The 144,179-nt window shown below is 43.8% G+C and overlaps 3 protein-coding genes across 10 annotated transcripts; 1 reads left to right on the plus strand and 2 right to left on the minus strand.

Moving 5' to 3' along the window:
* Window positions 1-31,154: 31,154 nt before the first annotated feature.
* NAPB (NSF attachment protein beta) lies at window positions 31,155-64,857 on the plus strand. 2 transcript variants are annotated; one of them, XM_037896189.2, is made up of 11 exons: window positions 31,155-31,329; window positions 44,677-44,756; window positions 48,219-48,335; window positions 52,418-52,464; window positions 52,661-52,738; window positions 56,612-56,667; window positions 57,277-57,361; window positions 60,584-60,688; window positions 62,138-62,206; window positions 62,687-62,737; window positions 63,673-64,857. In XM_037896189.2, the coding sequence occupies exons 1-11, from the start codon at window positions 31,232-31,234 to the stop codon at window positions 63,775-63,777; spliced, it is 891 nt and encodes a 296-aa protein (XP_037752117.1). In that variant the 5' UTR covers window positions 31,155-31,231; the 3' UTR covers window positions 63,778-64,857. The 2 variants fall into 2 exon arrangements, with proteins under 2 accessions (XP_037752117.1, XP_043400023.1); XM_043544088.1 differs by lacking the exons at window positions 31,155-31,329; window positions 52,418-52,464 and having other exon boundaries at window positions 44,738-44,756.
* A 2,401-nt stretch (window positions 64,858-67,258) lies between these two features.
* GZF1 (GDNF inducible zinc finger protein 1) lies at window positions 67,259-83,158 on the minus strand. Of its 2 annotated transcripts, none has more exons than XM_037896187.2 (6): window positions 82,895-83,158; window positions 77,307-78,673; window positions 74,537-74,631; window positions 72,788-72,955; window positions 70,918-71,075; window positions 67,259-70,216 (listed from the first exon to the last, which is right to left on the minus strand). In XM_037896187.2, exons 2-6 carry the CDS (start codon window positions 78,650-78,652, stop codon window positions 69,860-69,862), a joined length of 2,124 nt encoding a protein of 707 aa, XP_037752115.1. In that variant the 5' UTR covers window positions 78,653-78,673; window positions 82,895-83,158; the 3' UTR covers window positions 67,259-69,859. The 2 variants fall into 2 exon arrangements, with proteins under 2 accessions (XP_037752115.1, XP_037752116.1); XM_037896188.2 differs by having other exon boundaries at window positions 77,307-78,670; window positions 82,895-83,137.
* Window positions 83,159-85,063: 1,905 nt separating this feature from the next.
* On the minus strand, window positions 85,064-113,490 carry LOC102936754 (GDNF-inducible zinc finger protein 1). 6 transcript variants are annotated; one of them, XM_043544086.1, is made up of 8 exons: window positions 113,273-113,490; window positions 99,735-101,048; window positions 95,829-96,758; window positions 92,985-93,079; window positions 90,850-91,017; window positions 89,865-90,022; window positions 87,716-87,857; window positions 85,064-85,083 (listed from the first exon to the last, which is right to left on the minus strand). In XM_043544086.1, exons 1-8 carry the CDS (start codon window positions 113,437-113,439, stop codon window positions 85,079-85,081), a joined length of 2,979 nt encoding a protein of 992 aa, XP_043400021.1. In that variant the 5' UTR covers window positions 113,440-113,490; the 3' UTR covers window positions 85,064-85,078. The 6 variants fall into 6 exon arrangements, 4 of the variants coding, with proteins under 4 accessions (XP_043400021.1, XP_043400020.1, XP_043400018.1 ...); XM_043544085.1 differs by lacking the exon at window positions 85,064-85,083 and adding an exon at window positions 85,171-86,233; XR_006289972.1 differs by lacking the exon at window positions 85,064-85,083 and adding an exon at window positions 86,909-87,399 and having other exon boundaries at window positions 87,544-87,857.
* Window positions 113,491-144,179: the final 30,689 nt, after the last annotated feature.

Genomic DNA, 144,179 nt, shown 5'->3' on the forward strand with positions numbered 1-144,179 from the left:
ATGCAAAGGAAAAGGGCTTGGAATAAATCAGTAAATAATAATAATAATATTATTAGGGTCTGTTCTGCAGCCCATTGAGGCCAATGGAAAGACTCCCTTTAATTTCAATGGGAGCTGAAAAATCGTGCCCTAAAAGACCAACCCCAAACAAGTCTCTAGTATAATACAAATGCATGCAGGAGAATGAAGCAATTAGGCAAAGAACATGGAAGGAGGCAGGATACATGTCTTAATTTCCCTGAGACTAGGCGGTGAAGCAGACAGATGGATTTTGGAGCACAGTATTTGCCCACACTGCAGTGAATATATAGCTAAATTACCTGTCTATGTAGGTCAGTGGTTTTCAACCTCTGGGGGTCCAAAGACTATGTGTAAGATTTCCAAAGGTGTCTGCACCTCCAGTTGAATATTTTTAGGGGTCCACAAATGAAAAAAGGTTGAAAGGATCTGGGCCCAGGTGCTTTCATTAGTGAGGTGTCTGACTAGCCAGATATCAGAGATCAACTCAAAGCAGATTATCCAGAGAGCTGAAGAGGGAAAGTGGCAAAAAGTCTTCGCAACATGGGAGTGGAAACCTCATGATAACAAAGGATGTCGCAAAAAACTCAGGGAAGAAATTAGCATATAGGGCTCGATCCAACTTCCATTATAGTGACTTGGAAGAAGCTATTAGCCACTCTTCTGCTGTGGTCAATGTCTCGCCTCCTGTTCTACACCAGCTGATCAAAGTAATCAGAAATCATGCCAGGCGAGCTTTGTCAGACTGTCAGCTCGCAATCCTTCACTGCTGCCTCAGGGCGCCCCCATCCACCTGTGTCTAGAACAATGGGTGGAGAGCTCTACGTCCCTGTTGGCTGAGCAGTTTCTTCCTGCTTTGGTTTTTTGGGTGTTTTTTTTTTTTAAGACATTTAGAAACTCTTCTGTCTGGGTGGGGATGGGGGGAAGTTAGTTCTTCATCACTGGGATGATTGTCGATTTGCAAGCCTGCCACAGCACTCAGACCCGGCAGGAGACACTTGCCGCATTTGCAGAGGCTGATGATGGCTTCGCGCCTCCCCGCAGCTGAAAACGGGGGGGCACGAGAAACGGCAACTTTTATTGAACACAAAAAAAAAACCCCTAGACGGAATGAAAATAGGATTGTGACACTTGTGCCTCCTGGGAGTTGAGAAGCCCAGAGCCTGAAGAGAGTAGCACTGGCATCATCTTCTGATGTTGTTCACATTTACGATAGTGCCTAGAGGCCTCATCTGAGACCAGGGCTCCATTTTGTTAGGTGCTTATGATGAGGTGTATAAGCCCAATCCTGCCACAGCCACTAAGGGGTTAAGAGACAGGGTTGGTAGCCCCTCAGCTGTGGCTGATTGGCAGACCATCAACAGCTGCCTGGGATAAGGGTTGCAGAGAGAAGGAGGCTGCTAGGGAGTGGAGGGGATGTAGCATCAGCTGCAAGCTGGCAGGAAGCGGCTCAGGGAGCTGGACCCTGCAGGGAGGAAGCACATGGAAGGAGCGGTCTGAGAAAGGGACCTGGAGGCACGTGAAGGTGGGAAGTGGCCCCGGGAAGCATCAGTGAGGCTGAGGGTGCAGCCCTGAGTTGCTTAGTACAGGACGCCTGGGCTGAACCCAGAGGAGAGGGAGGCCCTGGGCTCCCCTGCCTGCCACCAGGACAAGGGATGTAAGAGCCCTCCTGGTGCCGGGGGCAAGGACTACAGACCTGCCATATAAGGTGATGAGATGCTGTGTGTGCTAGACTCTCCACCAGGCGGGGAGGGGTGGGGACTCTGAGTGACCTGGCTGGAGTTGTGAGAAGGACCAGCCACGGCAGGCTCGGACCGTGCGAGAGTCGGAGAGGCTGCTGCAGCATGCCCGGCTGGGAGGGGGAGCAATGGGCCTGGCCGGGAGGAGGCACACTAGCCAAGGAGTGACTCCTCCAGAGGGCTGTGCAGACACATGGTAAGAGACAACCCCTTCTCCGAAGAGATTACAATCTAAACACTGCTTTGCCAGGGAATGTGGTTAAGCCCCTGTGAGCTTCCCTTCCCATGTGTTCAAAACATCTACAGCATGGTGGCTGCCTTGAAAGTGACCAATGTGATGCTGCCATCAAGTGGTGACAAAGGGTAATTAACAATGTACAGAGGTCTACCCACGATTCCGACCTGAATGTACCTGGGAAGCTAACTATTATGCCAGGGTTTTACTCTGGGAAGAGGCTCAAAAGGGCAGAAAAGCAACAAGCAACACTCTGGGGATCTGAACTAGGAAGAGAAGGTCAGATAAGAGGAGAGAGAGAGAAGGTCAGATAAGAGGAGAGAGAGAGAATGGATGAGAGTTGGTGGTACAAAACGCAAAGGAATTTAGATAGAAGGGAATAATCTGACCTGTTCAACCTTACCGGGCCCTAAATTAGCTCTGCCAACTCAGGGAAAGGTCTAGGTATCACCGTGCGCAGCTCAGTGAAGCAGCAGTCAAACAAAACATTAGGATGATGATTAGCTTCATCTGACCCATTCCTTACTGGAATTACAATGGGATGACCTAAACCACTTGTACCCATCACCTGGGATAGCATGTTCAGTATTCCTCACCCTATTTCAAGTATTAGGGGGTTCAGAGATGGCCAACAAGAATAACAAGTGATGCAGTTTTATAAAAGATCGGAAAGAGTGGGGCTGTTTACATTAGGGAGGGGCCACGACAGAGGTAGAGAAAATAATGGACGGCACAGAGAAGGTAGCTTGGGAATGTCTATTCATTCTGTCTCATAGTACGGAGGTCAGAGAGCATTCAATCCAATGGAAAGGTGGCACATTTGAAATGGATACAAGGTAATCTTTTTTCACTTGCTGCATGACTAGTCTCTGGAAATCATTACTATAAGATGCCACTGAAGCCAAGAGCTTAGCAGCATTCATAAAAGGAATGGATATTTATATGGAAAACAAGAATAACCAGTTACAAAAGTAAGGATTAAATCCCAGAAGAGGTTAGAAGGGAGATAAACCCTCATGCTTCAGGGCACAGTCGTACCTCTAACTCATGAGGAAACTTTCCTGGGGGGGAGTTTGTCCCATAATCGTGCACTGAAGAGTTTCTTGCACCTTCCATGGAAGTATCTGTTGACAGGATATTGCACATACAGGACTAGATGGACTTTGGCTCTAATCCAGTCTGGCAATTCCTAGAAAGTCTGTTTCTGCACAAGAAAAAGCTTTTATGTGCTTGGTTAATAGAGCAACCCCGAAAGAACCACACGGAAACCTTTATCTTTATTAGATCAGCTGGCTGGTTGTGTTCCCGATTAGCACAGTCACATAATATGCAACAACCTAATGAGCTACGCTCATGTCATGCACCAAACTATCATCCCACTTGCACTGGGAAGGCAACTCCTGCAGATACAATCTGTCAGCTGTTTAGCCTCTAGAGACACTCCCATCTTGGACAGAAAGCGGAACCCGCATTCCAGACCCATCCTATGTGAATCACAGTGGGAAACAGATGAAGGAGAGGGAGAACTAAGGAACTGGGAAGACAGAGAGAGAATGCTGGGGGGAGGAAATTCTGAGGCTGAGATTTTTCAAAGGGCTTATAGGAATAGGTGCCCAAATCCCACTGGAAGTCAGTGTGAGGTGGGTGCCTTACTCCCTTAGAACCTGTGACAGAGTTGGAGTGACTCTGCACTCTAATCTTCCACACAGGGGCCATATTTGGGAGATAACTGGTTAAGGATTGGGTGATTAACAAGTCAGCTGGGGACCTTTAAAAGGGAGACAAGCAGCAAGAGGGGAAGGCTGGAAGGAAAGGCAAAGAAGCCTAGGATCTCAAAGAGGTGAGATTTCTCCTGTCCCCACTTGCCCTGTGCTTAGGGAATAGCCAGGCGCTTGGGGAAAGACATCATAATTGTTGGGTAAGATGTCTTAAAGGAAGCATGCGGTGTTGAAGATACAGGACGAGTGTGTGAGAGGAATCCAAGGCAAGGAAGCCCCTCCTGTGACAGGCCTGTTTGAAAATTCCAGCCTGAAAATTTTGATGTTCAAAACAGGTGCAGAAGAGACCAATCAGAAAAGAGAACGATCTGGAAGAAAGGGAGGGATGGGCGGGAGAGGGAGAATACTGTACTATACATGTGAAAAGAAGGGAAAGTAGAAAGAAGTTAGTCTAAGGGGAAACTTGGTAATGTCTCAAATATATGGAGGGTTTCTGCCTTCTAAGAAAAGTGAAGGATAGTACAGGAAAGACGAGGGAGACATGGTATATTTTAAAATATTATAGAAATTGACTTCCTATGATGTTTTGAATCTATGATTTACTGGTGGCTTGGCTCTTTTTGGTGGGGAGAAACCCCGTTCCTAGCTTTGGACAGGGAGTGGCTGCTGTCTTCCACTTCTCCCCTCCCTTTAGCGGCAAGAGTTCCTTGGAAAGGTCAGTGTGTGTATATTAGTTGTAATGCAGCAGCATCCAACAGAGGTCAGTGGATCTGGGCAGTGTACAGTCATAACGCAAGAGATGGTCTCTGCCCCAAAGAGCTTACAGCCTAAATAGAGGCAGCATGCAATGGGGAGGGGAAACTGAGGCACTGAGCAGTCACATGACTTGCCCAAGGACCCTCAGCAGGCTGTGGTGGAGCTGGGAATGGGATCCAAGGCTCTTACTCTGTTATTGATTAGAATTTTTCTCTCTGATGCCTTTTTCAGTCTCTCCTAAGCAGAACACAACCCTAATAATACTACTGCTCCAGGCCAACTTCCCCACCCGTGCTGGTAGGGTGGATTTGAAATTAGATGGAGGTCTTTCATCCATTCCTCTTTAAACTGAATGCCACATGAGGGCCCTGCTCCAGCAAAGCCCTTAAGTGGGTGTTTAGTGTCAGGAATGTGAGTAGAAGCCAATGGGATTCCTGACATGCTCAGAGTTAGACATGAGCTTAAATATTTGGCTGGATCAGGGCCCAGGGGACGGCGACTGGGGTGGCTCAGTGCCTGTGGAAGAGCATCCTACTGAGAGGAAGGCTACGCTCTGGCACGGTGTGTCATTCACCTGGCTCCCGTTACACCAAGGTGAGGATGCCTAGGTGGCCCTGCACAAAGCGTGGTCATTGGGTGGAGGATTGAACCTTGGACTTTGGGATTGAAAAGCATGATCCTCTACTGCTTGAGCTAAAAAATCCCCCTTCTGTCAGCCAAGCCTGGAGCAGGCTTATTAACCTCTCCGTGTGACCCAGCCACCCCTGGGTGGGGAGGGGGCAGAGTGCGGCACTGAACAGGTGTCGGTTACACATTGCATTGAAGCTGACAGTTACGACCCCTCTTCCAAGCCTTGCAGATGCATGGCCAGAGAAAGAAGATTTAGGGGCCTAAGGAATCTGGCAGACAGAGCTTCTTACAGTCACTTCGGCTTGTTTCAATGTGCCTCAGCTTTGGAACTCTAGATCCACCCTCTTGTGCCATTGAGAGCATCTGCACTGAGGTCCAGACAGCCAGTCTGGTGGCCCGAATGACTCCCACAACGCTGCAGAGAGCTCCGTGGTGCCCAGGACTCTGGTTTCTCTACAGGCCGTTTCCACTGATAAATGCACAACAATGGTGTTTCTGGGTGGATTGTAGCTCGCATTTTAATACAGAGCATGACTGCCATCTAGTGGCTGCTGCTGTCAGTAACTGCACTGGGGTTTCTCAAAAAAAGGGGGAAATGCTCTACCGTCCTCCCTGGGAGTTCGGCTGGGGCTAGGGTGACCAGATGTCCCGATTTGTAAAGGGACAGTCCCAATTTTGGGGGCTTTTTCTTATAGGCTCCTATTACCCTCCCACCCCAGTCCCATTTTTTCACACTTGCTGTCTGGTCACCCTAGCTGGGGCACAGCCATGGGTGGTGGGTGAAACTTCCCCTGCGGGAGGTGAGCTCCTTGTCCTGCCTCTTCCACCCACAGCCCTGCCCACACTCCACCCCCACCCACCGCTGACTTGCCATTCACCTCTTTAGCCCTCCCAACCCTCCCTCTGCTCACCTCCTCCCCACCCCAGACCCTTTCCCCGCCTGCCATGAGACACCCCCCATCTGCTGCACAGCTGGCTCCCCTCCCCATCCTGCTGCTTCCCCTCACCCCCATGACACCCTCTCCCCTTTTCATGTTCAAGCACTAATAACATTCCCCAAGGGGACTGAATAGGCAACAGGCATAGCTCAGTTACCAGACAGATTCTCCTCCACGTGGCAGGTTGTTCAGTGTACACTGTGTATAGAGAGAGATGAGAAGCCAGGCTACCTGCCACAACCTGGAGCCTCATCTCTCCTTTTGAAACCGTGCTTGTTGTTGACAGCCTACATTAGGGCAGGAGTTTAATCATCTTCCTTACACAGGATTCCCTGCCAGGCTCATTTACTTAAACTGGGTTTGAATAAAACGACTAGATCAAGACATAAACTCACTGGCTGTGTCAGCTCCTCCTTGAGCCAGGTCCACAGTTACTTCTGCTGGGTACAGAGAATAACTGACAGATGGTTTGGAAACTGGTTTTAACCCCAATAACACATTTCCCTACAATAGAAAAGCCAGCTGAATGTGGCCAAAGGCTTCCTGGGCGTTGGCAAAAGCCTGTTAAATGGCTTCATTACCACTTCAACGGCGCATTAACAGTTTCAGTGATCTCTGCTACTACCTCTCTGGAAGGCTATTTCACTGTGTAAAGTTACTCAGGGACCCCCTCCGCTCGCCTCCTCACTCCCCCGCATCTGCCACTGCGCTCCCCGCTCGCATTCTCTCTCTCACACACACCCCCATACCCACACGTGGGGGGGGGGGGAAGTGGGGGTGAGGAGAGATGCCGCCAGCAGTTGCAGGGACCACCCAGGGGGGGAAGTGGATGGGGTGCAGAAGAGGAGAGGAGGAAGACTCCAGGCAGCAGCAGCAAGTACCGTGGGAGCCTTGGGGAAGAGAGAGCAGGGAGGGGAAGAGGCGCGCTGGGGGGCACCATGGCCCAGGTGTCGGGTGGCAGGGACAGCTGTGCTAGGGGAGGCAGCGCCTCCCCTTGCCTATTATATCTGCTGCCCATGGGAACGGCAGCTTTTAACTTCTCCCCACATTCAATGAGTCTGTCTGCTGTGTGTTCCCAGGATTCTGAACCCTTGCACCCCTTCCCTTTGGGACAGGGCAGTCTGGCTGTGGTTCTCCTCAAGAGCCCTGTGGCTTTACAACCATAGGTTCTCTTCTGGACCCCTGCAAGCCGGTGACGTTACCACCCTATCCTAGACAGTAAGGCCTGATTCTCATTTACACTAAGGCCATTTTTCACTGCTCTCATAGCACCCAAGGGCCTTGAGGAGGGTGTATCTGTGCGACCACCCCTTATATGATCTCTCTTTCCTGTGATTTGGCTCAGTTGGTACCCATATAACGACAGAACATCATCTTCCGTATAAACTCATTCCCCATGTTTGGCTGTTCGCAGGAGCTTCCCTGCAGGACCTCTCCTTTCCCAGCCCCTCATTTCTCCCTGCCACTTCAACCCCCCATTGTGGCCTGGCTGGTGTTAACAAGCGCACCTGCCATCATGAGGGAGCTGATCCAGAGTTCCAGGACCTGAGCTCTGATATAGGTAGTATGATGCCATCAACTGTGTCTAAAGAAACAGTCCTGAAATCCAGTCTTAGCAGGCATATAAAAGAGAAGCTAACATTCAAAGGCCAGATCCTCAGCTGGTGTAAATTAACATAGCTCTATTGACTTCATTCACTATTATTTGCAGTTTCCTCCCAAAATATGCCACTTTCATGCAAGAAACTCTAGCTGTGATCACGGATTTGGAGCTCCTTTGAAAATCTGGCCCTGATGGATGCACATCTGTTCTGTTCATCTAAATCTCTCCATCCACCTTCTTCGGGCCTCCCCTGAATGCCTTCTCTGTCCATACCTATCCTTGTTCTAAGCACCTAATGGATCCTGACAGTGAAATGAAGCCTGATGAATTAGCCTGGCTACAGCAGGGCAAGTCCACCTTTGGGGAAGGTTCGATTTACTGACAGCTTCCTGAACCAAATGATACTTCATGAGTTTGTGACATTCCAGGCACCTTTAATAGGTCATTGGAATATTGCAAGTCTCCAGGCTCCCAAGATGAACGATGCAAACTGCCTTCTTGTAATGCTAATAGGAAAATAAAGACACAAGAACGTCCCATTCCAGCAGCTGCTCTCTGCAGCTGAGGATATACACTACCTCTGGATCTGAAAGAAATATGAGTGGCAAAATCCAGCTTGAGGCCTTGATTCTGCTCCATGCAAGTAATGAATTGATTTCAATTAAGTCTATGTAATTCCTCCCCCCTTCAACAAAATGAAATGGGCCAAGTTAGGCCTGAGAACCCTGGCAAGAGGAACTGAGTACATTTGCCAGTGAAATTCTTATACTGCTTTAGTGTGGTGAACAATAAACACTTCTGCATCAAACCTATAACCCAGGCTGGATGTTTTATAGGGGCTGTTGCCATGTGGAGGAACATTTTATTTATATTGCTATAAAAACTCCCTTGCTGACCTGCTGCTAAATCTTTAGCTCTTCAGGTCATCCCTCTGAATTGCCATTTTTATTCCAAACTAGCGATGTGCAAGAAATGCAACCGCTTGGCCTCATCCCAAGAGGTGCCAGAGCAAGGCACGTCTATCCAGTGCTGGGTTACACATTCCTTTATAAGAAGTTCTGTAGTTGGTAGCCATGTTTGGTGCTTAGTACTACTGTGTGATGGACTTAGGTGTGATTCCTGGCTCTGGTCCTACGTCGGTATGAACAGGGAGCATTGCAGAGGCAGTGCACGCTCCCCAGCTTGGAAGGACTGTGTTACTTTGCAGTATCCAACCTGGGAGCTTTGTCTCATGGTCTCCCACCTAGTGGTAGAATGTCACAGAGCAAAGCTTCAGAGGAAGGTGGGCTTCCTTCTTTGGGAAACCCTACTCTCCTGGCAGAGAAAGGACAGTGCAGATCAGTGACATGATGCAAAGAAGACTATTAGCTTTTCTCCAAAATGGGGTTTGGCTTTGTTTGTTTTTCAGAAAAAAGAGTCAACTTTTTCAAATGTTTGCTGACTTTTTCAAATTCAAATTCATATAAAAACATTATCAGCATGACTATTGACATTTTTCATTGAATGAAAGCTAGGCTTTTGGTCAGCAGTTTCTACAGTTGTTTCAGTAATGTCTTGGGTGACAATTTCATGAGAATCTTTGGAAAAAAACCCAAAGTGGGTCCATCTTGAACTCTGTGAAATGACAATATTGGAGCTGTGGAACTGTTGTTCATTGTTTAACCAGTTTACAAAGCTGGTGGAAGCCAGAGTGAAGCTGGTGTTTGCTAACAGGCTGCTGGCATCAGGGTTGCTAGACCAGGACTGTGTCTGTATGTGACATTACCCAGTGTACAATCTGGACTGTTGATGAGCTGTGTCCCCTTAATTCTCTAACCTGTGGGTGTGTTTTACACTTCTTGGCTCTCAGAACATCCAGTCCTGGCCTGTTCACACAGCCTTCAGCATGCAAAATCACTCCCAACTATGTTACATGAATTCTCCCACCAGTCACTCATGAATGAAGGGCAACACCTGCAAATTCCTAGTCCCAGCTTTGTCCCCCAGAAATGTGTGTCTTGTATTATCCAACACCTTATTGAACAATACAAGTGCATGTAAAGTCTGTCGTTTCATCAGTGGAAAATGATATGTGCCAGCTTCCCATACACTTTAATCCAAACACACTGGTTAAGATAAAACAATAAAATAAGTTTATTAACTACAGAGAGGTAGATTTTAAGTGATTATAAGTAATGATGCCTGAAAGTCAGGACTGGTTACAAAAGAAATCAAAGAGTAAAACACAAGCGAATACCTAACTTAGCAAGCTAAGTGAACTTAAAAGCAAAAAGGTTTTGTCTCACCGTATGTTTACAGCAGTCTGTACTGGCTGAAAAGCCTTCCAGCCAAGACCACCCAATTATGCTTTCTTTGTCTTTTGAGCATTATAGCTGCTATGAGCATTATAGCTGCCATGAGTAGAGCTGGAGGGAGAGAGAAGTGATGGAGGCCACTGTTTCTCATTTTTACATCACTCTTCCCTCTTTAAGGTTACCCCCCAGCTGGGAGGCAGGTGACAAGTAGTGTCTTGTGGATGTGAGGTCTGAGCCATCCCTGTGACGGAATGTACATTGAATAGTCTCACCTTCCCCCTGCTGGAGAATGGCCGCTTAAGCAGGTGATGCTCTTTTAACACTGGGTCATGTGTCGGTGTGTCCTTTGTTTCTGAGAAACTGGTTTGAGCCTGCCTTTCTAACTGTGGAACATGTTACAGCAATGTTATACAATAGAAATTTATAACTTCACATACAAGGTTGATACACACATTTTACCCCTCATGTTCAGCGGATGATGATGTTTCACATGAAACTCCACAAGGCATACTTTGTACAAAAATTATCATAGTTTTGTGAAAGCGGTGAACCTAACAGTACAGGCTGTGACACTATACACAAACACTCAGGGGTGAGCTGCCTGTTGTTTGAGCAGCCCCGGTTGGGAGCTACAGCAGCAAAGCATTGTGAGACACCCCAGATTGCAGGGCAGAGGTGACACAGCCCCCCACTGGTCTGGATGGCACCCCAGAATGACATCATCTCCCATTATCAAAATCATATATCATGATCAGGAAACTCGTCTGCAATGCTATCCGACTGTTGATTAAAAACCCATCCTTCTCTTCCTCTTCTGCTGCTTCTGATGGTGTGTAACATCTGCTCACAGTCGTGCACTTTATTGTAGGCAGCAGTAAACCGTGCTATGACAGTCTGCTCAGGCACTGGTTTCCAGCTGTTCACTGAAGAACTGTTCTCTTATCCACTGCTATGGCAACCCCTCACCTGTACTTTTCTTGTCCACTTGAATGTCTGGAATAACAGAAAGTATAACTTCCAACAGTGAACCCTCCTGCACCCCGCCAATATGTCTCCTGGATAGCAGCAAAGGGAACCTATACGTTCCTTATCTCGCTACTAGCTCAATCTGGCCTGGGACAAATAGAGTTTTAACGTTCCAGCTCACAATACAGGGAATACGTTTAGCCCTTATCTGAAATCCACATCCCTCTCTATCTGCTAGGTTTGGTAGGCCTGGGTCGAAATCCATATAAGTCAGTCTGTCTTGCCGTACTGTTTCTATACGAAGTAAGTTGCCAGTGTAATGGCTTGTTAGCCCAATCCACTTTCTCCAGCTTATGGGAATGCCATGACACAGCCTGCTGGCCTGCTAGGAACGGGTATCAGCGATTCCGCCCCAGTCCACTTCCCTTCCAAGTCTAGTGAGCTTGGATTGCTCAGATTTGAAATCACAGTTGTCCTCCTATGCAGACTTGCCTAAAAGACGCTAAGGGAGCCCTGTCTGCCCTAGTCTGAAATTGGAGTTTCCCTTCTCCTAGGTACAGTTGTTTTCTGGCACCTTATTCCATAATAATTGGTGCGACCCTTGTGGATTTCCCCAAGAAGGGCTGCTTCCATCCACAACCCTGCAGACACACCTCTACACTACTGCATCTTAGCACCATGTTTCTCAATCTAATCTAGTGTCATTTAATTTAGGAATAACAAGTAACACTTCCACATCCTTTGTTTTTTTACCAGAACTTCTTTGGGCTTCTGCCCCATCAGGTCTAGCCTTCTCATGTGCCTTCTTGAGAGCTCTTCATCTCTGCAGTGCTATCTTTGATCCCAATGCGTCTCAGGCAGTAACTATGATAGGAAGGGGACAAGACAACCTCTGCCTTAGTATGTGAGCCACACTAAGAAAAATTCGAGAAGCCCCGTCTTACAGGTTTTGTTGTTAGTTATAATGAGTACATCTGCCACGGTTCCCATTTCTCTTGTCTTTTTGACAACCTGCTGGGAAAAAGAAAAGCACCCTTTGGAACTGAATCTATTGTGCATATGTGTCAAATTCAGTTTTACTCTGAGTTTATCACAGTGTGTCTTAAAATAATTTTTTTAAAAATCACTGCTGAACTTGCCCAGGAAGAAAACCAGATTCTCTGAGAAGGGAGAATAGCAAACTAAAAGTGGCAAAGGTGAAACTGATACATTTCACAAAAGCAGAGCCTGAAGGAGTGAGGGAGAGAATCTTTTGCTGAGAAGGGGTTTCAGCTGTGTCTATTCGAGAGAGTAACATAGGCCAGCTCCCTCGCTGGTGTAAATCAGTGTAGCTGACCATTGAAGTAAAAACTGTGCCGATGTATGACAGCTGAGGAGCTGGTCCTATACGTCTTATACTCCCCTTCTCCAGCAGGATGGTATATCAATCAGAAGTTAGCTAGTTAACCATTTCTCTTGGCAGGTAGAGTTCCTTGCAGAACAGCAGAAAGCAGCACACTGTGTCTAGACTTCAGTAGCGAGCTGTGAACGCTCATGTGGCACCTGTAAGTCAGAGGAGGCGGGCAGGAAAAGCCTAAATAAGGGAAAATGTGATCATTAACAAGTGATGCGAGTGAAACACAGGAAGTCTTTACAGACTGAATCTTCATGGAATACAATGGAAAAAATAGCACCCATGAAGCGTGCCATTGTTCAGCCCTTTGGGAAGGTGCAGGGCATAGCCTTGGGAACTATTATTGTCACAAAAATGGCATGTTCCAAACTTAAAGCACCCCCCCAAAAAGAGTAAAATGCTGTCCTGAAGAATTTCAATGCTGTTGATCATCCACTGCTCTGAGCCTGCAAACTCTTACTCACCTGGGCGTCCCTTACTCAGGTGAGTAACTCCATTGACTTGGGACTACTCACCTGAGCAAGAACTACTGAGATGTGCAAGCATCAACCTGAAGTGAGAGAGAACCTGTGTTAAAATGTCATCGTAAGTCTCCACGTTGCCCGTGTCAGTAGAGAGGCCACGGACTGCATGGAGGGGGAGACTGAACTATGCTCCTTTGCCTGCAAATTGCTCCTCCGTGGCAGGTTTGGGGCATGCTGGAGGCGTGGTGTGGAGACACTTGTAATGCCAGGAGTCACGCTTTCATAAGTTTGGGGGATAGAATTCTGCATCCTGCAGAGGCTCTCAATCCAGCACCATTCACAGGCTCCACATTCACTTAAGGTGAAGTTCCCTTTCTTGGCTACCCCAGAGAATAAGACAAAGTGTGTGCTAATGTGTCGTGGATGTACGTATTGGTCTGTTAATGCAGCAATGTCTCAGTCATTAATGTCTGTTCCCATCGCCATGACAGGTCATAGATAGCATCCAAAGAGGAAGGGTTGCCAACCCTCCAGGATTGTCCTGGAGTCCTCCGGAATTAAAGATTAATCTTTACTTAAAGATTGTCAGGCGATGATGAAACCTCCAGGAATACGTCCAACCAAAATGGGCAACCCGAGAAACAAAGCTGTAGCCAGATGTGGAAAGTGGTGATGACCAATGCTTGATAAATTATAGAGTAAGAATATAAAGATAATTAGGTTACATGTTTAGCTGGGATTTTAACTGAATAATTCATCTTGCTTGTTGCAATCAGGACACATGGGCTATACTGAGCGGCAGGAGATCTGTTGTTATTAACAGTAGAATTTGTATCACAGCTGTGCTTAGAGGCACCAACAAGACCAGTGTCCCATTGTGCTATGTGCAGTACAGACATGGTAGGAAACAGTCCTTGCCCCAAAGCGTTTACAGTGTAAATAGACAAGGGCTGGGAAGGTAAATATAGGCCCAGAGACCTGCCTGGGACACACAGCAAGTCAGTGGCAGAGCCAAAAATAGACCCCAGCTCTCCTGGCTCCCAGTCCAGTGCCCTACATTTAAAGAAAAACAAAGATTCCCCCCCACCTTGTTTCTACTTTTGCCTGGAGAAATCGCTGATTCCTGTAAGAGGCTGTGGATGAGAATCAAGTGCTGTGTAGTCCCAGTACTTAGTGACACTACTGCAATTGCTGTTGAAATAACAACACCCCTAGTTCTTACATAGTGCTTTTTCATCTGTCGATCTCGAAAACGGCAGTACCATTATCCCCATTTTACAGAGGGGGAAACTGAGGTACAAAAAGTGAAATAAATTGTACAAGACCACCTGGCAGCTTAGTGGCCAAGGTGGTAACAGAACCCATCTTACCTAAATCCTAATCAAATGCTCTAGTCACTAGGCTAGGAAACAATAGCCCTATACTTATAGGGTCAGGGGACCACAGATCCCAGAGGCTATGCTTAGTGTTTTTTACACAACCTTGCAGACAGCATGAGGGCTCCTGTCTCAATTTTCACCAAGGGCCCTGAATGTCTCAGGGCAAGCAGCATAAAAAAAAAAGGTAAGTCAAAGATTTAGATTAGAATAGAAGTTTTGCCGAAGTAAAAAGAAACCTGATTAAAAAAAAGCTTACAGAAAGGAAGAAGGCCTCCTCCCGCCGCTACTCGGTCCCCGTGGTCATTTTCAGAGGTTGGTTGTGTGTATGGACTCAATCCACAGCCCCCTGGGATCCATTGACTTCAATAGGCTTTGGGCTGGGGTCCATCTCAGTAGTACTGACTGCAAGTGGAAAGTAATGGAGATCCCTGGCTAGAACAGACATATGAGCGTATTTCCTCTGGAAGGCAGTATATCCAGAAAGGATAATGGAACACCAACAAGTCAGTGTCACTGGGGACATAACAATATTTATAGTCGTATCATATTCCAACTTCCAGACGCGAGGTCAAGAAGGACAGCAATGGTTGTTGATGGCCATGCTTATACTCATCTGGGAGATATTGATTGCTCCCAAATACTTTTTTCTCATAAAATCTGTGTTTTGTGGCCACTAAAATAACAGAAACATAGATGTAAATGATTGTGAGAGCCATATAGTGCCACTGAATTTTAAGTAGCACTCCCTGTGAAATCATCAGTGGCAGCTGGCATTATTGGTATGGCCTACCCTGAAGTAAATTCATGAGTCTCATGGTTTATTCTTGCAATTCCTTTCTTCTAAGTATCTGAAAACATCCAGGTTCAAGTCCATGGTCTCAATTAAGTAGAATAGGGACCTGCACCTCGGTCTCCCATGGGCCAAGTACCTGCCCACTGTGCTATTAGCTATTCTGGCATAGATGAGTGTACTCTCACCAGGATTCCCTTCTGGGCCATGATGTCAGTTGCTTTGTAAAGAACTTTTCTCTGTTCCTTTAGAATTCTAGGTTTCAGAGTAACAGCCGTGCTAGTCTGTATTCGCAAAAAGAAGAGGAGTACTTGTGGCACCTTAGAGACTAACCAATTTATTTGAGCATGAGCTTTCGTGAGCTACAGCTCACTTCATCGGATGCATACTGTGGAAACTGCAGAAGACATTATATACACAGAGACCACGAAACAATACCTCCTCCCACCCCACTCTCCTGCTGGTAATAGCTTATCTAAAGTGATCATCAAGTTGGGCCATTTCCAGCACAAATCCAGGTTTTCTCACCCTCCACCCCCCCCCTCCCCCAAACTCACTCTCCTGCTGGTAATAGCCCATCCAAAGTGACCACTCTCTTCACAGGAAATGGACTACCTTGATTATCATACACATTGTGATTTACAGGAAATGGCCTACCTTGATTATCATACACATTGTGATTTACAGGAAATGGCCTACCTTGATTATCATACACATTGTGATTTACCTGTATTCGTGCTGGAAATGGCCCACCTTGATTTTCATGCACGTTGTAAGGAGAGTGGTCACTTTGGATAGGCTATTACCAGCAGGAGAGTGAGTTTGTGTGTGTGGTTTTTGGAGGGGGGTGAGGGGGTGAGAGAACCTGGATTTGTGCAGGAAATGGACTACCTTGATTATCATACACATTGTGAAGAGAGTGGTCACTTTGGATGGGCTATTACCAGCAGGAGAGTGAGTTTGTGTGTGGGGGGGTGGAGGGTGAGAAAACCTGGATTTGTGCTGGAAATGGCCCAACTTGATGATCACTTTAGATAAGCTATTACCAGCAGGAGAGTGGGATGGGAGGAGGTACTGTTTCGTGGTCTCTGTGTATATAATGTCTTCTGCAGTTTCCACAGTATGCATCCGATGAAGTGAGCTGTAGCTCACGAAAGCTTATGCTCAAATAAATTGGTTAGTCTCTAAGGTGCCACAAGTCCTCCTTTTCTTTAGAATTCTAATGATTTTTAAGGCTGTTTTTAAAAACAAGCAAACAAAAAATGATTCCAGCTTTGTCAATTTTACACTAAAAATAATCTCTCTCTCTCTCTCTTATTCTTCTGCTGCAGTATTTCTCCTAATCCTTCCCTTATGCCCTATATTTAATCAAAGTGAAGGACACAAATCCCTTTGCATCCTGTAATGGTGTTTTTACAGATCTCTTATTTTTGGCTTTCAATAAATTTTAACTCTTACAGAATTTCCACACAGCAATTTTTTTTAAAAAAAGTTGTAAAACAAAAATTAGGAATCAATAAACACAGCACAAAGCATTCACTGTAGTAACAATGGGCTTGGATCTGTTCCCCTTGAAATCAATGGAACTTTGACATGACGTGACCAGGAGAGCAGATTACACGCATTAATCATTCTGAGAGTTTTCATCTTCAGAGCACTTTATTAATATGAATCTTCAAATACTGTAAGGCTTGTGATAAAATTGTAAGACCTGGCAACACTGAATTGGGCCCTAAACGTCTCTGCCTTGCTACAGACGCAAAATGGGGTAAAGACTCTTACTTACCTTACAGGGGGTTGTGAGGAGTTATCCCCAACTATTTGAACACAATTATAACAACTTCCTAATGGGAATATATATTACAGTAATACCAGCATGTTTGATTATGCTTTTTAAACACTGATGATCAAAAATACAGATTAGGCCAAAACCAATATTGGTGTAAAATCGATTTAAGTCAATTCAGTTACACAGAGACATTTGGTCCGATATGCATCATTCTTTTGTATTTAAATGGTGTGGTGTTTGAAATTTACATGATATGACGTTTTCAGCTTACGTGGTTTGAAGAATGGCAGTTTGGAAATGGGGTGTCGTTGTCTATTGGGGAACAAGTGGGCTGCTGAAGTACTTGGAGATTTGCAGCTTACTAATAAAACCTATCTCTAATATAGCACTTTGCATCAGCAGAGCTCAATGGGCTTCCCATCACTAATATATTTATTCTCACAACTCTGCGAGGCAGGGAAGGGCTTCTATTCCTGTCCCACAGCCGGGGAGCTGAGGCATAGAGAGGCTAAGTGACTTGCCCAATGTCACACACAAAGTCTGTTGCAGAGCAGGGAATTGAATCTACATCTCTCAACGCTCAGCCAGAGGTTAGTGATCTACTACAGGAGTGGGTGAGTGAGGGTTTGTGGCCTGAAACATGCAGGAGGTCAGACTAGATGATCATGATGGTTCCTTTTGGCCTTAAAGTATATGAGTCTACCTGAGTTTAAATGAAAACAAAATAGAGGCAGGCTGGAGGAGATATATATATGCCCCTAGGAATTTTAGTGCCATTTCTAAGTGATGGAGTGCATGGGCAGGGAGACTGGAAACAGTGGGCTCAGAGGCTTAAGAGTGGAGGCTCCTTACACTGTTACACTGTGCGCCTCACAGTTTGAAAACCGTCACTTCCTGCCAGGAGCTGGTGGATCAGAAGCTGGTGGGAGCTGCCTGGCCTGCGTGAGCCCCTGGCTGCCTGCCCTATTTCCCGAGCCGGGCCGCCTCTGCATGGCCAAGCACTCCCCAGGCAGGGCGGGCTGCACAGCTCCAAGGTGCGCCCCGATGCGCTCTTGCCTCTCCCCCAAAGGAGGCAGGCGCTGGCCAGCACCGCCCCCTGGCCGCAGAGCCTGACTGCCCTGAGATGCTCCCCGAGGCACTAGCTCGCCGCTGTCCTGGCACTTCTGGCTCTGCTGCTGCTCCTCAGCCCAGAGGCAACGCGCAACTCTTGATAGCAGGGAGGCACGTGATCGCCCCCACGTGTCATCTCTGGGCTGAGGCACTAAATTAGAGCCAGGACCAGGAGCTCACCCCAGGCACTAAAATATCTAGTTCTGGGCCTAGGCATCAGTCACAGGACGCTGTGCAATGGCTCAGGCCTGAGTGACAATTGCTTTGAACGTCGTTTCTCACAGCCATTCCTGTGTGGAGTTGTTTCCATACTCATCGTTCCCACAATTCCAAGATACAGTTTTCCTTGGAGTCGGCTTTGGTGCCAGGCAGGTACCGCCCCTTTGTCTCTTCTTCCTCCAGCTAGATGGCCCTGCCACACGTCCGATGGCCTTGGCCATATCTCGTCTTTTTCATCCTCCTGGGAGTGGCCTCCATGTTATTCCTGCTCACATGGGCCCCTCCTGCACCTGCTGGGCTGGCCCAGCTGGTTGTTGTGGGTCCATGTGATCTCACTGAAAAAATATAACTCAAGAAAAAAGACACCTTTGCAAGGTGAATGTCATTCTGAGCCCCCATGGCCTCCTACCCCACGCCACAGCCTTAGCATCTGATCCCCTATTCTCCCTCACTTCCTGTCCCTGTCTTGACTCATCTCCCAAACCATACCAGACAGATTTCTGAGCTGTTCCCCTTATTCCCTGATGGGCACAAGGCCTCCCAGCATCTCCCTGCTAGAGCCTCTATCCCAGGGGTGGCCAATTTGAGCCTGCGAAGGAGCCAGAATTTACCAATGTACAGTGCCGAAGAGCCACAGTAATACGTCAACAGCCCCCCATCAGCACCCCCACCCTGCTCCCAGTGCCTCCTGCTCACTGGCAGCCCTGCTGATCAGCACCTCCCCACACCTCCCGATCAGCTGTTTCATGGCATGCAGGAGGCTCTGGAGGGGAGGGGGGAGAAGCGAGGGCACGGCAGGCTCAGGGGAGGGGGTGGGAAGGGGTGGAGTGGGGGCAGGGCCTGTGGCAGAGCCAGGGGTTGAGCAGTGAGCACCCCCCGGCACACTGGAAAGTTGGCGCCTGTAGCTCCAGCCCCGGAGTCGGTGCCTAGACAAGGAGCCGCATGTTAACTTCTGAAGAGCCGCATTTGGCTCCGGAGCCCCAGGTTGGCTACCCCTGCTCTATCCCTTCTAAACTGCTCCCTGCCTCTTCCTCTCCCACTTGAACTATACCAGACAGACCCGCCATCCCTTGTGAATCACATCCCTGAAAGCCTTTGAAGCCAGGATTCTTGACTCCCAGCCCACGGCTTTAATCACTCGATCACCCTATGTAAGGGATGAATTGATTTGAGGGGAGAGCAGCGCTAATTGATTGGGAGAAAGACGTGATTCTTACGGCAAAGGATTTATTTGCGTGGAGGAGGCTTAAACAATTTAGTGGGCTGAACCCATTCCTCTGCCTGTCATAGCCCTTTGCCTGTGGGAACAAGGCCAGCCAGCACCTCACCCAGTGGAGTGTGTATTGAGGCTGTTGCCCTGGATTTGAGGGGTGTGTATACCCCAGAATGTCATCAAGCTGATTGCAACTATATTATGTGAATTCAGCCACTCTGAAGTACTGAAATAGAACACCGGATTAATTTGGAGACTGGCTTTCAGAAGCAAGGTCAAATCTAGCTGGCAGTTTCTGCTACTTAGAATGGGAAGAGGGGACAAACAAGTAAACAACAAACTGAAAAACCTTGGTGGATGGACAGCCTTGAGTCTGGGCTCCGCTGATATTAAAAGTTTATTGAAAGTTAGAAAAGTGATGACACAGTAGGGGTCATTATGACCTATGTGTTTTGTAGAAGTTCGTTATAGAAGGTTAGCTAATAGAGCAGGGGTAGGCAAACTACGGCCTGTGTGCCTGATCTGGCCTGTCAGGGCTTTGGATCCGGCCCACAGGATTGCCCCCCGTGATGCCTCAGGCCCCGCTCCGCTCTCAGAAGCATCCAGCACCAGTTCCTGGGGTCCCGGGGGGAGGGGGCAGAGGGCTCCATGCGTTGCCCTTGCCTCCAGGCTCCATCCCCCGCAGCTCAAGTTGGCTGGGAACAGGGAACCGTGACCACTGTGAGCTTTGGGGAAGGTACCTGGAGGCATGGCAAGGGCAGCATGCGGAGCCCTATGCCCCACCCCCCACAGGGGCCGTGCAGGGACGTGGTGCCAGCCGCTTCCCGGAGCAGCACCGCGTGTGGCCAGGGCAGGCATGCAGGGAGCCTGCCCTGGCCCTGGTGCGTGCCGCTGCCACCCCGGAGCCCGAACCCCTCCTGCACCCCGCCCCCCCAACTCCCTGCCCTAAGTCCTCTGCCTGCACCTCGCACCCCTCTTGCACCCCAACGCCCTGCCCTGATCCCCCTCCTGCAGTCCGCACCCCCTCTGCACCCCAACCCCCTTCCCTGAGCCCCCTCATACACCCTGCACCCCTCCTCTGCCCCAATCCCTTGCCCTGAGCCCATTTCTGCACACTGCACTCCCTCCCGCATCCCAATCCCCTGCCCTGGCCCTGCATACCATTTCCCCACCCACATGTGGCCCTCGGCCCAAAAAGTTTTCCCACCCCTGTGATAGAGTGTACTTTGGAGCTGTCCTCTGAAGCCATCCTGAGAGACGTTTTTTCCTGAGACCCTTTCTTCCCGGTGGGTGAGCAAATGGCCACTGCAAACCTGCTGTTAATTACTCAATATCGTTCCAGATGTTAGGTAAATATCTGGGATGTTCTAAACCTATTGTTTATGTCTGTGTGTGCTTAAATCTAATAAACTGCAGTGTTAGACAAGAGCACGCTGACTTGCATTACTCCTCAAACAGACAGAAGTGCTGTGTTCCTGTTGATTTATTCCTAACACCGCCTAAAGTGAAATTGTTAAGTTGCCCCTGTTGGGGGTTCTGAAAACCCTGATAACAGAGGCCACCTGCCTGTCAGAACTGGGCTGATAGACTATGCCCCAGGGTGATTTCAATCATTGTCTCTTCACCTATGGGCAAGGGTAATATTGTCAGTAACATTTTAAGTCAACTTCCCTGTGATCTCTGAACTCACTGCCAGCCTCTCTATAAAGGTTAGAGTCATTGCCCACCTACTTATGGGAGCTGAGCTCATTAGCAGCCCGTCAGTATCAATGGGAGAAACTGACAATTTATCTGGGTGAGATGACAACTGGTTTTGGGGAGGGAGCAGCGTTAACTAATTTATGGGAGGAATTGATTTTTAGGGAAATGATGCGATTGTTGGGATGGGGATTAAGCAATTTGTCAGGGCCCTTTGCCTGTTGGAACCGGACAGCCCCCTGCCCAGTGGAGTGTGTATCGGCTCCTGACTGTCACAGCTGGTCCAGATGGAACCTGCCCACCAGAGCAGTGCTCGACCGCTCTGCCGATTTGAGCTTGGAGCACAGTCCATCTCCGATTGTCCTGTGGCTCAAAGAGATAAAGGCAGGCTCCCTCCTGTGCTGACCAGGCTGGCCCATCTCCTCTCAGGGGCTCACAGCAGTATCTGAAGAGAAGTCTGGTTGGCAGAAACATCACTGGCTGCTGGCTCCAGGCAGGGGGCTCGCCGTCAACCAGCTGGTTTTAGCCGGGTTCCTTGGCCACTTGACCGAAACAGCAGGGATCATTGTCCACTTGCCCGAGGGAGCTGAGCTCACGGGGCAGCGTGTCCATTAAAATGGGAGATCTAATCTATGTGCCATGGGAGCTGAGCTCCCTGGCAGCCTGTCTGTATGAGTGGGAGTCATTGTCCACTTACCTGTAAGAGCTGATTGCACTGTAACTATCTTGTCAATCGTGTATTTACTTGTGGGAGAGGATTATATTGTCAGTAACATTTCAGGTCAACGTCCACTTACCTGCAGGAGCTGAGCTCACTGCCAGCCTGTCTGTAATTTCATTCTTTCACCTCCCTGGGCCTCGGACCAGGTCCCTACAGAAGAAATTAAAAAAAAAAGAAGCAAAGACTACGGGGAGTTTGTGAAGAAGCCCAGCGCTGCCCTGCATGTGGGGAGAAGACCTCAGCAACAGCCCCGCGGGTGTGGGGAATCGTCCACATGAAGAGGTGGCTGCCCCATTGACTGAAACATTTGAATCTAAAGTAGAACAAAGTCTTGGCTAATACACTTTAGGGAAACATATTTTGCTGGTTTATTGTGGGGAGAGCAGCTTGTTAATGGGACCCAACAGGGCTTCTCCATCTCCAGTTTCCAAATGGAGATATAAACACTCTAAGGATTATAATGAGGAAATCTCAGCTAATCCCACCTTGAGCAGTCACTGCACGTCCTGACTGGGGCTCTTCACCTTCTAGATCTTCTGTTTGAGACTCCAGGACATTTCCCCAGAAGATGGAACATCTCTATTGGAGCCCCCTTATTCCTTTCTGCTCGCGCCTTCACTCCCGGCAGCACAGTCACTGTCACCCTCCTACTCCTTCATAGTAACTGGCCGCAGGGGCAGGGAATGTTTTTGCCATTATGAGCTCAGCCCAATCAGCCACCTCTGTGATGTCATCAGCTCATCACAGCCACCTCTGTGGTCCAACCTACAACTTCAGTCTGATCTAGTAACCTTTGACTCCCCATAGCACATAGGGCACAGAGTACAAAAAAGGGTTTTCCCATGAAGAAAAGTGTGCTCTCAAAGACATGCCTTTCCTCCATAACCCTCCTCTTCTCCTGTCAATAGGAACTTGCCAGGTCCCAGTTCCCAATGTTATGACCCAGTTCCTGTAGTCCTTTGCAGATAAAATGCCTGTTACATAGCTTTCTAGGCCAGAAGGGTCCATTCGATCATAACTTTTTGCTGTGGGCTTAGAATTTCATCCAGTTACTTCAGCACTGAGCCCAATAAAGTGTGTTTGAGTAAAGGAGATCTTCCAGAAAGTCATCTTGTCTTGATATGAGGACTTCAAGACATGGAGAGTCTACCCATTTCCTTGGTTGTTCTTTCCAATGGTTAATTGCCCTCCCTGTTGAAAATGTGTGCCTTATTTCTAATTTGATTTTGTTGGGCTTTAACTTCCAGCCACCGGTTGTTGCAAGGATGTAAGGCAATGTCTACTAAAATTAAACATTTTCAAATGAACAGGCCAGATAACTTATTCCCAGGGTTCTTAAAGGAACTAGCTAAGGAAATCTCTGACTCACCAATGTTAATTTTTAACAAATGTTGGCAAACTGGGGATATTCGAAAGGATTGGAGGACTGCCAATCTAGTTCCAATATTTATAACAGGATGAGCCAAGGAACTACAGACTGATGTTGAGTGTATCAGCAAAGAATTGAAGGCTAAAAATATGATTAATGCCAGTCTGTGACAGACTGACCATATCCAGCAATATTCTGAATGAACTTCAGTGAATGAAGTTGAACTTTATTGTATTAAGTTTTACATCTTTAGAGTTCATTGTATTAAAAACATAATTGTCTATGTGTTGTAGGATTGTATGAAACTTTTTTCTAAGGGCTTGACTAATGTACATGTTAGGAAGTAAAGAACTTTTGGGGACAATGTGTTTAAAGTGGATTTCCTAGGAAATACCTGGGGGTGAGGGGAATACAAATGACTCACTTTGAATCCACTCTTTTGAAGTTATCCCTTGGGGAGGAAAACCCATTGTCTGCTAATTACCTGCTCCTGGAAACTCTAGAACAAAGACCCCTGACCTGTCTACAAAGTGGACTAAACTTGATATGAATGTGCTTGTTCGGAGAGGAAGCTGTGATAAACTTGAAACCACAAGGGGATTTGAAGGATTTGTCCTGCTGGAATCCATGTTAGAATGGGAGGGGTGGGGGGACTGTGGTAAACGTCTTAGCATGCGTGTAGGTTCTTTTACTGCTTTTCATATGTTTTTTCTGTAATGCTTTTTACCTCAAGAATAAAATAGGGTTGCTTACGAAATACTGTGGTGGGTATGATTGGTTAAAGGTTTGTTTCGTAATGGTCTAAGATGGGTGAAAAATGCTGTTTTGTAAGACTTTATTTGAAAATGATTGGTTAAGGTATAGTCAACTTTTAACTGTATAAACTGGGGTCCAAAAGGAAGTTCTTTGGAACCTAACTCCAGGACACAGCCCAAGATCAGAGCTGCCAGCCCTCAACACTCTGCCGACCATACTGTGCAGAAGCTGGAGCCCCGGGCAACCTGATCCTGACTGGCCTCCAGGAAAAGTTTGTCTGCCCTACTGGAAGGGATGAGTATTGTATGCTTAGTATATGTATTCTGTTTGGTAACTGTTAATAAATAGAGGTCAAGTATATTATTGTGTAAGGCTCTTTCACTGGTAAAAGGCCCCGCATACCCGTAGAGGCCTGAATCCACTGTGAATGAGTGTTGGTCCTGAGTCAACCAGGAACGGGTGTTAGTCTGGAGCCCATGGAGGGCTAAAGTTGGGTTCCTTACATCCTGATTACCCAAAAGAGAGGGTACAGGGGGGAGAGTCCTAAACTGTGTGGGTAACAGATGCCAATACCATATAGAGAGGTCAAATCACCTCTCTACTCCTACTCACTATTCCCCTGTTTATACATTCAAGGTTTCTGGGAAAAATATGGTAGTAGAAAGACACTGTCATGGAGTCCTGCAGCACATTCAACTACCCGTGAGCTCAAATATGACATAAAGGCATATGTGGGATGCTCTGGACACATACAGAATGTGTCAGAAAAGAGACTACTCCAGCTATAAAAATAGCTTCGACAGATACGCAACTTCAAGAAGTTCTAAGCTACATTAGGGCTGCTGGCCCACGTATCTAAAGGACACTAAACAAGTGACTAGAGACTATTTTGTGGTATATGGACAATTAAATGAGTCAAATGACCTCATGATTACAGTCAATTGTATCGTAATTCCAAATGAAATGAAAGGAGAAATACAAAACCTCATCCATGAAGGACATCAGGGAGTAACTAAATGCCATGAATTGGTCAACCAGGTAGTGTGGTAGCTGGGTATCAGCAAAGACATAAATAATAAAGTATCTGCATATGAACATTACAGAACTAACAGACCAACACAGGGAACCTTTAATAACAACACCTCTACCAGACACCTTGGAAGAGACTAGCTGCAGATATATGCGAGTTCAGAGGACATCATTACCTGGTTGTAGTGGATTATTTTCCCAGTTATATAGAAAAAATGTACTTGAAAGACATAACATGCTGCAGTGTTATTGAGAAACTGAAGTGCGCTTTTGCTTGTTTCAGTGTTCTAGAACAGCGGTTCTCAAACTGTGGATCCAGACACCAAAGTGGGTCGCGACCCCATTTTAATGGGGTTGCCAGGGCTGGCTTAGACTTGCTGCGGCTCGCAGCTGAAGCCCGAGCCCGACCATCCAGGGAAGAAACCGAAGCCTGAGGGATTCAGCCCTGGGCAGCGGGGCTTAGGTTACAGGTCCCCTGGCTGGGGCTGAAGCATTTGGACTTTGACTTTGACCCCTTCCCCGCCCAGGGCAGTGGGGCTTTGGCTCCCCCACCCCAAGGCAGTGGGAATCACGTTGGCTCAGGCTTCGGTCCCTACTCCTGGGGTCATGTTGTAATTTTTGTTGTCAGAAGAGGGTCAGGATTCGATGAAGTTTGAGAACCCCTATTCTAGCACAACTAGTGACAGACAACAGACCACAGTTTACTGCAGCAGAATTTAAGTAATTCTGAATGAACTATGAATTTGATCGTATTACTAGCAGCCCATATTACTCACAAGTGAATGGAGAAGCTGAGAGTTGTACAGATAGCCAAGAAAACCCTGCAGCAGGAAGATCCATTCCTTGCTCATATGAGTTACAGATCAACACCAACAGCAGCTACTGGATATAGTCCAGCACAACTCCGCATGGGAAGACAACTCAGGACTTCTGTTCTGACTTTAGAAAAAAATCCAAAGTGGCCAGACATGAAGAGTGTAGCCATATCCAATCAAAAGGCAAAAAAGCTTACAAACACATTTACAACAGACAACATTCAGAGAACTGTCAAGTCTAGAACCTGGTTACCTTGTTTGTGTCAAGTTGGATAGAGAAAAAGGATGAACAGGTCCAGCTGTCGTAAAGAAAAAAAGAATTCATTGCCCACATCACGTGTGATCGAGACAGACAGTGGAGAGTTCAACGGAAACCATCAACATCTACAGTTTGTTCCTCAAAAGAACAATTTACAGAGCAAACTCTACAGATGACAGATGCAGAACAAAAAGGAGACTCAAAGATTCCAAATCAGCCACAGCCGGTCATTGCAACTAATGGACAGCCAGATGCCCAAGTTCTTATGCATTCAGGTCATGTAATTAGAAAGCCAGTATGATTCAGAGACACTTAACAGACTGATGCATGCTGAACTTCAAAGATATCATGATAGTGTAAATTTTGCATATGGTAGGAATGTAGAACTTAAAAGAGGAGATGTAATGGAATGCTAAACTGTATTATACAGTTCAGCCATTAGGTGGCACTGTGTTTAACACACCTTATTTAAGCAAACCTTAACCACACCTGGCAGAACATTAAAGGATCTTATTTTGAACACATCTGGTGTGTATTTTTCTGAGAAGGAGGCTTTCTAGCCAGTTCATATCTATACAAAAGCCTGATCTGCTAGTAGGAGCCCTGCAACCTCCTGTGTACAAGAAATACATGAGAGGGAGCTCCTGTTTCATTGGTGGTCCACTCTGACTCCTAAATCCTTTTCAGAGTCACTTCTTTCCAGGGTATAGGCCCTCATTCTGTTGGTATGACATCTATTCTCCTTACTTAAATGTCTGAACTTGTATGTGGCTGTATTAGAAAGCATTTTATTTTAACTAATTGTTCAGCTAGCTAGAGGACATAGCTGAATGAGCCCAGTGGAGTTCAAATATTCCATCCATCACAAGTCTTCAGCTTTTCTTTAATTTAATTTACATGATTTTCAACTACTGTTGGCAAGGAGAATTGCTGTAAATGTCTCGAACTTGGTAAGATTCCAACATTTTTCAGGTCACATTCTAAATAATCCTTCAGGGTTACATTGTCAAGGGATTTTAGTGGAAGATTTGCTGCACAGAAAGCCTCAGTAAGCTTAAAAAGCTCCGTCCATCTCTGAAGTTGCTCATCTGTTGTCACTTCAAGCTTTTCCAACAGAGTTTTCTGCACTTTTTGTTCTCTTCCCTTTTCAGATTTCAAAACCTCTGCTTTTTGCTTGTGGGATGCTGCCTCCGTAAGCTTGCCTTTCGACTGTAATCTACCGGTACTGTACATTGCATGTTGAGCAAAATAATAAACCTCCAGTTTCATGGAAGTTTTGTGAATACTGCCCCCTTGTGCATGATATTTTACTCATCATCCTAGCTGTACACACAGGGTAGGTCTACACTGCAATTAAAAACCTGCAACTGGCCCATGCCAGGTGACTTGGTCTTGCAGGGCTTGGGCTAAGGGGCTGTTTAACTGCGATGTGGATGTTTGAGCTCAGGCTGGACCCTTGGTTCTAGGACCCTGAGAGGTGGGTGAGTCCCAGAGCTAAGGCTGCAGTCAGGAACTTTACACTGCAATTAAACAGCCGCTGAGTCCCTTGAGCCCAAGTCAGCTGGAACGGGCCAAACACCGGTATCTAATTTCAGTTCAGATATACCCTTAATCCAACAATTAAGGGTTAGGTCCCATGCTATGTATTGCCATGAACTATGTCATTCAGAATGATTTCATTCATTAGAGATGTGTATTCAGTTGCATTTAGCATTATCATAAATTATAGAAAGTAGGCAAGTGAAAGTCCTCTTCCAAATGCAAAATTGCTTGTTTCACATGTGAAGACATTTGAAAATGGTTATGGAAAAATACTGTACATCCAGCTAATCCCAATTTATTTTTCTTGTAAAACCATGTTCTTTCATAGATATGTCTCTTAATACCTTCACTGTATAACTTTACTAAGTGTTGATTGCAGGTATTGCAGGACACTAGGACATTCTAGGGTGAAAGCCTAAAACTAGATCTGGTTGGAAAATGGAATTTCAGTTCTGTGGGAAATTCTGACATTTTGAAGTTTGTTTTTGTTCAAAATGTCAAAATTTTCCACAAAATGTAAATTCCAAAAAATGTTGATTCGAAAACACTGAAAAGCTTTGTTTCAGTACTGTCAAATTGCTTCACTTTGATAAGATAAAAACATTTCATTCTGGTAGTGTCAAAACATTATGTTAAATTATAATATTAAATATCACACACAGTGACAGTGTCACACTGACAAAAATCACACGCTGACACCATTGTGCATGCACACACACACTGACATCATCATACACATTGACTCTGACACCATCACATAGAGACACAATTACACACACACACACTGACAGTATCATACAGGGACATAATCAGACACATTGACACAATCACACACTGACACCATCTCACACACACACACACACATACACACACACACTGACAGTATCATGCAGGGACATAATCAGACACATTGACACAATCACACACTGACACCATCACACACACACGCACACACTGACAGTATCATACAGGAACATAATCAGACACATTGACACAATCACACACTGACACCATCACACACACACACACACTGACAGTATCATACAGGGACATAATCAGACACATTGACACAATCACACACTGACACCATCACACACACACACACTGACAGTATCATACAGGGACATAATCAGACACATTGACACAATCACACACTGACACCATCACACACACACACACTGACAGTATCATACAGGGACATAATCAGACACATTGACACAATCACACACACACACACACACTGACAGTATCATACAGGGACATAATCAGACACATTGACACAATCACACACACACACACACACACACACTGACAGTATCATACAGGGACATAATCAGACACATTGACACAATCACACACACACACACACTGACAGTATCATACAGGGACATAATCAGACACATTGACACAATCACACTCTGACACCATCACACACACACACACTGACAGTATCATACAGGGACATAATCAGACACATTGACACAATCACATACTGACACCATCACACACACACACACACACACACACACACACTGACAGTATCACACAGGGACATAATCAGACACATTGACACAATCACACACTGACACCATCACACACACTGACAGTATCATACAGGGACATAATCAGACACATTGACACAATCACACACACACACACACTGACAGTATCATACAGGGACATAATCAGACACATTGACACAATCACACACTGACACCATCACACACACACACACTGACAGTATCATACAGGGACATAATCAGACACATTGACACAATCACATACTGACACCATCACACACACTGACAGTATCATACAGGGACATAATCAGACACATTGACACAATCACACACTGACACCATCTCTCTCACACACACACACTGACAGTATCATACAGGAACATAATCAGACACATTGACACAATCACACACTGACACCATCACACACACACACATTGACAGTATCATACAGGGACATAATCAGACACATTGACACAATCACACACTGACACCATCACACACACACACACACACACACACACATTGACAGTATCATACAGGGACATAATCAGACACATTGACACAATCACACACTGACACCATCACACACACACACACACATTGACAGTATCATACAGGGACATAATCAGACACATTGACACAATCACACACTGACACCATCACACACACACACACATTGACAGTATCATACAGGGACATAATCAGACACATTGACACAATCACACACTGACACCATCACACACACACACACATTGACAGTATCATACAGGGACATAATCAGACACATTGACACAATCACACACTGACACCATCACACACACACACACTGACAGTATCATACAGGGACATAATCAGACACATTGACACAATCACACACACACACACACACTGACAGTATCATACAGGGACATAATCAGACACATTGACACAATCACACACTGACACCATCACACACACTGACAGTATCATACAGGGACATAATCAGACACATTGACACAATCACACACACACACACACTGACAGTATCATACAGGGACATAATCAGACACATTGACACAATCACATACTGACACCATCACACACACACACACACACACACACACACTGACAGTATCACACAGGGACATAATCAGACACATTGACACAATCACATACTGACACCATCACACACACTGACAGTATCATACAGGGACATAATCAGACACATTGACACAATCACACACTGACACCATCACACACACACACACACTGACAGTATCATACAGGGACATAATCAGACACATTGACACAATCACACACTGACACCATCACACACACACACATTGACAGTATCATACAGGGACATAATCAGACACATTGACACAATCACACACTGACACCATCACACACACACACACACTGACAGTATCATACAGGGACATAATCAGACACATTGACACAATCACACACTGACACCATCACACACACACACACACACTGACAGTATCATACAGGGACATAATCAGACACATTGACACAATCACACACTGACACCATCACACACACACACACACACATTGACAGTATCATACAGGGACATAATCAGACACATTGACACAATCACACACTGACACCATCACACACACACACACTGACAGTATCATACAGGGACATAATCAGACACATTGACACAATCACACACTGACACCATCACACACACACACACACACACACTGACAGTATCATACAGGGACATAATCAGACACATTGACACAATCACACACTGACACCATCACACACACACACACTGACAGTATCACACAGGGACATAATCAGACACATTGACACAATCACATACTGACACCATCACACACACACGCACACACTGACAGTATCATACAGGGATATAATCACACACACACGCACTGAGACAATCACACACTGACACCATTATACACCCCTCCCCCTAACACCACCACACATGGACCGTCACATCTGCACGCAGTCATACACACACGCTGGTTGTTACACGTGCACGCACACTCACACTGTCATCACACACTCACACCGTCACACCCACAGTCACACGCTCAGTGACAGCATCTCTCTCTCACACACACGCAGCCCAGCCCCCGCCGCAGCCTCCGCTCCCCCCGACTACATCTCCCGACACCGCTCGGCTCGGCTCGGCTCGGCTCTCCCCCGGCGTGAGGCGCGGGGCGGGGCGGGGCGGGCGAGCGGCGGCGGCAGGGCCGGGCCGGGCCCGCGCATCGCCTCAGAGCCGGCGCCATGGACAGCAGCGGCAAGGAGCGCGAGGCCGTGCAGCTCATGGCCGAGGCCGAGAAGCGGGTCAAGTCCTCGCACTCCTTCCTCAGGGGGCTCTTCGGGTGAGCGCGGGCGGGGGTCGCTCTCTGTCTGTCTGTCTGTCTGTCTGTGTCTCGGGGGGGGGGAGCGCTTGGACGTGCGCTGACAGGTGTGAGCACTAGGCTCGTGCGCAGACATTAGCGAGGCATACGACTCGCGTGTGTGTGTGAGAGAGAGAGAGAGAGATGTACAATATTTACGTGCACGCCCACACGCCTCCTTCACAATCGGCTGCCTTGGTGCCCTCCTGGAGCTGCCTCTCCAGTGTGTACCCTGTGTCTCTGTGCACCCTGGTGATTCACACGCGGCGGTATTGGTGCCACCCTGGAGGTGCCGCTCTTATGCCCTGTTCCTGCGTGCACCCTGGGAATTCACAGGCGGCTTTATTCCTGCCACCCCACAGGTATTGATCGATCACATAAGGATGCCCATGGAGTCCTTACAGAGGGTACGCAGGAAAATCCCTCTACTTCCCTCCCAGGCCTGCCATCGGGGAAAAAGCTTCCTTCTCTCTGCTGTGTTGCTACTAGGAGGGAAGGGGACGAGAACAAAACATTGCCTTTAGCTCGTTGTTCCCTGGCTGTATCTGTATAATTTCCCCCCATCGCCTATATGTCGTCATGCCTTGTAGGGATGCAAAAGTTCCAGTGCTTTGTACATGATGACGGTACGTGTCAAAGCCGGGTGTGGAGTGGGATCACTGAGCCCTCTGCAGTGATGAAAGCTTTTGATGGGTGAGATGGGGTTGTGGGGAAACATCCTGCATTTATCCCTCTTTCTCTTTCTTTCCAAGTTGTTGCTTAACAGACATCATTTATGTTAAGAAACCACCATAGTGATTAGTTGCTTCGGAAGGAAGTAGCATTTTTAGCCCATAATCCAGGTTTCTGTACAGTGAGGAGACTTGCTTTTGATAATTCTCTAGTGGCAGTGGAGGTGGCTGCTCTGCGTTATTGGAGCTTTACAATGGAGAATGATGATTTCTCCTCTTCTGCCCCTCTAATATCATCATCTGATATGCCACACAGCAGCTAATGCATCATTACAGTCATAATAATAACTCCTGACTTTTAACCAGTACTTTAAAGATATTTTATGTGTTTCTGTCAATTTTCAAATCTCTCTCCTTTCTGGAGAGGCATAATCTGGTGCTGAAATTGTCATATTTCTAGAATAAAGGTTGGTAAGGTTTGTAAACAGCATTGATCAGAAGATCAGTTAATTACCTAGTGTGTATCTAATCCCATTAGGCTGTTAGTTCAAATATGAATGATTCTGGTATCCTTCCTACAGAAGGCTAAGGGGATTGGAACCACATTGCTGCTACTGCTATGACGGAGGTTTCTTTAATGTTATGAAGTGAGTCTGTTATTTAGGAAACAAGGAATTGAAAGTTAATTTCCCTCTTTCACAGAGGAAAAATGTTCTCTGCTGTGAGCAGTGGGGAAGGCCTGCTAGTCGGTTGGAGCAAAAATAATGTTTCACTTGATTATATCCATACAAAAATGTTAATCCCCTAAATTAAATATAATTTCTTCTGCGCTGAGCAAGATTTAACTCTTAATGTGTTTACTCTGAGATCATGGTACAAGGCAAGGCCTTTAGTGAGTTTTTTGCCTGTTTGCTTTAATGAATTATTTTATGGGTTGCATTAGTCAAAGGCAGTAACCTACTTTTAAATTAACATGTACATTGATTCCAACACTTGAATCTTGCCTTTGTAAGGGCTAGTTTATATGCAGAGTTAAACTTAAGGTGTGATTTCTATACTGATTTTTATTAACCTGGTGCAAAAAGAGCTTATTTTGATTTAGCTTAATTCCGTTAGGAACAGGTTGAAGCTAAACTGAAATAAGTAGCTCTTAAACCAAAATAAGAATGTCCAAACAGGGGTTTGCACCATTTTTACTAAATCAGCTTAACTAAACTGCTGAAAGTTTGTATGTAGACAAGGCCTAAGTATTTATTCATTTGGCCTCTCAATAAAGCAAATTTCATGTGAGGAATTTTACTCAAGATTTGAAGTTTAAATATTGCGTATGTCTATTTTTCATCAGACTAACAGAGTAAAGTCCAGACCAGTAACATATATACTTGGTGCTTTAAAAGGGCCAGTCTCACAAAGCTTACAATAGTTATGAGCCAAATCAGCTGGGAGGAAGAATTTAATCAGAAAAATGTGAATGATAATTGGGAATTGTTCAACTAGATGCCCCAAAAGCCACAATTGAGGAAGAAAGTTGTATTGGTTAAAAAACTGACCTGGTTTAGAGGGTAAGTGAATGCCACAGTATATAGCAAGTGGAAGGAAGGGGAAGTTGATAATAATGAATATAAATCTGAACCTAGGAATTGTAGAATATTGGTAAAGGAAGCAAAGGGATTCAGGAAGAAATCTGTGGCATCAGAGTTAAGGACAATAAGGAGGAGGTTTTTCTAAGTCTGTCAGGAACAAAACAAATTCTAACAGTGGTATTGGTCCATTGCTAGTTGGAAATGGTAGAAATATAAGTAATTAAAGCAGAAATGGTAGAAGTTTTCAATAAATATTTCTGTTCTGTATTTGGGGAGTAAAACAAATAATGAAGTCCTATTATATGATGTTGATAACACTTTTTCCATTCCTCTAGTATCTCAGGCGGGTGTTAAACAGCAACTTCTAAACTCCGACATTTTAAAATCAGCAGGTCCAGATAACTTGCGTCCAAGAGTTTTAAAAGATCTTGCTGGACCATTAATGTTGATTTTTCAATATGTTTTGAAACACTAAGGAAGTTCTACAAGACCGAAAGAAAACTAATACTGCGCTGATATTTTAAAAGGGTGAGTGGGGTGACAGGTAATTATAGGCCTATTAGTCGGACAACGATGGTGGGGAAGATAATAGAGTGGCTGATATGGGATTCAACTAATAAAAAATTAAATGAAGTGATATAATTAATGCCAGTAGACACTGATGTATGGAAAATAGATCCTGTCATGCTAACTTGATATATTTTTTGATGAGATTAAAAATTTGGTTAATAAATGTAATAGCGTTGATGTAATGTACTTAGACTTCTGTAAGATGTTTGACTTGATACCAAATGACATTTTGATTAAAAAATAAACTAGAATGATATAAAATTAACATGACACACATTAAAGGGATTAAAAGCTGGCTAACTGATAAATCTCAAAATTTAATTATAAGTGGGGAATCATTGAGGGGGTCAGTTTCTAGGAGGGTCCTGCCGGGATCGGTACTTGGCCTTATGCTATTTAACTTTTTTATCAGTGACCTAGAAGAAAACATAAAATCATCATTGATAATGTTTGCAGATGATACACAAATTGGGGGAGTGGTAAATAGTGAAGGGGCCAGGTCACTGATACAGAGCAATCTGGGTTACTTGCTAAACTGGGTGCAAGCAAACAATATGCATTTTAATACAACTACATGTAAATGTATACATCTAGGAACAAAGACTATAGGCCATACATAGAGGATGGGGATTTTATCTTTTATTCCTGGGGGAATTCCGCACCACTGTGCGTGCATAATTAATGTGCCACGCATAATTATTTTCCCCGCAGAAAATAACTTCTGTGGGAAAGTTGCTACAGTTATGCTTTTTGGCCACCAGGGGCTGTTGTGGCGCTAGAGCAGAGCGGTGGCTCCAGGGCGAGCCCCAGCTGCGGTTACCTTCTTCACAGTGCCGGTGGGGCCAGGTCAGGAGACAGAAGATATGGGGAGATGGACAGCGTGGGGCATATGGGGCTGCTAGGGGGTCACAGGCTGGAGTTCATAAGGGCTAGTGGGGAGGGCAGATGGGCAGGGGGTGAATGGGAGTGAAGGCGCAGGGCCACATTGGGGTGGGAGAGGGGGTGCTGGGACATATGATGGAAGAGGGTTGCTGAGTCGGGGCACAGAGACATATTGGGGCAGGGGGAGGAGGTGCAGAGGTGGATGGGGGAGGGGGCTTCCTGAAAGGGTGCAGGGACTCATGGGGACAGGAGGAGGGGGTGCACGGCCACATGGGGGTGGCTGAGTGGGGGTGTAGGGCCACATGGGGATGAGGGGAGTGGTTGTATGAGTGAAGAAGGAGGGACACATGGGGTCAGGGGGTGCAAGGACACATGGGGGTACAGGGACACATGGGGACTAGATATGCCTGACTGAATGGGAGAGGCTAGGGGTCAGCCAGGGTCTGGATGGGGGAGGCTCCCTAACAATCCCTCCCCACCCACCCAAAAAACCTGTTCCATACTTTTCCCACCCACACCCAAAACCCTCCAAGTTCATACCCAGGCTCCTTCCTAGTAATTACTTCCCTCTCCCTTAGCTCCTCCTTTACTCCTGACTCCCCCAAGCCTTTGTACTTCTTCTGAGGGGGTGCAGAAAGTACTTTTTCTGTATCGTAGTTTAAATGAATTATTACTCAGAGTTCTATATTAATATGCCTAGTAAGGAATCTGTCAAAAAACATTTCCTGAATCTTTTTTGTTGTCTGTATTGTTACAGACATACTTGCTGACAGGTATTTTGAAATAAATTACCAGAATAATTGAAACTGGTGTGACTATATTGTGTTATTTTGAGAAATAAAATAGATTTTTGCAGAATATTTTTAATTTTTTGGTGCAGAAATCGGCCTGGAGTAATCCGTGGAAGCAGTGATTCTGAAAAAGATTTTGGGGTCATGGTGGATAAACCACTGACCATGAGTTCCCAGTGCAGTGCTGTGGCCAAAAGGGCTAATGTGATTGTTCGGTGCACAAACAGCAAATCTTGAGTGTCGTAAAGAAGCTATTTTGCCTCTGCATTTGGCACTGATGTGACTGCTGCTGGAGTACTGTGTCCAGTTCTGGTGCCCACAGTTCAAGTTGGAAGTTAATAAATTGGAGAGGATTCAGAGAAGAGCCATGAGAATGATTAAAAGATTAGAAAACATGCCTTATAGTGATAGACTTAAGGAGCTCAATCTGTTTAGCTTAAGAAAGAGAAGGTTAAGGGGTGACTTGATCACAGTCTATAAATACCTATATGGGGAACGGATATTTGACATTGGCTCTTCAGTCTAGCTGAGAAAGGTACAACATGATCCAATGGTGGGAAGTTGAAACTAGACAAATGCAGAATAGAAATAAGGCATACATTTTTAACAGTGAGAGGAATTAAGCATTGGGACAACTGAGCAAGGGTCATGGTGGATTCTCTATCATGAACAATTTTTAAATCGAGACTGGATTTTTTTTTTTTTTCCTAAAAGATCTTCTCTAGGAATTATTCTGGGGAAGTTCTATGGCCTGTGTTATACAGGAGACCAGACTAGATGATCACATTGGTCCCTTCTGGCCTTGTTGAATCTGTGTTTGTTGATCTTACCAGATACTTTGGCTTAAAACTTTGTCTATATTTTAATTTTTTTTAAATGACTCTGTATACTGCGTGCATCCGCAAGTAAGTTTTGTTTTTTTTTTAACTTCTGGGCTCCTTGAGAAGAAAACATTTTTACCTGTCCCTTATACTGTCTGCAGCAATATCCCTGTGTTTCTACCCTTTCTTCCTCCTTTCCTCTCACTCTTCTCCCCGCCTCCCCAGTTGTTTTAATTACATTTCAGTTGTTTATAAACTGCAAGAAAGGGTTTCTAAAAAAATAAAAGTTATTTAAGGGGTAGCCCGGAAAATTTAAAGGAAAATTGGAAGTCTTTGTGGAGCAGTATTCTTTCTCCAGTGCAATTGCCTTTTTAGGGCCTGATCCTGCCTTCCCTTACGCACACAAGTACGCCTGCGTAATGGGAACTACATTTATAAGTAAGGGAATCATGGAAATTTAGAGCTGGAAGGGACATTGAGAAGTCATCAAGTCCAGCCCTTTGTGCTAAGGTAGGATCAAGTAAACATAGTCCTGAACCATGCCTGACAGATGTCTGTTCAGCCCGATCTTAAAAATTTCCAATGATGGGAATTCCACAGCCTGCCTTGGAAGCCTATTCCAAAACGTAACAGCCTGCATAGTTAGAAAGTTTTTGCTCATATCTCATCTAAATCTCCCTTGCTTTAGATTAAGCACATTACTTCTTGTCCTACTTTCAGTGGACTTGGAGAACAATTGATCACCATCCTCTTTATTACAGCCCTTAACATATTTGAAGATTTATCAGCTCCCCCTTCAGTTGTCTTTTCTCAAAACTAAACTGTAGGGCCTGATCCAAAGCCCATTGAAGTCGGTGGGGTGGGGTGTGGGGTTGAGTTCAGTAGGGTTTGGATCAGGCCCAGAGTCCGGAAAATATTTTAATGTACCAAGAACAGACTGTCAAAATAGCAACATTTTTGTATGAAGCCTTGTTCTGTGAAAGGATCAATTTTTTTCAGCAAGAGATAATATAAGAGGGTCTTATTTATTCAAGATACAAATTGTGCTGAAAAATCTTCTTTTCCAGTTGAGGGGCCCCGGTCCTGTAATTGGATCCCTGAGGGGTTAAAGGTCTCTCTGTGTGGATTCAGTTTCATGGTCTGAACCCATTTCTTTGGCGGTATGTAACTGGTGACAGTTAAACAAAGGCCTTTCTGAAGAGCATTACTAGTCATAAGAAAAATCTGAATGACTGGATCTTGCTTCATTACGTGTCTCTAGTGAACCACAACCGCTTTCCGTGTTGTTTAATTTTCACTTTTAATCCTTCTACAGTAAGTGTTTAAGAAGCAAAAGACTTGATGGTGAAATCCTGGCCCCATTGAAGTCAATGACAGTTTTAAGCCCAGTGTGTTTAAGGTTTATAAAGAGGAAAATACTCCACAGTAGCTTATGGGGCCATCAAAGCACTAATTTATATTTGTATTATTCAAATCGAGAATCTAGCTAGAGTGAACAAAGAGTAGAAACAGGAATTAGTATTAACTAGTGGCATGACATTTTCATTCAAGATGGTTGCCTTTCATCAACTTTTTTCTTATCGCGCTAGCATGCTAAAAACAACAGTGTAACTGTAACACGGGCAATGGCAAGTGGTGGCCTGGCCTAGCTGCCCCGATTAAAAGCCCATGGAGCCTGGGCGGGTTTGTAATCGCATCAGCTAGTCTGGGCTACCGCTTGCAGCTACAATACTGTTTAGTGTGAGCATGTCTACTCGAGCTGGGAACCACACCTCCGGTTCCAAGTGCAGATGTATCCATAGTTACAGTCCTATACGAGTGAAGATGACACAGCTCGCTACACATACAGAGGTGTCGACTTCACGGGGGCTCCGGGCCTGGAGCACCCACGGGGAAAAAAATAGTGGGTGCTCGGCATCCACTGGCAGCCCTGCGGGTCAGCATCGCCCCCCTTCCCCAGCGCCTCCCGCCCGCCGCAGCCCTGCTGATCGGCTCTTACCCCCAGCCCAGAGCCTCCTGCCTGCCACAATCAGCTGTTCCACAGCATGCAGGAGGCACTGGGAGGAGGGGGCGGAGCAGGGGCAGGAAGAGGCAAGGGGAGGAGGCGGAAAGAGGTGGGGTGGGGCTGGAAAGAGGCTGGGTGGTGGCTTGGGGGAGGGGGATGGGAAAGTGGAAGGGGTGTGGGCAGGGCGTGGGGCAGAGTGGGGGCGGGGAGAGGCAGGGCGGGGGTGGGGATTGGGGGAGGGTGTGGGGGTGGAGTGGGGTGGGGCCTGGGGCAGAGCAGGGGTCGAGCACTCACCGGGATCTGAGTAAATTGGCGCCTATGTACACATTTATACATAAAGTTAGCATAAATCAATATAAAACTCTTTTTCTGTTAAACAGTTATTCTTTAAAAAGCGCAGTTATATGTATTTTACATGAAACTTGTACTGCCAATTAAAAACATGGATTTACTGATGATATCCCTGAAAGAAAATATCGAGATTCGGAAATTAAGATTAAAAAGTCCATGAGTCAGAGTGAATATTGTTGTGATGAAATATGCATTATTTATACTTGATAAGAATAATATGCCTGTCTGTATTATGTGGGCAGTGTAAGAATTATGATATCTTTGTTCATTTCCTTGTTTTTAAGTGCTTAAGTTTCATAAATAATGTAGTAGGTAATTACAATGTTTTCACTTAGGAACTTAAATGGTGTTTAATTTTTTATTTATTTATTTATTTATATTTTAAGTTTTTGTAATTATTTTGCTGCATCATTTCTACCCCTTCTTGTCAACTGTTGAGAATAGCCCACTTCCACCTTAATTGAATTGGCTTGTTAGCACAGACCCCCCACTTGGTAAGGCAACTCCCATCTTTTCATATGCTGTATATTTATACCTTTCTACTGTATTTTCCACTCCGTGCATCTGGGTTTTAGCCCATGAAAGCTTATGCCCAAATAAATTTGTTAGTCTCCAAGGTGTCGCAAGGGCTCCTCGTTGTTTTTGCTGATACAGACTAATACAGCTACCACTCTGAAACCTTTCTGCTCGTGTTGCTCAATGCCTACAGGTATTTGTCCAAGCAAGGCTAATTTTTTTCCATCACTCTTCTCCTGCAACCCCATTTAGTTAAGGAAGAACTTGGCCCATATTAAATAGGAAAAGTTCTCCTGCAATAGACGTTTTGGTCCAAATTATTTTCTTTATTCTGGATTTACATGCGTTGTATTCACACAATTGCCATTGACTTCACAGGACTTATTATAGAGGGAATGGGTAGCCACCTCTATATTTAGGTTTTCAGGATTTGCACTGGTGCAGTTGAGAAAAGAATATGAGCCTTTGTGTTTCTTTCTGTTAAGCCTTTTCAACATATCAGTGTTGTTTACACAGAGATGACAGTTTATGTTTAGATGCTGCCATTGTAATAAAAATGCCTCAAACTAATCATGGAGTAGAAAAGAGAATGCCAAAGATATGGCTTATCAGAAATTGAGTGTTTGTTAACTAGTTGGACATGTCTGTTTAATAATAGTATGCACTTACAAAGAGCTTTTATTCTTTGAGATAGTAAGGTTCACATATCTGCTAATGAGGCTTCAGCCTTCCTGTAGCTTTGGGGGAAGAATTCAGACACAAATTTTTCCTTTTCTCCAGCATAGTAAAGTCCTGTAGATAGGTAGGGAGTGAAAACGATTTAGTTTAACATATAACTGAGATTGAAATGGTTATACATATAGACGACTTTCTGATTTACTAAGTCACTGTAGCTTGCAAAGTTATCCTCCTGAAACAGTGCCCAAAGAGGCTTGCACGTAATTTCAGAAGTATCCTGTGAGGGAATGCATGGAGAACCAGAGGGCCACCTTGAAGATATTTTTCTTAAGTGTATGGTTTAAGGGTAAGCATGTGTACGTTTTCCTCTACTTAAGTAACATACGCATTTTACAAATGGGTAAACTGAGACAAAGTCACTTGCGTGACTTCATCCAGGAGGTGACACTGGGTCAATGGCATAGCTGGGGATAGAGGTCACAATTCCACAAGGTACATAAGACAATACCTAACTTAAAGCATGTGAGTTGCCCTGTTGAAACTTAATTTGGGACCTGAAGTCTTGGCTCACAGTCCTCTAAACCAATGTCCCTTAAATTGTCCTTAGCATTTAGAGAACTATAATCTACTTCCAGTCTTTACACAAAGCTCACATTGGTGTTTGACGGGTCTGGCCGTTAGTGTTAGCAAAGTAAAAGATAATATTGAAAACAATTGGTGTAATGATACTGGAAAAACTAACACTTTATTTAATTATAGCTTGTGCTACAATAGCTACACCAGTGAAGTGTACTTCAGACCTCTGTTTATTTTCCGTTTGCTTATTCAGAATTTTTGAGTTCACAGGAGACCAGGTTAAAGGGGCATCTTAAGCATTCAATGTCAGATAGCTGCATGTAGGTTTCAGAACCAGATCTACATTAATAATTAGCAAGCTTCACAGCATAAAACACTTACTGTGATAAACACAACTAGAACATTGATTCCACGGTTTGGAACGTCAGTTTGTACTTTGGCTTGCTTGGATTCTTTCCTTGGGGAGTATCTTGTGTGTTTCACAGTTGCCAATTTGAGTGGGAGTTAGATTGAGTTTCACTTTTGGGGTTTATATTTCAGTGCTTGGTCTTCTGTGCGGGTGCAGAACTTCTTCTTCAGTTTGGGATTTTTTTCTTTCCCTCTTATTCCACACCTAAAGTTAGAACAGGCAAATGTGCTCAACACACTGAGAAAAAGACTAGAATTCTCCTCCATACAATATGTCTGACAAGATTCTCTATAAAATATAGTGCACCGTGACCAGTCAGTTATAAAACATGATTCTAAATGAGGTTGTAGCAGTTCTTGGATGCTTTGGGAAGCTCTTTGTAACTTTAGTGCTTATAAGTAATTACGGGCTCAGTCTTGTAGGGATATAGAAGAGGGTTGTGAGAGAGTGGTGCTGAGCTGTAGGTAGTGCTGCTGATCAGAGTGCTTTGTTAATCGCTCTCCAGTAAGAGAAAGTAGCTGAGGGGGATCTGCAGTCTGGTGAGCCTACAAGAACGTTTGCAGTCACTGGATTGTGCTTTAAACACCGAATCCTGGCTTTACCTCTGACCTTTCTTCCCACCCTCCCAATCCCCAGCCAATCATGCCTACTTCCTCTCTTCTCCTATTCAGCAGGGCTGTGTGCAGTGCAAGGCATACTGAAAGCAGCCTTTCTGCACAGGTGCTGTGCAGATGGTGAGTGCTGGGCATTAACACTTCTGGTTTTCTGCGCTTCCCGCAGTGCTCATCAGCCTGCAGGATCAACCTCGGAAAGGCCACTAAAGTTGTGTCTGTCCAGCCCAGGTAGACAGACTTGCATTTGCAGGGCTCGAGTTAGCATGCTTAAAGTAGCAGTGTGGATGTTGTGGCACAGAGCTGGAGCTTGGGCTCTCAAGCTGACAGGGTTGGCTGGGCTTGAGACCCTGAGCTGCAACAGCCGTTCTATGACTTTTAGTGTGCTAGCTTGGGCCCCACTAGTCCAAGTCTGTCTGCCTGGCCTGGGGAGCTCGCTCCTAGCTGCAGTGTAGCTATTCCCTAAATTACAGTCCTGCAGCTCCCCAGCCAGTCATTCACCTAGGATTTTACAGCAGGAGAGCAGATGAATTGGACTAGTATGCAGATAAGTAACTGTAGCTGTTTCTTTATGAAAGGGTGTGAATTTCCTAATATTAAATGCCTTAGGCATGCAATACTCTTTGAGATTCTGGCATCTTGCAAAGGTAGATTTCTATTCATTGTGTTGTGTTTTCTATTTATTAGTGTCTTAAGTTGATTCTCAATGAATGGACATCAAAATTACTCCATTTAAGTGGTCCTCTGGTCATTATAGCGCAGTCTATCTCTCTACCTAATTTTGTGGTCCCTATCATTATCATATCTGGATTTTATTCTCACAACTCCCCTGTGAGGTAGGACAGCATTATTCAGTTTTTACAGATGAGGGAATGGAGGGGCAGACTCGATTAAATGGCTTGCTCAAGGCTGCATGAATTTTTCAGGTAAGGGTGCAAGAACAACACATCTTGGCTTGCCTTTTCAGAAATGTGTTTTCATCTACTCTATAGCGCCACAAAGCAGGACCAGATGCAGTAATGCTGGAACTAGAGGTGCGGGGGATGCTGCAGCAGCCCCTGACTTAAAGTGGTTTCCATTATATACAGGGTTTATAGTTTGGTTCAATGGCTCTCAGCACCCTCACTATAAAAATTGTTCCAGCGCCCTTGACCAGATGAGATTTATTTCCCCTCTTCTAGGAAAACCCGGGTTAGTTTGCCTCATGCCAGTTTCAGCCTGTGAATCTACCTAACGGGCAAGGTTGGGAAGTCACTTTCATCTGTGCAAAGTAGGTATTAAATACTTTCATTTTGATCTGATGCCGTCCCTCCTCTCTCCCACACATGCCACGCCTCTTGCGTTGTCCCTGCTGTCCTGAATTACAGAGCATAGGCAAATCTTTATATTTTGGGGGTTCACTCCAAAATTCTTCTATCTTTTCCTTTCTCCCTTGTTTTAAGGCCTTTATCTTAGAAACATCAGGCCTTTCAAGGGTTCCTGGCTTCACCACGTGCAGCAGCTCCCTTCCTAGCCAAAGCCCCAAGATGGCAGAGAGCCCTAAAGGAAGGTTAAAACCAGAAGATGCTTCCTCTGTTCAATTTCTCCCCAGTCCTGCTTAGAGAGGAAATTTCGCAGCTTCTGTTCTAAGGATAGTCTCTCTCTCCCTGGACAAAGGCATCCACTTGGCTACCTCAACTTCTCTGGCAGTAGCATTCAGTACAGCTACAAACAGCACAGCTTCCCCTGTGTTCCTAACAGAGCAGCTCCAGAGGGGAGTAGGCAGAATTCAGTTCCAGTGTGAGACTCCAGCAGGGCCCAGAGGCTGGTTCCAGCCTCCAGCCAGGCCTTTACCACTGGTTCCAGCAATCCGTGCAGCCCTGGCCACATACTCTGCGCCCAGGGTCACCTCTTCAACCAGTCCCTCCGGCTTTTAATTGTTGTCCTTATTCCTTGTACAGTAGAACCTCAGAGTTACGAACTGATCCGCATTTGGAACCAGAAGTATGTAATCAGGCAGCAGCAGACACCTCAAAAGCAAATACAGTACAGTGTTAAATGTAAACTACTAAAAAAAAAAGCGAAAGCAGAATTTTTCTTCTGCATCATAAAGATTCAAAGTTGTATTAAGTCAATGTTCAGGTGTAAACTTTTGAAAGAACCACCAGAACGTTTTGTTCCGAGTTACGAACATTTCAGAGTTACAACCAACCTCCTTTCCTGAGGTGTTTGTAAGTCTGAGGTTTTACTGTATATTGTTGATAAACAAGATTGATAAACAGTAGTGACTTTGACCTCATGCTGTTTTCTCTTTGGAATGAAAACTTCCAGTATGTTGTTGTTGATTACAACTAGGCCAATGCTGGTGAGGAAAAAAATCTGCAAGCATTTGCTTGAATTTAAACAGACTAAGGCCCAGGAATGGGAGTTAGGTGCCTAAATACTTTCTGAGAACCTGGGCCTGTTTTGGACCTTTCTGGTACTGCTTCATGTTCCCTGGCCAGGAACATCCTAGTAATCCAGATTTTATTCACACCAGTCCTTGAGGAAGGAAAATCGGAAGCTCTTACGCTTGAGTGTTTGTGTTGGAAATGGTACTTTTTATAGGGGTTGGAACTTTTCATGACACAACAGGGGAACAGGCTTCCCCAAACCGTAACACAGTGGCAATTAATTGAACAAAACAAGGATCTGACCAGACTGTGCGTATAACCAATGGGATGAGCTGCCCATCTGGGTAACAAAGTTTGGAAGGACCAGGTCATCGGAACAAATCAGAACACAAAATTCAAAACTCTGTTCTTGGGTTTTAGCCCACCCCCAAATGACTATATTTCATTGCAATGCGAATAGTAATTGAGTGACTTGCACTTTTTTTTTCTCTAGAGGAAATTCAAAGGTAGAAGAAGCCTGTGAAATGTACACCAGGGCTGCAAACTTGTTCAAGATTGCCAAAAACTGGAATGGTAAGTAGTTTGTTTCATTTGTAAGGTTAATTGTAGGAAAGGCTTAAAGCTTGAGATTCATCTTGGAGATAAAGACCATACACCAACTATACAGATACATTCCTAACTGTAAGAACAATAGGACAATGGAACAGACTGCCTTGGGAGGTTGTGAAAGCCCCTTCATTGGAGATTTTCAAAAGGAGGCTGGATGGCCATCTGTCTTGTATGATTTAGATGCTACAAATCCTGCATCTTGACTGGGGGTTAGATTAGATAACCCTTGTGGTCCCTTTTAACCCAGTGGTTCTATGATTCTACATGCAAGCAAACAAATTAAAGCCTTGCTAGGGGGAAAAAAATCTGTGTATCACGGCAAGCGAGGGGCAACCTTTGTTTTTTACACCTCCACTTGTGCTTTTTATCTTGCATATTTTGGGTGGGGAGAGAGAAATGTCATAAGTTACCCAGAGCCAGAAAAATTTAAGAAAGGAAACCTTTATACCCAGCTGCATGCTTGCATAATTGGTTAAGAACATTTCCAACCGCTTAGTGACCTGTGAATGCCCAAGCGTCCTGTTGCAAATTATTAAAGTAGAGTTCCACTTGGTAGGGTGTTTCCATGGGAATAGTGATTATGGCAATATAATTTCTGTACACCATCAAACCCCCATAGTTTTCTCTGGAATGAATTAAATGTTGGGAGTGGGGAAAGGGAGGTGACCAAAATACTTACAATGTTTTGTTAACTAGCCTGTGTCCACGTTCACATTATGATTTTAAAATAATTAAAGCTAGTTGCCTACAAAGAAATTGCTCAAGAGGTGCTTCCCTGGGCTATTTGATTTGCTTTTAAGGCTTGTAAAACACACTCTTCCTGAGGCCAGAAACTTGAAAGTTATCTAATATTCTGGATGAGCTATAAATCAGAGGTACACAAGGAGAATAGCTGTTCCCTGCTATGCTGTGGGGAAGTGGTAGCACTGTAAAAGTGGAATAGTTATTGCTAGCTCTGTGTTTGAAATGCTGTGCCATATTTGGTGGCTATGGGAAACATTGATGCAAATATAAATTTCCCAAGAGAAACGTGAACATCCTATGCACGGAATAATCGTGGGATTTGAGACACTGGTATCTCTTCAGCCTTTGACAAAAAAGGAATGACAACTCTGTTCACAAGGGACAAAATATCACCAGTTTTTCTTTAACAAATGGGAGATGAGGAACTGAAAAAACTGTTTACTTCTTCCCGAACTTTTTATCTGCGTCTCTCTAAATCATGCTTGGATGTGCCATCAGCATACGGGTTAAGGGGGAGACTTTCAAAACAAAAATGAGGTGCCCAATTCCCAGTGAAAGTCAGTGGGAGTAGTGCGCCTAGCTGTCCCTTGTGTTTTTGTCAGTCTCCTGCTAAATGCACATACACTACTGAGTAGCACACTCTGAATGTGTGAATTGGGCAGTATTCGGATAGGGTAGAAATAGTAACAGAAACATAGTCCAGGGGGAATTTTGTGCCACTGTGCACGGGAAGAATTTATGTCCCTCACGGGTTCCTTTGCTTCCCCACAGAAAAATGACTTTCTGATGGGGAGGCAAAGGGAAGCCACAAGAGCGGTCATGCGACCCTCCCCAGCTGTATGTTTCGGATGCCCAGGGCAGCTGGCAGAGAGGAAAATCACTGTGAGGCAGGAGGTGGGACTGGGGAAGACCCAGCTGGTGACTCCTACCCTGTGCTGGGCTCAGCTGGTAGTCCCGGCTGGGTTGGGAAGGACAGGACTTCCTCTTCCTTTGGATGGCATCCGGGGCCCAGTCAGACCCACCCCCAGATTTCTCCACCAGCTGCAGGAAGCTCTGCGAACTCCAACCCCACCCCCCAGCCCACTGCCGCTTCCTGCACCCATTGCTCCTCAGCTTCAGGGGGAGGGATCCCTGTACAGGGAGCTGCTCCCCCCATCTGCCCAAACCCCATGCATCCAGAGCCCCACTCCAAGCCTCACCCCCTCACACTCAGAACCCCCCCAATGAGTCACACTCCCCCTGCACCTGGACCACCCTGACAAGCTACCCGCACCTGGATCCCCACCCCACTGAGCCCCACTCCCCCAGCATCTGGACCCCCCACTGAGCGCCCCACACCTAGACCCCCTGCCCAGCTTTATTCCCCCACCACACCCAGACCCCCCTGCTAAGCTCCAACCACCTTCACCTGGACCCCCCTCTAGAGTCCCATTACCATTGCATCCAGCAACCCCCAACAAGCTCCTGGGCATCCAGATCCCCCCTGCATCCAGATCCCCCACTGAGCCACCCGCACCCAGATTGCCCCACACAGAACCCTCTCAAACCACACCTCGATCCCCCCACACTGAGCCCCTCCACACTTGGATCCTGCCTTGCTGAGCCTGCCTGCCCACACCTGGTGCACCTGGCACGGAGAGGCAGGGCCCTGGGGTGTTTCTGGGGCACGACCAGTCCTTGCACTATGTCAGCGTTGGGTGCAGCCTCACCGCTGAGGCTGTGTCCTAAGGGAGGAACTGCATAGTGATCTCCCACATCTGTGCAGCCAGTGGCCTGTGTTCCCCAATGCCATGCTGGAGCCTCCACATTTATTTGACAAAGAAAATTTGCAGAATTTTAAAATATTGCGTGCAGAATTTTTATATTTTTGGTGCAGAATTTTTAATTTTTTTGGCGCAGAATGCCTTCAGGAGTAAGAAAGTGATTTTATTGCTTCATTTGCCATCAAGTTGCAGGAACTAAAAATTTCAAAAAGAGAGAGGTCTCAGCCTCCCTTTTCTCAGGTGCAGTTTCCAGCTGCAGTTTGACACCCACAGAATTAATTGCATAACAAGTCAAAGTACATCTATATGATCCACCTCTGACTACCTGATTGCACCTACAAATCTGGTAGAGGTGCAGTATTCAGAGTTGAACCCACCATCCAATTTCAGACATAAAAGTGAGGGTACAGATTTTGCATATGCAAATTGAACCTGCAAAAGGAAAGCTGTCTCTTTGAAAATGTGCCCTTAAATTTTCAGTGGGCCTCCTACGCTGCATGTTCCTCTTTCTGTGCATGGAAGAAAACATTTGTTGAGCAAATGGGGTAGTTTTATGGATGATGACCTGATTTTTGCATACAAATACAGAGTTTTGTTTGTGCATCAGGGTGCACAGTCAAAAAATTATAATTTTGTAGGTCCATTGAAATTTGGCCATATGTGTTCTTAACACCATGATTTTGCACACTTAAGGATAGCAGTTCTCCACAAATCACAAGCACATGTATCTAAGAGCATGATTTGGTCACTGGAATTCATGTGCCTTTTCTTCCACTTGCATAGTTGCCATATCTATTAAAGTTCTTCAGGTAGTGGAAAGCAGTACGTGCTCATCTTTTTACTGTAGGCATGTCCATAAATTCATGCTTATTAAATGAGACTGGAAATATTAATCTTTTTTGTTGTATTTCTTTCCTAGCTGCAGGAAATGCATTTTGTCAGGCAGCCAAGCTCCATATGCAACTACAGAGTAAACATGATGCAGCCATCGGTTTTGTGGATGCTGGGAATGCTTACAAAAAGGCAGATCCACAAGGTAAGGCAAATGAAATACTGTACAAGAATATACATATCCCGTTATTTGTGTAGTAACTGGCAGACTGGCTTCCTTTTGTGAGCCAGGTATTTGATTTAAGATCTTCAGTTAGTGTTCTATAAAGCACTTTAATTATGGTCTTGGAGTGTGAGCATTTCATAGAGAGGCAAGAAATAGTTTGCTTAAGGCCTGTTTCCTCATTCATGTTCTGCAACTAATGCTAAATTTATCATGTCTGTTCTGGGTTGAAGTAATCTGATTAAATTTTTTCATGAGCCTTTTGAAATAAGATTGGTCATAATAGGTCTGGTTTTACCCATTTGTGTGTTTTGAGATTTACAGGTCTAAAGAAGTAGTTCTTTGTTTCTGTCGATGTCAGTTGTGAACCAGATTGTGTTCTGTTTGTACCTGTATACATCTGGAGTGAATCCAGTAGCTTCAACAGAATTACTTTGGATTTACCCTGGTGTAACTGAGAGCAGAATTTGGACCCTTGTCTGTTTCTCAGCCAGTAGGATTTAGAATTATGGTAGACAACATGAAGGATGCTTTATATTAAGTAACAGTGACCCCTCTGACTTCCTATGGAAACATCATTGACAGATTCAAGTAAGGAGACTTGTTCAGCTTTCCCACTGAGATGTCTGGACTTTTCAGGGAGGGAGGGTGAATGAAAGGGGAAAGATCGCAAAACTCTCTTAGGGATAGAAAAGACACCTGCTCATTGGTGAAACAACCAACATTGTGTTCAAACAACCTGTATGTTGTGTCCTTTGTCTCTCACAGCCTTAAGAATATGGGGAAACCACATGGACACAATTGGATTCCAAATAACTGTATTTATTAACTATGTACAAATATATAAGACCTAGCTACCTACATACACTGCTGCTCTACTGAAATAGAAGACATGGAGCTCCCCTAAGGGGCTCCTGACTTCTTTTTAAAGGGATATTACTCAGGTACTACACACAACACTGGATATTTTAAGAGCAACTACTGATATAAGGACATCTATATATAAGGCTGAGTCCTGTAATTTGGTGCAACAGTGTGTTATAAATGATTTCTTTAGAATAAGGTAGGTCTCTGTAATGCCATAATATTGGAAATCAGCTTTAGTAGAGAGTTTCTTTGACTTTTATAAACTTCATGTGTAAGTTGAGTTATTCTGGCTAAGGGGGGTGGGAAGGATTGTGAATTGGGATGTTTAAAGGAATAAAAATACTGTAAAGTCCCCCACACATATTAGCAAATGTTGACTATTGGCATTAACATGACAAAAAATGTGGTGTATACTATTTGTTTTTGGCTAGAGAGGAAGATGAGGGTTACTGGAAAGTTGACTTTCTCTTAATTGGGAATTCTGCATCTTTAAATCTGTTGATGAAAATCTGTTTCATGCCTCAGACCAGGAAGCATATATTTCCATTACTGTGTTTCTGATTTAAAATTGTAGTGATCAAAATGCATTTTCATAGCTCTTCTGAGCAGTCATTCATTATTGTCCCCCTAGCAACCAGTACCATTTTAAAAGTCCAAAAAGAAGCGAAACCAGTGCTGATGCAAGCTACTGTTCTGTAACTTGCAAAATAGATGTCTGTGCCCCCAGTCTGACAGCTTCTATGCTGTTGAGGAGGAAGAAAGTCTTGGGGAAGGAGAACATGAAGCTGGAGCAGAGGGAAACTATCCCATAGTTGTAGCCTTCTTCCAGATGATGTTATGGTGTCCTCTTGCAGTGAGAATACCATTCTGGAGTATGAGATCCCTGTTATTAGGAAGAGACCGGTAATAGTAATGGTGGATTCAGTTATTAGAAATATGAACAGTTGGGTTTGTGATGATTGGAAGAACCGCATGGTGAATTGCCTGCCAGGTGTGAAGGTTGCAGACCTCTGGAGACATACAGACAGACCTGTGTGCAGAGCTGAAAAGGAGTTCGTGGTTGTGGTACATGTAGGTACCAACGACATAAAGAAAGGTAGGCGAGAGTTCCTGGAGACCAAATTTAGGCTGCTAGGTAAGAAATTAAAGTCCTGGACCTCCATGGTGGCATTCTCTGAAATGCTTCCAGTTCTACACACAGGGCCAGTGAGACAGCCATCACATGAAGGCAGACAACTAAATATTGACAGATTTTGTAAGTGCTTGAGTACAAATGCTAGAAGTCTCAATACTAAGATGGATGAACTTGAGTGCTTGGTTGAGGCTATTAATGTAATGAGGCTATTAATGTAATAGGCATCACAGAAACATGGTGGAATGATGATAATCAGTGGGACATGGCAATACCAGGGCACAAAATATATAGGAATGACAAAGTAGTACATGCTGGTGGGGGAATGGGACTATATGTGTAAGAGCATAGAGTGAAATACAGTAAAAAAATATCTTAAATGAATCAAACAGTACCGTAGAATCTCTATGGATAGAAATTCCTTGCTTGAATAAGAGTATAGCAGAAAGAATATACTGCCAACCAGCTGACCAAGATGGTCACGTTGATTGTGAAATGCTCAAGGAGATCAGAAAGGCTACAAAAAAAAAGAAAACTGGGATTAATGTTGTTCAGAATATTCATAAATGATCTGGAAAAGAGGGCAAACAGTGAGGTGGCGAAGTTTGCAGACAATATAAAATTACTCAAGATTCCAAAGGAGACTGTGAAGAGTTACAAAGGGATCTTGCAAAACTGAGTGTCTGAGCGACAAAATGGCAGATGAAATTCAAAGTAATATACATTGGAAAAAATAATCCCAACTATACATACAAAATGATGGGATCTAAAATAGGTGTTACCGCTCAAGAAAGATCTTGGAGCCATTGTGGATAGTTCTCTGAAAACATCCGTTCAATGTGCAGCCGCAGTCAAAAAAGCTAACAGAATGTTGGGAACCATCAGGAGAGGTATAAATAATAAGACAATAAATGTCATAATGCCACTATATAAATCCATAGCACGCCCACACCTTGAATACTGCATGCAGTTCTGGTCACTCCATCTCTAAAAAGATATACTAGAATTGGAAAAAGTCCAGAAAAGGGCAACAAAAATGAATAGGGGGATGGAACAGCTTCCATCTGATTAGAGATTAACAAGACTGGGACTATTCATCTTTAAAAAAAAAAAAAAAAAAGAGAGTCAAGAAAGGGGGGATATGACAGAGGTCTATAAAATTATGAAGGGTGTGACGATCGTGAATATAAAACTGTTATTTACCCCCTCACATAACACAAGTACCAGGGTCCCCCAATATAATTAATGGGCAGCAGGTTTAAAACAAACATAAGGAAGAACTTCTTCACACAATGTGCAGTAAACCTGCGGAACTCATTGCTAGGGGATGTTGTGAAGGCCAAAACTATAATGGGGTTCATAAAAGAATTAGAAAAATTCATGGAGGATAGGTCCATCAATGGCTCTGACTGCCAGAAGCTGGGAGTGGACAACGGGATGGATCACTTGCTAATTGCCCTTTTCTTTTCATTCCCTCAGAAGCATCTGGCCACTGTCGGAAGACTGGATACAGGTCTAGATTGACTGTTGGTCTGATCCAGTATGGCCATGCTTATGTTCTTATGAATATTGATAGATTTCCTGTGTATTCACTAGGTATTTGAGTACACTAAAAGCTTGCTTCTTCTGGACAAAATTTTCAAAAGCAAACTAAGAGACTGGGGATACAGTTTTTTGCATTCGCTACTGTTTGAATGTGTAACTTTTGAAAGCCAAAAATTTGGTCTGGGAAAAATCAGTTTGTTCATAGGATGTGTATGTCTCCATGGAATTCGGCATTATATGGTTACTAGATTTGCCAATACAAATGCACTTAAATGCACTTTTAGTTCACACATCTCAGAGGTTTTTGTATGTGCTACATTTGGGGCATTAAAATGAACATCTGCAGTTTCAGAGCCTGGGTAGCTGGTTGTTTGAGGAGCTGGCCATTTAGGTTTCTGGTCAGAACAGACACACAGCAGAAATACTGCCTTGCCTTGGTGAAAGCTGAACTGTTGAACAATGTCTGGATGTCTCAGCTGATTTTATTTTTAATTGTTTTTCCTGAATGCTTACGCTACAGAGGCTATGAACTGCTTAAATGCAGCCATCGATATTTACACAGACCTGGTAAGAAATTGTATTGCCTTGAGGAGTTGGGGTTGGTATCCCAATGTCTGGCAACTTAGATTGATGCCTCTTTATTTAAACTAGTTAGATTAAATCATTGTTCTATTAAAAGTAATAAATGCTGCATGTACTTGAAGGAGAGAGGGGAAAAAAATCCTGTTTTCCTTTTTTTTTTAAAAAAAATTGTCCATCCTAGGGCCGATTTACTATTGCTGCCAAGCATCACATCACCATTGCAGAGATTTATGAGACGGAGCTGGTAGATATTGAAAAGGTAAGCTGATTGAACTGTTAGAACTTTTCATTGAAACTACATTTGAATGTGCTATCAGAACTGCGTATGATTATGAAACTTCACTCTGCTGGCCTAGGGAACTTCATGAATCAGGCTCTACCAGGAACCTAAAGTCTCTAGGCTTGTTTCCGATATTGCTGGGTGGGTATATGTCAGGAGTAACTTGTGTGAAGTTAGTGTAGTTAAACTTGTAGTTAGTGTAGTTAAACTTGGTGTGAGTGATACCAGGATCAAGCCTCAGAGATGAGTTGTTTGGTCTTTGCCTTTTATGTGCCTCTTTTCCCCCTCTCTTCCATGTTTTTAAGTTACCTCTTCCTTTCCTTATGATCATCAGTGCAAGCTTGACTCTCATATGGAGGCCTGAAGCAGATGGACTGAGCAAGTCACTTTAGATTTACGCGAGTGCTCTTGAAATACCCCAGATCCCATTTCAGACCTGATGAGGATGATGCTCTGTTGGTCACTTTAAAAGTGTTTGTGAAAGACTGACAGGAAAGTGTGAATTGCACAGAAGTTGTTTATATGGTACAGCTCTTTGGGGGGCGGGGGAAGGAGACAATCAAGCTACACCTATTTAGTACGATTTGACAAATCATTGCAGAAGTGTGACGGGATGTCTGCAGTGCCTGCAGCCTTGGATGCTGAGCATGTCAGAGCTAACAGACTTGAATGAGACTCTTTCCCTTTGCCCTACGAGGAAAGTCCGGTTTGCCATGGGAAGTGGTATTTTTAGTGAATCCAGTCGATATCTCTCTTTCCTCTAAGGCCATGTGTACACTACAAGCTTTGGTCGACCCAAGTTATGTTGGCATTAAGCTGCCGTTGTTAGTATATTGTGCGTGCATACTTGGCTCCTTGTGTCTGCGGTGCATGTACTCACCAGGAGTGCTTTTGTCAATGCACAATGTTGTGCAGCATGGGTAGGAGTCCCAGTGTGCAACCCGCCACTGTCAAACGCATTGTCTTTTGGCAATGCATGATGGGGCCTAAACGAGTCACGCAGGGGTGACTGGGAGCAAGGGGTCAACATCCCAGCATGCAGCTGTCTCCATCCCGTAATGTCATTTATATCCCATAATTTTTACTCCTTTTATCAAAATCCCACAAACCTACATGGCTCTCCTCGCTATCCACCTTCTCTGACTGAAGCATGGAAGCCTGCACAGCTCTGCACTTTGTGGTAAGCATTGCAAGCACAGGACACACAATCCAGAGCTGCAAGAATAACCAAATCAATGGGGAACATGACGATTCCTTGGAGGACAGACTGCTGTGGGACATCGCGAGCACCAGTTCAAGGTTGTTGGCTTTCATGGAGCAGCTGGAGATGGTGGTGTGCTGCTTCTGGACACGAGTACTTACTGGTGGGATTGCATTGTAATGCAGGCATGGAATGACAAACAGGGGCTGGAGAACTTTTGAATGCGCAAGGCCACATTCCCAGATCTGTGTGCTGAGCTCGCCCCAGACCTCCAGTGCAGGGAGACCAAAACGAGAGCTGCACTGACTGTGGGGAAGCGAGTGGAAACTTGCAATGCTGGATTGACACCGGTCAGTGGGAAATCTGTGTGGAGTGGGAAAATCCAATGCAGAGGCCATTGTCATGCAAGTGACTGTAATGCAAGCCTCAGTGCAGGTCCATTAATCTCCTCCTGCTGCGCAGGACTGTGACTCTTGGTAATGTGCAGGACACAGTGGATGGATTTGCAACAGTGGGGTTCCTGAACTGTGGTGGAGCAATAAACAGCACTCATATCCCTATTTTGGCACCTTGCCATAGAGTGCATCAGCAGAAGGGCTACTTTTGTGTGGTTATGCAAACATTGGTGGATCAGTGGGAACACTTCACTGACATCAGTGTGAGCTGGTCAGGGAAGGTGCATGACACTCACATCTTTAAGAACACAGGACTTTTTAGAAAGCTGTAAGGAGGGACTTTTTTTCATGACCGGCGGATAACCACTGGCAATGTTGAAATGCCAATAGTGATCCTGGGGGACCTAGCCTACCCCTTGCTCATGAATAAGGCTACGATTATGTCACAGAGGTCATGGAAGTCACGGAATCCATGACTTCCAGAGACCTCTGTGACATTTTGTGCCCCAGGGCTGGAGCTGTCAGCAGGCAGCCCCGCAGCTCTCAGCCGTTGCTGGCGGCAGGCCCTCAGCAGCTCCTAGCACTGGGCATCAAGGGGACCCCTGAGCTCCCAGCCCCCATGGACTGTGGGGGTTCCGTGGAACTCCTGCAGGCCGCAGGAGCCCCCCTGCCTCTGCCCAGCCACGGCGGGCCGAGCAGGGACCCCATAGCTCCCAGGCATGGCTGAGGGCGAGGGGACCCCAGAGCCTCCAGCCGCTGGGGGTGCTGGACCCTCCTCTCTCCACATTTTGTCAGGGATATTTTTAGTAAAAATCATGGACAGGTCACGGGATTTATTGCCCATGACCCATCCGTGATTTTTACTAAAAATATCCCTGACAAAATCTGAGCCTTACTCGTGAAGCCATACCCCAGCCACCTCGAGAGCAGCAAGGAAAGATTCAGCTACCAGCTCAGCAGGTGCAAAATGAAGTTGAATGTGCTTTTGGCAGATCTGGCACTGTTTACTCATGAGACGGGAGCTCAGTAAGAAAAATATCTCAATGGTTATAGCTGCCTGCTGTGTCCTGCATAATATCTTTGAAGCAAAGGGGGGAAGCTTGCTGCTGGGATGGAGGGCAGAGGTGGAGAGGCTGTCTGCTGAGTTCAAACAGCCAGACACAAGGGCTATTAGAAGAGCTTATCGCAGCTGTATGACTCAGGGAGGCTTTGAAGAAGCACTTTTACAGTGAGTGTCAGTAACGCATTGTGGTGTACTGTGCTCTATGTGGCCCTGCTGTTTTGTGGCCTGTCAGGAATTGTGTGGTGCTGGGGGTACATGTCTGAGTATAACATTGTTAGTGCACCTATTAATTTCGCAGCGCTCGCTGTACATTTATCATTATTAGACCCTGTAGGTCACTGATCCTGTGAGTTGTCATGCTGTGCAGTAACAGGTAAGTAGGTGATTTCAGAACTGCTGGGTGCACTGCAGCATATGCTGTGAACTAATAAAGATGGATTATTTTCCAAATAATAGAATTTTATTCAGTAACAAAATCAGTGAAAAGAAAGATCTGAGCAATTTAAAAGCAAAGACATTCAAAATCTCATGAATTAATAGAACGGAACTTTTCAAGAGGAAAGAACATTCATGTCCATTTTAGCTACACACACAGCTACTGTGGCTGTCCCAGGTCAGCGTATGTGAAGCTATGGTTTTCCGTAATGTCTCCTGGGATGGAGCGGTAGAGGGGTAGGGCGGCGGCCCTTGATGCCATGTGGAATGTTGAGGGTGGATGCTGCAATGGAGTTCTGCATAGACTGCAAAGGGAGGTGAGCCCGGGATTGTTGAACATGTAGGTCCACAAGAGTCTGCAGCATCTGTGTTTACTGTTGGAGAAGCCTCATTATGTCCTCCCCATCCTTTTCCTGCTGGGACTCCTGGGTCTTTCTCCTCTCCGTTCTTTCCTTCTCCAGGCTGTCTGCAAAGCTTGCCATTTGATTTCAGTGAGATTACATGCAGTTGTAAGAGTTATAGTCAGTAGTCCAGTTTTGCAGGATTGAGCTCTTAATCGGAGTTCATTCGGGATGGGTCGCAGTGTGTCAATATTGGTATAATCTTGTGGGACAATAACAGTGGGATGTCATGTTATCCCTCTAAAACCACCTGAGGAATTTTTCAAAATTCCTCATCTTTGTAAATACAGTCTTCCCCCCAAAATCTCATCTCAAAAGTAACATGCTGAGAGAAAAAATGTTTTGTCTGTCTTTTAGGCAATTGCACATTATGAACAAGCTGCAGATTACTACAAAGGAGAAGAATCCAACAGGCAAGTCTTCTTCAAAGAATAGTTATTTGAAACAATGAAGATTTACAGTCTGGATTTATCCTTCTTTTTTCTTTCCTATAATAAGATGTGCAAGTATTATATGCCTCTCCTAATTTGTGAATTCTTTAATAAGATGTCCAAATCCTGCATTAAGATGCTGAGATTGTCACTTAGGTACATGAAATTGGCATTCACTTACCTACCTGTCAGTCTGAGTATTCAAATGGAGATCTTTGGAGACCTATTAAGGTGCTTGCATGTGAAAACTGATTTCTGCCTTTGTTTAGATTTTAATATTTGACTTCCATCCACTGTGGGATGTTTAATGCACACACTTTCTAGTCTCTTTGGGGCTGAATAGTATACCATAGGTCACTGGGAAGAGAATTTTCTGTAGATTTGCAGAAAGCTTTCAGATTCAACATATGACCTTAGTGGTTTAATAATTTTGGTATTTTTAATATACTCATTTTTCTAACAGGTAACTACTGGGCAATGTTTTCACATACATTAACTAGTGGATGTATCTATTAGAGAAGCAGGGAAATGGACATATTTACCACGAGGTACCGTACCATTACTTATTTTAACTGAAGTTCTTGATTCTAGTTCTGCTAACAGGTGTCTGCTGAAGGTGGCTGCATATGCTGCCCAGTTAGAGCAGTACCAGAAGGCGATTGAAATCTACGAGCAGGTTAGTATATATACTCTTTTTACAAAATGGACAGTATAGTTGAAGTCACATAACTGCATATTATATACTGCTCCTGATGTCTGGGTCAGGGCCTGTGGTCACTAAAACTGGAACTCTATGGGCTTGTCTACACTGCCCCGCAGTTTGGACTGTGGGGTTGTGAATAACAGTGAGCACTAAAATGCTGCACTGTAACGCTCCCTCATGGACACTGCAGGCATGAACTAAAGGGTTCCTAGTTCATGTTAACATAGTCCTCTTCAAACAGGACTGCATGAATGCATTAGTGCACTGTTATTGCCAATCCTGTAGTCCAAACTGCGGGACAACGTAGACAAGCCCTAAATCTTGCATTGGTCTTAGGAAGGTGGACTAAAGAGAGAATTTCCTGCCCTAATTGTGGAAAGAATCAGCATTCTCTCGGTAGTCGAGGCTGCAACTAGCTTCCCGTTGTAAGATAGATTTTCCCATTCCGTACAACTGAACTGGATGTGAAATTTCACATGTGGACTTTGTCAAGAGTAGAATTCCTTTTGTCAAACTATGCCATGAATCAGATGAGCCATTACTGGGAGATATATGCAGTGGTGTTGTAGCCGTGTTGGTCCCAGGGTATTTGAGAGACAAGGTCGGGGAGGCAATAACTTTTATTGGACCAACTTCTGTAGGTGAGAGAGAGAGAGACAAGCTTTTGAGTTTACACAGAGCATTTCTTCCTGGTGATAGTTACTGCATCTGTTCTTCTTCCCTGAAGAAGAGCTCTGTGTTAGCTCGACAACTTGTCTCTCTCACCAACCAGAAGTTGGTCCAATAAAAGACATTATTTCACCCACCTTGTCTCTCAAATTTCTGAGATGTAATTTATCAAAAATATATTTTACTTTTTGAAAAAGTGAGTGATTTTTTTTTTTTTGGTCACAGTATCTAGAAATTGGCTTGGCCGATTTAATCTGTTCCAGACTCTTTTGAGATCTAGTGCAGAGCTGTTTTTCTTAAAAAGGTAGATACTGCTTCTGTGAGTTGTTCCAGGGTTAAATTCTAACTTACTTTCTAAGCTTAGTTTTGAAGGCCTATAACTTGGTTTGGGGGTGGGGATTCCCTATCTGGTATAATTTTGGGGAAAACTTTGAGGGTGATTGGACATGTGATTGCAGAGTTAGAAAACTTTTCCAAAAGCTATTTGTGCCTTGTGTTTCCAAGTCTCTTCTTTCTTCCTCCCACCTCTCCCACCCGCAAAATAGTCATATGGCTGGAATCTCAAATGTTGTTAATGCTTGAGTCCTAATTGAGATCTAGTGCATAGCACTAATAATCAAGAGAAATTGTGAAATAATTAGGAATCCATGGCTAGAGCTAATCCCTAGCAGACTGGCTGGCAGCCGATGCATTTAAGTGGATCATTTTAATAGAGATTCTGCTGCCACTATATTACCCTTTGTGCTCAGAATTTCCAGATATGAGGGTTGGTAGGTAACTAGAGAATGACCATTGGTGTGAGGTCAGCTAGGGTTGTTTGTGGAACCTAATCTGTGAACTTCCTGGCTTTCAAATTTTTATTTTTATATATTTTTTTACCTTTTGTAAGACTGTCCTGTTTTGTCTTCATTGACACCTACAGTGTTTGCAAACTTAGCTATTGTGTCATAATGAAGATTTTTTTTGGCTGGGAGTATTTTAAATCCGCTCTTTGCTTGTGAACCGTTTAGGGACCCAATCCTTGTACAGGATATTACAGAATCAAATCACTGTTCCCTAGTCTGCATCAAATGGCAAATAGAAGGCACTTCGAGAGAGGCTGTACTTGTGAAGCGGTGCACAATAAATAGAGCTCTGTGGGCATCTGATCTGGAATTACTGAGCATCCTCCCCTCCTGCTGACTTCCATAGGAGTTGAGGGCTCCCTGCACCTTGCCAAATCAGGCCTAAAACATTAAGATGTGGGGAAACAAACTATTGTAGTGTAGGGGTAGCTGGAGTCTTATGCTTGCACCATGGAGGAGTGGACATAATGCCTCCAGGGATGGTGACGGCTACTGCATCTGCTCTGCAGTTTTGCTCTCGCCAGTACTCAGCAGCCGAGAGCTAGTGCGCAGGGGACATGATGCCACAGCCATGCTCTTCCCATTCCATACATGGCCCTTTTGGGGTCTGGAATATTGCTGGCAGCACAGAACCTCCTGCATTCTAGGACGGCAGCCATCCAAATGGTGTCTGCCTCCTGTATGGGTGTGCAGTGCTGGGAAACCAATTCCTTTCACTCTCCTTCCTCTTCTACTGATCTTGTGCAGGGCAGCCATGACTTGGCCTCTATGTGTCTGTATAGTGCTATGTAACATGCTCCAGAACGTCAGTTTGTAATGCCAGACAAACCTGGTGGAGGTGCTAGAGTGGATTCCCTTTGCTGCAACATTCTGCTTTATAAGAGGTGCTAGTTTCCGATTGCTTGCCAGAAAAGCTTAGACGGAGTGCATCCCTGATGACTGGAGTGTACAAAACAGAGTACAAAACACCACTTAGAGGGAGAGTGTGTGGTTTTCCCCAGAATCAGTGCTCTTTTAAAATCCTACACATGCGCACACACGTGCAGTCTCACTCCTCTTCCGTGAGGGCTCAGTCCTGCAAGGTGCTGAGCACTTTGTCCCCAGTCCACCAGCTCCCTTCAGTACATGAGGAGTCCCACTGGCTTTAGGGGGACTGTTTGTGCTTACAGCTAAGCACATGCTTAAGTGCTTCGCTGGATCAGGGAGAGAGCGCTCAGCAACATGCAGGAGTGATCTCTGGAGGAACAGAGAGAATCACCTTTCTGTTCTGGGTGGTGGTTCTCCTAAAAAATATTGTACAGCATTTACATGTGTACATTTACATGCTGCATTGACATGTGCTGTATAAACCCTTAAAGAGGGTAGATGGGTGTGTGCGCCCACATACATCTTTACAACCACAGTAGGTGGGAACTTTAATGCCTACGTCACTTTATTATTTTATATATAAGAATATTTGTGACTGATTTGTTTCACTTTGGAATTTTGTTGTACTAGATGAAACCTCTTGAGCTGTTGTTTTTTCTTAGGCTCTGGTATTTGTTGCATGTTTTGAATCCAGTCTCTTAAACAAGTGTGAGCTCTTACATGTAATTTTGATCACCTTGGGGGTTTTTAGTTCTTGTCTTACAAAGAAAAGATACTATACAACCTGACTGTCACTATAACTTTTTATATCTAGGTTGGAACAAATACTATGGATAATCCGTTGCTCAAGTACAGTGCAAAAGAGTATTTCTTTAAAGCTGCTCTCTGCCACTTCATTGTGGATGAGTTGAATGCTAAGGTTAGTGACCTCTAGTGTGTTCTCCTAGGATGTACAGTATCACATAAATGAAATTTTGCAACATTAAGTAATGCAAATGTGACTGAACTATCTCGCATTTCCACAGTATGGGTGTGAAATATACATTCTCTCTTGATATGCGGTGATTACTATTAAACATTCACCGTAGGATCTGAGCTATGGCAGTGCGTTCCTTTTCGAAAAGAACAATTGACTTTTATTTTTGCATGGGAATCATTGCTGAGGCGGGGCCTGTTTTTCAAAGCCAGAGTTCCTTTTTATGCTTGCCAACAATAGGAGGCGCCCTTAGTTTTGGGTGCAGACAAAGGCACGTGGAGAGGTAACTACCACGAGTCAAGCAGAGGCACAGATGACCACATTCATATCCACAAAATAGTGCCGGCAGTTATTTGCAAAAGAAAGGGAAGCACTCTCTGTCTAGCACCATATTGTTCAAAACAAAACAATCTTTATGTGGGCGCAGTCCCATAAAAAGGCCACGATTTAAGCGTCTCCAAAAGGAAACCTGTTTCTGTTACTCCTCTTGATCAGGATTTAGAATATATCGGAGTCCTTTCAGGGGCTGACTTTCATCCTGCCTGTAATCGAGTTGCTTTTTTTGTTTTGTAGGCACCTAAGTACTGCCCCTGACTTGCAGGCTCAGTCAGGTAATTAACGTTCTGGTGCAGCACCTGCTGAAGTCAGTCGGGATAGTTCTGTTGATTCCAGTGTGTGTTGGATCAGGCCAGGGATGTATGACCTGACTTGCACCTTCATGGCCTGATCCAACACACATTGAAATCAACAGGGCCCTTTAAAGTCACAGCTCAAGCTGAAAAAAATAACAGACCACAGCGTGACTGGCTTCTGCTTAAGAGGCAGCATGTACTTTCTCCTGTGGACTGCAGAAGTCATTCCCTTAGCTCTGCAGTCTCCGTTGTGTCTAATTTCTCCTAAAATCTGCAGAGAAGAAAGGGAAATGACCTCTTTTTTGGAGTTCTCTCAAGGTAGATCCAAACTCTCCTTTCCTGCATCGTCCTTCAAACAGCGGACAGTTTTTTTCCCCCCAGTAGAAATGTATGTTAGTTTAGGTGGAAGGGGAACAGCCCATTTAGAGGCTGTGCGACTAGCTGGGGGCAGGAGCATCACCTGTCACAATGACAGGGTTTGAAACTTAAATAAGCCTTCTAGCACATTATTTTCCCTCCACCCTTACAACACCTTAGACACATTCCCAGTTAGGCAAAGACCAAGTCTGGATCTTAAATCTGAATTTCCTTGTGTTCTTGGGATTTTATTGGAATCTGTTTTGTTACGCTGTTTGTTGCAGTGTATTAGGGTTAGGTTACATAAAGACAATAACTATGAGAATAACTCTTGTATTTAGATGAAACCTAATGGTTGCTTTTTCTAGTAATTTCAACTGAAGGGCTCGCTTCTCTGTTTCAGCTCGCTCTTGAGAAGTATGAAGAAATGTTCCCAGCATTCACAGATTCGAGAGAGTGTAAGCTAGTGAAAGTAAGTAGAACTGATGTTAAATACAGTTGCCCTGAAAGTTGTTGGTCGGAAAGTAAAAAAATTGCACTTGTACTATCTTTCCCTTACCATATACTATGTTGAGCTGTTCATATGATTTGTATATATTAGAGGACACCCCATGAATTGTACAGAACTTGTGTAACTGGGGAGACAAATTGAAATGAAAGTAGATATTTATGTGTAAGCAAATATTATAACAGTAGATCCAAAGGCCTGTTGGAGAGTATCAGACACTGTCTGTATATTGTTGGGTTGAACAGGTTCAGGAGTTCATCGTTCTGAGCGATGCGCAAGCATTAGATATTTATCTCTTTTGGTTTCTTAATGGAGAAAAGCGTTAGATGTAATCTGTAGACCACAGGGTAACAGAATACCCAGGCAGTGTGTGCTCAGTCTGCTGTAAACTGAAGTGATAAATTTTCAATACTAATGTATTACCCTTGACTGTAATTCTGTTAGAAACTGCTGGAAGCTCATGAGGACCAAAACTGTGAAGCGTACACTGAGGCAGTAAGTAGTCAAGCTGTACACAGATACATTTGCGGCAGACTATTCTGGGACCAAAGTTCAAAGGAGCCCCCCTCTAAGTCTTCATTTCTGCATGCTAATTTTGCATGCTCAATTACTTGCACAAGTGTTCCTGGGCACTGTTATTCTTTGAGCACTGGCAGCATCCTCTGTGCTGTACAAAACACACAGGCAAAGGGGTCTGATTGCCATGTACACTGAAGCCGCTTCACACCGCTTTGGAAGGGTAAACAGAGCAGTGTAGAGGCCTTAGTGTAAATGAAAATTCAGTCTAAAGTCTCCGTCCTGAGGAACTGATGGAAAGAGTTTACAATCTAAGGGCCTGATTCATGACTGTGTAACTCCAGTTTTACAGTGTAACGTCGCTGAAATCAGTGCAGTAGCAGATCAGGTTCCAAAAGTTTTTAAACATCTCTAGGCCATATTCACCAGTGGGCATGGGGTGCCTCGGGCTGTTGCAGCAGTACTGAGCAGCTGAAAATGTCTAAAGGTCCCTATTCAGCAAACCATCCCTCCTCAGCAAAGCACAGAAGCATAGGCTTAAGTCCCCCTGAAGTATAATGTGTAAAAAAAGCCCCAAAACTTGGGTGAGGTTCTTCTGAATTACCAGTGCTCACCTACTGGTCATCACTCCATTTCGAGGACTCTTTACTCTCCACTCTAGTTCCTTCCTCTTCCCTTCTTTTCCCAACAATCCTGGCCTCTTTGTGCTTGATCTTTGAAATTCCCACTGACTTTAATGAGCTTTGGATCAGCCCTTTACTACATGTATCGGTGGTTTAAGGAATATTTAACTAACAGAAATTTAAATAAATGACTAGCAAATGAAATGGAGCACACCATTTACTGCTAGGAGTAGTGATAGCAATATTCCCATTTGCCCTCTGTTAAACTGTTTTAAACTTCCTTCCAATTAGGTTAAGGAATTTGATTCCATATCTCGCTTGGATCAGTGGCTTACGACTATGTTGCTTCGCATCAAAAAGTCACTTCAAGGAGATGGTGATGGAGACCTAAAGTGAATTATTTGTGGTATATGTAGCATGTTGCCTAACTCCTAAATAATCTGTTTTTGTGTAATGGCCATGGACCATTATGGGATACTTGACACTACACCTAGCTTAATTTTGTTGTTTATGAACCAAATTACCTGTATTGTTAGTATCCTGGTGTCTTTTTGATGACATGGATGGATAAGAAATGATACTCCTAGGTGTTGCTGACAGATCTTCCATATGTGAGAGCAATAGAGGGATTCACAAGACTTTTGAGATCAGTGAAAGAAATGCTTGTGGCAAAAATCTTTATTTTTAGTAGCTGATGAGCCAAAAGTCTTTCATTTTTAACTTATTTTTGCCGCCATTTCTCTACTAGCTTATCGTCTTCAACACTTTTGATCCATGCTTGTAAATATCCATGACATACAGTACACACAATATTTTCTGATCTAATGCTAATATATTGCTAAAGTTCTGTGTTTTTAATGGACCTTAGTCAGATATTAGATTTTTGTTTTTAAAATGATAGAGCTATTTTAATGATGCTAGTGAAATGCTTGTGATTTTTATATACAGTATGCATGTGTGTATGTGTATATACTATACAGATACATGTGTGCATGAATAAATACATAATGACCTGGGTCTAAAAACATTCATCTTCATAGGTGAGGGGTCTGCGTATAATATATTAAATCAATTACCTTCTCCCCAAAACATTCATTAAGTAGGACCTAGCTTATCATGTATTTTCTATTTAAGGACTATATATGAAATGTAAGTTTCTTCTATTTTTTTTGTTAGATATATTTTTCCACTTATGTTATTTTTTGGTGCATACCATCTCTCCTGCCCTAAGATGACTTTAACAGGTAATAATATATTTTTCTAACTTTTCATTTACCTAAGTTCCTGCTATTGTCTTTGCTGCAGGTTTTTTGTATGTGCCAGAACGCTATTTCCTTCCCTTTGTGCTGTTGGCAAAGCTGTGTCAAAGGTATGCTGCCTAGTTATTGTATTAGGCTTGATCTTAGCTAAGATACCCTCCTTCAGCACTGTTGGACAACAGCTTGCCCAGGCTTGTTTTAAAACTGTGTAGAAATTGAAAATGATCTTGAAGAATCCCAGTCTGTGTTTGTGTGTGCAGATCCTAGTTTCAGTGGAGATAAGTAGACAAGCTACCTATATTAAATATATGTATGACAGTGAGAGAGACTCATGACCATATGCAGTTTCAGTGTTATGGCTTAATATTTCAATACAGTTCCAATAAGCTGTAGAAATTATTCCATTCTTAGATCACCAGTGCTGCTTACACAATGAAAGACTACTAGCTTTATTTTGCATAAATGCTGCTTGTCATTTGACCTTTTTAAATATTGGATACTGTAAAGTAGGAAAACACTAGTATTCCATAGTTGGCAATCTCTTTTGGAGGAAGGACCTGCCACAAATATGCACAGTCCTACCCACATTCCAGACAGGGTACTAGCTGGCTTTTAAGAATATCTTTTTTTTGTTTGTTTGTGCTTCTAGCTTTCCTTAATAAAATGGGATTGCCGGCTGTATAGTAACCCTAGCAAGCCAGCACCCTTATGACATTTGTTTACAGAAAATATCAGATAGGAGACCAAATGATATAAAAAATTCCAGGAGAGAAAATGGTTTTTATTGACTCCTATCAACAATCAATTTAAACTTTCTTCTACTTGATTGTTTTCTAAACCAGGAAGGGCTTAGTGTTATGTAGTGAGTGTGGCTTTTCTTGTAACTGGAATGAACACTAGTGAGTTATCATTGAAATTGTACAAAATCGTTTTCTAGAATTTGAAAAGCTTCTTAGAGAAGATGTGCTCGGTTTGTCCTATGGAGATGTGTGGCCGACAGGGGGCCATAGAGGAAATTTTTAAAAATGGGAGGAGCTGGTGCTGATGAGCAACAGACTCAGATATGCTGGGAAACATTAAAAAGTTGCAACTTGTGCAATTAACGCTTGCTTACAGGGGCTGGTCACATTAGAAATGGCTGACTTGGGTCTCCCTCCAGGGAACTATTCCTGAACAAGTCCAACTTTCCTTTAAATAGATATATGCCAACATAATCCTACAGTGTGGATGCAGCCTACAGCTACGGAAGGGGTTTTTCTGTGTCTGTAGGAAAAGCATGGCCCTGAGCACTAGCACCTAAGCTGGTAAAAGCATTCTCCTGTTGATCTAACTGCATCTACACTGGAGTTAGGTCAGCATAGCTGTTGCGCCAGGGGTTGACTTTTCACACCTGAGTCCTGTATCTGTGTTGACTCAGCTGTCTCTCTACACAGGCACCCCAGAGCAGAAAATACGTGCATGCTTATGTTTAGAAAAAGAAAAGAGATGTCAAGCTTTGTTTGTAGAGGGGCATTAGTTTTTTTCAGTTTCATAACTTTCCTGATTCAAAAAGGAATATATCTTGCCATCGTACATATAATAAAACACACTTTAGTGAAAATCCTACACAGGCATGTTTTGTTAATACAGAAATTGTGGGAAAGCTTTTTTTTTTTTTTTTTTTTACACAACTTGACACTGGTTACACATTTATTTTTTCAGGACCTAAGCAGTATTTTTGCACAATTATGATAGTATACATAAATTGCTGCTGATGTACCAGTCTGTGATCTGTTATTAATGCACTCTATAACGTAGTAGTTTTGTCTAAATGCAAACCTTGGTGATTTTGTATAGCAGCATGTCATCTGTAATGTAATTATTTGTTGTATGCCGTGATATACCAGTTTTCAAATCATGTAAAACACAGAGCAAATCTGTCAGGGTGTTATTTTTCTTCCCCCCGGGTCAAGAATCTATATTATGAAAACTAATAATGAAATGGCCTGAGCAGGAACAGATTGTTTTGTGTGAAACAGTACAGTAATAAAATAAAAATTAAGTAATTGTGATGAGCATTCTTTTCTGGTGAATGGCTTGTGCTATGCACTTAAACTCCCTGGTTTGATCGGAGGTACTTTTTACAGCTTTGGGATAGCAGTGACCACTAGCGGTTTTAGCTGTATTTAACAGTAAAGCCCCTTTTCTTCAAAGAGTGCTCTGCAGCAAGTGGTTCCAGATTCTGCATATTTAGTGTGTAACTCTTCGGAATGCTGTGCATTGAATTTCACCTTGCGCATAACAAGTATACTAAATACAAATAGTCTGTACAACTGAAGTTCTTGTAGGGCTTACTATATGACTTTGTTCACTTGTGAAAATAAGTGATGTCTTGTAGAATTTTCTGATGCATGTTATAATATTAAAATTATTGCAGAAATAATCAGCACTATGGAAGCAAAACGGAGTACTGAACAATTGGAATTATTAGGGCCTAAGTCACCAGGTGATCAGTAGCAACTTATGTAGAGTTACTGTAATTATCTAAAATCATAAGATCTCTGCAATATACAATGCATTGTTCTCAGGGAAGAGGAATGTCTGGTACTCCAAGCAAGTCACTTACAAAAAGGGCAGTAACTAGTTCAATATTTTAATAGGATTTAATAGTTCGTACAGGTTACTCACTTCCATACATTCATGGAATACAAAATTTTCCCCTGTCTACAGGTACTAATACTCAGGATTTAAATATATCTACAAACACTGTACATTGGTCATTAGGAATCATTTGAACTTCAACACTCAAAAGGAACACAATGTTTGAATAAATATGTCAAATATAACCTTCTGGAAAGCTATTTTTTTAAACCCTTTTTCTGGATTAAGCTAGGGTTCAAAGGTAACATCAGAAGCTCCTTTAAGGTTCAAAAAAACCCCAAAACTCTGGTCCACAGTTTGGTTATTTTTATTGCTTTGCCTACCAGTAAGTCTTTCAGGAGTGGGCCATAATGATGGATTGTGCTTAACTTTCAGCAAGCTTTTCTCAAACTGGTTCTTAAAAAAATATTCTACTTTAAGAAACCTTCACCAAAAAATTTAATATCTGCAAAAATCAGAAGGGCAGGTCCTCAGCTGCTATAAACTGACATAGCTGAAGATCTGGCCCGATTTGGAACAGTTAATTGCTCGGTCAAGTTGATGAAAAAGTATCTTGCTCCTAACAAATGCTCACAAAAGCACAAAATTGTACTGATCTAAAATGGTTTGTGCCTTTTCTAGCCCACTGGTTTGCCTCTTTGAGTTGTAAAAAAGGCAAGTGGGATTAAGATGTTTAATTGTTGAAAGCATCATCTTAAAATGCTGTTAACCATAGGGCTAATTCTGCTCCACTTAAAATCCGTGGGAACAGGCTCAGGCCTTCTTCACGGACCTAATCAGCCTCTGCTCAGTTAAACCCACCAAACACATGTCATTTCCTCACAAAATAAAGAAAAAACTGAACATTAATGTATACATTTTCTCTCACTAAGAATAAACTAACTTGGAAAGTGAAACCCCTTGCAATGGAAAGAAACTGGTTGTACTGAGCCATCCCACTTGTGTTCCCTTTACTACCTGTAAGATAGTCTCATTGTAAAAACAAAGGATTAGGACGAAAACTAACACCCTGAATTTGACCAGATTTTTGTAGATGGTGGGTTCCACAGAAAGGTCTGATCCTGCAATCTCTTACCAGGTTAACACTCAACACCCTTGAGGAGTGCCACTGACAATCAGATGATTGGGAGCATAGCTTGCAGAATTCAACCCACAAAGCCTGATTTCAGTGGGCTTTTGGAGCAAAGGGAAGACTCCTACTGCCTTAATGGATTTTGGAGCAAGCACTACCTTCCTTGACACTTAAAAAAGGCACATTGTCAATATCTTCCTGTTAAATCTCTCACCTCAGATACTAAATACCATTCTAACCAGGAAAACAAAAGCTTTAAAAATATAAATGTCAGCACTGATGTCATTTATTTTTGGCATTTGCCTCAGCTTGGGCACTTCCAGGCACTAGCCCAAAGCTGCAGTGGTTGCATTTCCAACAATGACTCTTTGAAAAGTTTTTACAGAACTTGTAAAGAAAAACATCTATGTGGTTATTTCAATAAGCCTTTTCTAAAGTAAAATTTGGGGCCTGAAACTACTTGAATGGCCTTAATGTATCCCACTTATCACCTGTACCCCAAAGCCCCTATTCCACAAATGAATCCATCAGGAGAGACCCCTGGGCTCACATGGAACCACATTAGTCAACAGGGATATGCACCAGTAGAGCCAGTTGCAAGATCAGAGCTTAAGAGTGCAAATTTAGTGAGTTATTTTAATCACTAGATTAGTGATCCTGCTAATTCACAACTGACACTTCTTATTGGAGCGAGTTCCGTAACAGTGTATGAGCTATTTTAGAACAGCGCAATTTGCTTCCAGCACCCAAACCCGCAGGCTACAAGTTCCATATTTTTGCTATGGAAAAACAGGAACTATTGGAATGTAACTCCATACATTTCCCAAGCTTGCTCCCATTAGTTTTTCCATATACTAAAATGATTCTGCTTGAAGCTTTGGCAAAACCAAGATTAAAACACTTCCTGAAATGAAATTTAACAGAATTTTATTTTCTACATATGAACTTTTACTAGGAAAGTATATTTAATTCCATTGACTGTTAGGCCAGAAACACCACAATATTTATGTTTTGTTCACACACGTTGTGGAATCGAATTGGAAACAAAACAAAAAAACCCGCACCCTCCTTTCTAAGGGAGCTGCACTCAAGCCATCCAAACAAAAGGAAGAAGGGCTTACCACACCTTTGCAGGAAGGGTAGCGAAGAGAAGACTGCGTGGACCAATTTCCAGAGATTAAAACAATGGCAGGTCTTCATATGCTCTGCTTGAGGTTAACTGCTCTCTGAAGTGATTGTACTATTTCACACTTTCATAACAAAGGGTACAGAAAAATCAAGAAACGAATGAACTAGAATAATAGCTATCAGCTGGGAAAAGGAGCTACAGCTAGACTATGCAAATTGAAGATTACTGATTGGTGTTTTAAGGGTGAGGAGGAGATAAATGCCATGAACGTCATCCACGACTAGTCCCTCTTCCTTTTGGGTCTATGCTTTCTCCTAATTACATCACTAGGTTACTGGCAAAGTCAGAAGTTAGGCTGGGTTGGTGAACAATACCAAATTATTCCATATTCACCAGAGCATGGAGCTGCGGCTGAAGAGCATCTGTCTGTGTATGTAGTACTGTAAGCTCACTTAAGGTGGTAGCTATGAGGGCTTCTTGGGGTCCCACAGTCCCATCCGATTTGCAGTCTGTCACTATGGTAGAGCTGTTGTCATGCAGTGCAGTCACACTCCCTGGGACAGCAGTCAAGTTTTGATAGTGGCCATTTTCAGAAAAAGACAGCAACTTCTCTGTTATTTTAGGTGACATGTGATACTCTTCATCAGGAAGCTCTGTCTTGTGACCTTCATCGTTCTTAGACACTCCTTCAACAATAACCAGGAAAGACTTCCAGGGTGTATTCTTATCATGTATCTAAAACCAAACACAACACCGTTTCAGCACTTGCTGTTTAGAATGACAACACTTTGCCTTTCTACAGAATCTGCCAGCCAAGGATCTAAAAATCTGTTTACAAATAATGGGGCAGATTCTGTGCCCTGCTCCTCAGCTTTTATACTGCTCAGGCAGTGTCAAAAGGGGGGGGACTTGCTACATCTTCCTACATGGGGATTCTCAAGCAGGCACACAGTCACCAAAATGGACTCCTATTGCAGCCCTCTGGAGACAGGGAGAAGAGGCCTGAGCTATTATAAGTTGACGCAGAAAACAGCAGCCCCAGTGCTGCTCCAGTCAGGTCCCTGATGGGCCCCCTTGCTCCATTTCATCAAGTGTTAACTTGGCAAAGCAGTGTCTCTCTCCAAATAAGTGAAGTCTCACACAGCCCCCCTGTATTATCACTCCCATTTCGCAGGGAAATGGCAGACCCAAGGTCATATGCTGGGTCAGTGAAAGAGTGAGAAAAAGAACTCTCCTTCCTGCTTTGTGTGTTTGCTATGCTGCCAGTAGTGAGATTAATTTGACTGTAACCCAGGAAAGCTGTCGGCCTCAATGGGACAATGCATTTACTCAGGTATTCTAAAGCCAACAGGCCCATTTTACACGGGCGTGTCTGAAATGCGAGATCAGGCCGACGGGAACTAGCAGTGGAGTCTGTAGCAAGACTCCGTCCTTACTGAAGTGTGCCGCCGCAAGGTCGATTTATCCGTGAACGTTCGCCCACACGCATTGCACATGAACGGTTTCTCCCCCGTGTGTATTCGATGATGGCGCTGCAATGCGTTGAGCTGTGTGAACTGCTTACCACACTGATCACAACAATAGGGCCGTTCACCTGAAATCAGAGCACAGGGTTAGACTGACCTCTTAGCCGTACCCAGAGTGCTGCTCCTTTGGTAATCTCATACGTGCCCTCATATCACATATATTTGACTAGGCACGTACAGGCATGTTCAGAAAGCCTGCAAATACATTTGCGGGAATTTCAGATTTGCAGAAAATTATACTGACACATCCAAGATAAACAGACCATTGCTATAGTTTAAAGGCAGATCCTCTGCTAGTGTAAATCGGTTTAGCGCTATTGAAGCCAACAGAGCACTTACATCAACTGAGCTTCTGGCCTGAAATACATGAGTTTTCATATTTACCTATATCGGTATTTTACTAGGGCAGGAATTCTGGGGTTTATCACACCATCTACCAAAGCAGATCACAATACCATTCAGCAGGTAAAATGCCCTTTAGTCTAAAGCATCTTTCACCCATGATTTATTATTTACCCCAGTAAAGCATTTTGTGATACAGCCACAGGGTTAAATAATAGCACAGGGAAAGAAAGTAGGGGTTTCAGATGATTTGAAAATAGATGCAAATGTGATGAGGCAGAGCGATACAAGGTTGCTATTGCAGGTGGCAGGCAATATAGGGGAGAAGGCTTTAGCATCAGTGGCAGGATTGTGTGCAGGGACAGAGAAGAGACCAGTGCTAGACAAGCTGAGGGGAGGAAAGTAGAGAGAGTGTCTAGGGAGAATTTCATACTGTGGACAATATTAAGCTGGCTCTTGCAGTGGAGAGCAACTAGATGGTTATAGTGCAGACTGCGCTTTGTACATGAGCAAAGCTAGACAGAAACATTCGCACCGTGCTGCAGTGTTGGAAACTAAGGAGCACTCCAACAGACAAAAGAGGAGATAAAGACATGGATGAAGATTTCAGCAGGGGTAGAACTGAGGCTGATAAGATACAGATGAAGTTATGGAGGAAGCCATATAGATAGCTATAAAAGCTAAGGGTGAAGGAGAGCGTAGAGTCAAAGACAATGTCAAGGACCCAATCAGCAAAGGCAGTAGGTAGTGTTTGCTCAGAGATGCTGGCAGCAGCAACCTGACAATGACTAGAGTTGCATGATTCAGATGGAACCACTAGGGAAGCAAGGCTGCGTCTGAGCAGAGATGCAGTTGTGGCCATTTTGCTTCTCATGACAGAGAACGGGGTACAGGCAGAGACAAACACAAATTGGGAAGAGGAAGCAAGCAAGAAAGGTGTGTGGGAGGACAGGTCTGCAAAGACAAAATTGATCTTTGCAGTATTTTGAATGGAGCTAAAATGGATCATAGAATCATAGAATATCAGGATTGGAAGGGACCTCAGGAGGTCATCTAGTCCAACCCCCTGCTCAAAGCAGGACCAATCCCCAACTAAATCATCCCCGCCAGGGCTTTGTCAAGCCGGATACAGCTCTTTATTTACTAATAAACTTCTCTGCGTGTCTCATGGGGCATCAGCACAGCTCTGTGAAGTGCTTGATCGTTAATTGCTCTTATATAACCAGCAGGGAGAACACATTTTTGGAGGATGGGGTAAGAGGAAAGGAATGGAGGAAACACCACCATTGGTTGAAAATAGTTTTAAGAGTTCCACAAAGGATTAGTACGTTTAAAAGTAATAAAAGTTCTTGGTTAAAGGAGTCCCTCAACATTAAATAGTCCTAAGATTTAGACCTATAGATCTTGACACTTTACTTTCCAAACAAATGTTTCCTACCTGTGTGAACTTTAATATGCTGGTAAAGCGAATTCCTCTGTGCAAATGTTCTGAAGCAAACTTCACATTTAAACGGCTTGGATCCGGTATGTATTCTATTATGGTGTTTCAAGTACTCCTTCGAGGCAAAGCTCTTCCCACATGTTTCACACATAAAAGGCCTTTCCCCTACAGCCAGGGTGAATCAGAGAAGGAAAAAACAAAGGAGTGTTTTAGAACGTCATTAGGCATCCCATGCAAACACAGAGCTATTATATACAAACTAAACAGGTCAATGTCAAAAGGGATTTCAATGGGCCTAGCTCAGGGGAGTCAGAGCTGCGTTATCAGGTACGGAATATGCCTGTTTGAGAAGCTGTACAAGGCACCACTCTCCCAGAAGGCACCAAAATATCCCCAAATGTAGGACCTGAACAAAAGCGCACTGAAGTCGTCAGTTAGTTGGAGTCGTTCCACTAACTTAGCAGCCTTTGGCTCAGGCCCATACTGAACACAGTCCTGCTCACCTTTATTAGAAGGCCACTCCATTAAGTACCTGACGTTCGGTTGTTGCTTAAGGCAAGTTTCCCTGTGTTAACATGTCACTGGTTTTACATTTTCTGCCAGCTCACATTTGTTCAAGGCAGAAGAGTCCACGAGCAGGGGGGATGGAGAGATTTCTGACACGTGTGGGTAAGAAATGCAAAAGGAAAAGAAGAAATTCCCCACACATGACTTAAGTCTGGTGGTACAATGTCAATCCAGCATATGAGATTTAAATCACAAGTGTATGAAGGAGGTAATTACAGGTTAAAATAAGACACTTTTAAAATTATGTTTCTTAGGTTAATTGCTGCATGTTTGCCCAGGACATGAGTTCATAATTAGCTTTAATAATTAGGATAAAGCCTTACTAACAATGGAACTGAATTTCCAAAGCAGTCTCCAGCTACCCGTATTCCAAAGTCCATTGAAGCCAATGGGAAACTTCCATTCCCTTTAATAGGCTTCGCCCACTTCTACCCACTTCCCGCCCACAAGCAAAGACCACTGATGTGGGTAGCCCATGCAGGGAAGTAAGGGAGCAAAACGCAGACTGAGTAAAGGTGTCTCATAAATGAGCCCTTTATAAACAAAAACAAAAAAGACCTTTTTACTGACATTCACAGTCAAATAGCTGGGTTTATCAGAATTCCTTTTTAAACAATTTTGCAGACCAGTATTAGTTTATTAAACTAAATGACACTAAACCTGTATGAAGGAAAAGTGTGGGATGCCGCAATATTTTTGATAAGGGCACATTTAAAAACTTGTTTTTACAGTAGTAAATTCCGAAAATGTTAAGGGTGAAGCTTTGAAGATCCCCCACCGTCTCTCTCAAAAATGCTCTAACTCCAATACAGAAAAGCAGAGTATGCAACAAAAATGTACTTGTGCTTCATACTGGAGCTCCTGATCGACTCAGGATCCAGATGGCTGCAATTATTTATACAGCTGGTGTTTTATTGAAGTCTTGTGCTGTGTTTTTTTCTTTAGGAAATGCTAATTAAACTTAACCCTTTTTTGTACATTTCCTTAAACCTAGCAACCTGGGTAAAGACACCTATTCACAAAATCATGATTCCCCCCCCCTCCCCCCACTATAAATGTCACAAACATATGTCACATAATGTCACAAACACAAGTTGCAACAGCAGTTAGGTTCTAAATAACATAATTTTGCACCTAACATCCCTTTACATGGGGAGGGTGACAAAAGAAGAAACTTGCCTGTGTGACACCTTTTATGATATATAAGCATGTGATTCTGTGTGAATCTTGCACCACATTCATCACAGACAAATGGTTTTTCACCAGTGTGGATTCTGAAATGAAAAAATATCATTAAGCTAAAAGGTTCTCTCTCCTCTACAGTACATTACTAGTCACTGTTACTGTATGGTTATCCTCTGAAATGTGACTAAAAAAATTTGCCATTGTGGAGTTCAGTGCTAATTGTCTTTCTAAGATTTCCTAATCAAGCCGAGATTCCGAGCTGTGATCCACACAAGCAGAGTGCTGTGCCTGACTATCACATTCCACGATTTGGGATCAGGATCCAGAAATATTTGAGCCAAAGAAGTTTTGGGTAAGCTTAAAAATCTATACTGAATTTTTACACACTTCAAATACAAAAATGGAGAGGGAAAGATATAGAGGGTTAAATTATATTTAATTGTAATAAAAATATAAACTGTTCTTTTAAATTCCACCTGGAATCTGAAAGTCAAGCAAGAATCTTTATGGCTCGGATATCATCAATAAAATTTTCTGCAATCAGAATTTGGCTAACAATTCTTTTTAAATGCTTACTGAGCCAGAACATAGTTTGGTTCGCTGTTCCCTAGCTAAAAAGAAAAGGAGTACTTGTGGCACCTTAGAGACTAACCAGTTTATTTGAGCATGAGCTTTCGTGAGCTACAGCTCACTTCATCGGATGCATAGCATATCGTGGTCTTCTGCAGTTTCCACGATATGCTATGCATCCGATGAAGTGAGCTGTAGCTCACGAAAGCTCATGCTCAAATAAACTGGTTAGTCTCTAAGGTGCCACAAGTACTCCTTTTCTTTTTACGAATACAGACTAACACGGCTGTTACTCTGAAACCTGTTCCCTAGCTGTGCTGGCTCTGCAGGATTGTCAGGCCTACAAAGTAAAGTAAGTGGCTATGGCTCAGACTGAAGACACAGAGAGAGCAGAACAGGAAAATGCCATTTTTATATAAGCTTAACTCTCTCACCAACAGAAGTTGGTCCAATAAAGGATATTACCTCACCCACCTTGTCTCTCTATATCCTGGGACCAACACGGCTACAACTACACTGCATTTTTATACAGTCATTTTCCTTATTATAGCTTCAGTCCTGCAATGAGATCTGCATGGGTGAAGTCCAGGGTCCATGCAGAGCAGCTTGCAGGATCAGGGTCTATAACTGCACTTCAGTTGCATCTACCTTTAACTTCCTGCCTACACATGAACTTCACACTTGATTTACTTGACTCCTTTGAATAGTTCTGCAGGAACAAAAATACCAGATGATCAGTTCTCAGTTAAATATTAGCAGGGGAGATTATATGTAAAAATTAAAATGAAAAAATTAGGTAATTATCTGAAGTGGGTCCTTCCTCTGGGTCTCCCAAGCATCTTGTCTTTCTACGTCTGTCTTCTAGAGTATAAGCTCTCGGGACAGGGACTGTCTTAATATGCATGACACATACAATGCTGAGCACCTTCTCAATACTTAAACAATAAAACCAACATAAATAGCATTGTCCATTCATATTGGTACCAGTTAGAGGGGGAATCTCATTCATTTTCCTGACCAGTGAATGATTTTCAGTGTCAAATGGTCCCAACACTTTAGGACCTAATCCTGCAAATGCTTACTACGGGGCATAGTGTTTACTATCATGTGAAATCTCATTGATTTCAAAGGAACTATAATGACAGAAAGCATCCTGTCTGTATGTAGTACATTTAGATTAAGAGACTAAAATCGAATGAACTTCATACCTCAGAGGAGAGAGTGGCCTAGTGATGTCAGAACATTCCAGAGTTCTAGTTCCAGCTCTGAAAGTGACATTTTGGGGAATGCACTATCTACCTCACTTTTCCCACACTTACCCTGTCTCAGAGTGTGCTCTGTGGGTTAGCGAGGGCTTGATTCTGCAAGGCATTGGCCCCAATCCTACAAAACACTTATGCATGTATTTAACTTTAAGAACAAGTAATTCCCTTTACTTTAAACACATGCTTAAGTGCTTTTGCAGTGTCAGGGCCAGAGTAGCTCATCACCTTGCAGTCTCAAGCCCCATGTGAGCCAAATTTGCCCTCACAGACATGCAACTCACATGGACTTCATGGGTCCCATGTGCAAAGGCACAATATTCTCATTTTCTAAGTGCTATATAAATATTAAGCTTTATTACCCTGCTACAGTCCTCATCATTCCTGCTGTCTGTCTACTTTCTGCACTTAATTCGCTGACAGTGACACCAGATTGGTCTGTTTCTAGTCAATTTCACTTCTTGGGGTTTTTTTTGCAGCATCCTGGTGCTGTTTTATTTGGGTTACACACACCACTGAGGATTTTTACATTTTTAAAAAAGATTTTCATTCCCACTGCATAACATTTTACTATTAATTTTAGTGTTTCTTAAATCAGTTAAAAAAAACCTAAGGCCCCAAACCTGCAAACATTCTAGCATATGTGTAGTTTTACTTATGAGAGCAGTCCCACTGATTTCAATGGAACTACTCACATGAACAAATTTATGTGCTTAAGTGCTTGCTGGATCGGGGCCTAAACCTATACTTTGGGCTTAGATTAAATGACAGTGCTCCTCTAATTAGAAAGAAAACACTCTGAAAAGGGATATATTGAAACCCTCCAGTCAGTCTCCTTTTAAATCCTCACTCTACTTGAGGTTCAGGATGTCTTTCAGTGGATTTTACCTTTCCCACCAGAATCTAACAAGGCCAGTTAAGTCTGTTCATACCTCATGTGTGTTTTAAGTGCAGAAGGCTGAGAAAATTTAGCCTCACACTCTGTGCACCCATAAGGCTTGTCGCCTGTATGCGTCCTTTCATGAAGCCTCAAGGCAGTTTTGGAGCTCAAACCCTTTCCACACTGTTGGCACTGATGACGCTCCCCACCACCCTCATGAACCTGAAGAATGTGCCTCTTGACGTCCTTCTTCCTCTTGAACTTCTTACCACAGAGTTCACAAGGGAAGTGGCGCTCACTGGTGTGGACATGGCGTTGGTGGCTTTTTAAATTGCACCGGTTGGCAAAGGTCTGACTGCAGGTTTCGCACCGGTAAATGATTTCAGCTGCAATGCCGTGACTGTGCTTTATGTGCTTGAGGAAGCTCTTCTCATACAGGAATTCCTTCTTGCAGGTGCTGCATTTGAAGTTGCTGCCTCGTTTCTTCTTATCCTCCTCTGATTTTTTAAAGTTGTCTTCTAATTCAAAGTTGCCATTGCACTCTTCATTCTCAGGCTTCATGCTGTTCTCCACTTGCCCCTCTTCCTTCTCCACATCATGCATGATTTGGTCTTTCGGGAACTTGTTCTCTTCAGTAGCATCCTCTGCATTCTTCTGTTGCTCTCTCAACCGCCTTGTGTACTTCTTCTTGGGGATTTCTACAAATACTTTCCTCCCAGCCAGCCTCCCACTGGCTCTTCTTATTTTGGCATAGGGAGGCTTCATGGTTTCTTTTTTCTTGTCGACCTTCTCCTTTGATTTGGCAGTTGGCCTCTCGGGAGAAACTCCATTGCTGGGTCTTTCCATGCGGGAACTGGGAGAATCAGGAGGACAGTCTGCATGGTCACCTTCTGACACAACAGTTGTCTTCAATTCAAGTAAAGCATTTGATTGGATACCACTGTTCTCCTCAGCATCCTGTGATTCAGAGAAATTTTGCAACTCCAGCAACACTGATTCAAGCATTTGCTTCTTCAGCTGAAAACAGGTTTCAGACAGGTCCAAACACTTAAGCTTTTCAGCTATTTCCAGCATACGTTGCACACGGTCTTCCTCCACTTCTACCTTGGCAGTATACACAAACTCAAGAAATGAAGCAAAATCAGCTACCTGGACCTCATTCAAGAACACGTTTGACCTTGGGCTATCCATGCTCTTCTCATTAAGAAACACCTCCTTGAAGAACTTGCTTGTTGCTGCCAATACAGCTTTGTGAGCAACAAACTCTCCCCTGACACCTTGATACTCCACGCTAACGGTCACGTCACAAAGATGGCCCAGAAGACGCAGCTGATGCATTTCGTTAAGAAGGTTTATCGGCGAGGACTTTGATTCTAGCAACACTGCATTACTTTCCATCTTTCTTCTTTCTGCAAACTGCTGTTAACAACATCACATGTTAGTTGCCTATCATGAAGAAACCAACAAAACTTAAAAGCCCAACTCCCATTCCAGCACCTTAATAAAGTGGCCAGATTTTCAGAAAAGCACTTTTGAAAAATCTGGCCCGAAGCACAGACTAGATTAGCTGTGTCTCATTTCTATTAGAAATAAGCTAGCAGCCATTCATAGAAAGTAATTAGATTTTTCAAAAGTTAACTTCTATTTCAAGTCTCAGTCATCATTTTGGCAGATTCACTCCTTAAGAAATCAGAAGTAAGATGCTAAAAAAGTGCAGAGTTCAATCTAATAGGATTCTGAAATGTAATAAAGACTAAATGAACAAAAGAAGGATCAAAAGAAATGCTTTCATTAAGGTGCATAATAAAAGCATACTTACAATCCCAAATAGAATAATTCCTGAGAATAGGCTTTTGGGGTAAACAAAAAGATATTTTAAACAAAAGTTGGATGAAGTGAAAATATGAGTTCTCAAAACACAAAAGTCAAGGAGACTATAAAACAGTGGGGCTAATTATTTATCTCCACAAGTTGGGAAAACTGTTCTAAAATAACAGGGTTATGGACCATGGTCTGACCCAGTAAGACAGCTCTTATGTTCTTATGATTGGTCTGCCTCTTGCAAGGCCTACTGTAGATTGACATCTTTTACCAAGCATGGACGATGGAGCTTGGATGGCTAAACACAACTTCCATTTCTTTTCATTTATCCCAGACACATTTTCTCTTCCCTCTCATCTCAGACTATATATTTTGGGGTTAATTAAGCAAAGATCCGTTAATTGATAAAGCATTTGATATCAGCACAGTTTGGAAGTGAGTTTTTCAGTAGAGGTACAAGCCTTTAACTGCTTTACATGTTACAATACTTCCTGTATCACTTTGTAATTAGCTACTTGTTTACTGATTGAACAAACGACCAAAAGTTGAAAAAGCTATTATTACGAACTGTCCCGAGTACAGACACCAATGGTCATCACCAGAGAGTGAGCCCAGAATCTTCAGCTTCAAAGTCACCAGCCTCTTCCACTTGAGCTAGAGAATTCCTTAAACTGTATACCCAATCTATTAGTTTCTAAGAGTCAGGCCCGAGAGAGACTATCCGAATCGTTAAACCGTGTATTATATGAACATTAATAACCCACACTCTCCATAAAGCTGTGATAATAGAACTAACTACCACCATCAAGGTGCAGAATGCATTCGTCCTTAACACTGGTCTTCCATTCTATCGGAATTTGTTCAAACAGGAAACACTAATTTAACATATGCAATAAGGTATATAGTGCAATGAAAGGCTTTCACTTCCAGTGGGTGACAAACTCTCGTTCAAACTGCTAACAGCATTCTCTGCTTCAAGCACGTATCTGTGCCAAGAGAAACATCCATATCCATTTCTCCTAAAAAAGATGCTCTGTCACTGAAGCCTGCAAACTGCTGTGTGGGCACAGGGAGTCTGCCCACAGGGAACAGCTTGTAGGACTGGGGACCATGTGTTCATGTATGGCCAGCTAGCTGTTAGCCAAGTCACATGCCATACTAAAGTGCCACTGTCTAGAGTAGTGGTTTTCAAACTTATTTGCTCGTGCTCTCCTTCTTTGTGTCTGTAGTAGTTTATGCCCTGCCCCGTCACACAAGTACATATACCAATATATGCAGCCGCGGTGCTTCACTTGAATCAGGTTCGGCTTCTGTTTTTCACTTGCGTTGGTTATTTTTTGAGCCAACGATCCATTGTAATAAAAGCAAAATTGTGACTGTGGTCCATGTGTACAATTAAATGTGCACACAGCGTCGTAGCAAACAGATTAACATACAGATGGCAACGACTATGTAGAATGCTATGCAAGCTTAAACAGAAATCCGACAAAAAGCACAGCGCCATCTGAGGACCTGATATGTCTGGAGGAATCCGTTTTGCTAGTTATGCATTGCTGTGGGTAAGATGTGCGCAACAAGTTCCTCCCCCCCACAAAAAAAAAGCTTCTCATGCCCCGCCCCTGAATACATTCCACACTCCCCAGTTTGAGAACCTCTGGTCTAGAGGCAGAACTGCCTGACAAAACAAAAGACAGAAAGCCAGTTTTGTCAGGCATAATCCAGTATGGCTAAAGTGACAATTATAATCTGTGAGGCACAGTAGAATGGCCACTGGAACAGAAGAATGGCACCAAGTTTAGATGACAGATAAAGTGAGCATGTGAAGCCCAGCTAAGCGTGCTGTAGGGATGGGGTCAGGAAAATACGGAAGTTATCAGGCTGACACTCATGGAAGCTTGGCCAACAGGGCAGACTCCTGCATGACATTGTGATGGTGTGTTGCCACAGGACCTCATCAAACTGGATCAAAACATCACAATGGACTTCACACCCTTTCCTAGCTGGGTATTTACATTAATCTCATCCCATGCACCACACAACACCTAGCAATGCCCCTTACACTCCCCCTGCAGCATCTGTGGTACAATAACCATGTTAAACACGGTGACACCAACAACCCCAAGAAATACTGGGCATGAGGGGATGTGCAGGGCAACGTCCCTGTCACAACAGTTGGAGAGATTCCACTCACCCCCATCATCACACCTCTTATAGAATCACAGAACTAGAAGGGACCTTGAGAGGTCATCTAGTCCAGTCCCCTGCACTCAAGGCAGGACTAAGTATTATCTAGACCATCCCTGACAGGTGTTTGTCTAACCTGCTCTTAAAAATCCCCAATGATGGAGATTCCACAACCTCCCTAGGCAATTTATTCAAGTATTTAACCACTCTGACAGGAAGTTTTTCCTAATGTCCAACCTAAACTGCCCTTGCTGCAATTTAAGCCCATTGCTTCTTGTCCTATTCTCAGAGGTTAAGAACAACAATTTTTCTCCCTCCTCCTTGTAACAACCTTTTATGTACTTGAAAACTGTTATGTCCCCTCTTAGTCTTCTCCAGACTAAACAAACCCAATTTTTTCAATCTTCCCTCATAGCTCATGTTTTCTAGACCTTTAATCATTTTTGTTGCTCTTCTCTGGACTTTCTCCAATTTGTCCACATCTTTCCTGAAATGTGGCGCCCAGAACTGGACACAATACTCCAAATGAGGCCTAATCAGCGCGGAGTAGAGCAGAAGAATTACTTCTCGTGTCTTGCTTACAGCACTCCTGCTCATACATCCCAGAATGAGGTTTGCTTTTTTCCCCCAACAGCGTTACACCGTTGATGCATATTTAGCTTGTGATCTACTATGACTCCCAGATCCCTTTCCGCAGTACTCCTTCCTGGGCAGTCATTTCCCATTTCGTAGGTGTGCAACTGATTGTTCCTTCCTGAATGGAGTACTTTGCCCCTCTGTAAAGGGGTGTGTCTGGGATCCAACGCCTCTACCCTCACATTGTGTTCAGAGTGTCTGTGGGGTTAACCCTCAGCCCCACTCCCTTGGGAGGAAATGTCTGTGGGCCTCACAATCTCAGGGGGAGTTGCCCATAGGTAAACACCTCATCCCCACCACCCCTGGGGAAGGAAAAGCTTGGGAGGCCCGCGGAGGGGGGGGGGGGGGGGGGGGGGGAGGGAGGGAGATTCTATGGGGGAAGGGGGTCTGTGGGGCTCCCCCCGTGCCCAGAGGGTGGGGAGCTATGGGGGGAAAGGGGTCTGTGGGGCTCCCCCCGTGCCCAGAGGGTGGGGAGCTATGGGGGGAAAGGGGTGTGTGGGGCTCCCCCCGTGCCCAGAGGGTGGGGATCTATGGGGGAAGGGGGTGTGTGGGGCTCCCCCCGTGCCCAGGGGGTGGGGATCTATGGGGGAAGGGGGGCTGTGGGGCTCCCCCCGTGCCCAGGGGGTGGGGATCTATGGGGGAAGGGGGGCTGTGGGGCTCCCCCCGTGCCCAGGGGGTGGGGATCTATGGGGGAAGGGGGGCTGTGGGGCTCCCCCCGTGCCCAAGGGGTGGGGATCTATGGGGGAAGGGGGGCTGTGGGGCTCCCCCTGTGCCCAGAGGGTGGGGATCTATGGGGGAAGGGGGGCTGTGGGGCTCCCCCTGTGCCCAGGGGGCGGAAGGGTCTGTGGGGGGAGGAGCTCTGTGGGCGCCCAGGGGGCAGAGGGGTCTGTGGGGGGGTCCCTCATCCCCACACCCGGGGCACATGTCCGGGGGCTTCCCCCGCCCCCGGAGGGGGGGGGTCTGCAGGGCTCACACCCCAGCCGGGCCGCGCTCACTCACCGGGCAGCCCCGGGCTCCGCGCGGCGGCCGGAAGCGCTGGGCGCTCACGAGCGCTCCCCCCGCCCAGCCAGTTCCGGCAACTGCCACGGGCGGAGCCGCGGCGCAGCCACCGCCATGGGCGTCACGAGACCAAGCGGCGCCGCCCTCCCGGCTCGAGCCACAGGGCGGCGGCGCAGAGATATGACGCAAACGGACAGCGAGCCGGGCGGAAGTAGCGTCAGACTCCTCCTCCTCGCGTCGCGGGGTTGCCTGGAAACGTTTCCCCCTTTCGGGGATGGGGCCGCTGGCTGGGAGTAAGACCCACCTCCCCCAGGGCCGCGTCCCATCCCTACCGATCCTGTGCCCCTCGCGCGCCTCAGTCTGGGCTCAGCCTGCGCCTCCTCCCACCAGGCCTTCAAACGGGCTTCGTCCCCTTTCCAGATGGCCCTGTCTTGTCATTCCATTTAACATGGAGGGTGGAGGGAGGAAACCCCACAGGACCCCCCCCCCCCCCCGTAACAAGGGATCTGAGGAAGCTAATTCAAGGGAAATTAAAAGACACAGTCACAAGAGTGAAACGCCTGCAAGCTGCAGGGAAACTTTTTAAAAACAGCATCATAGAGGCTCAAACTATATGTATTACACCCCCCCCCCCCCCAAAGGATAACAAATCTACTGTGGCTAACTAAATAACAGAGTAAAAGAAGGGGTTAGAGACAAAAAGGCAATTTTTAAAACCCAGAAGTCTAACCGTACTGAGGAAAATAGAAAGGAGCATAAACTCTGGCAAGTCGCATGTAAAAGTAGAATTAGGCAGGACAAAAACAAATGTGAAGAGCAACTAGCAACAGACACAAAACCCGACAGCGATTAAAAAAAATAGTACATCAGAAACAGGCAGCCTGCCAAACAATCAGTAGGGCCACTGGACAATGGAGGTGCGAACGGAGCACTCAAGGAAGACAAGGCTGTTGCAGAGAAACTAAATGAATTCTTTGCATCAGTCTTCACCGCAGAGGATGTGACGGAGATTCCCACACCTGAGCCGTTCTTTTTGGGTGACAAATCTGAGGAACTTTCCCAGATTGAGATGTCAATAGAAGGGGTTTTGGAACAAACTGAAAATTCAGTGTTGGTAAATGTACAGTAATGCACACTGGAAAACAAACTCAACTATACATACAAAATGACGAGGTCTAAATTAGCTGTTACCACTCAAGAAAGATCTTGTCAAGTCACTGCTCCAAAGCATAAAGATGCTAGAGCTTCTCAACACAATAGTTACAAGATCTTTTTTAACATGGGCAAAAGTAACATTTTCCCCTAATCTTGTTCTGAGAAATGGCTGAACCGTTTTTGCTGAAGTTTACCAAAAAATCATGCGAGAGGCAGACACTCATCAAGGAAAATTTCAGCTCAAATTATTATACACAACTGAAAACAGTATCTTAAGTGTAGGAATTGCTACCTGTATCACCTATAATTTAGGGATCTAAATAAAATTGGCCTCATTTTTTCCAGAGCTAATAAGTGCTTAAAGCCCCCATTAACTCCAGTGGAAGTTATGGGTACTCAGTACCCCTGATTCTCAGGCTACTTTTATTTAGGAGCCTTACTTCACAAAACATTAGCCGTTTTGTAGGCAACCATCAGTCATGACCAGGACTTTGCATAGCATTTCTCTCAAATTTAAGAACACAGCTGCCAACTCACTCACAAATTAAGTTATTCACCCAGCTAGCAGAAAACGTTTAATCATCAGAGTACACTGAGACCAGCACTTATTGCTATGCTGCCATTCAGACAATGGAGCACTCTCTGCAAGAGCATGGGGAAGAGACTCCCATCTGCAGAAGAGGTGGGTGCTCCATGCATTCACACAATGGGTACTTGCTCATGTCAGAGCTGCAGATACAGAACAAAAAGATCACAGGAGCTAGGGTGACCAGATAGCAAATGTGAAAAATCGGGACGGGGGTGGGGGGTAATAGGCACCTATATAAGAAAAAGCCCTGAATATCAGGACTGTCCCTATAAAATCGGGACATCTGGTCACCCTAACAGGAGCAGGCTGATACCTCCCCCAGGAAGTCCCCTCACTTACCAGGTAGATGACTCCACTGAACAGCAGGAGTTGAGAGGGTCATATCAGTCCATCCTATTTATTCAGTGGGCTCTTGGGGAAGATCATGGTAGATCCAGGAGCTATCCTAGGGCACAGAGAGAGCTGTACCATTACACTTTCTGCAGCTCATCTTAGACCAAGAGAAAGGGGGTACATCTCTCCTCAGAAGACAATGTATGTGTGAGTCGGGGGACAGAAGGCAGAGAAGCAGGGATAGGGCTGTTCTGCAGCACAAGAGCTGGAAGGCTCACATTTTAAGTTCTTTACTGGGTATTTTCTCACACCATTGCTCACCTCTTATGCAGTATTTTCAGGGGCAGGAACAATCAAAGGAGCATTGCTATTTTCATCTTCCCTGGAGCCTCAAAGTATTTCTATTTTTTTGTCTTTTTTTATGTAGGCAACACAGATCTGTATTCTCAAAAGCTTTCAAAACCTCTGAGTACTAACACAATTGCTTTGTCTCCTAGTTTAAATTGCACAAAACACGCCACACAAACAACCCTGGTTTCACAAGTATGAGAGCTCCCCTCACTGACACTAGCTCTCTGCATTAAAAGCACGGAATTTTCCATGGAGCAGAGCACTCATTCGAAACAGATTCGGATGCTGTGATTTTTTTCCACATATGATGTTCTGAATAGTGTTCTCTACATTAAAGAGGCAAGATGCTCTTGCAAAGTTTCCTAACCTATTGTCGTCATTGGTGATCCCTCGAGGTCAAGGATGATCTCTTTCACAGGTTTTATTTTTTATGGGTTCTTTGGTGACTGAGGAGTCCAATCCTGGAGCTGCAGGCTCATTGGCAGATGTTGCATGTGGTGTTGGAAGTCAGGGTTGGGCCACAACTGCTGCATGACCATCATCTTTCCTTTCTTTTCTGGCATTTTTCTGTGACCAAGGCAAAGCGATTTTCCTCAAAAGTGGTCGTTCCTTCTCTGACAAGTCTTCGCCAGTTATTCCTAGCCTGGCCTGCTATCTCCCAGTGCGTGGTGTCGATGCCACATCTCTTGATGTTTATCTTGAGGGTGTCTTTAAAGTGTTTCGTTTGGCCTCCCCGTCCTTTGGTGAGTTGGGCGTACAGCAATTGTTTTGGTACGCGTACATCAGGCATGCACACACAGTGCCCGCTCCACCTCAGCTGGTGCTGGACAATCACTGAAGATGTTGACCTCTGTGAGGACACTGACTCTGATGTTCCCAACCAAGGCCCCAGAGGGAATGACGACCAAGCCCTGTAAGGCATTAGCTACTGACATTAATGAGACCTAAGTTTGTGTATAAGTGCTTTGCTGAATCAGGGCTGTCAGTCATTATTTACCCAGTTTGACCAATCAAGTTGCTCCTATCCCAAAATCAAGAAAATTCAATAATCCCTTGACCCCAACTACACAAACATTTTCTAAAAAATCATATTAATGCAACATGAGATTTTAGAACATATGACCAATTTAATCCCTGGTGCAATTCCATTGGTTTTGGAATTACATCAACAATAAATCTGGCCCATAATCAGGCAATTCAAAAGTATTGTTTCCAGCACAATTGTTTCAATCCCCCACACTGAACACACCGTGTAGTAAGACACGCATTTAACACCATTCTCAATAATATAAAATACTAAAGATGTGCAGTGGTGCTCTGTGTTACAATTGGTCTCGGAAACAAAGCTCTGAATGTCCCGACTTTGGCGCATTTAAGATCTCAATAATATTATATGCAATTTTTTGAATAATAAAAGGATTGCAATCTTCAGAGGTGTTTAGAATCTACAACTCTTATGAAAGCCATTGGGGATTTGAATGCTCAACCTCTCAGAAGGCCAATAAAACTACATCCCATGCAAAAGACCATTTCTTTTAATCTAAGGTTGTTCAGTCAACCTTTGAATTATAAAACTGAGCCCATAATTCACAGCTTCTTATTATTTATTATACATATGGACCTAAGAGATGTCCCATCACCTTTTAAGAAATAATTTTGAAGTTTATTTTACAGTATACAAAGAAATTATATTTAAGAGTTAAAAGCAAATATCACAGTGTCAAGACAAAATGAACCATCGAAAGCTGGGAAACAGCATATACCATCGACTTGTATCATTAAACAGCTACATTCTAGTTGGTTTATAACATTACACAGCAAATATTTGAACATTTTTGTATTGATCAAGAAAGTTAAAAATATTTTACAATAAAATATGTACAAATAAATTAGATACAGCATAGGTTATCATTTTATGTGGATTGTTCTAAACATAATATCTTTATTATAAAGACAATTTACAAGAACACTATTATGCATGTGTATGTATATATAGATACACACACAAAAACAAACACATATATTTTAATTAAATGGGTATTTTACTGTGTGATATATTCAAGATACTTTTTAAAAATAAAATTCTGTACATAGGTCTAACACCTAATTGGCATAAATAGTTTACCATAACAAGATAAAAAACTGCAATGTAACATCTCGTATCAATTGCAAAAAGATAAGAGTATCTCACATAGCTTAAAAATGAAGCAGCTATAATGAAAAAAGATTTGAAATGTTTTCGTTCATAGTGTATCGAGAGATTTTATAGTTTTCTGGTTAGAGCAATACGAGTTACAAGTATAAAAGGGAGTGATCAGCGTCTCGCATGTTAACACTAGATTGCCTCTGTTCTGCTTTTTTTATGCTAATGCTTTCTGGTTTATAAAGTTTACCTTGGTCAACGGACCAAATTTCAGGTGCCGAGTCCTCACCCATACAGACATCTGATAAGGTTTCTATTTTGGACCAATTATGGTCTTTTTTGGTAGTAAGATCTATTAAGAAACTTCTCCAGTGAGCATTCCGGTCATGGATCTAGGGGGGGAAAAAACGAAGATTATAGAGGAAAGAAATGTTTCTGAATAGTAATTTAAAACAATTGAAGATTTTACTTTCATTAACCATGTTCAAAATGGAATAGGGTTGATTTTAACATTCCAATGCTGCCCTGGGATGGGCGAAGGGGTTAGCTGGGCTCTGAAATGTGAGAATGATTCTACAGTACTAATTCTGACCTATTTACTGTTCCAGGTCCACTGCCATGACACAGTGTTGGCAGAAATGTGACTCTGAGCACACAGGTGAATGCTAGACTTGACCAATGGAAATTGGGACAGTCCTGATTTTCCTCCCCAAAGAGGTCACTTCAAGGACCCAAATGGCGTCCTAGCGATCTTGCTCGCAGTCCAATTTATCAGCTGGAGCTGTGTGTCCTATCAGAACTCTGAGAATTCATCTGAAGTTTCAAGAAATGGTAAGACACTGTATCTCATATCTACAGTATGAGGGTGAAACCACTTTCCACAGCATTTGTGATCAGAGCACTGCAACCTGACCCAATCCCAGCAGAGCCTGATTACAAGGGCTGCGTCTGGATCAGGTGGGAAAACAACCGGACTGTCTCTGGCTGGGGTGGGTTCTCCTACTCCTGCCTGTGGCAGGAGCGTGCCCTGCTCCTGCCGGCCACTGCCACCTCGCTGCTCTGCATGTGTTGCAATCACGGAGTGAGTGTGCCAAAAAGTGGCTGTGACTCTCATTCCATAGTGCACACAGCACAGTGGGGAGCAGCAGCCAGCAGGCTATGCAGCAGTCAGCACATTCATCTGCCACCGTGCCAGCCCCACAGACAGGAGGTGACAGTGATGCAGACTCAGGTTTGCAGGAAGGATTGGGGTCAGTTTGGGTCTCAGGCTCAGGTTGAGTGGGCTTAGGTCTGGTTCAGGTCCAGGTTGGGCCTAAAAATTAGGCCCGAGGAGACCTCTAACTGTGATTTTAAAAAAAACCAGCTATAGCAGCATCCGCTTTACATTAGCTAGGGTCTTGTCTTTCCTCATGTTTCATTTCCTGTATGATCAGATTTTGCTGTTTAAAAATAACTGGATTTTAAGACCAGTTTGGCTGTCAGGCCTGAGAATTGGTACGTCATCTGGTCCATGACTGGGGCACCTAGGTGCTACAACAGTATAAATAATAGGTCTGTCAATTAATAGCAGTTAACTCAAGCAATTAACGCAAATCATGTCCTCTGGAATGGTGGTTGAAGCATTGAGGGGCATACGAATGTTTAGCATATCTGGCATGTAAATACCTTGCAATGCCAGCTGCAGCAGTGCCATGCAAACATCTGTTCTCACTTTCAGGTGCCATTGTAAATAAGAAGCAGGCAGCAGTATCTCCCGTAAATGTAAACAAACTTGTTTGTCTTAGCAACTGGCTGAACAAGAAGTAGGACTGAGTGGACTTGTAGGCGCTAAAGCTTTACATTGTTTTGTTTCTGAGTGCAGCTATGTAACAAAAAAATTTTCTACATTTGTAAGTTACAAGAAATACGATTTCTTTTATCTTTTTTACAGTGCAAATATTTGTAATAAAAAATAATAATATAAACTGAGCACTGTGCACATTATATTCCGTGTTGTAGTTGAAATCAATATATTTGAAAATGTAGAACATCCAAAAATATTTATAACACATTTAAATTGGCATTCAATTATTGTTTAACAATGCGATTAAACCTGTGATTAATCGCCACTATTTTTTAAAATCTCGCCATTAATTGCGATTATTTCTTGTAATCATTTGACAACCCTAATAAATAATATTAAAAGCCTGATGTAATTGTAAATTAGCACCCTAATCCTCCCCCTCATCCGAACAGGATTTATTTTTCATAAGGAATCAAAACTGAAGCATCAACTCTAATCCCTAGTAAATTAAAAAAAAAAACCAGCTGCAGAAATGTAGCTCCCTGCCCCTTTCATCCCTAATTAAACTTCTGTACTGCAGTTTAATTGCTACAAAGGCAGCAGAGAGGCAACGTACCGATACGTGTCTCCGTAAGGTGGACATGTCTGTGAAGGTTCTCTCACAAGCCCTGCACTTGTATGGTTTTTCACCGGTGTGAATACGCTGGTGACGCCTGAGAGCTCCTTGCTGAGTAAATGTTTTTCCGCACTGTTCACAGAAATATGGACGTGTCTCTGCAAATGAACAAAACCCACAACCGCTGAAGATCAGTCCCTTTGGGCCTGATCCTGCAGATGCTTCGGTACATGCTTAACTTTACTTATGTGAGTAACAGGACTATTTATGTGAGCAATGCTGGATTAAAGCACTTGCACAACAGCCCTGCCTCCCACAATCATGTGATGAATATTTCTAGCCCCCCTGGTTGTGAAGAAAAGCTTGAAAATGTGACCCAAGTGAAACTGATCCAGCAGGGCCTGCCTGCGTTTCCAAAAGGAGGTGCAACAGCCAATAGAACCAGGGAGGTAGCTACCTGGCCCCATCCTCTCTACTAAAGCAGATCAGGCCCCTCTTCTGGGGAATGCTACCCTGGTACTGGCTCCTGCCACCAGTCCACCCTCTGCTAGTGTGATGGCCATGGAGGATGGGCATTTGGGGGAGTGTACAGGGCTCTGGATTGCTTTAATCAAGCTCTGCAAATAATTAAAGTTAGGAATGTGTGTAAGTGTTTGCAGGATAAAGGTCTTCGAGAAAGAATTTCCGAACAAAGAGTCAAACTGCACTTGGCCCAATGTAACCAACTACCGTACATTGTATCTCGGAGGCAATGCAGGGTATGTTAGTTATTTTTTAAATACTGTATGAATTTTTTTTCCTTTACAAAAAATATGAGTAAGTATGAACTCTGGCTCCAAATCACTCCCCCCCTCACTATACTTATGTAGCCCATCAAAAAGATTGTTGAGTTAAAGGCTAACGCTCCTTTTGCAAACAATTTCAGATCCAAACTTCCACCAGTATCTATTCATTTATTGCCAAAAACATCTGTTTGCTTTGTTACCTGCATGAACGTTACTGTGTTGGGCTAGCGAGGCTCTCAGTCCAAACGTTTTCCCACAAACACCACATTTATAGGGCTTAGCTCCCATGTGGCATCGCTTATGGCATTTTAAGTACTCATTGGTGGCAAAATGTTTTCCACACACGTCACATTTAAAGAGACGCTCTCCTGTAAAAAAAGCAAAAGACAATCTGAATTCTCTTACCAGTTACCTCCGTAACCTCTTCCTGGCCAAGTCTGATGTTCTGTTGTATTTTGCCCGTGCTAATCCTCCTGCTCTCTTTGACACATTTGATCAGTCCTTTCTCCTGGATGATCAGTAACCTTTCGATTTCCATGAGTCTCTGCTCTCTTGGTCTTCAACTGGCTTCCCCTCCACCACGCTTTGTTGGCAACTCTCAGGAGTCTGACCCCTTTTTCCCCTCTTCACCGTATCCCTGTGTGACCTCATTAAGAACAGAAGAACGGCCATACTGGGTCAGACCAAAGGTCCATCTAGCTCAGCATCCTGTCTTCCAACAGTGGCCAATGCCAGGTTCTTCAGAGGGAATGAACAGAACAGGTCATCATCGGGTGGTCCATCTCCTGTCATCCATGCCCAGCTTCTGGCAAACAGAGGCTAGGGACACCATCCCTGACCATTCTGTCTAATAGCCCTTGATGGACCTATCTTCCGTGAATTTATCTAGTTCTTTTTTGAACCCTGTTATCATTTTGGCCTTCATAACATCCCCTGGCAACAAGTTCCACAGGTTGTCTGAGCATTGTGTGAAGAAATGCTTCCTTTTGTTTTAAACCTGCTGCCTATTAATTTCATTGGGTGACCCCTAGTTCTTGTGTTATGCAAAGGAAAAAGTAACACTTCCTTATTCACTTTCTCCACACCAGTCAAGATTTCATAGGCCTCTACCACATCATCTCTTTTAGTCATCTCTTTTCCAAGCTGAAAAATCTCAGTCTTTTTAATCTCTCCTCATATGGAAGCTGTTCCATACCCCAATCATTTTTGCTGTCCTTCTCTGTACGCTTTCCAATTCTAATATATATTTTTTGAGAAGGGGTGACCAGATCTGCACACAGTATTCAAGAAGTGGGCGTACCACGGATTTATATAGAGGCATTATGATATTTTCTGTCTTGTTATCTATCGCTTTCCTAATGGTTCCTAACATTCTGTTAGCTTTTTTGGTTGCCATTGCACACTGTACGAATATTTTCAGAGAACTATCCACAATGACTCCAAGGTTTCTTTCTTGAATGGTACCAGCTAATTTAGATCCCATCATTTTGTATGTACAGTAGAACCTCAGAGTTACGAACACCTCAGGAATGGAGTTTGTAACGCTGAACAAAACATTATGGTTCTTTCAAAAGTTTACAGCTGAACATTGACTTAATGCAGCTTTGAGACTTTGTTATGCAGAAGAAAAATGCTTTTAACCATCTTAATTTAAATGAAAAAAGCACAGAAAGTTTCCTTATTTTGCCAAATTTTTTTTTTAAACTTCCCCTTTTTATTAGTAGTTTACATTTATCACAGTACTATATTGTATTTGTTTTTTTAATCTGCGTTTGCTGCTGCTGACTGTATACTTCTGGTTCCAAATGAGGGCTGTGGTTGACTGGTCAGTTTGTAACTCTGGTGTTCGTAACTCTGAGGCTCTACTGTATAGTTGGCATTATGTTTTCTAGTGTGCATTATTTGGAAGAAGAAATTCAATGTTGATAAATGCAATTTTGTTGCCCAGTCACCCAGTTTTGTGAGGTCCCTTTGCAACTCTTCGCAATGTGGACTTAACTATTTACTCACTCGGCCTCAGCGGCCGTTTCTATGCAGATGACTCCAAAAATCCCTCTCTCTATCCCAATCTCTTTCTTCAGTCTTGCATCTCAGACAGGCTTTCTGATGTCTACCAATCCAGGTACCCACATGGCCCTCATCATCTAAGTACCTCCTGTGAGTTAAAAATAGAAAGTGCACTTCCCTGCCCCTACCTATTCCCTGCTGCCAAAAGGCTTAGGAATTTGGATGATTTCTGTTCTACCGGGATGTCCTGCAGACAACTTGTATTCAACCTGACCAAATAAAGGGCTCAGAATGGTACAGGGAGGGGCCCAGAGTGTTTAATTCCTACCTGTATGTGTCCTCTTGTGACCATTTAGTTTGCCTTTGTCAGCAAAGCAAGCTCCGCAGTCCTCACAAATATATGGCTTTTCTCCTGTATGAGACCTACAGGCAGTGACACACAGAGAGATAGTGAGAAAACACAGCTAGACAGGCAGTGCTTAATTTGTAATGAAAGAAGTGCCAGGGCTCAAGCCACTTTTTTCCTTTCATAACTGAGGCGGCAAGCCCGAAGGTGCCGGGGCTATGAACTGCCAAGCTTAGACGTTCCAGGGCTCAGCCCTGGCAAGCCCGAGCACAAATTAAGCACAGTAGACAGGGGGGATTTTAAATAGCATTTCCTCTTGAAATTAATTTCCTGTTCTGTGGACGTTATGGTCCCGGAGAGTTTGCCTAGATTTTCTATGCGGGAGTTGGCATAAATGTGTTCAGCTCAGCAAGGAAATTGAAGGTTTGCATGCATATTACATCAAAGATGCATGCAGCCCCTAAGGTGTACTGTTGCAATGAATGACCCTATCTGATGCTTGGGATTTTGCATGAATATTGTGCAGGGAGGGAAGGGGGAGCCTAGAAAATCCTTGCTAAAGACATTTATACTCCTCAAATCGAGTAAGTCGGTGTAGCTTCATTAATCTGAAGGAGCTCGGCTGACTCACACAAGCTCAGGATCATTCCCTTACAATGCCTTACAGGGGAGCATGCAAGATTTTCCTCTGGCTGTTCCTTTCTTTTTCTTCCTTCGTGCCTCAAAAGCAGCATCAGCCCTAAGACTCTGTGGCCTAAAGCACAGACAGCCCAACTATACTATTGTCCTATACTGGCTGCTAGACGATACAGTAGAGCATAGGCACCGACTTCCCCTCTGCCGGATGGGTGCTCGACCCTCCCACCCCTGGTCCCACCCCTGCACCACCCTCGTCCCACCCCCATTCCACCCCTTCCCAAAAGTCCCCGCCCCACCCTGCGAGGAGGGAGGAGCTTGGCTGCTGGTGGATGCAGAGCACCCACTTATTTTTCCCCGTGGGTTGACACCTATGTACCAGAGTGATGGAGCGAATATCCTACTCCTCTGAGAAGCTCCCGATACTGATAAACTCCTTGTGAGAGTATATGTATGCTCTTGCTGTGATCAGCCAGGAACTGATAAAGCCAGGGGTTATTTCAAATAAAAGGGCTGCTTGCCTATCTTAGCAGGTGAATAAGGCAGAGGAGAGAAAACAACAGTGAGTGCAGACAGACAAGACCAGGTGACCTGAAGAAGAGCTCTGTGTGGCTTGAAAGCTTGTCTCTCACCCCCACAGAAGTTGGTCCAATAAAATATGGTCTCATTCACCTGACTCTCTAATATCCTGGGGCCAACCTGGCTACAACTGCAGTACATACAACATGTGGTTCCTAGACATTTACACAAGTATATTACTTTAGTTTATCATCAAGACTGTATTTGTCTTTGGAAGAAAAAAAACCTCACATGTAGCAGATATCAATGACCTCACTATTTATAAGTGTGACGAACGTACTGGGGCAGATACTCCGCTGCTGTAAATTGGCACGGCAGAAAGATTTAGTCCCATTGATCTCAATTTAAATACTGGCTTTTCAAAAATTCTACTTTAGTTTTAGTTATCTTGGGCCTCATTGATGGGTCTGCTTTTTCCCCTCTGGCTCCAGAAAGACTAGCCTCTGAAGGTTATTTCTTATGACACAAACAGCAGAGAAGAGCCAGAACTTACACAAGACTGGCGGCTGCTGCTTTGGTAGTGGTGACAGCAACGTGGATGTGTTTTCTTTCCTTGTGCTAGCAGCACATCTCTCCAGGCACCTACAGTGCGTTCTAAGCTCTCATTCTCAACAGGTGTAAATCACACAAACTGATTTGCACCAGCTGAGAGTCAGGCCCTTGGTCTTTAACTCAGGAGGACGTTCCCACTTTTAAAGAGCGAGGTTGCTAAGGAAAATCTTGCACGATATGTTTGAGACTATCCACGTGGAATCTGATTTTAAACGAGCTAAAACAAGGACATTCTGAGTCAAACGTCCCGCATCTGTAACTTTCTGTGCTGTTTTCACATTCCAGCTCATACTATACGATAGGCAAGATCATGCATGGTTTTGAGACGTCAGTCAAAATGCTGCACATTGTACAAGAGGTGGCATGCAAACAAACCCTGAACTTCCTTGATTTGTTGGTGTAATTCTGACTTTCTGGGCTAGATCTTATACCAGTGTAAATCAGCAGAGCTCAACGGGACTTTGATGGCATTTTCTATGTATATATCTTAGGCACTTAACACTGAAGTATCTAAACAAATCCACAATCTTTTTAATGTATTTCTCCTCAACACTCCTGTGAGGTAGGGCAGTGCTATTGTCCCCATTTTACAGGTGGGGAACTGAGGCACGGAGAGACTACATGACATGCCCAAGGTCACATACAAAGTCTGTGACAGACAACAGGATTGAACCTGGGCCTCCTAAATCTGAGACTAGTGCCCTAACCACTGGGCAATCCTTCCCCTCTTGCCATTTTTTACACTAGTTGAGGATCTGGCTCAATCTTATTTGGAAGTAATCCCTATATGTTTGCCTATGTATGAATGGTACTGCTATGTTTTAAGTCTTTCCCAAGGGTGAGGTAATGACCCTGGAGTAGACAAACAACTTTACATAAATAAAAGAACTACACTTTGTTAATCATTGATATTACAGGCCAACATAAATCCCAGCATTCCTCTATTACATGGATACTGCAGAAAAATGACTGGGGGACAGTGGGTCGCCCAAGGGAAGGCGTGCTGAAGCAGGGTGCATGCAGGGTTCAGTAACGGGAGAAGCGGTACTGTAGGCTGACCTGGTGTGGATCTTAAGCTGTGATGGCTGTGCAAATTTGGAATGACAAATGCTACATTCGTAGGGTTTTTCCCCTGTATGTGTCCGCATGTGAAACACCAATGCAGTTCGAGAGCTCAGAATCTTCCCACAGACTGAACACAGTGGGCGCTTCACTCTCCCTTCATGCTTCCGCATATAATGTGTCCTCACGTCTCTCTTTCTTTTAAATGTAGCATTGCAGAGAGTGCAGGCAAATTGCCTTTCTTCAGTATGGACACACGCTCTGTGCTCTTTCCAGCTGTTGTAGCTAGCAAATGACTTGCTACAGATATCACACTGATAGACTTTACCGGGCAAGGACTGATGGACATCTTTGCAGTGATCCACATATTTTTTCCGAGAGACAAACTGCTCATCACATTTATCACATGTTATAACATAGGCAGACTTCTTAGTTACCCGGGCCTTAGTTACCTTCTTTATTTTAAAGTTTTCACCTGATTCATTTTCTTCAGCATCTTTATCATTAGAGGAGTCATCGTCATCATCTGTACTAACATCCTCGTTATCTTTACCACCATCTGCTTCAGAATAAACTGCATCGTAATCTCCCTCCTCTTCCCCCTTCACATTAGTTCCTTCTTCATCCTCATCCCCATCTTCATTTTCATCTTCTCTGTTAGCTTCAGCTTCATCATATTGCCCCTTCCTTTCTTCCCCTTCATTGCTGCAATCCACTTGTGCATTAGATGAGCTCCCTGGTTCTTCCTCGTAGTCCACGGCTTCTTTGCTCCTGGTAGCTTTTCGCAACCCAGTATCTGATGCCCCAACCCATCTTTCTTTGCTAATATCGGTTTCACAGTACGTTGCATCTGGTCTATCTGCAGGTGGAACTACCATCCAGTAGACTGGCATAAGCTTCCTGTCTTGCCCAGATTCATGTATTTTTCTGTTAAAAACAGAACACAACCATAGTAGGTTAAACACCTGGTTTTATATGCATGCACACTGAAGGAATCGGGTTTCTCATATTCGTTTTAATGTTGCCTTTCACAGACTAGTAGAACATCTAGAACAAGAGAGCAAGGAAATATTGTAGAAAGGTGAGACCAGATAATTAACGATAACTGAAGTGTCTTATGCAAGTTATTCTGTAGAAGCATTACTTAAACCGTTGGGTAGCCTTGCTTTCACAGTTAGCAATGGATACTACACTGAGGGACTGGCAGAAGTTTAAAACCAGAAGGTCATCAGGAAAAGACTCTCTCTAAAGCAAACTTGTGTGTTACCTGATTAATATCATGATTTTCATGATTAATATCATGACTATAAATTCAGTCTAACAAATGGGTTCTTACAAATACAACTTGACATCCTCTTGCTTTACTTTTAATTAAATTAAGAGCAATTAAATACTAAATGGCATACTTTTAAATATCTACTGCATTTGACCCCTAGTACCTCCTTAAAGAAGCACATATTTGCCACACTTGACCCTGAAACACTTTGTGTGTGATTCTCAAACAACAAAACCGATGTTTCACTTTAATTGAAAGGTTAAGAATTTCATTGTAGGCCATTTGTGATTTCTCCACAATGCAAAGGCACTATTCAGCTCTAAGATACATGGAAAAAATTCCCATTGTTTTCACACAGGACGCGTGCATGGGAAGGTGGATAAGAAAGCAGAACTGGGATTCATCACTTCAGCGTAATCTTGAGTTCACTGTTACAATACAGTGACTATGGAAAGATATGCAGTGTTTGGTTTTTAAACAAATTAGAAATGTCATTGAAGGTGTAAACTTCATGCAATGACATGCCTACTCTGTGCATGCAATTATACAAAGCAAATCTGTGTACTGTTTGTGCAGATAGTCGATTATGGTAATCTGTCTTTTTAACAGTGTTACTATAGTACTGAGCGCAACAGAACCCCAATACTTAACTAGAACCCTTAGGCACCATCATAATACCAATAAACAAGAACATAACACAAACATTTTCTTATAAAAATACTAGCAGGTGGCAACATCTCTATTTGTGTAAATTGCAGCACCAACAGGTTTCTTATTAATTTAGGACCAGAAACAGAAACCCTTATGAACACTGAGATAAGGGTATCAAAACCTGTCTCAAAGAAATTGGTAATCCTGCATAGTCTAGATTTGAACTCTTAACAACCACAAATTTAAAACAAATTATTTGGGAGATTTCTGCATGAGATCGATCTGCTTTCCCTCTGCAGGTGATAAGATAACACAGCACATGAGACAGAGTGCCACACTGCATTCTTTTGAAAGATTACAGTTTGTGTGCTGGGCACACCAAAGACTGATACTGTGTAACTGCAACTGCTTTAAAAGTCTGGAATTATCTGCTCATCCTGCTATTGTGAATTTCACTCCTACTGTACTACTTCATTTATTTTTCTACTCCTACGTGTTCAGTCTGAATTTTCCTAAAATTTAGCCTCACTGAACCCTCTTCTTTGAGCTCACTGTTTATACTATATAGAACCTAATTCTTTCTGTCAATCACACTTCTCTCCCTTAGTACCTTTGTTTATTTCTCACTACACACATCAGTGTCACACAAAAGTCTCTGCATGCAGATTTTCTTCAGAAACAGACGGATGGTATCTTTTTACATATGCAATCTCATGAGGGGATTCTTTAAAGTATCAACGTTATTGATTTATTAAATACATTAATAAAATTTAAGAAAGAATTATATATATAGGGATAAAATTATTCTCTGTAGTTGCATTAGCTAGGATAAAGTTACAGGGGCCAATAATCCTCATGCTTGAGTGGAAGCATGGTCTCGTGGTGAAGGTGCGGGACTGGACTCAGAAGATCTGGGTTCAATTCCTAGATCTGCTACAGGCTTCCTGTGTCATCATGAGCAATTTCTCTGTGTCATAGTTCCCTGCTGGGAAAATAATACAGCAGGGTGGATTTGATTTAAATCACTAGTCAGGAAGACTTGATTTAATCATGGTTTTTTACATAAAAGTGCATTCTTGTTGGTTGTTATAACCTTAATACATATTCTTCACAACTCAGAGATAGATGTAGGTTTCATTTTTAGAAGGTATGCACTATGCATTTTTAAAGTGATTTATTTCGAAAAAATGTCAGATTAGTTTTTACAGCTATATCAGAAAATGAATGACTGTTTGGTTATTTCATTTACCAAAGGTAACTGAAGCAGATATTTATGAAGTCATTGGGAGGTGAACTATCTCCAATTCAACAGGCTAATCATCAGACCAGTTTCCTACCTGGTGGATGCTCTAATTTATGCCAGCTGCCTATGGCTCCAACATGGGTTATGGCAGTCAGATAATGGGAGTATAGGGATATACCCCCATACATCCACAGGAAAGTCAGGAATTCTGACCTGGGCCAATGGGAATTCTATATTTATGCTCTCATAAAAATCAAATTCTGTCTGTTTGCAGATCTGGAGACTGCTGTGAAATGTTACTGATTCGTTTCTAGTCAGTCAGTGCAGAAAAGGCCTGTGTGAAAGCCCACACTACCTCGACACAGCCTGCAGGGCATAGGATCAAATAAAAATAGATTTGTGATCATCGTTAGCCAGGTCTTGCTCATTTTTAGCACTTCTCAGTTCTCCCGGGCTCATGTTTAAAACCCAAAGACTGAGACATTCAAAGCCACTACAGGGGATTTAGCTGCACAACTCCCAATAATTTCAATGCATTTAAATCCCCTGCATGGCTTTGAAAACATCAGCCCAGAGCTGTTGCAAACTGATAATATCCTGACCCAAAGCCCACTGTAGTCAATGGAAAGACTCCTATTGCCTTCCAAGTGCCCGAAGAACCTAGCTCTGAAGCAATCAGGATCTTGAAAATACTCCTCTCTCAATGTCCACACACACACACAAAGTGCTGTACCTTACATGGGTATTGTAAGCAGACCTCTGAGCAAAACTGGCTGGGCAGCGTTCACATTTATAAGGTTTCTCTCCGGTGTGGGTTCGAATGTGAACTGTCAGGCCACATTTGGAGCTGATAACCTTGTTGCAGTATGGACATGCCTGGGGATTCCTTTTCTTTTCATGCACCCTCCGGATATGGTCATTTATATCCTTCCGGCGCTTGAACCTCTTGTCACAAAACACGCAGGGGAAGCGTCGCTCGTCATTGTGAACCGTGAGGCGGTGCTGCCTGAGGTTCTGGCGATTTGAGAAGAGCTGGTCGCACATATTGCAGCTGTGTTTGAGGACTATGTTGATGTCGTGTTCCAGCTCCATGTGTGACTGATAGTGTTTGATGAAATGGAACGACTGGTTACACTTCTCACACGTGTACATTTGTGGCAAGATTTTTGATACGTTGCGAGGTGATTTCCTGCGTTCAGTTTTACTGGGGCGCTCAGAAATTAAACTATTTTCATCCTCCTCCTGGCCAGGGAGCACATTTTTGATCACTATGCAGGTTTCCTTTGAGTCTGACCGGTTTAGGGCACAATGGCTTGTCTTATTTTCCTCTGGGTTGACTGTATCCATGCTAATCATCTCACCTGTCTCTGTTTTGTTCTGTTTGTCTGACTTTGCCATCCCAGCTTTCGACTCCAGAAGATCTGTCCTGCCTTTATTGGGATTTGCAGGTTGTCCATCAACAATCTCATAGTCTGGTCGCAATTTTCTGCATTTCTGGCTGTCCCAAAATTTTCTCTTCATGGATGTCGCCCCAATTTGGGAAGAATCATTCACTTCATTGTCTTCTGCTTGCTCGACACGAACCCACTGGGACCCACCATTTTCACATATCTGACCTTTCAAATGGACACTCAAATCTAAGGCTTTTCTACCCTCCGCCTTCATTTCTTCACAAATGTCAAGCAAATCCTTGCACTCGAGTCTCTCGGCTACCTCCTTCATCCGATGCAACTTTTCTGCGTCAATCTCTACTTCTGCAGTGTAGACGAATTCTAGAAAGGAGGTGAATTCTTCTGTGTAAATGTCCTGTAGAGTCACGGTGCAATTCTTAGCATCCAACATCTCACCGTGAAGAAAAAGCCCCTTAAAGTAATTGCTGGAAGCAGCCAAGACAGCCTTGTGAACCAGAAACTCCTCCTGGATCCCTAGGTGTTCAGTATGGACCGTCACATCACAGAGGTGGCCAAACTGATAGAGCGAATGCAGCGCACTCAGAAGGTTTGAAGCAGCAACTTTGGATTTCATTAGAATTTTCTTCTTCTCCATCCTGCCAGAAAAAAAAAGCAAGAGTCCATTAGAGCACATCTCATCCACCTGCACCAATCATCTTCATATTCATCTTAACTGCAAAGCAGACCATCACACTCACTCACACTAGTGATTGAGAGACTCATTGACGCTTGCTCTCTTACCTTCTAATTCACAAAGCTTGACAAAGACTATAAGTCTATTGAGGCGACTGCTGTCACCAAATGTACTTTGTTAATTTATCGTGACAGGCTTAATTTTAATTATTTAGGATAATCCTTCACTGTAAATGTTCTGTAGCATAATAATTAAGTATTAGTAAAATGAGACCAAGGAACTAAATTGTAAAACTCTTATACAGTGCTTTTCATCTGTAGATCCCAAAACACTTTACAAAGGAGGTTACATATCATTCCCCCCATTTTACAGATGGACAAACTGAGGCACAGAGAGGGGAAGTAATTTGCCAAAGGTCACCTTGCAGGCCAGTGGCAGGTTGCAAACTGAGTCCCAATCCAGTATTCTACCCAGTAGGCCACACTACCTGCATGACAGCAACAGGTGGTTAAATCTTTGTTGAGCAGAGAGTCTAGCGGGTTTTTAATGAGCATACCCAGGCTAGGAGATTAATGGTGCGAGTTTGTGAGGTTCTACTGTTTGCAATACTTAAACTGTATGAATATTACGTACAGAAATATACAGAACATGCAAGGAAATAAAGACACAGATCTGGTTTAAAATTTTGGAAATGTTGACAATATTTTGGCAAAAAAAAAAAAAAGAGAAATTCTTGCAGGTTTTCATTCAGCCTAGAGGGATTGAAATTTTGCGATTAAAAATTTCAATAGTTTTTCACACAAAAATTCTGCATTTTTCCAACTATCTCTAGACACATCCTCTAAATATTATGGCAGTAAGAAAGAAGCTTGACAGTTCTGTGCTTTTCTGCCTCTAGACGCACAAGACACTAACACTGTGTCTTAAACTATAAACCCTGAGGAACAAAGACAGTCTTTTTGTGTGTGTTTGTACAGGTCCCAGCACAATGGTGCCATAATACTGACTCGGGCCTTTGGAAGACACCATAAATGTTTCCTAATACCATATAAATGCATCAATTATAGTACTGGATATCATTATTAATGAGGAATAAGTTATTGATCAAGGAATCAATTCTGAAGCACTTAGAGGAGAAGAAAGTGATCAGGAACAGTCAGCATGGATTCACAAAGGGCAAGTCATGCCTGACTAATCTAATTGCCTTCTATGATGAGCTAACTGGCTCTGTGGATGAGGGGAAAGCGGTGGACGTGTTGTTCCTTAACTTTAGCAAAGCTTTTGACACGGTCTCCCACAGTATTCTTGCCAGCAAGTTAAAGAAGTATGAGCTGGATGAATGGACTACAAGGTGGATAGAAAGTTGGCTAGATTGTCGGGCTCAAAGGGTAGTGATCAATGGCTCCATGTCTAGTTGGCAGCCGGTATCAAGTGGAGCATCCCAAGGGTTGGTCCTCGGGCCGGTTTTGTTCAATATCTTCATAAATGATCTGGAGGATGGTGTGGATTGCACCCTCACAAGTTTGCAGATGACACTAAACTGGGAGGAGAGGTAGATACACTGGAGGGTAGGGATAGGACACAGAGGGACCTAGACAAATTAGAGGATTGGGCCAAAAGAAATCTGATGAGGTTCAACAAGGACAAGTGCAGAGTCCTGCACTTAGGACGGAAGAATCCCATGCACCCTACAGACTAGGGACTGAATGGTTCGGCAGCAGTTCTGCAGAAAAGAACCTAGGGGTTACAGTGGACGAGAAGCTGGATATGAGTCAACAATGTGCCCTTGTTGCCAAGAAGGCCAATGGCATTTTGGGATGTATACGTAGGGGCACTGCCAGCAGATCGAGGGACGTGATCATTCCCCTCTATTCGACATTGGTGAGGCCTCATCTGGAGTACTGTGTCCAGTTTTGGGCCCCACACTACAAGAAGGATGTGAAAAAATTGGAAAGAGTCCAGCAGAGGGCAACAAAAATGATTAGGAACCCATGACTTATGAGGAGAGACTGAGGGAACTGGGATTGTTTAGTCTGCGGAAGAGAAGAATGAGGGGGGATTTGATAGCTGCTTTCAACTACCTGAAAGGGGGTTCCAAAGAGGACAGATCTAGACTCTTCTCAGTGGTAGCTGATGACAGAACAAGGAGTAATGGTCTCAAGTTGCAGTGCGGGAGGTTTAGGTTGGATATTAGGAAAAACTTTTTCACTAGGAGGGTGGTGAAACACTGAAATGCATGACCTAGGGAGGTGGTGGAATCTCCTTCCTTAGATATTTTTAAGGTCAGGCTTGACAAAGCCCTGGCTGGGATGATTTAGTTGGGGATTGGTCCTGCTTTGAGCAGGGGGTTGGACTAGATGACCTCCTGAGGTCCCTTCCAACCCTGATATTCTATGATTCTATGATTAATAGGTTATGTCAATTCCACTAGCCCCATATGACCCAGGTTAGTACTCCTCACCCTGAAGAGTTTTCTTCATAGGAAGTTATAGATACCCACGGTGCCCGGTCTGAAAGGTATAAGATGGGGTTCTCCCCTCTTTGAGGTGGATTTAGATATAGGTCCAGATGGTTCATGCCAACTCATTTCAAAACTAAGTGATGAAAATGCTAAAACAGTCACTACATTACCTAGGACATTAGTAAGGGATATGTAGCTAGGAACTGATTTTGATCACTATGTTATCCATTTAGTATCTCCAAGATATATCCCATAGCTTTGAACAACTCTGGTAGCACACAGTAATGCCCCAATTCTGATATTCTCACTCACCTTAGCAGTACTGTACTCCACTACTAGTGCCAATGCAGTCATTAGGACTATTCTTGGAGTAAGGAACGGATCCGTGTAAGTCAGGGTTTCAGAATCTACCCCTAAACTGGCAAACCTTTGTGTATGAGCCAAAATGTCTATATAGTGGGTAGTTACCCACTATTCCTCATAACCTTTAGCCTACTGTGCTATGCTGAGATTCAATATAATTCATGGAGTAAATTACACTGCCCCAGTTTGTTTGGCATGTGTCACCTGTTCTACCACTATATGTTCCCTTATAATGCTAGGAAAACAATAGCTTTAGGTTGGTGTCTCTTGTGACAGGTATAGGTCTTCCCTTGCTACAAGTCCTATCCATACAGAGTAGGTACACTCCAAATTCTTTACCCAGGTACCTTTTAGTTAGTACAGGGGGTCTTAGTAGCATAATATAGTACGGTGATGTTAAACACCCAGCCGGAGGGCCTGATCTGACCTATTAGATGTAGTTATGTGGCTTTAGAGTAAATTTCTAGCCCTCCCGGATGCAAAATTAACCTCCCAAATGCAAAACAATTACAAACCAATGATGCACTGCTGTCTTCCTTAGTCTGCAGACAGCCTGAAACAACAACTTGGAGGTGTGAACTCCTTTGCTCCAATTCATCTCATAGTGATGTTAACTTAAGAGCATAAGTGACACATGAAATAGTTAATGGTACGTAATCACTGACAATTTTATTGTATGACATGGGGAAAATGGTGGAAGTGAAGCCAATGGGAAGGAACTGGGCTTTGCTGTAGGGAAGGATATGCAGAGAAAAGATAGGAGGAGACAAAACAAGAGAGAACAGTTGAGAGAAACAGAAAGAAAGGGAAGGAAAAGAAACAAGTCAGATATAGTGGGTGTCCAAAGAGTAAGTTAGTTTTCACACTGAGCGATTGATGAATTTGGCTTTAATAAGAACAATAAACTAAATATGCAGTTACTAAATCAAGGCCAGATTCCACCCTTGATCTTTGTGGGGATCTTCCACTGACAGCACTGGGAGATCCACTGTAGATTGAGGGGAGTATGGAATCCTAAATGAAAGCCCCAACAACAATTAAAAAAGGCATTTGGCCCACTCCAAAAATGAGTTTGACACTCCTGATCTAGTAGAAGCTTAAAAATTATTATTATTTAATGTGTGTTTACCTAAACCGTATAACTTAGTTACAACTAAATTTTAGAACCTAAAGAGGAGCACTAGGCCAAAGCAAACAGCTGGAGTGGCTTTCTCTTGCTTGTTGGCTCCGTTTTACAGGATGCAAAAGCTAGGCGGTGCAGTTACTTTCACCTTGATGTTGGAGTGTTTGCTTCTCAGCCCAGTAGTAATAATTGGCATTAAATTACATCAAGTTTTACTTTTGTTCCTTATGTGAATTACGTTTGACACGACATGAAGTACATTACTAGTGTACGTAAAATGTGCAAATAAGAGGTCAAACATGCCTTCAACATACCATCCCGTGATGCATAAACATCGATAGACACCATAATGAATGCTTTTGAACAACAAATCCTGTTGTTGCAGTTGCAATATTCTCAAAGCTAATGCAATAAAAACAGCAATAGTTAAGCAAATTTTAATCTGCAAGGCATAAATAATTCATGATTTGTGACTTATAAAATAACGTTAATGTACTGTACACATTTCCTGGCTGCTCTGTATTCCAGGGTTTCTTAGCAACTTGTGACCAACTATATTGTTCCAGGGAACACATTTTTAGGGATGGAATAGGGTTTTATTTGGGATTTCTGTTAGAAAGACAATGATAATAAGCAACCTGGAATACTTCCGAACACTCCATGCCATTAATTTTTATTTAATTTAGGGCTCAATCTGGCTAACACTTATGCATGAGTAACTTTACTCATGTGAACGGTCCCACAGAAATCAGTGGAATTACAGATGTTGGGAAAGCTACAAGCTGTGCGTGTTTGTAGGACTGGATCCTTATTCATCCACCTGATTTGGAACAGAAAAAAAATATGCTCCTCCATACCAGTGAATTTAAAAAAGGGGTTTATTTAGAGAAGAGGGAAGCAAAATACCTTTGTTAAAGGAAAGTAGTTTTCAGAAGTGTAAAAAGATGTGCGTGTATATTGGACTATGTCACTACAGGCAGAAATTGACCCATCAGACAGCTTAATCTTATTCTTACCAGCACAAGATTGTTCATACACAGATTTCAACAAACATACAGTAAACAATACAGCAAAAGGCACATTTTAAATTCTTCTGAGCAAAGACAGTCTCTTCCTATGCATTTGTACAGCAACCCAATCCTTCCTGGGGCTTTTGGGCACTACTGTAATCCCAATAAATACTGATGATTACTCAACATGTATATTGCAGTAGCTCCTAGAGCTATATATGTGCACCCATATAGCTCTTTGAGGCAGGGACATTCATTAGCAAAGAATAAGTAGTTTCAAGATGCCTACAACTCTGCCACTGAATTGAGCTTTGGGTTGAAATTCGGCAACTATTTTCAGCCAATGAAAGCGAACTTTGAGTAAAACTAAAAAATGCCAGTGGCTTCTACAGAAGTCTCAGTTTTGACAATATATGAACACAACCTTATTTCCTGTTATTAAATTCACAAAAGGAAGGAAATTGTCAAGTAACTGATCTGATTTAAATGTACCGGCATTGGTGGGGGCAAAGAAGGGTTACAATTAAATTCATGGCATTGCTTCTTTTTACGTCATATGATCTGTGGTCCCTTTGGCCTTAAACTCTGTGACACTGACTACTGGACTGTAAATTCACTATACTTTCGTTTGATGAAAAAGGCATCTTGGTCTTACCACGTCTGACAGCATACACTCAGTTTTCCTTTATTATTGTTGTATATGGCTGCATCCCCCATTATGGCTCCAATTCAACAGAGCATTTAAGCACGTGCTTATGTCCCACTGACTTCAATGGGACTTAAGCACATGCTTAGATGTTGTGTTGAATTGGGATCAAAATAAACAGCTCAAGAGGAAATTAAGCCCACATGATGTCGAATACAGCACTTCTACATCTTGTAAACATTTTTCTATGATACTCGTATAACCTGTCTACCAGTTTTATAGATCAATGACAATAACTCACTTCAGTTGTTTCACTGACTGGTGGCAGAGGAAATGAAAAACATCCTGATTTTAACCAAGACAATTAAATTTGCTTCCTCAACTGTTTACTGTATTCCATTTTTTTCCTTACATTTACCATACAAAATACTTTTAATTACAGAGATTAAGATCTGCAGTTATAGCTAGTTGTCCAAGGCATCTGGAAAGTATTTAAGCGCCGCTGCAGTCCATTGAAAGAAAAACGGTCAGTATTACTCAGGAGTATGAGAATCTGTATGTTTATGATTAAGGGATGAACGACCAAGACAAAAGTATTCCCTTTCAGATCACAAGTCACTGTCTTCGATTAAAACAATAAAACAAAATGGCTTCACAACATTTAAGAGCTAGAATTTGCTGAAGGCAAACAAGTATGCTGCAGGTATCAACGTGGATAGCCAAGTCTGACTGCTAGGAACTAGTATACTTACAAAGCGTTGATCTTGCAAACTGCTGAAAGAAGTGCAGACAGCCAAGTCATGCTCACTATTTGATCAACACATGGACACGCAGACTGAGTCTAGATTTCCCTTGTTTAATATTTTCCACCATCACAACCCCTTCTATTCCCTTGCAGAACACAGCCCAAAATGACATACCCTATTACTAATATAAGATTTCTAAAAAACAATGGTAAGGCGCTTATAAAACAAGTAGGGCTTGCTGAAATCTCTTATCAGATGATAAATTAACTCTTTACTCCTCTCTTTTAAGGCCCTGATCCTGCAATGAGCTCTGCAAGTGGGACCCCTGTGCACATGTGAAACCCATTGACTTCAAAGGGGCTTCCAATGAGTAGAGGGGTCTACTAAAGAGAGCTCACTGCAGGACCCAGGCCTAAATTAGGGTTTTTTAAAATGTCTGAATGCTCACAGAGTCTGGTCCAAAGCCTAATAAAGTGAATGGTGGTGGAGGTGAAGTGGCTTTCCACTCACCTCAATGGGCTCTGGATTAGAGATGGTTGGAAATTTTTCGTCAAAATACCTGTGTTGACACTTTCAGAATGCAACATTTCAATTTCTCATTTCGATAACTCGTTTTGAAACAAAATTCATTGTTTTTATTTAAAACATTTTTAGAAGTTCAGAGCAAAAATGCGATCTAAATGAAATGTTTCAATTTTATCAAAATGAAACATTTTGATCAACCTGGAACAAAATTTGTTGAGAATTTTGTTTCACAGAAAATTTTGAATTTTTTGTTGCTGTTGTTTTCATTTGGTTTTGGAATAGAAGAATTTCAAAATCATAAAATTTCCCCTGAAATGGAAAATCTGGCTCCTACCAAGCTCTACTCTGGATTAGATCCTAATGACAAGCAAAGAGTAATGAAAAATTCCACTGAGAGCCATCAAAATGAGGACAGCAAAGCTGCAATGTTACAGTAAATCCACCACTGATTACAAAAATGATTTTATTACCTATTATTTGTATTACTATAGTGCTTAGGAGCCCTAGTCATGCACCAAGACCCCACTGTGCTAACCCAGTGGTTCTCAACCCACAGCCCAATCAGCACACAGCTGCGGCCCATGTGACTTCCTCAGGGCCATACAGGTAGTATATATATTGTGTGGATGCAGCCCACATAACACAGAGACCTGCATATACGGCCCACAATAGTAAATAAGTTGAGAACCACTGCTCTAGGTGCAGTACAAACAGAACAAAAACAATGTGTTAATGTTACACAGTAACATTAGTACATCATTTATGTAATAAAGGGCCAGATTCTTGTCTCCATGACACATGGCAACTCCACTGACTTACTGACATAAGTGTATGAGAGCAAAATTTACACCAAAACGTTGCATTTAAACATTTGCTTGTGTATATTTTGCCTGTAATTCCCAGTGGGGGAGGAATAACCACTCTACAGAATCATCTCACGTGCAAGATCGAAAAACTAGGCTACAGAAAACGGAAGTGGCATAACTGAATCACTGCAAATGTCAATATATATCTCACTTCTGTTATTACGGAATCCTATAAAGCTCCAGGAACAGCTCCAGTGATTTTCAAAAATAAAACACAGGCAACTTGAAGCCATGATTAGAAGTGATTTGTGTTTGCTCCATGCTATATTATGGTGTTTTTAGTACACAACAAAGCAGTCAGCAACAGCTGTGTGCTTGTCTTCCAGGTAATTTTACATTATAAATGAAAGGGGTAAAAAAAAAAAAAAAGAAAAGAAACGAAAAGAAAAATGTGGTCTGCAAGAATTGGACAAAAAATTTTTTCTAGGGTCATTTTTCCCCCCTGGACTTTTACCATTCCGTCTATTTCTGGATCACACTGCCTGTCATTCTCTATGGACCAGAGACTCAACTAATATATATTTTGCATAGCTCCCTCCACTGAAGTGAAATCAGTGCAGCTATGCAGATTTACACTAGCTGAGGAGCTAAGCCTGAACTGTTTTCAAAACAGAATTCTTTGGTGGAATTACTTCACGTAAAATTTGCCATAAATCTATATGCTCTGCCTACTGTGAGATATATGTAATTTTCTAACTGCAAGTTTCCCCCATTCTCTGTTACATCTTCACTTCTCCAAGACCTTTGCATGACATATTTCCCTATGTGAAGATCCTTTTAACCTAATATTAGTCGCATACATGCATGAGTATGTAGGGGCCCTGATCCTGCAGATGGATCGATACAGGTGGACCATAACATCTGTGTAGAACCCAGCTGACTTCACTGGGGCTCTGCACGGACACACGGGACCACTGAGGTGGATCCAATTGCAGGATGAAGGCTGTAGTGAACTATACAGGATATACATTTTTAAGAATACACACAACTCTCCTGAATGGATAAGAACTGGCTAGGGCACTGAACTGAGACTCAGGAGACCTGGGCTCAATTCTTAGCTCAGCTCTGCCCACAGGGACTTTGGGCAAGTCACAGTCAATCCTCCAATTCTTCATGGGTAAAACGAGGATATTTCCCTATCTCACGTGGGTACTGTGACGATAAAATCCATTCATGACCAGATACAGTACACTCTTGTTTACCCAGAGGGCCTGGCAGCCATCCAACACTTTCGGATAACCTAGTGTTTGGATAAACAGAAGGGCTATTTTGAGCTGGATTCTGGCTGGGAAGCAGGAAGGGTATGTCTACAATGCAGCTGGGAGCGAGCCTGTGGGGCTCAAGCTAACACACTAAAAATAGCCATGTGGACACTGTGGCTCGGGCTCTCAAACCCACCCGACTCCCTAGGCTGGACAGCCCAACCTCCAGCCTGAGCCACAACATCCACATTAGCTCAAGCCCTGCTAGTGGCTACCTGGCCTGGGAGGCTTGCTCCCAGCTGCTGTGCAGACATACCCCATAGGTCCGGGAATAGCTGGGTGTGGCAGACTGAAGAGTCACTCAGGGATGTTGCTTTACTTGACTGGCTGCTGCTCTTGCCGTTCCAGAGGATGAGCCAACGAATGGTGAGGCTGTATGTACCAACCTCTCCCCTGAACACCTTGCCTACCTTGTGTCTGTCCCAGTGCTCAGGCTGCCTTCCCGGGGCTATGCCTGACCACAGTCCCTCAGTGATGACTGCCCCATTGATCACTGGGAGGGGCCAAGTTTCATCTGCGGGGCTCCGAGATGGGAGGGGAGCGCTGACCAGAGATGCTGCTGTAGAAACAACCACAATAGTTACACATGCTGCACTTTGAACTGGACACAATGTTGCAGCCATAGAACCACATTGTGCGTGGATACATTAATTTACCCTACAGCAGTAAAACAGATGCATTGCTGTAAATTATCTTAGCACTAAGAGGCTAATGGAGAAGTTATAAGCGGATGATTAACTAACATAGGGGGACACACTCTGGACTTGGATAACTAGGACTTTTGGATCAAGGGAATTTGCATAAGTGGGAGTGTATAGCACTATGCTGAAAAGGACCATTAAAGTACAGCTAGAAAGCCTTGATCCTACAGACATTTAAGCAATTGATTAAGTTTATGTGCCTGAAGGGTTCCACTGAGTTCACATGTGTAAAATTGGGCACATGTGTAAGTGCATGCAGAACTGGGGCTCTGATTAGCAGGATACAAACAAATGCATGATCTGTCACACAAACTTTAAAAAGAAAATAAATAGATAAATAAATGCACCTCCCGTCCATAATTTTTGGGCCATCACAGTTTTGGACTGTAAAACTTGGACCATTTAAGGAAACTGTATTTTTGAAAAAAGGTTGATTTGTCTGGGTCTTGCTGAAAGACAACTTCAAGAGCAAAAGTAGAGGCAATAAAATTAAACTGCTTTAAAATTTATCCCATATGGGGGTGACTCCCTCCAAAAGTCTGAAACGTGGCAGGTCTGCACATCTAATTGCTGACAGCAGCATTATAAAGGGACACTGTCCTCTGGCAAAACAAATAAATCACAGTTCTGTCTGAAAGTTTTGTGCCCATTCTAGTTACGAGTCACATCCTAAAATGACTAATCAAAAGAGATTAGAGAAAAAAGTTATTTGCCTCCCTTTTCTCAGTCCGCTTACTTTGCACACTACAGCAGTTTAGATGGTCCGTTTCACTGTTTTCCCTGAAGTTCGTCAATTTCAGGCTTTAAAAAAGAAGGTATTGAAATACTCTGACTCTCCCTTGTTTAAAGGTGCTGGTGTAACACGGAGAGGAATTTTAAAAATTAGTTCCCGATCCTGCAAATTCTTAAGCATGTGCTTAATTTTAGGTATGTGGCCAGTGCCACTGAAGTCAAAGGGACTATTCACATGCATCACATTAAGCATTTGCTTGCAGGATCGGGGCACAAGCCAGTACAGTGTGGGGAGTAACATGCATGGCAGGGGCTGGCACAGCAACACTAACACTATTAAACACCATAGAGCGCTCTACCTCAAGTTGCCACCTGTACCAGTTTTAACTGAGCAAAGACATGGAGCTGAGGGCAGGTGCCGGGGATGACATGTGGCTAGCAGAGCAGCAATTTGAGCTGCAATGGCAGGGGTAGTCATGCAGCCATCAGAGCAGGGCTTAGTTAGAAGGGGTCAGGGAGCCAACGGGAGTCGGGCAACTATCATGCAAACCCTTCAGCACAGGATTCAGTTGTGGGAGGCAGGAAGGTAGCAGTCAGTGTTACCCAAGACTTACCCTTCCACACAGGGATTAGCTATAGGGGACAGGGTCCCTGAAAAAGCCCCCAGCCTTAGCCATCAGCCCAGTGTCTGTCTATAGGAGGGGCAGGCAGAATATAAAGCTATAGGGGCAGCCCCCGACCTTACCCATTGGCACAGATAAGGGACAGCCTAGGTATAGCTACAAGGGCAGCCCTAGCCAAATTACTCATCAGCACAGTGTCTGTCTATAAGGGCCAGGCAGAATATATAGATATAGGAGAAGCTCCAGCCATATTATCCAATGGCACAGTGGCTGCCTATCAGGGCTGGTCAGGATATAGCGATGGGGTTGGGCAGGGTATAGTTATAGGGGCAGCCCCAGCCTTCTCCATCAGCACAGTTTCTGCCTAGATGGGGGTGGGCAGGGGATAGTAATAGGGGGCAGCCAGGTTATAACTATAGGGCAGCCCCCACTCATCAGCACAGTTTCTGCTTTCAGGAGTTGGGCAGTGTATAGCTACAGAGAGCTGTCGAGCTATGGGATAGGCAAGATTTAACTATATGGGCTATAGGGGCAAGCAAGGGATAACTATAGGGGCTGCAGAGCTATGGGGTGGGGAGGGCATAGCTACAGGGGGCTGTAGTGCTATAGGCGAGGACAGGGCATAGCTACAGGGGCTGTACTGCTATAGGGGAGGACAGGGCATAGCTACAGGGGGCTGCACTGCTATAGGGGAGGACAGGGCATAGCTACAGGGGGCTGCACTGCTATAGGGGAGGACAGGGCATAGCTACAGGGGGCTGCACTGCTATAGGGGTGGGCAGGGCATAGCTACAGGGGGCTGTACAGCTATAGGGGTGGGCAGGGCATAGCTACAGGGGGCTGTACAGCTATAGGGGTGGGCAGGGTGTAGCTGTAGGGGCTGTACTGCTATAGGGGCGGGCAGGGCATAGCTATAGGTGCTGCACTGCTATAGGGGAGGGCAGGGTGGAGCTGTAGGGGCAGGCAGGGTATAGCTACAGGGGCTGTAGTGCTATAGGGGCGGGGAGGGTGTAGCTACAGGGGAGGCAGTGCTATAGGGGCGAGGAGGGTGTAGCTATAGGGGAGGCCAGGACGGAGCTATAGGGGCTGAGGCTACAGGGGCGTAGCTATGGGGCAGCCCAGCCTTACCCTGCCAGGCGGAGCGCGCTGCTCTCGCGCAGTCTCATGGGGCTCGGCTCCTGCCCGCGCTGCGCTCCGCACCGCCCCGCCAGGCTCAGCAGCGCAGGTCTCTCCCCCTCTGTCCGCGCGATGGTACAGCCCGGGGGCCGCGCTCCGCCTCCCGCCACGGCCACCATAGCTGCGCCGCGGGGGCCGCTCCACCGACGCTGCCGCGGGCCTGCTACCCAAACGCAAGATGGCCGCCCAGTGCGCATCAGAAGCGTCACCCCGCCCTCCCCGGCCATCTTGGGTGTGGGCAGCAAAGCTCCCCCCCCCCGCTCTCCCCACAGGGAGCTGCCCGGTCGCTACTCGTCGGCCATCTTGAGTATGGGCAGCGAGACCGCTTTCCCTCAGAAGGACTCCAACGAGTCGGCCATCTTGGATGAGGGCACAGAACTGAAGGCTGCAATTGCCAGGCGCCCTTCCCGCCGCGAGCCTGGGCCCCTCCACCTCTCCCTGCCCTGGGGACCCCGCCCCCCAGCCCTGCCCTCCCTGCATTGGGTCAGGCCCCCCAGCCTGAGTTTGGCTTAACCAACCCTGAATCCCCCCCCCCCCCCAGCACCCACACAAGGCTCAGGGCTGGAGGTGCCATCTATGGGGCTGCAGCCCGTGGGGCAGCATAGTCGTGGGGCTGGCTGTAAACTAGCCACCACAGTTTGGTGGTGTTCGCCGCCCGCCCCCGGTGACACCGAAACAAACAGAATTAAACCCTCCCTTTCCCCCTCCCCCATGCGTTAGGTGATGTACAGAGAGCCCCATTCAGCATCAGCCCCCAGAAACCTGCTCCCCCTCACAGCCCCTGGGCAGGGAGGTGCCCAGCCAGCCGCCTTCTACACCCTCTCCCATGCACCCTCTCCCATGCAATGCGGTACGGTGACCAGTGCTCCCACAGGCCCTTTATTGGCATTAGTGGGATCAACAGGAATATATGACCTTACATTTTTACAAAGAACCTCAGGGTCCAACCCAATGGCCTCGTAGCATCATCACTTTCTGCCCGCTGAAGGATAACTCACTTGTGTCCTTAGGAAGGATTATTCTTTCGTGCCTATCATCCCTGACACTGCGCCTTTACAAAATGAAAATGTGTCACCCCTGGCTGTGCAATAGCTCACCCACCTTGTCTCTGTGCCTCTAGGGCGATATCTGACTAGGGTTGCCAACCCTCCAGGATTGCCCGGGAGTCTCCAGGAATTAAAGATTAATCTGTAATTAAAGATTACGTCATGTGATGAAACCTCCAGAAATACGTCCAACCAAAATTGGCAACCCTATATCTGACTGTGAATTCTAGGGAAGCTTAGATGAAGTTACATATAGTGCAAGTGAGTCCAGAAAGCACTTGCTTACAAAAAAGAAGCATCTTTATTCTGCTAACTCACCTGATTGAAACCCACATGCTTTCAGCTCCTAACGGAGGCTGTTTTGTTTTTCTGGGCTAGAGGCATATAGCAGCAGCAGATAGTGACTTCTTGCATGTATCTAAAATGCTATTGAGTTAGAATCATAGAAAATTAGGATTGGAAGAGACCTCAGGAGGTCATCCAACCCCCTGTTCAAAGCAGGACCAACCCCAACGAAATCATCCCAGCCAGGGCTTTGTCAAGCCAGGCCTTAAAAACCACTAAGGGTGGAGAGTCCACCACCTCCCTAGGTAACCCAGCTGGAGTAAAACCACAAGCAGCAGGAGGAAGTTCTTGCTTTTCATCAACCTCTCACAGCAGAGCCCTCGCTCCAGCAGTGCGGAGGCTAAAGGTGTCTAAGAGCACCACAGCAGAAGAAACTCTGATGTGCACAAGTGGTGCATCTGCAGGGGTTTTGACAGTGACTGTACACTAAAAAAACAACAAGGAGTCCGGTGGCACATAAAAGACCAACATTTATTTGGGCATAAGCTTTCGTGGATAAAAACCCCACTTCTTCAGATGCATGGAGTGAAAATTACAGATACAAGCATAAATATACTGGCACATGAAGAGAAGGGAGTTACCTTACATGTGGAGAACCAGTGTTGACAAGGCCAAGTCAGGGTGGATGTGGTCCACTCCTAATAACTGATGAGGAGGTGTCAATACCAAGAGAGGGAAAGTTGCTTTTGTAGTGAGCCAGCCACTCCCAGTCCCTAGTCAAACCCAAATTAATGGTGTTAAATTTGCAAAGGAATTGTAGCTCTGCAGTTTCTCTTTGAAGTCTGTTTTTGAAGTTTTTGTTGTTGCAGGATGGCTACTTTTAAATCTGTTATAAAATGTCCAGGGAGATTGAAGTGTTCTCCTACTGGCTTTTGTATGTTACCATTCCTGATGTCTCATTTGTGTCCATTTATTCTTTTACGTAGAGACTGTCCGGTTTCGCCAATGTACATGGCAGAGTGGCGCACATGCAAAAGTGATGTACCCTGCTGGTATTAATAACGATGAATGAGTATCACTAGCCCCTGGCTTTATACAGAGGTTGATTGCAAAATGAGATTTTCACTATGCACGGAAAATAGGGATTTACTGGTGATTGTTTCTGTAAGTCTGGATAAACTTGTGTATGTGTATATTTGACAGCAATGTAATACATTATAGCCTCAATACGCTTTTTAAAATCACTTCCCATAATAAATGACAGCTTACAATGTGAATGTCTAAATGACAGCTTTGCTCACTGGGACAGAAATGGTTACTTACCTTCATTCTCTCCCCATCCCCATCGTCCATCCCCCACCGCTGGTAATGTTCACCTCTGTCTTGCTCAAGGATGGAGGCTGAGACAAGAACTTGTAGATCAGCAGCTCTTCTCCTCACTTGGCTGAAATGGTCTGTGTTGAGCAACATAAAGCACTTCATTTCCCTTTAGGGACTCAGCGTGCTGTCAGCTCCAGCTTAAAGCAAGAGCTAAAAACTAAACCCATGTGTCCTGAATAGGAATGCAAAGTATTAGGCCTCCAAGCTAGTCCCAGAAAAGTCTGAGCAATGCTATATATCCCAGAGACAATTATCACGCAATTCCCCCCTCCCCTCCCCTCAGCTGAACTCAACTGATTTGAGATGTACAGGTTCAAGACAGCAGGTCAGGTTCTCAGCTAAAGCGCCCTTGATTTCAATGAAGAGATTAGTTCTGATTCCAGTTGAACAATACAGATTTACACCAAATGCAAATCTGGCCCTTCATTAATTAAATAGCAGCTAGCCCAAAATGGGCCAGTGCCTCAGCTGCTGTAAATCAACATGGTTCCACTGAAGTCTGACGTCAGTGAAGTGACACTGGCCCAAATGTATGTATTTAGGGTTATAGAGCTGCTATCTGATGCTGTAGGTGCTTATCAAATTGCATTTAGAAATACCACACACCCAATACTGTTTCAATGCAGAGACCATGCAGAGCCTATAAAAAGTATAAGTAACGTTGATCACTTTTATAAATCAGTTTATATAAAATGTTATTTACAGTCAATACTCAAAATATATTTCCGTTATCTGTTTAAGTACAAAGTCTGTAAACATTTAAAAGATGACAAAAAAACCACTCCAAAACCCTAATGTTTATATAAGAGAGGAAATTAGCAGGGGTTTGACAACTGATTTGGATAATATTAGAACTGGTCTGAACCTCAAAATGAATCTGGCCATTTCTGAAGTTGGAAGAGTTTTGTTTGTTACTTTCACTTTCTGATTCAGGCAAAGACTTAAGCACATGCTTCACTTCACTCACTGTGGGCAGTCCTGTTTTATCTCTCTAAGGGTACATCACTTTTGCGTGTGAGAGCCTGATAACACCCTGGTGGGGTAGGGCAATGGTATTCTCTCCTTTTTACAAATGGGGAATGGAGGCACACAGAGACCAAGTGAGTTGCTCAAGGTCACACAGGAAGTCTGTGGCAGAGCAGGGAAATGAACGCTCCCAAATCTCAGACTAGCACCGTAACTGTCAGACCATGCTCCCTCTCTGAAGCCTATGCGCTGTGAGTAATCCTGTTAAGTTAAGCACATTCTTTAATCTTTCCAGAATCCAGGCCTTCACCTCTGAGAGGCCTATAAGGCACTGAAATACTATGGGACGAGCTATTCTGATGTACTTCCTGCTGGGCAATAACCAGGATATTCTGAAACTCTCATAAGTAAGTTTTGCCCGCAAAAGTCTTCCAGCTCAGGGTCCAGCTCAGTGCAGTCTGGACAAGTTTTGGACAAACACACTCTCCTTTCTAAATCTTTCCAAACCTTGCACTAATAATCACTGTAAATATTTGTGCAGCTCTTCTCTTTAATCAGTAATCACTTCCTTGATCCTCCACAAGGGGGAGCTGTAGACTTTGGAAACAGCCAATGATCTTTACTCTAGTAGAGCAGTGTAATATAGTTATGCTGTCCTATATATAATCATTTTGGGGTTATAAGCAGGTTTCTCAACTGCACAGTATAATCATACATTCCTCACACGTGAGACTGAAATATATAAGAGATGAAAGGATACTTGCTCTAGACTCAGGGGGTAGGGACTGGGAGTGGCTGGCTCATTACAGAAGCAGCTTTGCCTCTCCTGGAATTGACACCTCCTCATCTCTTATGGGGAGTGGACTACATCCACCCTGATCGAATTGGCCCTGTCAACACTGGTTCTCCACCTGTGAGGTAACTCCCTTCTCTTCATGTGTCAGTGTATTTATGTCTGCATCTGTAACTTTCACTCCATGCATCTGAAGAAGTGGGGTTTTTACCCACGAAAGCTTATGCTCAAATAAATCCGTTAGTCTTTAAGGTGCCACCGAACTCCTTGTTTTTGCTCTAGACTGCGCTGTATGGCAGGGGATGTCTCTCTTCGGTTTCACAGAGAATTTTCAGGCATCATATATTTCCCAGTGAGTTGGGAGTTTTATCTTCGCTGGCAGCTCGTTGACACGCAGGTGCTCTCATAGCTTGCTAGACCCCCAGACAGGCAGGAAAGAGATAGTGCCAAATTCACAATCTAGAGAGGAGAATGGAGGAGATCAATAAGAATTTATCCTCCACTGACCAGTTCTCAGAAGGAATGCAGTGTGTGAGGCTAGTCAAGTAGGAAAGGGTGGCTAAGGAAGTAGATTAATTAAATGGTAAAGCAGCCAAGGGTGAAAATATCCCAGAAAGGAAATAGAGAGTCAGTTGTAATAGTACCCTTACGGACCAAATTTATTCCTGGTATAACTCCACTGAAGCTTCTGACATTACACCACGGTGGAATGTGACCCTATGCATTTGTAGTGCCTTTGAGTAGTAAAGGGCTTTAAAATGCATTTTTCAAAGAATTGGAATTGATGGGATTTAAGCATGTGCTTAAACGCTCTCCTGAACAGGGATGCTTCCCAGAACCGGGGCCGGAATGACAACAGAGCAACCTTAACTCTGACCCCAAAATAAATACTACTCTTTCAGCAGCAGTCTTAAAATATATATTCAACACAAAACCCCAATGAAATAAACCCCATAAAATTATTTAACTGCATATTGATCTGCCTGAAATGCAAGTCTACATAATACATACAAGTATGTATCATTTTACCATACATCAACAATGCTCTACCCTTTTCCTATCATGCTACATATACATTATTCTCAGGAAAAAGCAGTTACATGTATTTTGGCAAAAAAATAAAATAAATAAAACAAGTCAGCTGCCATTTGGTAAATATATTAACTGATAAAAGAGAAATGTTAACAGCATTCCTTAAAAGAAGATACTAAGATACTAACATCAAGACAACAAATATACGTTAACAGACTTCATCAGTCTAGGTGTCAAAGTTAGGGTTACAGTTATGTTGGGATGAAACGGTTGTTTCTTTATACTTGATAATAAGCCACATCATCAGCTGGTGTAAATTGGCTTTGCCCCCTTGAATTCACTGGACCTTTGCTGATTTACGCCAGCTGAAGATCTGGCTCAATCTGTTAATGTTTTTTTAAGGGTATAAATACCTTAATGGGGAGAAAACACTAGGTATTAAAGGGCTCTTTAATCTTGCAGAGGAAGGCAGAACAACCGCCAAGGGCTGGAAGTTAAATCCAGACAAATTCAAATTAGAAATAAAGCACAGGGTTTTTTTAACAGTGAGGGTGGTTATCCATTGGAAGAAACTACCACGGGAAGTGGTGGGTTCTCCATCTCTTGGAGCCTTCAGATCAAGACTGGAGGCCTTTCGGCAGATATATTTTAGCCACACATGAGTGACTGGACTCAACAGAGGAGTAACTGGATGAAACTTTATGGCCACTGTAATACATGAGGCCCCCAAATCTATAAACTATGTGGGCAGTGTAAGATTTGTAATATCCTTAGCTATTCAGTTCTTGGGTCCAAGAGTTTGGGTTTTGTACATGATGTGCTTGTTAACTGCCATGTTAACACTTAGCAAACTGAACTGGGTCTGGAACGAAGCTTTTTGGAGTATAGATTGTACAGCAGCCAGCCAGGGCCACTGTGGCATTGCAGGGAGGAAGATTTGGGTGCATGAAAGCAGCTACCACAGCTTTCTGACAGTGATTCTGCAAAGGAAGGGCTGGTTGTGCAAAAGTGGTGGGGAAAGCTCAATACTTTCCCCTTGTTCTATTGAAATAATAATTTTGATATTTATATGTGGATATTGAATTAGGGTCTGATCCAAAGCCCACTGAAGTCAGTAGAAAGACTCCCACTGACTCTAAGGGGCTTTGGATCAGGCATTTTGGACAAGCTCTTTTAGAATGAACTTGGATCAATTACAGACATTGCCTGATAGGCTTGGTCGGGGTAGAGGGCATGGAGCATCGTCTCTAAGCCGCGTGAGTTACTGAAGCAATTCAGCATTTTCCCATACCATTTTCCTTTTGAGATCATTCCTTTCTGACACTAAATATCCCCAAGGCTGCAGAACGCATTCCGCTAACTTAATTCACTACAATCTTGATACCAGTTTGATAAGTGGGGTGGAACGTGGATGGAAAATGAAATGTAACAAATGTATCGGGGGTGATTTCCTTTTGTGATCAAATAAATCCCCAGAACAGCCCAGCTTCTGCAAGCCCTTGTTTACTGTACATATTACACTGTTGTCCTGTTGTAAACTTCTGTTTCCCTCTGTATTTTACAGTAGCAAAATCTTTTAACCTTTACCAGGCCAGGCACGAAAATCATTAGTCAGCTTTGAAAATGGAGGCCTAAATCCCTTCTATCGTATGCTGTGAGGTGCTTTAGGTCACGGCATTCTTTCAGATATGTGAAGCACATTTTCCCTTTCTACGCAAATGTCTCTTTTCTCACCAGGCTGCCGAGAACAATGGCATGAAGAGAACTGAAAGTATTAACCAAAAAAAGTAAACAGGTTTAGATATGCCAAGAACATAACATTTGTTGAGACACCTGGGTCCTAAAGCAGCCTTTGAATATATTTGAACAGGCATCGTTTCCTGAACGGTTGCCAAAAAGGACAGCAATCTTTTTCCCCCCCAAAGAGCTTCACCCACTGCAATAATAAATGATATCTCAGGGGGCAGGCTGGGTTGTTCACTTTGGACGTTGCTTTGTTTTAAATTGAGTGATGCTACAGGGTGAAGAAAAGTGAGGCTGACTCAGATCACAGCCGGATGTATCTTTGACTAATCACTTAGGCTTTTAATTTGAATGGGTTATTAGAAAGTCATGAATTCCTCTGATTTCAAAACTTCCAGAGCTGCGTGGGCAGGTATATGTGTTAATACCTAGATCTTACACAGTAGATCTCACAGCACTTTACGAAGAAGAACAGTACCATTATCCCCATTTTACAGAAGGGGAAATAGAGGCACAGAGGGGGCGAAGTGACTTGCCGAAGGTCACTCTACAGGGTGCTGGCAGAGTAAGGAATAGAAGCCAATAGCAGAAAGAACACTCTGTATTCTATAACTCAGGAAAATTGCCAAACTATGATAATTATTGAAATTCAGGTCATAGGGCACCTTGGCACATAGTGATACCCTCTTGGTGTGCATGTTAGACTGTCACTAATGGAAGTTTTGCATACATAGCAATTTCAGAATTCATTCCTTACAAACTGCTAGGAGAAGCCATTCCAAGTCTGATTTCTACCATTCAGGCAGCTTGGGCCCCATTCTTACTGGGCACCCAGGCCCTAATTAAAGATGCGGGGCAGGGCGGCGAAAATCCAGTCACTTATTCAGGGATCTAAATAAGATTCTAGGAGTCTCACTTTAGGCTCCCCTTTCTGAAAGCCTCGCCTGGCATTTTCAAAGGAGCCTATGCCAGTTTGGCACTGAAAACCCGTTGAGTTTCATTAGGCATGTGGGTGCCTAACTCCCCTGTGTTCCTTTGAAAATCTCAGCCTCAGCTTTAAATTCTACATTCCCTCAAGGGTTGGTGTCCCCACTTTATGTAGTATAATGGAGCAAGCTATTTGTCATTTATATGTTCAGTTAGGCCTTGATCCAGCCTTGAACATGTACTTAACTTTAAGCATATGAGCAAACCCACAGAATGCCCTGGGGCACCTGGTGATTACATTTAAGCCCATGCTTACATGCTTTGCTGGATCAGGGCATTGGTGAGGGATGGAGAGGTCTTTGTTTCTGTTTTACACATTTTGCGGGGAGGGAAGGGTAATTTAGTGTTTGACAGCCGGATAGCACTGAAACCGAAGGTCTCCATTTATCGTCATGGCTGGCACGTGTTCCTTGTAGGAAGTGATGCCTTTCCTGCTCATTTACACTTGCTAAAATAAATGTAATGCAATCAGGAGTGAAAAAGTTGGTGGGTTTTTTTCTCCTTTCTTGTATATATAAAGCCAAATCAGATGCAAAGCGCAAATTAACGTTAGCACATCATCTCAGCCAAAAGAAATAAGACAAAAATCATAGCTATTCTTAACGAAAGTGGAAATCTAATATCCTGCCAATTGTACAGCTCTGACCTATTTTACTACTAAGAATCACAGCTACGTAGGGCAGGAAGGGATCTTGAGAGGTCGTCTAATCCATCTCCCCTGTGCTGAGGCAAGACCAAGCCTACCTAATCCATCCCTGACAGGTAGATGTCTAACCTGTTCTTAACCGCCAGTGATAGGGATTCTTCAGTTTTGGGTAAGATATTTGTTAAAGCAACAAATCATCTGGGGACAGTGGTGCCAGACCTGCTCTTACCTGAGCCCAACTGTTGACTAAAGGAAACAGATTTAAAGAGACTAGCTAAATCATTAGGGCATTTTCTGATTTAGGCCCAGACCCTGGAAACCATTACTCACTTGGGTACCCCTTTAATGGACGAGTACCATTGGCTTCACTGGGACTGCCCATATGAGGAAGGATTGCTCGCACGAGTCTCTCGCTATGTCTACGCTGCAACTAAAAACCACCACTGGCTGGCCCGTGCCAGCTGACTTGGGCTTGCAGGGCTTGGGCTAACAGACTGCTTAACTGCAGTGTAGACATGAGAACTCAGGCTGGTGTCCGGGCTCCAGGACCCTGCAAGGTAAAAGGGTACCAGAGCCCAGGCTGCAGCCCAAGTCCGAGTGCAATTCAACAGGCCCTTAGCTGAACCCTGTGAGCCTGAGTCAGCTGGCACAGGCCAGCTGCGGGTTTCCAATTGCAGTGCAGACATGCCCTCTAGCTCTAAATGTATTAGATTGCAGACTGTGTTTACAGGGATGGCTGAACTTTCTGTGGATACCCAGAAGGGGGCATTGTACTACATAATTCAAAACCCATTGAAATTCAAGGAAAATCTCCTGTGGAGTTCAGTGGGTTTTGGATGGATCCTGAATGAGAAGTCAGCACTTACAGTGGGCCTGTACCGTCTCCTCATGAAGATCCTTCTGCCACAGTCCCATTGCAGGGACTGGGCTGGCTCTCCTGTGGAGACAGATGCACATCTCCAGGGATTTGTGTGGATTTTTGTGGGAGGACAAGACCAACCACACGGAGACCCTGTGCCTCCATACGAGACCTGGCTGCCAAAATCCCCAGGGCTGTGGCAGCGTGCTTTCAGACGACCCCTGCTACCATTGGCTTCTCACGGCTGCAGCAGCTCCCAGAACCTCTAGTGGGAGGCACTGTGGAAAAGCTAATACAGTCTGGGGCTATACAATCGACTCTAGGGAATCTTCACAGGGCCAGATGTATGGGGGACAGTGTGCTTTCCCCAGGCCCACCGTGCCTTCACCATTCTCTCCGTTCATGGACCCTTGGCCTGGGGAGCACCTTCCACACACAAGGAGGAGTAATAAACAACCACAGGGACCTCTCCATGCATAGATCTAAGAGCCATGATCCAGGCCAAGATTTGGCTTTAGAGCCGATCCGAGTATACAACTCATTACTGCGATCCCAATAACTTGGCAAAGGTTAGTAGCTTCTCTCTAGAGCAAAAGGAGGATGTCTATTTCCAGGGTGAATATATAATATACTTATATTCCTTTGCTGTTTGGTGGCAATATATAATATACATTAAAGGACAGCTGCATCTCCATTTGGATCAGTCCAACAAACTGAAAGTTCCCAGGTGAGACAGCACAGGGTGAAATATATACTTTAATTAAGATTTTAATTACCATTGGTATTTCTGATCCTCCTATGGGGGTGCAAGGATACTCTGAACCTGAATTTTTTAGCTGGAAACTGTAAGCCCTGGATATTCCCCACCGTTCATTAAACCTAATTCCAGCTACAGACACCACTCCCTTAAATAAATTATAATGCTGAGGACTGGGCTAGGGAGACTTTGGTCATTGCAGCAGCTCTGAATAAGTGCTGGGGCAATGTGGTAGAAGATCTCTTCTTTAAATTATCTGGGTTGAAAAGAGCCACTTTGTTTCTCCCAACTGTTGTCTCTCTAGCACTTTGTATTGGTAAACATGTTAACTAGAGCTGAAAACACGTTTTTTTCAAGTTTTTGGCACAAAAGCCAAAATATTGCGGACCGAAATAGTTCAACTCAGAAACGCCACCACAGTGTCTCAGGGAAATTCTAGTTCATTTCTATTTCATGGGCAGTAACATGAGATTGCTCCAGGTTTCTAAACCTAATCTGATGCTGCAATTGCAGTTAGCATTCCAGCCATGTGCAAACAGACTGACTTCATAGTGCTCCTCCAAACTCTTCCTTCCTGCAACCAGTGGTCCTCCCTCTAAGGGTTTGTCTCCACTTAAAATGCTACAGTGACTGTAGTGTAAACATTACCTATGCTGACAGAAGGGATTCTCCCTTGGGTGTAGGGAATCCACCTCCCCAAGAGGCAGGTAACTAGGTCAATGGAAGAATTCTTCTGTTGACCTAGAGCTGTCTACATGGGGACTGAGGTCAGCTTTACTATGCCGCACAGGAGTGTGGATTTTTCATATCTCTGAACGACATAGTTAAGCCGACCTAATTTTCTAGTGTAGACCAGGCCTAAATTCCATGCAGGCTGCTACAATCTCCCATGATGCACAGCCTCCCCTCACTGTTGATGAGGGGAGGTGGTGCTTCATGGGAGCTGAAGTCCAACAGGCGAGCCTGCCCCATTGAAGAGAATGAGAGAATGAGGCACCCAAACTACAACTCTCATAAGGCACCACAGTGGCCTTTCAGAATTGAAATCTTTCAGTTTTGGGCTGGAAAATTTTCCAAACCACTAGATCTGAATATATGGAGTTTGGGGAAATATGGATCAGAATCCAGATCTGGATCCAGAATCTGTAGCTAGTCTCTCTATATATAATGGGTGGACCCTAAATCCTGGATTCAAATACCCTTGAGCTGTAGGTAAATTGGGATCTGGATCCAAACTTTGTGTCTTGGGCTCATTTTTGACTCCAGCAGCACTTGCACAGATTTAATGTATTACGAGAAAATGCCCTCACATCACCAAAAGTCTTGTATGTGACATGAATAAATATACAAAAGCAGCTGCCTTTAGACGTAAGCACCTGGCAAAATATTTTCGGAACTTGGACATTAATCAATCAAGGTCTGTGTGTTTTGTGAGAGTCACATCCCAGCTGCTTAATTATTATTATGGAGAATATTTCTGGAGCTATATCTTTATTCAACAATTCTTATTTACTAATGTGCCTTTATTTTTCCCATGTATGGAGTTTGGCTTAATCAAACCCCTTGGTTGTGTTGTGTGGCCAAAGCCTCGGAGGACAACTCAGGATAGGATGTACCCTGGTTAGATCTGATAGAATGACTACACCAGTTTGAACACACACGTATGAAAATGTTTTCTATGGCTTGCAGCACACTCAGCTGTTGAACGCTTTAGGGCTCAATCCTGTAAGGTGCTGAGCACACTGGCTTGATCCAGCAAAGCACTCAAGCACGTGCTTAATATTAAATAGGTAACTAGTCCCTTTGGCTTCAATGTGCCTACTCATGTGCTTAAAGTTAAGCATATGCTTAAACACTTTGCTGAATCAAGCCAGGGCACCCAGCACCGGGCAGGACTGAGCCCTCAAGGCTGACAAATATTTGAATCATGCTGTGAAGAGATCAGGGAACTGCTATAGGCCAGGACCTGCTCCCACTGAAACTGATGGCAAAACTCCCATTGACTTCAGTCATGCGGAATTCTGGATCCCCCACTCAGTGTGTATCTCTGAAGTCAATGGAATTTCACCAGCACACGTGAGATAAATATCAAAGCCTCGGCCCCTGTTGATTGATTGTGCTGTGTGATCCTCAGCCACAATTTATGCAGCTCTTGAACTGATCTTTAAATTACCTTTCTAAAGGTGTCATTGTTTTTAGATTTCAGAGTGGTAGCCGTGTTAGTTAGCAAAAAGAACGAGGAGTCCTTATGGCACCTTAGAGACTAACACATTTATTTGAGCATAAGCTTTCATGGGCTAAAGCCCACTTCATCGGATGCATGCAGTGGAAAATACAGTAGGAAGATATATATACGGAGAACATGAAAAAATGGGGGTTGCCATACCAACTCTAATGAGACTAATCGATTAAGGTAGGCTATTATCAGCAGGAGAAAAAAAACTTTTGTGGTGATAATCAGGATGGCCCATTTCAAACAGTTGACAGCAGCAGGACTTTCAGAAGTGCTTAGTGTTATCTTAACTCTGCTCCCACTGAAGTCAATGGTACAACTCCCTTTTGAGGGATGTTACCCCAAGTCAAACAGGGAGTCCATGAGAGAGCCAAAAACTGACCCAAGGTCTTCTGAGGTACCTTAACTGCAAGACAATTCTTCCTCTCTGTGATTATTTTCTCCAGCAATTTTTAAAAATGGGTCTTTGCTTTATTTATTTTTCCTGTTTCAAACTAATTTTTCCTTTCACCACCATAAATACAGTGACATTTAGGTTCTTCGCCAGTTGCTTCCACTCTATGAATTTGATCGAGCTCTGCTAACTTTCCTCAGGAGTGAGCGGAAATTCAATTGCTCTTGGCAATCGCTCCAATCCAGCTGTGCTGTTCAACTATCACAAATCATTACAGGGGAATGTATATTTGTAATAGCTAATGGGAAATGTGCAAGATCAGTCTAATCTCTGTTTAGTGCAAAGCTTGCATTTGATCTTGTGCACTTGGAATGTGCGAGCTCATTAAAGACAGGATTCGTTCTTTTTAACAATCAAGATTTGTTTCTAGTGTGCCCATGCATTAAATCTAGAAATTAAGGAAATGAGTTTTCTGCTAAAAATCAGCAAATTGGGTATTCTTGGAATGATGTTTCTATTGTTTTCTTTTAGAAAACGTATTCTCAAGACTCTACATTTGGATAGCAAATAATGAATTCTTACTAAGTGAATGAACTTGCTTAGTAAAGTCAAAGAGAAATAAAGAAAATAAATAAGAACATTAGAATACTCACACATGGGGTGAGGCATATCTAGCTATTCTGTGTAAGAGTAAATGTTCAGTTTCGCTGTTTGCACCATGAATGGTATAACTTTGAAGTGGATTGAGTCTTGCCCTCCTGTGGGAGCTAAGAGTGAAAATCAGACCGTTTACAGATGTGGCTAAGTATTAGATACGGTTGCAAATTGGAATTTTCTTCTCCTGGGAAATTCCAATCATTTGAATTTTGATTTTGTTCTGAATCAGAACAAAAAGTCAAAGTATTAGAATTCTTTCACATAATGGAAAGTTTTTTAAAATTTTTCATTCGGAAATTGTTTCAGCTTGGATAGACATTAATCTGTATCCCCCTGTTATGTCACAGTGCCTCATGGGATTTGTCGTTTGAGTGCCTCCTGCCTCCATGCGCCCAGCCAGGCTCATCAGACAGACCAGACTGGCCATGATGCACTATGGTTACATGACACCCGCACCTCATGACACACTGCTTTGCTTCACCCACAGAGGAGACCACAGTGCCTCATGGGAAATGCAGTTCAGGCAGGGAGCCCATCAACATGGTGATGATATAATGGTCTCTTTCTAGCCAGTTTAATTTTCCAGCTTTTCTGCCTAAGTAGAATGCTGCAGTGTCTGGGCTCAGTTCTGTAATGGTTTGGCACTCTACAACATTTTTGTTTGCTTTTGTGGATATAATATGTGGGCAGCAGTGTTATGTGTAACCAGTAAATGAATCAAACATACGTTGAAGCAGAATGGACTTTACCAACGATATGATCACCAACTGAAAAGAATCATACTGCAGCTGACAATATGCATTTCCCCAAGATCTAACTCGTGTACATTCGGATACACAGAACAAGTAACATTTTATAACAACCCTATCTGACTACTCCGAATAACATGACAGTTCCTTCAAGGTGTGACCATTCTCAGGGCAGGAACTGAGAATGCTCAGCACCTCCTAGGAGTGGGAAAATGTTTAGATCCAGTAAAGAACTGCTTTCACATAAAATAATACCAATAATCAAGAGAACGTTTCTGTTTATATTGGTTGAGATATTCCGAGCCAGCTAGGAGATTTGAGCACTGAACCTCTGAAATTAATGGGAATGGTGTAAGTCCCTGTGTCAGCTTTGAAAATTGCAACCAACAGATCTTACACACTTTAAAAAAACCAAACCAAGCTGCATTTTTGGCCAAAAACCAGCTGCCTGGTGACCTTCTTACAAATTTGATAGCACATCACTTATACGCACTTTTCAGTAACCAGTCAAGCAGCTACTTGTTGCCAGAGCCTGAACTCTGATCCAGTTAAACTACCAAAACACCTGCTAACAAGGCAAGATTAACAATTTTGACCAGCATTTTCCATCTGTAACTTGCAAATGACACATCTCTTTGTAACCCAGAAAAAATGATGTCTACTCCAGGGTTAAAAGAGTATGTTACCAAAGTTCTGCTTTTATTTCGCCACTTTTCCCATTGTTGTTGCAGCTCGTATCCTTGGCTGGAAAATAGCTTATCTTACAACTCGGCAAATGGCACTAGTTTTGCCAAGAACTTGCTTTATATTAACTTTGCCCTTGTGTAGCTGCCCATCATCCATTAACAAGGATATGCTTATGTCATAACAACAACTTCAGAAATGTTGAAATCATGGATTGAAAAAGGAAAATACAAAACATTCAACAGATGTGTAGACTCCCCAATGATAAAGGTAGAAGCCAGATTCTTAGCTTAGTAAGTCCATATCGCTTCATGCTGAGGATCTGGCCTACTATGTACTAGTTTGGTTTGATGCACTGGGTTCTCTGAGTTCTGAGGGCTACAAAGATCTTCAAAAGTGACTTGTGATTTTGGGTGTCTCAGCAGCATGAGACATCTTAAAGGTACCTGATTTTCAAAGGGCAGATGCTCAGCACTCTCTGAAAATCTGGCCACTTTAAGGTGTCTCAATGTAAGCACCCAAAATTGCTAGTGACTTTCAGAAATCTTGGCCTATAGTGTATAGTGGATTGCATGAAGGTCAATATGAGTCTGTAGCTAGAAGCTATGGTTTCTGATCCACCATGGGAGGGTGAGTAGGGGTAGGGAAGCTGTAGTGGGGTTTTCAGTCTACATAAAGTAGGCTGGTGAGGTGGATTGGGTTTTCTGCCTTGTGATTGAATAATAGTTGGGAGAAAAGATGTCTCTGGATTGCATATGAAGAATAATATGGCCTCTTGACAATAGTGGGTAGTTGGTGTATAAGGAGAGTAAGTAGGAAGACGTTGATGTTTCTGGTTGATAATGGATTAGCGAATGGTCTGCAGATGAGTCTGAAGGCCTAATATGTTAGATAGGTGCTTCAGAGCTACACTCTGAACCTAAGAGTATTTTCTTGAACCCATTTTCATCAGACTTGGCTTGTTATTTAAATCTCATTGAAACTTAAAAATCAAGCCAAGTCTGAAGGCTGTGGGTTTGATTTCCACTGCTGAAGAAGAGGTGAAGATTGCATACCCCACCCAAGACAGCATTGCTGTTGGGAGGATTTAGCCTTGGAGAGGATGGCATTCTCACCACTTGACTTCCCTGCGTGTTTCACCAGGAGACAGCAACCATAGCGCTAGATTGGGTCTTGGGCTAGACACCCATGCAAGACCTTCTGAACCCCAGAATGACATTGGACATTGGGTCTGCATGTGCAGGAGTAAGAGGGGGCTGAGAGCTTGGGATCCTGGAGCAGGGGGTAGGGAAGTGGGTAGGGAATGGGTAGAACTTTGGCTCCATTCTTCTACATGGTGGGCAGATTAGCTGAGCTGGCACGGGAAGCGTTGTAGTTTGCTGCTTTTATAGGGTAGCAGCAAATGACTACTTCCTTGGAGCAAAGAGGGAGCAGGGAGGAATTGTGACTCATCAGGGTGGCCTGGAAGTACATTACCTCCCAGAGCTACTGCTGGGACAGGCCAGCTTGTACACCACCTTTTGTTCAAGGCATTGTGTAAAGTCACAATCTGGCCCTTGAATTGTGACTGGACTTGTGCACTGCTGGCAAATCTCAGGAGATGGACTCCTGGCCAGAATCTGGTACCACATCTGCCAAAGAGTAGCATCTTTCTCTACAAATGGTGCCATTGACTTTGTACCCCTGACTGAGTAAGAGACAGTTCAAGGTGAGTAAGTATATTGGTCTCTGTCCCCAAATTGGCACATCTCCTTGGTGCCCTGGCCACCTCCTTCACCAACCAGCCCTGCCCACGTTCTATATTGTTTGGGTCCATTCAGGGTCTCCCTACAAGATCCCCAAGTACATAAATGCCTACAAAATTACTTTTGCCACCACTTTAAAAGAAAAGAACTGAAGAACAAAAACAGTTGTTGGCTCTTAAAAACCCTATAGCTAGGGTGACCAGATAGCAAGTGTGAAAAATTACAACACTTTTTTGTGTGTGTCTGTGTGTGGGGTGGGGGTTAATAGTTGTGTATATAAGACAAAGCCCCTAATATCAGGACATCTGGTCACCCTAGTGCCAGTTGAATTTTTATTAAGTGAATGAAGCTAATAACTTTTTCCTGTGTGTGCGTGTGTGTGTGTGTGTGTATACGTGTGCTGTTGACTGATCAAAGAAGGGCAGCAGCCACAGTGATAAGTGGAAACCAGTTATTCCTGTAAGAAACATTTACCTTTTCAATACAAAAAACCTTTCAAATTGCTCTACAGATAGTTCCAGGACAATATTTATGGCGTAATTATGCCACTAATAATGCGTACCTTATAATAAAAACAAAAGGAGTACTTGTGGCACCTTAGAGACTAACCAATTTATTTGAGCATAAGCTTTCGTGAGCTACAGCTGAATGCATCCGAAGAAGTGAGCTGTAGCTCACGAAAGCTTATGCTCAAATAAATTGGTTAGTCTCTAAGGTGCCACAAGTCCTCCTTTTCTTTTTGCAAATACAGACTAACATGGCTGCTACTCTGATACCTTATAATACATTCTTCATCTTGCTATTCCTTTGGCAGTGCATGTTGTATTACCTGCCTTGACTCAGCCAACTAGTGAACTCTGTTGGCCAAAGATGGGACTGAACTGAAACCTCACAGCTTTAGTGATGAGAGAGATGGAATCTGAACCTAGATCTGCACTTCAGTTTTACTGTTGGCCTATATTACTATAAGGGTCAGAGCCAAAAGCCCCGGATCACAGAATCCCTCAATTTGCACAGGCTTTGCCCTTTAGATCACAATCTGTCTCCGTCTCTACCGCTAGCATTCTGCATGGTGCACACACCCACTTACAGTGCACGCTGCATCTGCTAGAACTACATGTATTTGAAAATACGAGGTCACATCGCAGAGAGTATGAACACCTCCCAGCCACCCATTCAGGCCTAAAAATGCTCTGTGCCTATCCCCATCCCTGAACTGGGATCCAACGGCTTTTCAAGAGTTAAAAGCAAAACACTGGTGGGTCACCTCTTCAGTTGGTGTAAATCAACTCAGTGGAGCTAAGCTGATGCACACCAGTTGAGGAGCTGGCTCTGATCACTGTAAGGTACCAGAGCTCATTCCTTTATATTTTTTTTAAAAGCCAGCCAGTAGCGTATTTATTGTCCATAAAGCCGGAAAATGGAACAGAACCCAAGATGACTAATGCAAAATGAAATAATTTGTGATCACAGCGTTTGTTCATCAGTGACCTCATCTGAATAATGATCTAGATGCTAGAAGGAAACTGTAAGTTTATGCGACTGTTTTCGGGTGGGTTGTTTCCATCTTGCGGTTTGTGGCTGGCAAACAAGTTGCTCTAATAAATATCAAACAATTCCTTGGAAGACTATTTTGTTTTGCTTGCACTGAGCTGCTGACCTTTGAGGAAATGTTTGTAAACAGGGCAAGAATGAGAAGTCCGTGTTCCTGTAACCCTGCGAATGATGACAGCCAGGGATGTTTCTCCTCCAGTGGAAGCTTCTCCTTGGAATGACATGAAAAGATCAGGTTCAGAATAAACTGACAGCAGCAGCCTGAGGTTACCTGTTGGGTACCAGAATGTGATGGCTGTGTATGAGCCAGGGATACTTGTTAGCACTGCAGCCTATTATAAACGTTGGGAAATGGTGCTGGGGAAACGTGCTGTAACTTCAACCCAAAATACAGATCACGCTTTCTGGGTGTGTTGACGCATCAGGACAACTTGTTTCAAAACATTAGTGTAAAGGCAGAGAGAGAGTGTGTGGTTCATGTTAGATACACAGAAAACTTCGGGTGGAACTATTCCCACAAAGATGATGGATTTTACCGGGGGAGATTCCTTATATAATAACAGGCATGGTGGAAGAATTCCCTTTTTTGAAAGGCAAAGTCATTTTATGCACATTCGTGGCTATGTATTACTCCATTTCTCTATATTGCTTCTACAAATTAAGAAGAAGAAAAAAACTTGCCAGAAACTAAGCTATATAATGAATCTAACACCCGCATTTACTATCTAAAACCATGGGGATTTGTCCTCTCATTTTGGTGTCTGCCTTCTTTAACTAACATGCTACATATGCTCATAGGGAATCTTAAGAAAGTGCTTGAAAATTCAAAGACCTGGGGCCAGATCCTCACCTTGTATATACTGGCATAGCTCCATTCAAACCTATGGAGCCTCAGTGATTGACACCAGCTGAAAATCTGGCCCCTGATTCTGATCTCATACCAATTTGACAGCACTGAAAATTGATTGACTATAAGGGGATTATTCTGGATTTACACAGGCATAAATAAGCAAGGAATTTGGCTCATCTAGGCTAATTCTGAGCTCCAATGGAGCGACACCAGTTCACACCAGCTGAGGATCTGGCTCAGTAAATGAAAATGAAAAGCTGTATCCGATCTGCAATCAACCAATAATTAAAATATGCTTCAACAAGCTATTTCTTTTATTTCCCCTGTGTTCTGCACTCAGTTCATGATCACATGGCACTGCTTATTTTCTTAATATACAAGAGAAAAAATCTTGGATGTTACAATTGCCTTCCCTTCTATTTTATTTATTTTATGTGTCAGGTGGTTTCACTTCCATTAGAAAAAATATAAATAAGTTTAATTCAGTTTTTTTCTTAACAAATCATTCCATATAAACCAGAGAAGAGTGGAGGGGATTACGCAAGTCAGCAGACCTTGCTTTCAAGATTGCACTGAGCTGGACAGTAGCAGATCTAGAGATGCTGAACTTGAGTCTTCTGCATGGACGGAAAGTGCTGACCAAAGGGGTGCCGGGTGGCAGTGAAATTACACTGAATGTGTGTATACATAGAGCTGCATGAAATACTACAAGAAAATCAATGAACCAGTTTCTCTCCCTGCACCATGGCCCCTTTCTGCTGCTCTGCTGAGGCAAATGGGCTGTCGACTGGATGGATCTCCCCAGCTGAGTATTCCCCCTCAGCCAGGTGTGGAGTAGTCCCCAACTGGTCTGGAGCCATTGCTGCTGGCTTCTACGTCACCCCTCAACCAGCCAGGGTTCAAGGGGAGTGGCAGGAAGGAGAGGGAATGGAGCCAAATTGTACTGAGAATTTGCAATTCCCAGCTGGCAAATGGTCCTCTACTACCTACCATAGTCTGCCTCCCCAATGCTGCTCTAAAATATGCTGAGGACTGGGGCTGAATAGAGTGGGCCCCAAATTCAAGAGCTGCAACTGGCTCCTTTGTGCCACGCCACCTCTTAATTTGTATTTCACTCTGTCGTGCAGCAGAGAACCTGGCCTGAAATGTTCAGGGTCCCTGTATGATTAGGTGTCAAGTTGTAGAGAAGCCGGTTTTTAAAGCAGATCGATCCTGTGCACATAAAGGAGCCAGTCCTGCTCCCACTGAAAACGATGGCAAAACAATTGACTTCAGCATGATGAGGAGCAAGCCCATAAAGTATGTTTGGATTTATAACATGCATATCTGACCCAATCCATACAGCAATCACGCTTTATGTTATACCCAGTGCTTAATTTGCGCCAGGGCTTGACAGGGCTGACCCCCAGTCTGTAGAGTCAGACCCTGCCCTGACTCTACACTTAGCAGTTCATAGCCCGGGCACCTCTGGGCTTGCTGCATCAGTTATGAATGCAAAAAAAGTGCTTGAACGCCAGCACCTTTTTCATTACAAATTAAGCACTGGTTCTACCACTGACCAGGTATGTCATTCTTGAGATATACTGTTTATACCTGAACAGAACCAGCTGTGCATAGTCACATGGAGTCTTTAGGCTTCCTGCTCTTAGTTCATTTAGTGCTGGGGAAAGTACAGATGATTCTGAAGAAGGTGTTGGTTTTTAAAACAACTAACCTTGGGCTTAATGGTATGGCCATATAAGCAATCAACCATTAAGATGACATTAATGGTTGGCTTTGTAAACAATCTGGTCATCTTTTAAAATGCTGCTTCTTTCATTGTCACACAGCCTCAGGGCGGGTAAATATCTCACTGTTTCATAGCGGTAAGAAATGCAAGAATTTGAACCGTTAAAGAAGTTGGATGATATAGTAAAATGGCTGCGGATAGAAAAGGAAGATGCTTTACACTGGCTTTCTGCAGAACACATGCCTGATAGAAGACACTTGTAAATGGGGGGCAAAAAGTTAGTTCTTCATCTGGAAAGTAATCCTTGGACAACAGCGATAAAAGGTGAGATAAAGGTTGGTTGAAATGTAGATTTTTTCCTGTCCAGAAATTGTTGACCATATCCTCAGCTGGTAGAAAATGGTATAGCTCCATTGAGCAGCAGAGGATCTGGCTCTGTATGCCTGAAACGTTAAGCTGCTGTCATGAGGAAAATGGAGGGGTAGAAAACAATGCCACCATCATCTCTATATAACAGAAGATCAGCCTCCATTCGTGGCTGAGTGGTTGTTATTTTAGGATAGCCTATATTTAATCAGATCAAGAAACTTTTAAGTTGAGGACCCAAGAGTAGGAAAATTCTGCCCAGCCACACTGGGGCATAGTAAGGACTAATTAGATAATGTTTGTAAGTGCTTATGTAACGATGCTGCCTTTGGTGGGACACTACTGAGAGTATCAATTCAGGACAAATTGCTTAGAGCAAGGCAAAGCTGGAGTTCCTTTACTGTTAAGGCACCAAACCAGCCAAACAGAGAGGATTTCAGTTTTACCCCACTGGCTAACCAGAATTCATACAAGGAATTCCCTTAGACACTCCAGTTTCCCAGTGTCACCACCAGCAGCCACTTCTTATGCGGACGACTGGTTATGAAAACCAATACCCCAGTAAAAGAAAAAAGGTTCTCCTGATCCCAAAGGACCAAGCCCCAGACCCAGGTCAATATACAAGTCAGATCTTACCCACAAATCACGCTGTTGCCAATCCTTTAGAATCTAAAATCTGAAGGTTTATTCATAAAAAGGAAGAAATATAGATGAGAGCTAAAACTGGTTAAATGGAATCAATGACATACAGTAATGGCAAAGTTCTTGGTTCAGGCTTGTAGCAGTGAAGGAATAAACTGCAGGCTCAAATCAAGTCTCTGGGGTACATCCACAGCTTGAAGGGTCATTCGGTCCTTTGTTCAGAGCTTCAGCGTAGCAAAGTTCCTCCAGAGGTTAGAAGCAGGATTGAAGACAAAATGGAGGGGTTTCCGGGGCCTTTTATATTCTCTGCCATGTGGAGGGACGCCCCTTTGTTCTTATTGTGGAAAATCACAGCAGCAAGATGGAGTTTGGAGTCACGTGGGCAAGTCACATGTGCATGCATGATTCCATTCTTTACAGGGAGAGCAGCCATTGCTCACATGCTACCTTGAACGTTCCCAGGAAGACTTCTCATGTGGGTTGGAGTCTCCCAAAGTCCATTGTCAGTTAAGTGTTTCTTGATTGGGCACTTAATCTGCAAATTCCTTTCTCGAGAAGCTGACCAAATGCTTCACTAATGCTTCTTAGAATCAAACACATTGAGACACAAGTACATAGCCAATATTCATAACTTCAACTACAGAAATGATACACACATACAGATAGCATAATCATAACGAGCAAATCATAACCTTTTCATAGACACCTCACACGACGCCCTTTGTACAACATTTGAGGCAAATATATAACAGTGGTTGCAGTTTATGTCACTAACATCACCGCTTATTGTAACTATGATTATATTTATTACAAATGAGAGAAACCTTCCAAATTCACTTGTGCTTAGGACTTTAGGGGGAGATTGTCAAAGGCCCCCAGCTCACATGGAAAATCAAAAGAAGTTGGGCATGTACTGCCCAATTGTACCTTTGAAAACCCTCCCCTTTGTGTACTGTTATTATTTGTTATTTAAAGGGGTGAAACTCGTGGGCGCTGGGATGAGGCCCATCTTTGTTGCCTGGGCCCAGTCACATGCCATGAGTTAGGGTAACAGGTTATGCCTCAGTTTCAGGGCACAGATCAGCAGTTTCTGATACACAGGGCTATTGTTCCAGAACCGCTGTTCTGCCAAACTGACATATCACGCGGCCTTTGGCTACTGGTGCTCTTGCTTGCATGCCTGTTTGTTTTACAGTAGTTCTTCTCCCTCATTCCATTTTGGCACAGGATTTTCTATTATTTTCCACTCTGTGTTGGGGTCAACTTCTTCTCTTCCGACTGACTTATGCCAACACCAGGAACGAATTACAGCAGGCAGTTACACTCTTCTCGTCCCTTCAGTCATATAGGATGCCCATCGCTGTGGCATCTGGTCTGGTGTGAAAGATCTGATATTTGTAGGGTTCCCCTATGGGTTTCTCCAGCAGCACAAGAGTGCTGGCTGCACTAAGAGTGTTGGAAGACTGCATGGGACGACCCCTAACATGTGGATTCCATACGTTGGCTAATCATCTTGAGTCTCTTCCATGTCCATACTCTGACAAAGCTCTGGCATGATGGGTTGAGATCTCTTGTCTGCCATGCCAACTACGGGCCTGTGCCAGGAGATTTTTAGCTGTACACACAAGGCTGAGGGGGGGTGAAGATAACACTTATATTGTGGTCAGACCCCATGGCATCCTTTAGGTTATGGCTCGCTTTAGCTCCCACTGGGGGAAGGCTTCATTTCATTGGTCTGTAGTGATGGATGGGCCTAACTGGGTTTCAGATCTCTGTATATGCATAGACTAAACTCTTCCAGTGTCGGTGCCTCAATGAGGCACCTAAATCTCCCACCCAAAGAAAAGGGGCTGATTTTTAGAGGTGCTCAGTGGGACCTCCCAGAGCTCAGCACCTCTGAAAATCAGCCCCCTTTATTTAGGTGCCTAAATGTGGATTTAGGTGCCCAAACTTGAGTCTGGAAATGTTGGTCTTAGCTAAAACAGCAATAGGGGCTACTGAAAATCCAAAATCAGGATAAAATGGAAGGTGAAAGTACCATTGCCCCGCATGCTTCCTGCAGTGTCCCTGCAGGAATTCTTGGGACTAGTACAGTGGCTCTCCGGTTCTCACCCAGGCAGACAGAGGCACCGTGGCTGTACATTGTAATGGTACAAGGGAGCCCTTTGTCCCACTGTGCTGACTGCCCAAAGAGCTGTCAGGCAGTACAAGTCTTTCCATAGGAGAAGAGACCAAAGATGAGTCAAATAATCTAATCTGAAAATGAGAAGAGTAAGCAAAAATCTGCCTGAAAGATATAAGGGTGCTTATTTATATGACAGTAGTACTGTGAAGCCCCAACTACATACTTAGCTAGTATGTGTTGCTCACATGCTCAAGGTCTGATTGCCAGATTTGGGGTCAGTCGTACGTCCAGCCACATCGGGCATCAGATGGCGATGGCTTGCAGCCCCTACTGACCTGAGCATCAAACCAAACTGAAACTGTTGAAAGGCTCCATGTTACCCAACAATCCCTTGCATTCCTTCTTGGTACTCATTGTCGTAGGCTCCGTCCTGATGAAAAAGGGGAAGCTCAACGTGCGACACCTGCTACCTTTGTTAATGTAGAACAGTGGTTCTCAACCTATTTAACATTGTGGGCCGCATATGCATCTCTCTATGTGTTATGTGGGACGCACCCGCATGATAGATATACTATCTGTATGGCCCTGAGGATGTCATGTGGGCCACAGCTGTGTGCTGATTGGGCTGCAAGTAGCCCACGGGTTGCAAATCATTGAGCTAGAGCTACTTTTGGAGGAAGGGTGCTCCAATGGTTGGGTGCTAGTCTAGGATTAATTCCCTGCTCTGCCACACACCTCTTGTGAGACCTCAGGTGAGTCACTTACGGTCTGTGTCTCAGTTCTCCACCTGTAAAATGGGGGTGATGATAATACTTCATAGAGGTGCTGGCTGGACAAATACATTACAGACTGTGTGGTGCTTTGATACTATTATAATGGGAGATGTGATGGTTTGGGGAACGTGCTTATGTAAAGCTTATGAATTCTGGTTAATTTTATGCAACTACTGTATCTTTGAATGCCTCAGTGTACAGCGAGTCAGCCATTTGCTATCAGGGCTTGTGTCATGTACCTTGCAAATGTGGTCTAGGGAGGTGCGACAGGAACAATGAAGAGTCCCTAACCTGAACAATAAGAAAGCTGCAGCCTAGGGGAAACAAGATGTCCGCAGGTTGTCTGCAGTGGGTGGGACTGGAGCAATGGAAAATCACCATCAGAAAAGAAGGAACAAAGACAAAAGGTAGAAGCTGCTGTTAAGAAGGGACATGCTCGCTAAGGGGGGGAAACGTTGTACTGTTGGACTTGAACAAACAGAGGGAAGATTGTTGCAGGAGAGAAGAGTCCATAACCAGGAAGAGAAGACTGAAATGGAGGAATGGGGTGCAGAATGGGGGACCTGAGACCCTGAGGCCACTGTCCCAAACCCAAAGAGCACTCAAGAGTGGTGAGAACTCCAAGGGAGGAAATGGCACACAAGTGTTTGTTATTTTGCCTAGATTTGTGCCTTTCTTGTGCTTTGTCTATGAGTAAAGTGTGATTGGTTTAGAAAGTCCTCTACAAAGTCTGTGGGTTACTTTTTTCAACTATCACACATGCCCTGAAGGGTTAAACTATAAACTGGAGTACTCACAAAGGTGAAGCTCTGGGGAAGGTGTGCTTGAGCAACTGGGGAGTCGGGGGGAGGGGGAGTCAGCACATGTCTTGGGGGCCCAGGGCTGCTGGCTCCTATTTCCTAGAATTGGCACCAGACGAACACGCCGTTCTTGGGAAGTGTATCTGCGAGACCAGAGACTGCGTCTGGAGCCTGCACAGATCCAGGGAGCTTAGAAGCACATGGATCCAGCTTGAGGGTCAAACACAGCCGCCTGGTGAGCATACACAAAGCAGAGCTCACTCAGCCAGGACTGTGACAGCGGCCAGGTAAGTTTCTAAGTATATATAGTATAACAGACCATGTTTTAGCAATGTTCACATCCATGACTAATTTATTTATAAATACAATTTTGCAACAATTACTCTTTCAGGCAGTAGAGAGGAAAAATCGCTCCTTTACAGACAGAAAGATACCTGTATCTGCTTTGAACCGCAATTTTTCAGCCTGATGCAGTGCTTCTCCTTTGGAAGGGGTGGGGAGAACCCACTCCTTGGCAAACTGGGATATTCCTTTCAAAATCCTGACTGCTCGGAACGGAAAGGAAGTTTAGTCACCTTCCTGTGTGACTGAATTGCAAAAATGCTGTCGTATCACTAGTTTTCCAAGTAACTAAAGCAATTATGGGCTGTTACCAGTTGAAATAACATGTACCGCCCTTTAGCAGTGAGTTATACTATCTCAAAGACAGATGTCGTATGGTTTGTAAGCTACCGAGAGATGAGTAAGCCGATTACACTTTCACTGTGTGTTTAGCTGCCATGTTTTCTCTCTTTCTCCGTCTGCTTAAATGAGATAACTAATAATGACAAGCCCGATCACATTTTGCTTGTTGAGGATAAGGCACTGCTTTTAACTGGCAATCTTCCATTTAAATACATCACAGTGCTTCTACTCAAACCCTGGTGTCTCTAACTGGATCACTCTTATTTACTACCATGAGGGGCAAAACAACCAATAGGCTGCTGACTTTTTCCAGTTACTGAATAGCCAGGAAGCCATGTGGTTTAATAATAAAACAAGGGAGGTGGAGTCAAAACCTGGTTCGGTTCTCAGTTCTGGCTCTCACATGCTGTGTTCTTGGGCAAATTACATCCCTCTGGGCCTCCATTTACCCATCCATGAAATGGGTGGGATTATACTGCATTCATACAGCAGTGGGAGGTTTAATTAGTATTTGCAAAGTGCTTATGGTCTAGCGGATTAAGCACTGAACTGAGACATGGAGACATGGCTTCTCTGCCTAGCTCTGCTCCTGGATAACCTTGGGGAAGCCACTTCACTTCCTTGTGCCTCTGTTCCTGCATTTGTACAATGGAGATAATGATATTTCCCTCCTTTGTAAAGTGCTTTTGAGCTCTCCAGATGAAAAGCACTACATAAGAGGTAGGTACTGTTATTATTAATTACTGGGTTCTCATAAGAAAGATACTACCTCAGTGGAAAGTATAATTGTTTCAGAGTAGCAGCCCTGTTAGTCTGTATCCGTAAAAAGAAAAGGAGTACTTGTGGCACCTTAGAGACTAACAAATTTATTAGAGCATAAGCTTTCGTGAGCTACAGCTCACTTCATCCGATGCTGTAGCCCACGAAAGCTTATGCTCTAATAAATGTGTTAGTCTCTAAGGTGCCACAAGTACTCCTTTTCTTTTTAAGTGTTATTGTGTTACACATGAGAAAATAATAGAATGTCAAAACTAACTGGGAGTAAATGGTCTATGATGAAGCGTCTTGGGAGCTAATGTAACTCTGTGCAATGTCTGCACTTTTCAAATTCTTATACATGGTTTAAGCAAAGAAACACTGAAGAAGTTGGAGAGCCTAGGCAGATGGTCGCACCTGGTATTCCAGCAGGTAGTCTCCTATCCAGGTACTAATCAGGCCTGACCCTGCTTCGCTTCCAAAATTAGGGCTAGTTAGGGTGATATGACCATAGACAAACACATTAAAGCTAGCCCGAATCTTTTCCCTATCACTCTCTTCCTGCTGATTCAGCAGAGGTTCTCCGCAAATCATAAGTTGTGGGGACTTCTTTATTGAAATGGGAGCGGAGATGATTCTCCTGCCCAGACAGGCGAGGCAGGGTGTATAATGAAGGAAATAGGAATGTTGCTGGATGACTCTCCTTTTGAACTTCCTCCATTGTTTCACTGGCCATGGTGATTTTTGTTCATACATCAGATGGTCTTGCTTGATCAGGGACACTAGTGTTATTTCAGGGTGGCCAGAACAATGCAGAGGAAAAATGATGGCATTACTTCGGACAAAACTGGAGAGAGGAAGGGTGACGCTGTGGTTAAAGTTCCAGTCTGATATCCCGCTTCAAGTTCCTCCTTCTTAGCATATGTGCAACGTGCCTCAGGTGGCCCGTGACCAGGATTCATCACCAAATTTGGTCCACTGGTTGGATCATTAGCTTCCGTGGGCCAGACTGGGTACTGATGGGGAGTGGGATGTGGACACTGATCCATGCCCCACCCTTCAAGTCCCTTACCTTGCGCAATTCACTTAGTATCTCTGTGTCTCAGTTCCCTATCTGTAAAATGGGAATAATATCACTTTGCCACCTCACAGGGCTGTGCAAGTGTAAATGCATTAAAGATAGATAGGTGCTTAGATACTATGGCAATGGGGACCAGATAAGTACATCTGCTAGACAGAGTTTCATTTAGCGCTACCCGAATTTCCTCTTTTTCATTTGGATACATGTGACTCTAAAAAGGAAGTTCGCTTCCACCCTGTAGCTTAGATCATGAGTAAGGTCACAACCTCCTCTAGATAACTGCTGTTGCTTCACTGAACATTTAGGGAAACAGGGTCCTGATTTTCAAACCAGTTAGGTGTGCAAATGCACGTGTAGCATGCACACATTCCCCGCTGTCATAACATGGTACAGCGCCCCAGCTCAAGTACTGCATTTGCAAGCGCATACTGGCTAACTTCACATGCAATTCTGGTTATTTGTGCATTCATTTGCCCATTTTGCATGCACAACGGCAGTCACTGAATGTCCTAGGCGTGCAGTCGCACACATCCTTGTGTACCTCTCTCGTTTGAAAATGTAACCATAAATACAAAATTAGTTCTGCTCATGCATCATTTGCTGCATATTTTTCCCCTCCTTCATATTTGATTGTTTAAAAAAAGGGGTCTCTTCCTTAGAAATTCATTAGCTTCCTGATTCTGCCCCTCAAGCCCTTGGAAAAGTTCAGCTCCTGCTCCTGAGCTCCTAATGCTGTAGCTCAAGCTCACATCTAATTGCAGCTCTGGGTGAAGAAAAGGTTTTAATGTAAATATGTTAAATAATAAAGAAACCTCGACAATATAAGTGGGAAGCTGGTGTCCTGGTTACAGCAGTGGATGGGGACTCAGTAGATCTGGCTTCAATCCTGGATCTATTAGCTACTGCCTTCCTTTGTGATTTCAGAGAGGGCTGAACTGAGAGAGGAGGTTTGCTTACTTAAGGCACCTAAGATCAGGTGCTTATTTCGCTTATAGCATCTCCTTGGTGGTCAGAGTTTTGTGTAGCTTGCCCAGTATTCTGTCCTTAAGATGGCAGCATTGTCAACTCTCACAATTATATGAGTCTTCTGATATTTGGTGGTGGGTTTTTTTTCTGCAAGTCCCAGCTCCTGGAGTCACAGGCTGACATGGAAATCTCAGCTTTCACGTAAAAAAAGTAAGTTTCTAGCCCTTGCGGTGGTGGAGAAAACCTTGAAAATGTGACCTGAGCTTCTCTTAAAGGCTGAGAAACCACAAGGCAAAGAACAGAGAATGCACGTTTTAAAAATCTCTTGATTTTTAAGCCAGTGTCATGATTTTTGGGGGGCTGACAATACTGAGACTCATAGGCATGTAAAGGCAGGTTGGGGGGGAATTGTGAAGGGTCAGGAAAAATGCAGAGCAGCAGATGCCCAGTCGAATTAATACCGTGTCTCTGATTTGGGTAAGCCACAAAATCTCAGACAGCTGACTCATAAGTGTGACATTCCCCTTTGCTCTGGAACATTCATGTGCTTATTACAGAAAGGACACTGAGTCCTTCGCCTAAGATGCCAATGTGATGAATTGGCCCTGCCCTTTTCCCTGTTGGGGGGAAATTCACTCTCATGGACTCACAGACTTTAAGGTCAGAAGGGACCTTTATGATCATCTAGTCTGACCTCCTGCACAGCGCAGGCCACAGAATCTCACCCCCCCACACACTCCTGCAATAAACCTCTCACCTATGTCTGAGCTATTGAAGTCCTCAAATCATGGTTTAAAGACTTCAAGGTGCAGAGAATCCTCCAGCAAGTGACCCGGGCCCCATGCTGCAGGGGAAGGCAAAAAACCCCCAGGGCCTCTGCCAATCTGCCGTGGAGGAAAATGGGCTTGCAATTTCATGTGCCAGTTCGTTTAATATTCTTGAATGAAGATTATCCAGGCCCCCCGATTTAGTTCCATTAAGCTGTTCGAGTTTGGCTTCTACCTCGGATGTGGTAATATCTAACTCCATATCCTCATTCCCATTTGTCATGCTACCATTATCCCTAAGCTCCTCTTTAAAGACTGAGGCAAAGCATTTGTTTAGATATTGGGCCATGCCTAGATTATCCTTAACCTCCACTCCATCCTCAGTGTTTAGCGGTCCCACCTCTTCTTTCCTAGTCTGGGCCCAATCCTTTCCCCTGGTACAGTCCTTGTTAGTTCCAGCAGACATCTTAGGTGGAAACTAATGGTTTTCTCATGACTGGAAGCCTCCTTTTGTTCAGTTCCACCCCCTTTTATGTCTTTGGCACAAGGCGGGAATCTTTTGTTTCTCTGGGTCCCCACACCTCCTTCTAAATGGAGAAGCACCAGGTTTAAGATGCATTCCAGTTCAGGTGACATGATCACATGTCACTGTAAGACCTTATTCTTCATTCTTCCAGGGCTGGCGGGCACATATATAGGAAGGCTTGCAGGTAAATAAATCATTTACAACCAACTAGTCAATGGGAGCCATCAAGATTCTAAACCATTTAATGGCCCACACTTTATATAATTACAATAGGACCTCAGAGT

The sequence above is a fragment of the Chelonia mydas genome, chromosome 3, assembly GCF_015237465.2.
Source record: "Chelonia mydas isolate rCheMyd1 chromosome 3, rCheMyd1.pri.v2, whole genome shotgun sequence".
Classification (NCBI taxonomy): Eukaryota; Metazoa; Chordata; order Testudines; family Cheloniidae; genus Chelonia; species Chelonia mydas.

Coding starts and splice junctions, on each gene's coding strand:
- LOC102936754 (XM_043544083.1), bottom strand. CDS start 113,439: ATGGTGGCCGTGGCGGGAGGCGGAGCGCGGCCCCCGGGCTGTACCATC. Junction 96,759..99,734: donor GCTTACAATACCCATGTAAG/GTACAGCACTTT, acceptor TGTTTTTAACAG/AAAAATACATGAATCTGGGC. Junction 93,080..95,828: donor CAGCTTAAGATCCACACCAG/GTCAGCCTACAG, acceptor CACTGCCTGTAG/GTCTCATACAGGAGAAAAGC.
- GZF1 (XM_037896187.2), bottom strand. CDS start 78,652: ATGGAAAGTAATGCAGTGTTGCTAGAATCAAAGTCCTCGCCGATAAAC. Junction 72,956..74,536: donor TCATAAAAGGTGTCACACAG/GCAAGTTTCTTC, acceptor CCCTGGCTGTAG/GGGAAAGGCCTTTTATGTGT. Junction 71,076..72,787: donor GCATATTAAAGTTCACACAG/GTAGGAAACATT, acceptor CTCTGATTTCAG/GTGAACGGCCCTATTGTTGT.
- NAPB (XM_037896189.2), top strand. CDS start 31,232: ATGGACAGCAGCGGCAAGGAGCGCGAGGCCGTGCAGCTCATGGCCGAG. Junction 48,336..52,417: donor CAAAAAGGCAGATCCACAAG/GTAAGGCAAATG, acceptor CTTACGCTACAG/AGGCTATGAACTGCTTAAAT. Junction 52,465..52,660: donor TCGATATTTACACAGACCTG/GTAAGAAATTGT, acceptor TGTCCATCCTAG/GGCCGATTTACTATTGCTGC.